At 38.1% G+C, this 132739-nt stretch overlaps 2 protein-coding genes and 1 long non-coding RNA gene across 10 annotated transcripts; 2 read left to right on the top strand and 1 right to left on the bottom strand.

Moving 5' to 3' along the window:
• Positions 1-24527: 24527 nt before the first annotated feature.
• Positions 24528-131960, bottom strand: cacna1ba (calcium voltage-gated channel subunit alpha1 Ba). Of its 8 annotated transcripts, none has more exons than XM_089130332.1 (48): positions 131847-131960; positions 130886-131025; positions 104686-104777; positions 104369-104521; positions 104050-104237; positions 91848-91951; positions 82941-83056; positions 81543-81626; positions 81038-81121; positions 80482-80700; positions 79048-79160; positions 78672-78784; positions 71274-71405; positions 69068-69140; positions 68872-68989; positions 67964-68031; positions 67432-67538; positions 64382-64444; positions 62566-62601; positions 59506-60288; positions 58690-58871; positions 58103-58223; positions 56737-56866; positions 56580-56639; positions 55403-55509; positions 50538-50634; positions 49605-49765; positions 47614-47751; positions 45777-45978; positions 44344-44508; positions 43643-43753; positions 43308-43391; positions 41771-41887; positions 41623-41688; positions 41351-41442; positions 40257-40407; positions 39185-39312; positions 38760-38856; positions 35363-35468; positions 34639-34746; positions 34281-34408; positions 33717-33871; positions 33475-33601; positions 33279-33389; positions 31436-31474; positions 30674-30884; positions 29238-29440; positions 24528-27836 (listed from the first exon to the last, which is right to left on the bottom strand). In XM_089130332.1, the coding sequence occupies exons 1-48, from the start codon at positions 131859-131861 to the stop codon at positions 27321-27323; spliced, it is 6714 nt and encodes a 2237-aa protein (XP_088986458.1). In that variant the 5' UTR covers positions 131862-131960; the 3' UTR covers positions 24528-27320. The 8 variants fall into 8 exon arrangements, with proteins under 8 accessions (XP_088986458.1, XP_088986457.1, XP_088986459.1 ...); XM_089130331.1 differs by lacking the exon at positions 38760-38856 and adding an exon at positions 37958-38054; XM_089130337.1 differs by lacking the exon at positions 38760-38856 and adding an exon at positions 37958-38054 and having other exon boundaries at positions 27689-27831.
• LOC120482205 (uncharacterized) lies at positions 72199-77352 on the top strand. Its single transcript, XM_089130330.1, has one exon. The coding sequence runs from the start codon at positions 72638-72640 to the stop codon at positions 76958-76960; it is 4323 nt and encodes a 1440-aa protein (XP_088986456.1). The 5' UTR covers positions 72199-72637; the 3' UTR covers positions 76961-77352.
• LOC148981736 (uncharacterized) lies at positions 122065-123760 on the top strand. Its single transcript, XR_016168353.1, has 2 exons — positions 122065-122526; positions 122604-123760. It is a non-coding gene; the product is annotated as an uncharacterized LOC148981736 (long non-coding RNA).
• Positions 131961-132739: the final 779 nt, after the last annotated feature.

The raw sequence follows: 132739 nt of genomic DNA, 5'->3' as shown, positions 1-132739 counted from the left end.
GTCAAGAGGCAGTCCTTTAGGAGCCAATGTGGTAGTTATACAGCTCTGAAATTTAATCAAAAATATCTTCATTTGTGTTCCGAAGACGAACGAAGGTCTTACGGGGTTGGTACAGCATGGGGGTGAGTAATTAATGACTTAATTTTCATTTTTGGGTGAACTAACCCTTTAAGAAATGTTTCTTGAGCATCAAATTTGCTTTACATAACAAAATATCAACCCAGGGGACATTTATTTTAATATTTATTCACACACACAATATAGTACAAACTCACTTTCCCAGCCAAACCTTTCACAAAAAATATGCTTGTAAGATTTCAAACTATAGATGCATTGTTTAAAATTAAGATAAAAGTTATTTTGGTTGTCAAACTATCCAATAAAAAATGAACCAGGACATCTGTGAAAACTTGAGGGGAAGTTTTTCTGTGGTAAAATGACCATTTGCACCACTCTGTCATTTGTACTTTACAATAATTTATTTATATGCTGTCTAACTTTGACACTTCTGGTTACACTGTAAGTGATTTCATTGACTCACTAACTCATTCTGGAGGTTTACAGAGACTGGAAAGCAATGAAATACAATGTCAGAGCTTGAAAGTGGAACCCAAGGCCCCGAGCAGGATATTATAAGTGTTCACCACGGTTGACCCAACAGTGAATGAGAAGAGATGCCATAAATCAATAGTTAAGACACAGGTATGAGGGAAATCCTTAAAGGACCCAACTGGTCTAACCTGACACTCCCATCAAGAAAATCAATCCGAACATTTTTGTGGATCACCACAAAGACAATCATGGTAGAATTTGTAAAGAAGAAAACAACTACAGTTTACTTGGCTACCAATGACTTCAGCACCTCAAGTCAATCAGATTATCTGAACAAAAACAATGAACACTCACTTAATAAGTTGTTGACCTCCAATTTTATTGGGGTCTTACAATCTCCTTAAATTTCCACTCAACCTGTTTTTTACAACCCAATTACCCTCTTAGTTTACCCCTGTTCAGCAAGTGAACATGTTCATGGGAAAGTCTCCATTGTTGATTCATGTAGCGACTGAGCAAAGAGATCTAAATCCAATCTTACAAAAGTTACGTGTGGACACGTCAGCTCATACAAGAGCCGGCCAAGCTCAAACTACACAGTCTGATTTATACATGTGCACTTTCTGTCTTTAGAATTAAAGAAGACAGATGCACAATTAAAAAATTGGTAACACTTTACTTAAAGTCTTTCTATATATAATGCATTATAACAGTATTTCTAATATATTAATTATGCCTTGTAATGCACCATATAATGCATTGTATGGTCACATGAATAATTGTAACCAGTTTTAATACATTACTTATCTTGCACCTTTATAATGCATTAAACACATTAAAAACAACCAATTTCAGATGTAACAAGGAATCTGCAAATATTATAATGCATTTTAACTTTGGTTACAGTTATTTATGAAAAATATCATTTGTATAATATACATTATGAATACCTTCATAATGCATCTATACATAAAAAAGTCAACTTCAAGTAAACTGCGATCAAAAAACATTTTCATGTTGGTTTAGGTACTTGCACTAAAATATCCAAATAAAATCTGACTATTTAATAATGAATAATGAAATGAAGCACAATTCAATTCAAAAGGAAAGACATGTATTTGTTTCATACCATGGCTTTCCATTTGCCCTCCACATGCAATTCCACATGCAATCCAAGCAGAAGGAGATCTAGTACAAGGTAACATCCCATACAGGCACAGCACACCATGATTGCTGTAGATACACACTGCAACCCAGTCTCTGTATCCCTGCTAAAGCTCCCAGACAGTGCAGGCTTTCTCCAAGTGCCCTCCCAGAGAGAGAACCTCCCAGACACAGGAGCTGTGCCCAGGCTTCACACACTCAAGCCAACTAAACCTTCAGGCAGCCATTAAGATGAACAGCACCCAAATAAAATGTGCAACAGCCACTTGTAGTGTCCTATTTGAATTATGTCTGCAGAAGAAAATGGCCAACTAGGTCATTTTGAAGATAGTTTGGGGTTAATACTATTTTTAAAATGCTTTTGAAAGTGATTTTTTTTTAGGATTCTTTGATAAATAGATTGTTAAATCAATTGAATGCATCCTTGCTAAAAAAAATATTTCTTTTTTAAAAATCCTGCTGACTTTTTAACGGTAGTGTACTTTGCAATATTGGCTTAAATTTATAGAAAATGGTATAAAACTTCTGGCTTTTAAGGAGGGAGTGCTCAAAGCTGACTTAAAGTGAAAGAAACTTTCTTTTCAAGAATGAAAACTCTATCATTCATGTATTTTCTTATGACTTGTTTCTTCCATGGAACACAAAAGGAGATATTTAGCATATTTAATGTTTGTGCTGCTACTCTCCATACAACTAAAGTCAACGGCGAGCAAAGGTTGTACAAAAAGGACAGAAACGCACCATAAAAGTCTCATAAAATTTCTCCAAATGACTCATGTGCAATATAAGTTTTCTGTTTTAATAGAAAGCTCCTCCACTGTAGCTGTCAAATCTAATTTAACCAATTTTAAATGCACAAATTGGTTATAAGACGCAAGAACCAATGACGTTTGGCATTATTGAGACCAAGCCTTTGACATGCCATATTATACAGTATGTGAATATGAATGACATTTGAGAGCTGTGTTTGGGAAGATTACCAATGGACACATTTCAGTGATTTTCCTCAAACAAAGATTTGGAATATGAGCATATGAGTAAAATATGGGCTACATTCATGGAACTTTATAGCTTGATAGATAAGAAAGGCAAAGAGGACATGCATGGAAACTTCAGATTAGACAAAGCCTGTTTAAGAACCAAATTAGAAGCTACTTTATATTTTCCATAAACACAATTGTTTTCTCCATCACTGCTGGACAGTGACACATAAAAAACACATTCAGACAACTAAAACTTGCTGAGACTGACACACACAAAAAAAAAGCAGCAGAGAAGAGACAGATGTATGAAAACACAGATGAACCATTAATCAGAAATGACAACTTGTTCCAGAAATAAACGTGATGGGGTTAGTTTGATTAAAAGCAAGTTTTTAAGCAGACCTCCAGCTCTCAGAATCAAAGCAGTGGGATGCTGTGTGACCACAAGGTCATTAAAACAGAGAGGATTAGTGGTAATGGCTGCCATGGTTACAGAGGTAACTCAGGGAGATCAATCACAGATGAAAACTTTGTTGTCTGACTTTCCTGTGGGACCCTGACTCTGAGGTTTTCACAATTTCACTGGTGGTGGGTGTTGGAAGCCATGATTCAACATAGCCTAATTAATCAAGCAGCAGAAACCACAAGAAATGATGGGAGATGGTCTTTTCACCAAACATATTCAGTGTCCATGCATTTAGGTTCACACTAGTGAAAAAGCTTTTTAGCATGTATTTCTTATCAATTACAAATCACATTATTTGAAATTTTATATTATTTGAGAGAAAATTAAGGATGCGAGGAAACATTCTTTTATAACTAAATCTAACGGGTACAAGAAAACTCAGGAGAAAGATTATACAACCAACAATAATACAAACAATACCAGACAATGAACTAAGGAAACTAAGGCCTTTGTAGTCAATAATTGTATTCCTTAAAACTCATTTTGATCACCAAAACAATATATATATATATTTATTAAGATTTCTTTTCGGCTTTTTGCCTTTTATTAGGATAGGACAGTAGCTAGACATGAAGTGAGGTGGGAGAGAGAGAAAGAGAGAGAGAGAGAGAGAGAGAGAGAGGTGGGGCGGAATCGAGAAAGGTCCACGAGCCGGACTCAAAGTCAGGTCGCCTGAAGAATAACGCCACTACATGTCGACCAAAATCACATAATTAAATTCTTCATGCCTTCAAGCTCGAATGCAACTCTACACCCTTACTTCATTTAGTATATGCCGATCAATGAATATGTTAATTAGCCCCACCTTCACTCACGCCAGCTCACAGATTCACTCGATCAACTTACCAACGCTTTCCTAGGGCATCATATTGTGACGATTTTGACAATGCGTATACATCCCCCTTTAGCATCAATATAACGCGCTTCGGTTATGGCTAGGTTTAGGACTGGGGTAGGGTTAGGGTTAGACCACTAGGAGGCGCCTTCTGGCCCATATATATCTGCGTCTCGTATTGACTAAAGGGTGCCATGTGCGTTGGATGTATACGCATTGTCAAAAGCGTCAGCATATGACACCTTGGGATGAGAACGGGCTGAACTTACTGAGATAACGCAATGGTATCGCTCTTTACAAAGTCTGACACATAAAAGTAATTAATATGATTAGCCGTTTGCTTGAATATGTTATGCAACAGCTAATAATGTGTTGCTAATGTTACACAAACCTCTTCCCATTCACCATCTCAGTCTGCCTTCTAACAATCATCAGAAACGCTTTGAACAAAGAACATCAGTGGATAAAGGCATATATCATCATAAGATCGTAATATACATCATACACCCACTATATTGCTAAATCTACCCAATCAAAAAAAAAATTAAAAAAATTCCAGCGATTTCAAACCGTGTTTTTGAGACTTTTTTTCACTGCAGTTTTAAGAAAATATTCAGCGGTGGTGTTGTATTGTGAATTTGCACATGGTTTGTCTTAAAGCATATTAAAAACAACACATAGACAAATAAACAACATTAAAAACTTTAAACGAAATAATAAGGTATTTTGTTAAGTAGGGAACAGAACTCAGGAAAAGCAGAACAGGGAACAGATTAAAAACAAAATTAAACTAAACAGACAAGAACTGCATGTTACAATATGAATCTGATATCTTATATTATGGATCTCAGAATTTACTGTGGACTTTTGGACCACAGTGGGGTATGTGTGTTTATGTAAGAATGAAACCATGAGAATATCTCAGGCTGTATATTAAAAAATAAAGTTAAGTTTTCTCTACTTTATGACTCATTTTAGCTTCAGAAGGGTGCACTAAATTACAGTGCAGAGATAGTAATAATACGCCTAACATGAGGCCAGAATAAATGGATGACAGACAAACATTTCCAGGAACATTTTCATGCTGTGCTGATGGACATGTGCAGAACAGAACTCCCACAGTTCCTCTGTCTCATCTATAATTACTCCATACAAGAAAAAAAAATTCTAGGATTATATCTACCACAATTCAGCACATTGCCTGCATGGTGTTCAGGGGAGGAGGGGATTTTGTCAAGTGTGGTAGTAGTGTATTCGACTTTATTCAGCTGATAACAGACAACATTGTGAAAAGTGGCCACACACCCATAGCCAGCTAATATGCAGGCAGTGTCTAGCAAAATATTGCAGGTTGAATATTAAACATACGTTTTTGAGGGGGAGTCTTTAACAATCAAATCATAATGTACAGTATGTGAAACAAACTTCTAAAAGAATCTCCTGCGGTGCACAGTGCAAAAGCAAATAAGGTGTCTAATGACTTTCCAGACGATTTGCAAGCTTTGGAGCTGTTCCTGAAGTACACTAGCGATCTCACAGGCTACCCAGTCTTACTCTCCCAGAAGGGGCGTTTATCAAAAATGGCCCACCATCTCAGCACAGCTCCTCTCTGTTACAGCACCGTGCTGAAACAAGAATGTTCCCATGATGATAATTCATCATCACCTTCACCGTGTAGGAAAATACAGCAACAGCTTTATGAGGACAAATGAGGAGTCAAAGTGATCCTTTCTTTCTCATTTATTCAATTTCCTGACCTTTAAAGTCATCCATCTCTCTTCTCCAGTTCAGGTTCATTCTTCCCATATTGTACTTAGGATTTGTCTATTCATAGGTGCATAATTATTCACTGTGGCTGTGTTTTTCTGAGGGTTTATGCTATAATTCATGCACACATTGCATATTTAGAATCTCTATTTAACATTGGGATGTTTCTTACCAAGCCATGTGATTCTCTGGGATCAGGCCTGAACCCTTGAACTGAAAGGATATTGTCAGTTTCTTCAGTACCAGTGGAGGGATCTGATGAGAAAGTTCGGTCTACTGTTGAGCCAGCTGAGGATGACAAAGGGCTCTGTGGGTAAACAGAGGAAACAAGATGTCATTGAAACACATTACTTCCAGTGGTCAAGAATTTTCCAGAATTAAAGGTGAAGTGAGTAATTTCTGTTCCCACAGCATCATCAAATAAAAAAAAAAAGACAGCAAACACAGATTCACAGAAAGCCTAACAGAGCACCAGTTCACACTTTTTTCAGGCAAAGTTGTGTATTTCCAGTTATATTCATATATCCAGTTTTTTCCCCCATTATAGTCATATATTTTTTTCTTTAGACAAAAATATCCTTTCAATTTATATATATTGCCATGTCAAGTTCAATATTTTTGTTATCTTAGAATGCATTTTAGTATAATCTGACAAAAAAAAATATTTTTTTTTTTTTTGCAATTTTGATAAGGGAAAAATTAAACCAAAGGTTCAAACATTTTACATCAATCTCTAACATACATTGCATGACTGACCATTTTAAATGATCACTTTTTTCTAGATGTTTCTCCTTAACACATTGTTAGTACATTGTTCATTTGGTGATGTTTTTTTCTTGTCATATTTTAGTTAACAGTATATTTTAATAACAATTGTTTAAAGGGGGGATGAAACACTCAGTTTCAGTCAATCTCATGTTAATCTTGAGTATCTATTGAGTAATATTGCATCCTTCATATCTCCAAAAAGTCTTTAGTTTTATTATATTTATAAAAGAAAGATGTGCTGTACAGAGTCTTTCCGGAAAAAATACGCGGGTGGAGGCGTGCCGTGTGGGCAGAGCTAAGAAAATCACGAGCGAGCAAAGCTTTTGTGTTGAGAGTGTCTGGAAGCTGTGCCATCCCAAAACAAACCATGGCTAACAATCAGATTAAGCCATACATTTTTGATCCCGAATCAGATCAGATCCCGAGGACAAACAGCAGCAGCGATGACTACAGCAGGATGTCTCTGAACTTATATTTGCTTAGAGGTTTGTTGTAAATGATTCATTTTCACTTTATGTTGTCCTATTTTTTCTTTTTTCTTTAAAGGGTGTACATGTGGGAAGTGGAGTTGGATGCCGACTGAGGCGGGAGTTTTTTAAAAGTAGAAATGATTTGAACTTGAGCGCACTGTTTTTAGAACACCATGTCAAGTGCGAGTTATAACTTACAACATTTGTGTGTGTTTACTCGTGGTTTATTGGTGGGTTATTGGTTTTACAATAAACAAACAGACACCTACAATGGCCAGCTAAACAAATGTATTTAAAGACATTCTTGAACAAATCCTATGCAGCGCTGCCAATGATCTCCAGTTGATGCGCGCGGTCTCGCTCTCCTCTGGTCGACGTGTGCGTGGGCGCGCTTTTCCAAGAGAAATGCTCATATAAGGAGTTCCACTCTCGTCTACTGTACGTCATTAGATCCACGATCCAAAAAGACCAACCGAAACTTGTGACAACTCGGAAGTAAGATTTTCGGCACAGAAATTCTCTGTTATTTGTCCAAAATATATATTTTTAAACTTGTTATACTACTTATTTTTAAACACCATTGTACCACCCCTTTAATTGTCTATGACGCATAGTAGTAATTTCATTAACAAGATTAGCATATTAGACATCAACTTAAAGAAAATCCAGTTCATATAACTGCTTTTAAGTACAGCAAGTCCACAACTCTACCTCAGTGCTACTTTCTGTCTTAAGAAAGCTGCGTCCTTTCAAAGGTTCACACATATACTGATGAAGAGCACAATGATCCTTGGCAGCATTAGCATCTCCCATTATGAAGGTCATTTGTCTCAGCTCTCCCTGTAAAGACAGACACGGATTAACAGGCAAATCTGAGCTATGACATCATCCACATAACAACCCATTAGCTGAGCATTGATTTCACAAGTATTGGTCAAACGTTCACTCACACGCTTCATTGACTTAGGATGAATTGTGAACTTGATTCCACAGTCACCATGCTAAAAAAAACTCATTGTAACTCCTGGCATGCTGTTTGACCATTCATTTATAAGTTAAAGCCATTGAGATGATGGTTTTCACAGCTGTGAAGCAAATTGGTGTGGCAGGCAGACATGTTTCCCATGACGCATTGCTAGGGCTACATTAGCAGTAGAGCTCTAGTTTCTTTAATAAACATTCTTCTAAAGCACTGTGTTGTATTACGACATATTTAGAGTCTTTAATCAATGACATTAGGAAAGGCTGGTTGCCCAAACATGATGGATTCTTGACACTGACATGAGTTATGTGTACCGGTCTATCCTCTTTCCATACTCTTCTTGCATATGACAAATTAAGAATACCTCAAAGGGTGTCTCAAACCCCTCCAGGATGCCGCCCACCATCAGCAGGCCATCTGTAGTGATGCCCATGTAAGGGTACATCCAGCTCACTTTCTCCACCAGCACACAGTCCACATACACAGCCAGCCATTCAAACGCAACCCCAATTGAGATCAAGTGCCACTGGGAGTCAGACAGTCCTGACACTGAAAACCTGATGCCAGAGGAAAACACAACATGTTCAAAAGACAGCCGACAACATAATGGGGTTCAAGTGCACTATTATAAGATCAATGTTATTTCAGTATTGGGGAAAGCTTAGTGATTAGCGCCATGTGTTAAATGGTGTTTGTACTCATAGTCACGCTGCTGTGTGGTGATGAAGGTGATGCTGTGTGGGCCTGTACGAATCTGGAGTAAAATGTGATTATAGAAGTTCAGCAAAGTCAACACACTTCGGTCCACATCCTGAGAACTCCGCATTTGAATCAGCACGCTGAATTCATCTGCAAAGCTAAAAAACACATGGACACATTAAGTATCAAGACTGAAATTATTTATTTATTTGTTCGGGACAGTGCACATCAATGAAAAATCTGTACAGACTGTAAATGAGCCAGTCTACAGCAAAAATGCTAATTTTCATTTGTAGTCCCGAGGCAGGAAGACAACAACATATATATAACACAAATAAAATATACACAACACAAAATAATGCAACACAATAGAATATGACTGTCATAGATTGCACCTCCGTGGCTCTCTCCGATCGCCGAAGGACACCGTCACCTCTGAATACTGAATTTCATTTCCCATCAGCCCCGTACCTAGGTTTAATCACCGCCACTTTCCTCCCCTATATATACTGTCTCTGAACTGTATTCTTCTAAATATCAGAAAATCGGCTGAATGGATTCAAAAACGGTAAAACTCAACTGTTTAACTCTGGGGGAGTTGTAAAATGAGCCTATTTTCAAAAAAAAAAAAAAAAAAAAGTGGAGTATCCCTTTAAGGTGCTTAACCTTAAACACCATACTTCTGTTCAGAAGATTGGGATCGTTAAGAATTTTTAAATGTTTTTGTCTTATGCTCACCAAAAATACAGTAAAAACAGTAATATTATGAAATATTACAATAATTTAAAAGAACCGTTTTCTATTTTAATATGTTTTAAAGTGAAATGTATTTCACCATTACTCCAGTCTAAAGTCACATTATCCTAATATGGTGATTTGGTGCTCAAGAAAGTTATTATTATCACAGTTTATAATGTATATCATGATACACTTTTTAGGATTCTTTGATGAACAAAAATGTCAAAAATTATTTTTTGTAACAACGTATACATTGAAAGTATTGATTTCTAACTAAATAAATAAAAATTACCTCACAATTGAACAGTAGTGTAATTGAAAATTGTAAATGCATGTTTAATAAAACTTATTACCGTAATGCAAAAGAAAAAAAAACATATTTAAAATAATTTCATTTTACCCTTTAATCTAATTTAAACAATTGTCAATTAATTTTTAAATAAATACATTTTAAATAAATAAACAAATAAATGTCAAACCTTGATCCAAATGCTCTCTGGGTGGGCATAGTGAGAGTGGAATATAGGCCAATGCGCAGCACTGGACATCCCAGTTCCTCTTCATAAAGGGTCACGTTCCTGCTGGCTGGTACTAAGCCTGAGAGCAGCTCAAGTAAATCCACCCTTTGTGTAAAGAGATTCAGATGTGTGTTGATCCCCCCTGCAAAAACACAAGAAACAAAGATTACAAGGATAGGTTAATCTGTTCTCGAAACAGAAAAGGTCTGAAAACAGAAAAAATTCACTTGCTGAATTTGAATAAATTCAGCAAGTGACCTGCACAGAAACAAATGACTTAAATCAAGCGCCACGCCATTCATGTTCATGATACTGCATTTATTAGTGAAATATAATGACATTTAAATGTTGCATCATCGCTTTATTCACATTCTGACTTGTTTTAGCCTATTATGGGAAAAAGGGCAAGTCTCAAACTGCCCAAATCTCCAGGGCTTACATAAAGTGACTTTCCGCTTAGAAACTCTATCCACTACACCATCGTGCACAAACGCAGTCAAGGCCATTGCTGATGGATGATTCTGGGGTGAAGCATTCCCGTGAAGGGCTGCATTTTCCCCACCTGATCCCCATAGGACATCAAGGGTGAAGAGAGCAACTCCTTGATTAACTTTCCATACCTCGCCTGCACAACATGTTCAAGGAAACCCTAAAGACTCCACTTCTTCGTTTTTCTCCTTAAGGACATCTAACAATGGAAGGTCATCCTTCCAAACTTCCAATAAAAGGTCTTGGATAGACAAAATCCACATCAACTATGAAAGCAAAATGTTAATTTTATGACGCAATGTTTCTGTTTTCATTGGAAATCAGACTCAAAGTTGTTCCCGCTATTCAGAGACGAAAAAAAAAACATCTTAAAGAATAAAAAAAAAAAAAAAAACGACATTTTCATGAATGTTGAAAAGAATTCAGAAATAACTCACTGTGTATTTAAACTCTACATAAAAACAAATCTCAGTAGCTATGGCAAAGCAAAGCACTGTGTGATTTGTTCTTCACAAGACAGATTTCAAGACATGATACATTGACCAAACAACCGGATTAGAGATTTCCGTTAAGAGTATTTCCTCTTTAGCTGTGGCCGACTTCTCTTATTTCATTCATGGTGAAAAGGGCTTTTTAACGCTCACTGCATTCAGGCTTCAGTCATCACTCATAGTCCTGCAAGCAGCGTGACCATAAGTAGCAGACTGCACTCACACATGAGCACTCGCTGATAACCTGATGAAAGGTGCACATGCCACCATTCTCTACATACCAAAAGCACACTAAATCAGAATACATGTCTAGCCACACACACTACGAGGGTTACGCAACTTATATTATTTTACACTGCAAAGCTGTTTCAGAAGATACATCTATTGTGGCCTATACACAGCGACCCTGAAAGTATTTAAACAGTTTGTAGAATCTAATGATTCTCAATAACAACACGTGTGTGTGTTACTCTACGAATACATCCGTGTTGTGTTTTATTTTTTTTAATACGATTTCATTTTAGTCATTTATGTAGTCATTTAATTTATAATTTAACCCTTTATTCATATTTTATTTGATTCACCATTTAAACATTTTATAATTTATTTTTTAATTTTATGTTTTTAAATTACTTATTTTATTTATTTCCTTGCTCTTGCAATACTATTGTTGTTTAATCTTATAATTGGGTGGTTTGAGGAGGTGTTTGTCTTCATGAGTACGAGATTAGAGAATGTCAATGTTTTTGAAAATGTAAAGATGTAGGGGATAGAATAAATTTGAAAATTCCCCATAAAAAATTAAAACTCAACATGTGTGTGTGTGTGTGTTGGTTTTAAGGTCCAAAATATCCTATTAATAAATGTACTCATAAGGTTAAAACAGTTGCAGTTGTGAGCCGGACGGCACTAATTAAAAATAAACCAATGTTTAGGTTAGATTTATGTTTAAGGGTAGGGGGTCCGAAAATATCATTAACCTTACATACTGAAAAAAACAATGAAAGTCTATGATTGAGATGTCGTCACTAATGTAGTCAAATGTTTGTGTTACTCGCATCCTAATTTTTGCATTTTTATTGAGAAATATGAATTGATTGTACTGATATAATGGAAAACGATTTATAAGTCACTTTAAAAAGTTTATATATTCAAACATTGATTAACCTTTTTTTTGCGGTGACAGTTTTGCAGGACTTCAAAGAGATATGTGAAACACCCCATAACATACAGACCACATGGCTGTAACACAAGACTTTAAACAGCTCAATATGATTTCTGTGGGGTTAGAGGGGAGCCAGACCAGAAGAGTGCATCACTTTCAAAGAAAATGGAGTGACTTGAGGAGGTTAAAGGAGAGAAATGATCGAACATCTTGAGACCATGTGCAAAACTGACATTCCCTTTCCCACCTTGGCTTGTGGTAATTGTGTTTCGCAGGTATTCATTATCCACATATGCTTATCTATGACTAACTCACCCCAAACCATGTCTCTAATGTTTAGAAAAGCCAAAAAATGGTCAAAGATGAAGTATTTGAAGGGTCAGTGCCTCCTCCCAGAGCACAGCTGAACAAGCATTCATCAGACAGTCATTAATATGTTCTGTTTTGCTTACACAAAGGATGAAATGTGACATCCATGGGACATTTCATCCCGGCATTTATGTAAAAAAATTAAAAATAAATAAATAAATTCAGAAGTATTTAAAATTCTTTGTACAATCAATTAATTACAGTATTTTAGTGAGAATTCTAATAACAATAGTGATAATTATTTTTAAAAAATCTGGACAATTAAAGTAATGAAAAGTGCGCAAGGGAAATTTCCTTTGACTGCCATAACATCAAAAATGGAAATATTTTAAAGATTAAAATCTCATTCTCAAATATTTTACCTCTTAGTTAAGGTCTCTTAAAAATCCCCCAAAACAATTAAATGCAACATAGATTGATTTTTATATCAAATATATTATTATATTCCACTAACATATTTTATTATATTATATATTTTATTATGATTTCACTTATGACATTGACATAGTCAACAAAAAGATGCAAAGATTTCTTCGAGACAAAACTGGAACATTTTTACTAATGTCTGAAGATTTAAAGTCGCTGGTAAATGTCACAAACACCCCTCACAATAAAAAGCCTTTAAAAGTTGCGCAAACATACAATAAGACATGTTTACATTGTATGACTGCGAAAACCCATTTACTGTATGAGACAGCAAAACATAATTTGGCTTACCGAAACTAACTGTAGTTGCATTAGTGTTCAAATAATATATTATAAGAAACACTATTTTAACATGTTTCCCCTTCCTTCTCCAATTACCTCTTTGTTGTTTCTACAGGAACTGGATGTTGAATGCCAAAGTGTAATTTCCAGAAGTCCATTCATAGCATGCACCCAGATTCAGGTCTGTTGTTTGGCAACATTTATTTCCCATTTAATGCCCAATTAGCCCCCCTTGTGCAGGTTTATGTTTCATTTACATGGACGGTTCGCTTAACAAAAGTCTTGCGGTAGCAATTATGGAATAAAGAGGGATGAGACTCCATTTCCTAAGCGGTTTCCTTTCTTCCAATTGTACTGTGAAGTGTAATCAGAGAAGGACTGAGAGTTTTTATCCCTTTCATTACGAGGTTGAAGATGGGACACCGCCTGACACCCAAACTGAGTGAAATGAATTCTTAAAAGTAAACGATTTGGTGATTTAAAAAAAATGGCCTCAGCATTATCCAATCCACATGACCAACTTAAACCCATTGCTAAATCTGTGAGGGGAAATCCTTTCACCCTTATGCGAAATTCCAGATCATGTGGATCCCTATTGAAATTACTGGATTTTGCCTATGAAAGTTCACCAAACAATGGTAAATGTAATAGCATCCCAACCCACATTGGCAGGTAATAATATCTTCAGGACATTCTGTCACCTTCACCCTAAAACTAACCTCTTAAAGCACTTTTCAATTCCCTCTTGAAGGTGGAAAAATATTTTATATTGCAGCATGACCCTGGCTAGTCAAAATCCTCAAGTGCATCTTAAATGAAAAAAAAAAACATAGAAGTACCAGTAATTATTTAATATTCAAATACGTCCAAGTACAACCATATTTATCAGAAAGAATACTGTTCACCCAACACCAAAGCAACAAAAACCAGTCTGGACCATCATAACAATGATTTCAGCAAGGATATTGAATAAATAATCGTGTTAATCAGAAATGCTGTTTGTCATGCACACTTCTGAATGAATGAACTTCTAAAAACATGAACTGGCCCGCACAATATTAAATGGGGTCTGACGTGTGGCAGACAGAAAGTGAGGAAGACTCATTAAAGCCAGTGAAGAATTGTTCCCTACACGCACTTAAGCTCTATCCTGTTAATGCAATTAGGAAACACAGGAATTAGGAATGGCTCCATGATCAAGATTCACAGAGTTTCAGGATGTTTTGAAAGGCATTCAATCTTTCTTTTTTTCCATGCTGGTCTGTAATGATAACATTATATTCCTCTGGGGCGCCTAAATCAGAGAAATGTCTTTGCCTCAGTTTTTCACCCAGTTCATCTGTGGCTGCTTCTTCAACAATGTGAACTTTGGCATTGTGGACATATGTTTAATAGCATTATGTGGTGGAAATTATTTGGAAATAACATAGGCTATGTTAGATTTGAGTCTAGAATTAGATTCATGTAGAAAATAATAGGAGCAATTTCTAATATGGTCATGTCTGAGCTCTGATGGTTCGAATGAGTATTTTCACAGGTGGCATTACACACAGAGAGATTCCCTCTGTGAATAATGACAGTAATTTTAGGAGTTATTTCTCATCTTTCAGTTTTTCCACACAATAATTCATTTCTGAATTTTTCATTAATCAAGTTGTCAAATACATCATGCAACCTATAGCAGCTCTCACACTGAGTTTATGTTAAGTTGTGAAATTGTTGGTCAAATATTGAAAACCTTTGGCATTAAAATAGTGAGACTCAAGTCACTGAAGCAATGGAATACACATTGTTTATTTTAGACCCAATCAAGTGGAATAATATATTTTATAGAACTGTGAACAAAAGCTCAACACTACCTGGTTATAGCGACAGTTGGAAAATCATGGTCAGAAAAAAAAAAATGTACTCTAGTTTCTTTCCCAAACTCCTCAGGGATTCATGTCAGAACACAGAATGTAAGAGAATTCAAGATGTTGCACAGCAGGAAGCCGAGGTGAAAATACTTACTCGCATCAGGCAGTAAATTCACAACTCATTATCACTCTTACACAGTATTTACCTTCTCAACCTGTAGAAAATGCATTTCTCCAGATTTCTATGCATTACATTGTCAAGGAAAGTTAAAACTAGAAAAAAATCATACTCGGTTAGTAATGTAACCTCGGTTCTCTCTAGATGTGGAATGAGTGTTACGCAAGACGTGAAAATCCCTTTTTTTGAGAATACTGAAGCAAAAATATTATCCTTAATTTTGCACGAATTTAAAACGAATTTTGCGCCTATTGGTTGCTCTGCGGTAATTGCTGCAACCGTCTATGAACCTACCAAGGGACTGTTCGTGACGTAAGCCCCCGTGTGTGTCACGTCCCGCCAGAATGGCCGTGGCTTATGTCTAGCAGAGTCCAGATAGAATGTTCTTTGTTTTTTCATACTGAAGCGAAACCAGAACGTATACAAGCAGCACAGGATTACGCAACACTTGTTGCCTCACCTAGAGAGAACTGAGGGGGCGCTAAAGACAGACCAAATGGCAGGACGGTTTGCTGATAGCTCTGGCCCTCGAAGGTGAATCGCAGGAAAAGCCTGTGATGGGGTGTTATCTAGGGAAGCTTCAGATCCACTAAGATAAACCAGTCCTTCGGGCGAATTTGCGTGAATATTTGTCTGGTCGTGAGAATTTTGAACGATCTCCGCATGGGGGCTTTGTTCAAGCACCTGAGATCTAACATGGGTCTGAAACGGCCATCTTTTTTGGGGACACGGAAATACCTGCTGTAGAAACCTGATTCGCTCTGTATCAGAGGGACTGTTTCTATGGCCCCTTTTCTGCTATCTCTGAACAAAGTAGATGTGCTACTTTCGTATTTCACCGTAGTTTCAACCCTGGCGCGAAAGTGCGGAGGTCTGTGAGCGAACTGCAGCGAATAGCCTCGCTTTGCAGTACCCATTCTGACACGCCGGGATCATTTTCCATGCTTTCCTATGTAAGCTATCTTACGCAACACGAGAGTACTCTTGTAAGAGAACTGTCCTCATCCAAACCTCATTTCCATATGATTTTTTTCTTACAGAAATATCAGAATACCCAGGCTCCTTTTTTTTCCATATAACTAACAGGAGTAGGAAATTGGACTGACAAGCTTTGCAAAGGACAAAACCATACACGTTTGCTATATTTCATTTTCTTGAAACAATACAATAGTTTGTGTGAGCAAAATACCAAAATTGTGACCCTAGGTCACAATACCATGCAGTCACATGTAGTCACATGATAGATTTTTATTTTATGGCAAAAATCATCAGGATATTAAGTAAAGATCATGTTCAATGAAGATATTTTGAAAATGTCCTACCGTAAATATATAAAGCATTTATTTTTGTGAGTGAATGCAGCACAATCGCGAACATAAATGGACAACTTTAAAGGCGATTTTCTTAATGTTACGATTGTTTTGCACTCACAGATTCCAGATTTTCAAATAGCTGTCTCTCGGCCAAATATTGTCCTATCCTACAAAACCATACATCAATGGAAAGCTTATTCATTTCCGCCTTCAGATGATACATTTCACCCATATGAGCTGGTTTCTGGTCAAGGGTCACAATTGTGTTAATAGAAGATTAACTCTTCACAAAAATGTTCCACCAAAACTCTTAAAATCGTCTTATTTCACAAAAAAAGAGGGCGGGATCACAAACATTTAACAAAAGAGAGAAGGGCTAGTGAATTTTGACAGAACTTTTATTATTTTGCTAAACTATCCCTTTAAATAGTCTGACATTTTTTGTCATTTGATTCATTTCTCCACACAGACAAAGCACTCATTATTAGAGAAAACACTGGCTATAAAAAAGAAGTACTACTGGATGATATTGTAATAAGGAAATAGTGTCCTTTCATACATGGTTCCCCTTGACCAGTAACCCCAGATCTCTGCTGCGCTGCAGTGGTGACAGCCCAGGCTGTAGGTTAGTCTGGGCACATTCTGTGATGAAGGACAAGGTTTCAACTCTCTATAGGATGTGGGACAGTTACAGTAGTAAGGTACACATTCCAGTTCCTAATGAACCCACAGGATGCATACAGGCTGATAAAAGTTTATCAAAGAGACTCCTGGCCACTTGCCCAACATCAATCCCAAACCCCTTTTGGGTTTATATCTTGTTGGATTCAATTCAACAATGCATCGACCCTAACAATGAATAAAAGCGCAAAGGATAGAAGTGAAGAACTGAAGGGCTTTTCATAAATGCCTCATAGTACAGGACATTGTACAGTACGTTACACAATACACATCATATTCTGGCCTAATTTACAACAACAGATCAATGAAAAAGCAGATTTTAAGAAAATGCAATGTTCATTAATTTAAAAAAAAAAATCACTAAAATTCACAGAATAGTCTTTAGAATATGCAATAAATCATAATTATTTAAAAAGCATAAAATGCAAACTAAATGTTTATGGAAGTCTATTGCCCAGTTTCACAGACCAGGCTTAAACCTATATAGTCCCAGACTAAAACGCATGTTTGAGCTGTTTTAACAGAAAGCAACTTTCACTGATATATGTATATATATATATATATATATATATATATATATATATATACACACACACACACGTAACCTGAGTAACCTGATTTCCTTAAAATTTTAAGTTGATTGAACTGAAAAAAGTGATTTAATACAATGAAGGAGATTGATTTAATCATCAGAAACTCAAAATAATAAGTTATCTCAACTAAACACATAATTTAAGTACATTTGACAAAAGAAAAAGTGTTGTGAAAACAAATCTTGAAAATATTTTTTTTTACAGTGTATCTCATATTATATATGATATATGATATATATATGATATCTTAAAATATGTCAGTGCTATTGTTTTTTTGTTTTTTTTTCCCGGATTGACACCGTTAATGTTTTTAAGGCACATTTATAAAAGCTACTTAAATGTATTAAAGGTCCTGGCAGGTCTGTCTATAAAACCAGGTCTTTATGTTCACCATGGCAATTGTTAACATGAAGAGACATGTTTTAAAAATCATGTGTTTTATTCATTTGTTAACTGAAGCTTTGTATTAAATCTGGACCCAATATCTTGATAATATTGATACTCCTCCAGGTATTTTTTTTAGATATGCTATAATGGGCTATATGCACGCATAAGTTCCGCATTTGACGTAAGGATGCTCGTCCATTTCCGGTTGTGTAGATTAAAGCAGAGGAAAACCGGAGAAAACGGGATTATGAGTCTTCAATATTTACTGTCCTCCCGTCTTTGAAATGAAACGTACATACGTTTAGACGTAATTTTATATATAGTTATGTTTATTTAATATAATTTTAAAAAGAAGCATAAATACAACGAGGGGTGTCTGTTTTATCTGTTTTTGTGACTAACGTTTCATTAGTGTATAAAATTCAATATAAATTCTCGGTATTGCATTGGACTCTATGATCGGCGGAAGTTATCGAGCATCCCTAATGCTTCACCGGAAATAACGCCGTGCATAGAGCCCATAGTAATGCTCTTTTCTTTTGTACATACAGTAATCAGTTTGTTACGTGTTTTTTCTACCCCTTCTTCTCCTCTCTATTTCCCATTCCACCTTGTTCGATTGGTTATGTTTGTGTTGTAAATGGTTAAAATGTTATTTTAAAAAAAGTTTTTAAAAATGCTGTTTAGAAAAGTGTGAAATAAAGAAAGAAACAAATAAATAATAATAATAATAATAAAAGTGTTGAGGTTGTATGAGTATTTTGTATGAGAAAAGATTTTACAATATTTACAGGTGCTGCAAGAGATTGCACACATTTTGCTGCCAGATGTAATAATGTCTCTGATTTGTCACATAGTGGGACATTTTAAGTAAATAAATAAATTGCTTAACACCACTGCTGTTGCCCTAAGCCCTAGACATTAATCTCTCATTCTCGCTGTTCTCAAAGCAAACCCAAATAACTCTCCAACTGCCAGACAAGCCATGACAAAACAACTAGAATTGATGGAAAAAGCTCAAAATGTCATTCTTTTAAGGTGAGGGCATTTGCTTTCCGTCAACTGTCGCGTCGCACCATCTCAAAATGTTCCAAGACAAGATCTCTAGTCGACATGAAGCAGGTAATATATCAGCTCAGCGAAATGGATTGTCCAGAATACAAATCTAAGTAAACTACCTATCTCAAACTGTGATATGCACAGACTACAAATGTGTTACATCAGATGAAACAGTCTTGACTTAACTTGACAGATCTGATAGGCATAGCTGTTTCAATGGATTAATGTAATAGAGCAATCTCCAAGCCGCATGGAAGACAGGACTTCAAGGCTTCCCTGAAGGAAAGACAGTGCCAAGAAACCCCAAAGAGCGTCATTATCCACTCTGACTTTCCTTACAGAGTTAACAGGCCTGTTCCTGTCCACCAGCCACAAATCAACCGCACACTGAAATTCTGCCAAATGTTGCTTTAAGAGTGAATTTCTCACTAATCAAATCAGTGTTTTGAGAGCCGAATGACTGGCGTCAGAAACGTCCAGGGGCGCCCACAGGACTCCGATCCATGGTAAGTGGAAGGAAAAAAAATAAGCGGGACCCACACAATTTTGACATTTATATTAATAGGGACGTTGGCAACATCTCGCAACACTTACCGTAACATTTCAAATGATCTTAGAGAAATGTGACATCATCGCTATACTGACCTGTAAGGCAGCAAAGCACCTCTGAGACTACAGAAGAAATTCCACCCTATTCAAATTTCTGTTATAGATCTTATTGTGAACAATTCATCCATCCATACGTTTCTATTTTTAAATTTTTTATTTAAATTCTTCATTTTTAATCAAAACGTCATATCTTCCAGTGAAATGACCAACGCATTCTCATCCCAAGGCATCATATACTGACACTTTTGCCAAAGCGTAGACATCCAACGCACATGGCACCCTTTAGTGTCAATATAACACGCTTCGGTTATAGGTTTAGGTCTAGGGTAGGGTTAGGGTTAGACCACTAGGAGGCGCCTTCTGCCCCGTGTCTCATATTGACGCTAAAGGGTGCCATGTGTGTATTTCTTCAATTTCATCGTGACTTTATTCAAAGATGATTGACGAAGCATAGAGTTTGGATTGGCGGTATGGTTCTGTTCTGGGCAAAAACTCTCTAACCATTGATGCTAGCATGGATAAGAGCAGGAAGAGCAGATAAACTCCCTTTATGGTAAACAGAGCACAACCAACATAAATGTATTGCAGATATATTTAGTGTTCAACCATTTTAAGTGCAATATAGTTCAAAAAAATGAGTCTGATTAGAAGAGGAATATCAGAAGGCCAAGTTCTGGCTGGAAGAGAGGGGGAGCTGGGGATGGAGGAGGGCATGTATCTCATAATGAGAATAGCTCAAGCTGAATGGATCTACTTCACAAATGGGAAGAAAAGTCTTCCACTTCACGCAAACTTTTAAGAATAAAACCTTACAATTAAACCTTACACTTTCCTAGACCAGCGGTCCTTAACAAGATGACCTAAAATAATTTTAAATAACACCAAATAAGCTAAAACAACTAAAAAATAAGATGTCTGTCTGTCGTTATTTTTTATTTTTTTTTGCTTAAAGAACCAAGGTTTAATATCCCACAGTCCTAGACCCTAGTACTGCAACACACTTAGTAATGTATAAACATTTTCACCATTGAGAGATTGATTTTTAGCAATAACGTATAGCTCTTCCATACCATAAACTCTGTGTGTCACTCCCACATACTCAATGTCTTTGCAATCCCGTGCTTTCACCATGAGAGAGAGTTCAAGGCTCTTTATTTAAGATTTGTTCATGCCTCTGAAGGAAATTAATAGAAACTAAATACTACCTGTACATTAATGATTTTAGAACTGAATATTTATAGCGAATTTAAGCAAAATACTGGTGTGAATAGCGTACTGTAACAGTTGTGGGTCAGAGCACATAATGTTAGTTGTCTTTAATGTAGATATATTTCAAATCAAGTGGGTTAAAATTCTTAAAATCACATTGTTCACTCTCAGAAAAAAAGGTACGAAAGCTGTCACTGGGGCGGTACCTTTTCAAAAAGGTACACTTTTGTACCTCAAGGGTGCATATTGGTACCATAATTGTACAAATATGTACCATGAAGGTACCAATATGCACTCTTTAGGTACAAAAGTGTACCTTTTGAAAAGGTACCGCCCCAGTGACAGCTTTCGTACCTTTTTTTCTGAGAGTGTTTTGTGTTTTAAGAAAGCAACTCAGAGTGCTGCAAAGCTATACAAATCTGAACCTCTAATTCCATATAACTGAGCCGATAAAATCTAGAAATCTCTCATCGTTTAAAAACATAGCTAAGTAAAATCATGTGCCCATTTTACTAAGGCACAGATTCAGCTCTCTACTTCTTCCTGATGTGATGTGATAAGAGTAACACTGTCCAGATTAGGTCTAGCCTGCATGGCTGCAGCCCAGACTACCAGCCTGCAATGTCCTTACTGTACAGAAATGCTACGGACTGGTTTAGGGGGCTTGATTCGGCCTGGCTGCTCACCAAAAGCCTTGGTTATCAATCAGGGACAACATTCATTATGTATGCCACAATGGCTCCCTGCCTGAAGCCACCTCAGAGAGACAGACGTACCAGAGCTTTGATTTACAGTCAAAATGAAAAGAAAGAAAGCATTGTGTTCAAAGCAAACAGACCATAACCTCGCATTTGACAGGCAATCCATCTATTAACACTGTCTGTGACATCATGCACACAGCTGATGTTCTCACTGTAATGATTGAGTAGGGACATGCTGGCTAATACTGGCTGAGAGATATTACAATACAGTAAAAGGTGTTACACAGTGTTTGAGGAAAAATGTTTAGAACAATATTATGACCTTTTTATTTACCCTGTGGTTCTTTGTCTAATCATTTTCAATGGGAGTATACTATTCAACATTTGGGGTCAGGTAGATTTTTTTTTTTTTTTATGTATACTTTTATTCAGCAAGAATTAGTTAAATTGATAAAAAATGGCAGATACATAACATAATGTGTCATTTTAAAAAATGCTGTTCTTGAACATTCTATTTAAAGAAAAAAATCACATTTTCCACAAAAATATTAAGCAGCACAACTGTTTTCAATATTGATAATAATAAGAAATAATTGAGCACCAAAATCAGGATTATAATTATTTCTAAGGATCATGTGACTGAAGACTGGCATAATTATGCTGAAAATTCAGCTTTGCCATTTTAAAATCCATTAAAATAGAACATAGTTATTTTAAATTGTAATAATATTTCACAATATTACTATTTCTAACTGTATATTTGAATGAACCAATTGGATTTTTATTTATTTATTTTTTCCATAGTTTGAGATCAAACAGCATTTGACCTCCAGTTGAAGATCCTTGCCAAAAAGTCATAAAATGACAAGATACATTATTCTGCCTATATAGACAAGGCAGTACTATGATCAGACCCGGGTCTTAAAAACACATCTGCTCATTCTGAAAGTCAGACCAGATCAAAGTGGAACACATGACCAAATAAAAGCTAAATGTGTTCCAAATTTCAAGTAAAACTAGAACATGTTCTAAAAAACAATAATACAGAGACCTGACCATTCTCAATCATCTCTGAACACTTCAATTATGTAACGCAGGGCTTAAAAAAAACAAAAGCATCTCCTGTATCTGTATGAATCTAATGTATCCCTCTGAATTTGAATATATGTTGCAGTGATAGAGCTTTGACACATTTTTATGAGGCCTAGTGATTGAAAAGCAACACATTCATTATATAATCACAGACATACACAGACTAATGAATGGCACAACTTATTGAAAACTTGTACAGGGCACTGTGATCACAGAATAGATTGTGCAGACCTGACTCGCTCCAATAATCCCCAGATCATCTGTAATGTTCTCCAGCCATTGAGAAGACAGGTGGCTGAAATAGGGCCCGTGAGAAACAGCAGGCTAACACAAGCTCATTTGGAAAAACCAAATCAGATTCCTTTCACATATGGACGTTTTTAAGCACAAATTGTATGGTGGTATAAGACTGTGGAGCAGATTTCTGGAAAAATTTAAAGAACTTGAATGTGGTTATGGCTTTCACAAAGAAATATGTTCAACAGCTGTTGACAGGACAATCCATGAGCTTTACCAACAACATAGTGTACAAATGTCAAAAATATTATTTTTGTTTGAAATAGTCTAGTGTGTAATAGAATATTTTAATGCCAAGTGATTTAGCTTCAACACGACCAAACATGTTAATGTAAGCAACAATTAGAGAATAGCAACATTTATAAGCGTTACTACATCGCCCCCTCGGGATAATGTGGATAGTACTACACTGGAGAATGCAAACAGTTAAAATGTAATATTGAAATTATCAACAATGTCAAAAAACTATAAAAGGACCGATTGTGCATAGGAGCATATTTTGCATTATGAGCGAAGAAATCACCACAAATTAACAGAAGTCTGGTTCTTCATCACCTAGCCTATATGTTAATTTTAGGCTGTCAAAATCAGTTAATAAAAAGTAAAGTGTGTCAGTTAGTAAGGTGAATGCCTCTTAATCTAATTTTAAATTACATTAAAACAGTGTCAACTAATTATATGTGATATGAGAAAGCTAAATGTTTTGTTTACACTACACGCAACGGCAGGTGAAGTGTTTCCGTTCTGTTCTTACCCGAGTCCGGAGCACCAGATCCCGTTTCAGAGAAATCTGCATGTAAAGCTTTAACCAGTGCAAAAAATGATAAAATGAACCACATCTTTGGAAACCAGTGTTCTTCCAATGCCGTTAACTCTCAAATAGCAGTAAGATGTTGAAAATGCTGAGGCGGGGGAAAAAAAATCAATGCAATAAATTACAGCCTAATATCTTATGTGTAGGTGTTTACAGAAGTCGGCTACTGAGCGACATCTGTTATCTGTCTACTTCTAGTCTTGCTCTCGCTGCAAAGTGCACTCTTCCCAATCATCCTATTTAACTCCGCCCACACTACACGAACCAGTCAATCAGATCCCAGAAATCCTCCGGACAGGTGGAACCCTGATTCACCTTGCCTCTCCTGTAGTTTCATGCTTTGATCAATCTGTAGGCTACGACTGTAACGTCATCAATCAAAAGAAAAACACATGCTGCTGTACAAATCTTCATCTTTAAGAATTTTTTTTTTTTTTTTTAATGTAATGACATAAACTCATACAAAATGTTATAGTAGAAACAACTGCAGATTTCAAAGTCTGGACATGGAACAGAAATCAGGCAACAAACAACAGCAAAATTCAAATAAAGGATTTGCACGTATGCAAGGATGGAGTGGTCAACATAGTTCAATACTGTTTCCTTTATTTATAAATGTTTCAACAATTATTTTTTTTTTCAACAAATCCCCTAATTTCATATCAAATGTCATTTAAAAAAATCAAAACAAAAATGAATACATTGTATCAAAAAGTACGAAGATAAACCATGGGGTTTTCAACATGCACATACATTTGAAGACCATGCAAACATTAACCTTTCTGGGAACAGCCATATTTAAGCTTGGTTGATGTACAGGGGGAAATAGCATTTCAGATTTTGGCAATAAATTATGAAAGGTTTGATAGGTATGATGTTTTCCAAATCATAGAGAAACTGAAGAAATGTTTGTTTGTTTTTTTGTTTTTTTTTTGATTGAAGCACAGTCTCGATCCACTCTGGCAACATGCCGAAAGACATCAATGGATGAGCTGGGAGTGCAAAGAATTGTTCAATAGTTACACATGAACAATGCAACAACAATATCAGCAAAAATGTCAGCACATCCTTTAACCCTTTATCTCTCAGTCTCACAGAGTAGAAAAATAGCAGTTCAGACTGTAGATTTGAAACAACATTTTTCCCCTGACAAACTTGACATCTCTGATGCATGCACATACCGATTTTATGTATATATATATATATATATATATATATATATATATATATATATATATATATAAAATCATTATTATTATTTTATTCTGATGTCTGCTCTTTAATCATTGTGCCTTTATGCATTCTAAAATATACTTGTTCATACATTTTAGCATTTTTTTTTTTAATAAAAAAAAGAAGGAAGATTTGGTCACTATCATGCTAAAGCCTGAATCTGGATTTCCCAGCAGGTAAAGCTACAAAATTAATGAAGTATATTTTTTCAAAGTGTCATCTCGTTGCATAGCCCTACGTAAAGAAAATACATGTTTTAAAAAAAGAATAAGGAAAGAACATTCACTGTCAGCAAAAGTCCTGACACATCGGTGGCCAAGAATCACCTGAATAGCCAAACAATTCTCCAAGCATCTAATTCACTCATGTATATTAACGTGGAACACATTCAATTATCCTAGACAGTATAGTGTCCCAATACAGAGGTTTTAATTTCCGTTTTTTTAGACTGCCACACCCTCTGCATTCAGGTGGCTAAATATTCCTCTCGTGTTACCAGCGTGATAAAAGGAGTCGGCCATATTTCTATAGAGCAAGCAGCTGGGGAACGGCGGCAGAATGAAAGCTGTGAGTGTGTATACTGGGGGTGTCTGGGGGTGCTTGGAGGAGTGCCATGAGGGGGAAAGTTTAAACTTAACACAGATCAGCCTACTGTACCGGTGCCAGGACCCCGACTCAACGCAACACAACACGCGCTCACATCGGGAAATCTGCTACATGAGCAAAGCTAACTCTTTTGTGACAGTTCGTTGGTTCTCAGTCCTCTCATTTAACCGCAAAAGACCGAACAGAGAAGGCAAACAGCAATGCAGTCTGAGCATCTTCATCAGGACAGGAAATATACACCGTAAATATTGGTTTCGTAAACACGGCCAATCAAGAATTGAAGACAATTTTTTTTTTTAACATGCAATTTTATAACTGTGGTTATAAAGTCCCTGTCAGGACAAATACACAACTACTGCAGTTTTTTTTAATAGTTACTCCATACTAATATATGCTTTTGGTAATGGAATTTTCAATATTCCATTAGTACTAAAATGATACAAAAAAGGAGACGAGAATAAAAACAAACAAACAATCATACTGTAATTTCCATTCAAAAACCTATTATGAATTCAAAGGTACTGTGTCTTTGCTTCAGAATTAAGGCCTGCGATCGTAACACCTTGTAGTTCCTTTTAACCCTTAGAGCTTGTTCAGTTCACTCTATCAAGTGTTGATGCATTAAAAAAAGCTGAGGTTGCATCACTACTACAATATATTCAAAAGGTTAGGCACTTTGTAAATAACATCTGGAGCAGTCAAGAAGAATCGGTAGACCTGACAGTATGGTGAAGCCGTAAGCAATTTGAGTAAAACCGTTCGTCTTTACAATACAAAAAGCACATAATGTATAGATAAAATATGTACAACAACAATTTGATATAAAACAAAGTACATTATGGTTGTCAAAGGTTTCACACATAGTGATATGTGCGAGGAATGGTCATCAGCAGCATAACGAACAATCTGCTTTTTTACAACAGTGTGAAATGACATGTAATTCTCTTAAATGGCGATAGGGGGCACTGCTATTGTACGTTTTGTAAAAAAAAAAAAAAAAAAACGTTGTTGCTTGCATTTCCAGCCACTTCTTGTAAAGGTTTCGCTTCATAAAAGTTACACCTATAATGGCAAGGTAACATTTTCAAGGGGATATTTGCATTTAGAGTGAGTCTCAGAGGCTTGATTTGAAGAAAACTGGCTAGAGGCCCGTTGTGGTCTACATTTGTAGAAGTGGGTCACTCTTTTCCTAAGTTACACAAGCACGTTTTGGCATCTGTTGCCTTTAGAAAGGTAAAGATTAAGAAAAAGACCATGTGTTTTCACATCTCATGTGTTTGTAAAGAGACCACGCCCACAAAATATTTAGCCTGACTGGAATACATCAAAGTCGGTTGGGTTGGCGCCTTTTTTATCTCTCACATCTGCTGCTTTGTAAGCGTACATGTATGTTTTATCCCCTGGATATTGAAAAACAAATACATGTATTACTGCATTTAACACCACCCGCAAAATAAGAGATGATAAAACTCATCATGAATCGAAAACAAAAGCATCATCCGTATGTGTCGTGTAGATAAAAGCCATGCTAGCACCAGTCGTCCACCTCTGCCATTGGGTAGTACTGCCGCGCCCGTCCTCTGCTAGTTCCGGGGCCCGTGGTGAAGTGGTATCCGTTGGGGACCCCGCGGAACTGCTGTTGGGGAGGTGGGGGAATCGCCACGATCTGGGCAGAACGGCCCGTCTGAGGGCTCGGATCCTCTTGGAAGACAGCGTAGGTATCGGGCTGGAGGCCGGCAGGGTGGTCCGGGGGGCCCAAGAAGGGTTCTGAGTTAATGCGACTAACGGGGGCCGGCGAGCTGGAGATGGAGCCGCTGTATAATAGGCCGTTGTGCTCGGACAGACCGCGGCTCAGCCTGCCGGGACTAGGGGGAAGCAAGCCGGCCTGTGTGCCCAGAAAGTGCACGGGGGAAGAGTTGGCAGTCCTGTAGGCCACGGAGGGACGAGGAGTAAGGGGGACCTGGGGCAGCTGTCTGCGCCCACGGCTTGGAGTGCTCGCCCCTGAGGTCAACAACACCGGGCTCCCCTTAGCCCACCCACTGCCCTAGATGAAAATTAAACAGGCAAAATCAAAACAATAAAATAATGAGGTGGGAAATGCCCAAAAGGTTAGACAGGGACCAGGAGCCAAAGAAGGAAGGAAGGAAAAGTAATATGTTGGACAAGACAGCAGAAAAAGATGGAAGATGAATAGGACAAAAATGAAAGACAAAAACAAGGGAGGAAGTGAAGATGACAGTCAAGACAAAGAAAGACAAAATGGACACAAGCACAGAGAAATGGTGTGAAGGAAAAGTGGAAAGAGAAGTGAAAGCCTATGAGTGGTTGCACTACGGCCGCAGAGAAGATAAACATTTCAGTTATGAGGTTTATATGACAACATGCAAAATTTTATAATAAAAAAATATCCTATAATATCTTGTTATCCTCATGGCTTGAGTAGGAATGGTTAGAAGCTCTTCTAACACTTCGCTCTTCTAAAAATAATGCAAAGTTGTTGTTTTTTTTCCAATTAAAAAGGTATAAAAGCTAATTCACCTAATTAACTGAAAATCTTACAGTATGTATCAATGCTCACTATCCACCTTATTTTTAATAAGAGTGGGTGTGGCTATGTGTGAGTTTTCTGGTGTCAGCCATTTACAGTTAGTTAAGCTACAGTATGTTAAAACACCTGCACTACAAAAACCGTATGTTATCCTGCTTAATTTGTATAGAAAAATGTTATTAAAATTATTTAAAATTATTAGCATAATCATAAACACACAGGTTTGTAATGCAAATAGTTTCACAGCCTACTGCACTTTGTTGCTCATCTAGCTATAACGAATACATTGTAAGGTCAAAACTTGTAGCCTTTGTAAGGTTCAATACAAATTGAGCTCTACTTCTACAGACAATAATTAAACTGGCCCCTCAGTCAGTAAAAAAGGAAACAATTTCACATTAATGCAATTGAAAGGCATGATGAAGGTTTACTAGGATTAATAATATATCAAATATACTATGTTATTATTATATAATATAATTAGTTGTGATCAACTGTAATTGACATGACAAAAAGAGTTTGCTACTACCACGTTTGAGAGAATGCTAAAATGGAAACTCATGTAACACTGATCATTTAGCGGAAATACAAAGACAGTAGGCAGTAATTAAAATACCATTGGCTCATTGGCTTCCATTGTAAGTGTACAGCTGTAAAATATTTTTTTTGTTTGTTTTTCTATATTGAGGGACACAGATGCTGTCCATAGAGCTTAACTTGTGTTTGAACTGGTACATTATCTTCATTACTTTCTAAAGCACTTACCACAGATTTCAGCCTTCATCATTATTTATGATACTTTCATTTATATCCTGATCATTCTCCAGTCTCTAACCCCTGACCCAACCTTTTCTTTTAACACATGTCCCTGTCCTGTTTCGACACCCCCCGTCCCACCTGCTTGTTGAGATTGCCCTCCTCGGCCTCACTGGGCGAGGTGGCACAGCTTGCCACGGCACACTTGCTGGGACAGTGTTCCCGACTGCCATAGCGATCACATGAGTAATACCGCTGCTTTTCTGCCGAAGACGAATGGTGCTTCCTCTCGTGGGAACGACCCCGGTCATGTGCCCTCTCCTCTACGGGGTCAGCTGTTGTGTCTGAGAACCAAACAAAAATATGAGGGAAAGAAAGGCAATCCATTAAAACTTGCACTGCAACAAAATAATTTTTTTAATCAGTACTTTTATCAAACCCAACAGAAATTTAGGCAAAAGTGTGTAGGATTTTTAAACATTTAATTATTTTTAATTATTTTTTTTATTATTAAGATTCACTATAAAATATTATTTGCCAAATTAAGATAAAAAAAACAAAATTTATTCAAATATATATTCTCAGGAAATAAGTGTAATATTACCATAATTTTGCTTTTCCTGTTAGATATTTTAATATATATTTTTTAAATGATGAACAAAAAAATAATGATGGACATAAAAGATCCATCAGTTTGACGGCAAGATCCATACTTATGCTTAATGTGGAATATATGTCATCAATATATTGTATATATAATATATATACACGCCTTTGTTATTGTAAGAGGTAAGCAACCCCTGACGGCAAAAATCCTGCATATTGTACCTTTAAATATTGTTTTTGCCAAGTGAGGTAAGAAAAACATTTCTTTCTCTGTTTTAATATCATAATTTTGCTTCTCAGGCTAGATTTTTAGATATATTTAACAAATCAAATCAACATAATGTTTTGTGTGGAAAGCAGAACTGCTAAAAAAATGTAAATAAAATAAATCCTTATTTTTTTAACAACTAAAGGGTGCTCTTATTTTCATTTCAAGTAGAATTATCGTCGCTGAAATTAAAAGGTTGGGATTTTTGACCCCCTGCTATTTTTTTTTTAAATTAAAGGAAAAAAGTAAACAAAACAACAGGTTTTCTTGAACTATTGAGCCCTGCTGTGGCAGATCCATATCTTACAGTCTCCCTTCTCCTCTGGATTTCACATTCTTGCAACAGACTCTAGTCAAAAACCTGACTGTCTAAGAATTTACTTCCCTGTTCTCGATTGGCCTGCTGAGAGGTAACCATAAATTAGCAGGTCATGGGCCTGCACGTCTGTCAGCCCCTTTTATCTGGCTAATAGAGGCCAGCTGCGGCCGGACGCTCACACCAGGCTCTGCCTTTGCACTTAACCGATCCTCAACACAACCAAATCCCGTCTGGGTTCAGGATCAACTGAACCAACGCAACAAAAAATCTCCAGAGAGATCTGTAGACGAAAATATTGTGCAGCTTTGCTTCATGCAGCTAGTTGTTATTTTTTAACTACTACTATACTACTTTTTTATCTAAAGGCAATGAACGTGTATTTACCTGTAGCTTTGTGCTGGCCAGTAGGCGACCTGTCGAGAGATCTCTGTTTCTTGTCTCTTTCCCTGCGATGATGGCACCGATGATGATGGTGATGGTGATGATGTCGTTCTTGAACAGGTTTCTCCAAAGTGTAGTCTTTCATATTCACCTCCTGAGGGCGCTGCGGTGCAAAAGTGGATGCAGAGCGTCTCATTGGGGAGTCGGGAATGGGCTGAGAAAGAAAACAAGGTGGTTGGATGAAGTGAGATGAATGCTTTTGGACATTGTTATCTTGGAATATTACAAGGAATGCTGTACTGAAATTGCCTATTATAACATTGTCTTGTACGCTAAACCTCCATTTGCATCAAAACAAGGATGAACTCCAAACCGCAGTATGGATCTAAGGTATCATTATGGTATCAAAGAATCAGAGGCAGTGTAACATCTGTAGCAGCTGAGCTAATCCCATTAGAGGAAACACTCATTTTGGGATTATACCCTCAATTTATGCTCCCATCCATCCACAGGTGCGTTTTAACACTGTGCCTCTTAATCTGTCTGAAATGATCAAAGGTCACTGAAAGGTCATCCTTTGATTTTATGTTTTGCAGTACAATAGGCTGCTGATCTTCATATTCTTACTGACACTGAGGACAAACAGACATGTGACTTTACAAAAACATTACAAAGTTCACCTTGGATTCTTATCTCATGACTTGCTCAAGTCAAGAATATATTCCTATAAAAAAAACCTATGAATATTTTAAAAGTTGATCATACTTCCAGTAAAGTCCCAGGAGAATGGCGGGAATGACTCCTCTGATGAAGCCCGTCAGAGGACAAAATGAAGCCCAATGAAAGAGAAGACATGAAAAAAACATAATAGAAAAGAGACTGTAAAGAAACACAATAAAGCTCATTTTTTTTCAGTTCTGTTCTAATTCGTCACTAATTTTAGTCACTTAAAAGTGAAGTGTGCCATTTTTGCACCAGTAGTGGAATTTCAAAATAATGATAATGTAAACATAATTATGTTTGAAAATAATCCATATTTATGCAATATTTAGTGTCACTAGCAAGAGAAGTTGGTACAAAAAAAAAAAAAAAAAAAAAAAGGGGTTTTATGAATTTGTAGTCTAAATACAGTACAATTGTCAGAAATCAAAAGTTAGGCTATAAACAAACTACAACATTCTGAATTCAGTGTCACCACCACTAAGCAACTGTCTTTTACAAGACACGTAAAAGCTTAAAAAAATCAAGAGTGAGGTATTACTGATGTATTTTATGTATCTGATTTCGAATAAAACATGAAAATACCTTTGACTTCGCAATGGTGGAAACTGATGTGCAAAAGCTACAGTAACACCATTTGAGAGTGTTAGATCTCTATTATACACTTCACCTTTGAATAAACCAAAACTGAAAACCCACATTTGTAAATGGACTGTCAAAATATTGTTCTGAATGCTTAAAAAAATGGTGTGTTATTTTTCATGCACTGATTTATTTTTATTTGAAGCAGCCCCTTTGGGAATCATTACTGTATATCATCCATCCTCTTCTATCCATCCATGACAAACACAAGACAAGTCACACTTGTCAATCATAAAGTCTTTGCAGATCTTGCACATGTCACAGTTTTGCAGAAATTCTGGGTTGTGGTCTAAATTAATCTGTGTTTGAGGCTGTTATTTTGGCTCCTTACATCCATCTAGCAGAAGGACTGGACATGGCCGGGTGCCAGGGGAGATGGGATTTCCCCCACAGAAATCAGAGGGATTTGGCCATATTAGCAGGTGCTGAAACATTACATTCAGCATCTAATGTCTTTTATCGGTTAGTCCAGCACTTTAAAGAGATTTGGTTCTGGATGGGAATCAAATTTGGAAGTGAAACAGAGGCACTCAGTGAGCCTGAGCAGCCCATTAGCACTGGAGAGGTGTGGGATAGGTGTGATTTGATAGCAGGAATATCTTAATGAGTCTTAATGGATGGATTGTCTTTTTCAGACTCCAAATGGAATGTGAATTTCATACTTGGATGATTTTAGATTTATTTTTCCAATGATGCTGTTGTTCTGACATACTTTAACATTAAGCAAACTGAATGCTGAGGTCTTAAAACAACACAATCCATTAGTAAAACCCATTAGCCTTTCATCCAGTTCTGTGCAAATTACATTTCAAATAAAAAACGAGAAATGTATTCAAATCAAGATGGATTTTTAAATCCATCTCAAAGTCACCAAAAAGTAATCTCTTTCTTGAGAGTATACGTATTCTGAAAGTTCACTTCCTCTTAGCCAGAACAAGCCAAAAATAAAATGATCCAGGGCACAGATCTGGCAACCTATCAATGACTAATTGTATTGTTTTACTTCCCCTGAGCCCTGAAATAGGACAAATTTCCAATTTTCATTAGACTCAGGATGAAACAATATATCAACGTGTTTGTTATAAAAAAAACAGGAGTACGATTATGTATTAAACTATAAGAGGAGTAAAGGATGTATACGTATGTAGAATTCTGGCGGTATGCGTATAAATACATTTCTCTAAAAAACATACAAGAACCAAGTCAGGGAGAGGTTTGACTACAAAACCTGCACCCAATAGAATACCTGCATCTCTGCGTTGAGTTTTGGCATGGATACCGCACGTCCTTGGCCCTCAAGGCCGCCAGAGGTTGCGGTGTTGGCACTGTTCTCCATCTTCTTCATTTCTACTGACTCCTATTACATGCACACACACAATAAATGATTGAATACGCACCAAAGAAAGACTCAAAGAAAGAGTCATTGATGTTATTTACGGCACCTGGGCAGTGTTTGCATTTGAGGCTTCCTCTGATTGACCTCTGGACATTGGTCGTCGTTTAGACCGTTGGACCTCCTTGGACTTCTCTGAGGCCCAGGATGAAGATCCTTTCATAGGGTTATCATGACTGGGCACGGAATTTGACAGAGGAAAGAACATGTTAGAGTAGAAACACTTGTCATGACAAACAGGCTAATTCAAGTGTGTACCGTATGTGTATGCAGGAGGGAAGGTATGCTCACTGTGTGCGTCCGTTATTGAGCGTGGTGGAGCGTGGTGGAGCTGGGTCTGGTATGGTCTGAGCTTTGAACTCTGAGGCCAAATCTACACTGTTCATGGCCTGATCTTGAATGTGAGTTAGAGGAAGAATGGGCTCTAAGAGAGCACTGACTTTATTCTTCAAACAGAGAGAATAAAAAGACATTGTTATAAATACAAAGAGCTTAGATAATAAACTCACTACCAGTTGGAAGATTAGACAGTCTTGAATTTATGTTTCAGGATCTTAAAAAAAAAGGCTTACTCTTGGAATTTTAGACACTATACACTCTCAGAAAAAAGGTCCAAAAGTTGTGACTGGGGCTGTACCTTTTCAAAAGGTAAACTTTTGTCCATTTTAGGTGCTAATATGTACCATTAAGGTACCAATATGCAGCCTTTAGGTACAAAAGTGTACCTTTTGAAAAGGTACAGCCCCAGTGACAGCTTTTGTAATGTTTTTTTCTGAGTGTATGATCTACATAGACACTTTCAATATAATGGTTCTAATTATAGTTTGATGACTTTAATATGTTAATATGCATCACCTGAGATCCATGTCCTGCCTGTTCCTTCTGCTGCTGTTGCTGCATCTGAAGTCTTTTGGCTCTGTTCTGCTTGTAATAGTCAAAGATCATAAGAGCCGCATACACCTTCCCCACTGTAAGCTCATTGGCTGCAAAAGAGACAAATGCATCTTTTAAAGTTCTACTGGTGACCACTAGAGGTCCCTATGTATTAGTGGTGTTTGGAGATGTGTGCAGAATTACTATGCCTGCGTTCTGTTTGGGTCATTCATACAGTAAGTCAGTGTTAGTCTTGTGATGTGTGGATACAAGTGTGGAGAGTATTTTCATGGCAAAAGTAAGAAAGAATCTCCTGGGTGATTATTCATAATGTGTTTACGTTTGTGTGGAGTGACCAGCAGGTCCATAGTCTTCTGAGACAGGTTTGGCCAGACTGTAGAGAGCTCCTTCTTCAGTTCAGCATCTGACAGACGTTGGGCCACCATGCCTGAGGAGAGATTAATAATTCATGAATACGACTACATATCCATTACACAACTACGTTCTGTCTAATTATTGTGTTGTTGACAATTATTTTCAATTATTTTTGTACCTGTAATATTATTATAATTATGATTAATCAATTATTATGTTCAGTTAATTTAGACTAGAGCAATGCTTTGTGTTGCTTTGGGAGAATTTAGTGTTGCTAGAAAAACTCTTTTTATCTCATAAAGTAAGAAGGAGGATGAATTATTTAAGTTCAGTGAATTTAGATCAATGTATTGTAAGACAAAACAGCTTTGCTGAGGAATTTCTTTGAAAGAATTTAGTGAAGCTAGAAGAACCCATCCAGTGCCAAACATTCAAAGAGACACAACAGATGCTACACACACCATCCCACACACATTGCTCTGATACGTGGAAATGGCACTAGCAGAAGCAACGGAACAGATCACACTGAAGAAGTGAGTACATTTCGCCATCAGGCGCTAATCACGTTTGGAGTTATATGGAAAAGAGAAAGACAGACTCTTTCAAAGGAGAGGGAAGGTGGAACAATTATCTGGATGCTAATTTATACAACAATTACACAATCATTTAGACAATTAAATGAGACTGACCTGATGCCAGTTTGATCTCCAGAGCAGTGCGGATGAGAGCCATCAGGGTAGAGGTGAAGTGCACACTGTTGTCATCTGCAATGGGCATGTTCATTTTCACCAGCCGCTAAGAGGAGCCATGAGGTTCATTAGTGGTTTAAAACACTTCTCAAAATCAGCATCCCAACACCCCAAAAACTCCAACAAAACAGTTTGTGTGTGTCTGAGATTAGACTCTTCATATTTCATATCTTTTTTTTTTTTGATTCAGGTCATTTATTCTATGAATCAAGCTACAAATATACTGGATCCTTTTGGTAATTCAGTAATGCAGAATGCTGTTCTAATCTTAGCGTTTCAAGCACACAAACAGTTTTGTTCACAAAGAGCATACGAACGTACAGAATCGAACATTCACATTCACTGCTATAGGCTACGATCTGCAACCAAAGTGCACTGGTGATAAACCGAAACCAACTCGAGAGTGAAGGAAAGCATGTACACATAACCATGAGGGGTTTCAGAGGACATGGGAGCTCGACTCTGGGGGTTACTAATCAATAAAAGTTCAGCAAATAGCTGCTTTTCAGCCGTGTGTTTTTTTGGAGTTTAAATAATGCTATCACACCAGCAACTTTGAACTGGATCATCCCGATAATACCATTGTAAAAATAGTTTAAAAAAAAAAAAACGGTCAATTGTGTCATTTTGGTTTGGTGCCTCGAGTTTAGAGTCTTAAAAAAAATACACTTTATCTTTAAAGGTGCACTCATTTGTTTGCTTATATTGCACAGGAAAATGTGGCAGTTTTCTTGGACTTACTGTATACTGACACCTAGAGGTGTGGATGAGACATCACTTAAATATTTCAGTTACAATGTATTTGTAGAAATGCTTTATTAGCATTAAGTCTTTAATAATTTATTCTCTGAGCAAAATTATCCAATAATAGGGGAGTTATAAAGATAAAATAAGTAGTATTTGGCTGATCATCTGACTCAAAATGGCCGACATCGAGGTAACCCACCCCATGTAAACTAAAACAGCTTTTTATAAGAGTCAGTGCACATGATTTTAAACATATTTTTCAAAAGTACTATTCATTTCTGTATGCTTAACTTTTGAAAGAGGAAAATATCTGAGTGCACCTTTAAACATGACATCTCTTTTGTATCATGGGATGTACAATGTGGTTTAGAGTGATTCATTGTGAAGAGTTGAGCTCCCCTGAGCAAATAGAACATACATCTACTAGCAGTAGCAGTGCAAAAAGAAACAGATCAGAATGAATCTCACACACAGACATACATTCTCACATTTTGCAGAGAAAGAAAAAAGAGAGAAGGCTACAAGAGAAAGAAAAGAAATAGAGGAAATGGTCAAGTGGATGAGACATAGACAGCACAAGCAAGACAGGGAGAATACAAGTGAAAGACCGTCAAGAGAGGAAGAGAGAGTTCAAGTGCAAAGTTCTCATGACTAAAAGCAACTTAGGTACCACACACACTGCTCCATGAAAACAAGGGTGAGAGGGGGGTCCTTTCCTATTCTAACACAACATACGGGCTCTAAAAGAGGTTTTTCAGCTAAATTTGGGGCCCTTAAGTGAATCCCAAAGACACAGAAACCCGCAAAAAGAGCACTAGGCCACATTGTTTTTATGTAAATTGAGTTTACATAAAATATTTTGTATTTATAATGCATATGATTATTTTTTTTAATGTCGTGCACAAACCCTTACACAATGCAACTTTTGGGGTAAATGTTATACATATGAAGTATGACCACAGATACAATTGAGATTTAAGTTTCTCTTATTTTCATTATTATAATTAAACAACCAAGGCTGATTGGAAATAGGTGCCTCTACCTCTACCAAAATTCAAAACATACAATTACACAGCAGTTTCCAGCTGAGATGACCACTAGAGGCAGTAAAACACCATCAAATCTGCTTCATTTTCACATACTAGATTATGATTATGGTGCACATTTCCGAGTAATAAAGAATTTTTTTTCATGAGGTTCCTTGCCCAATACCGTTATGACCTCAAAACACTTTTATCATAATGCATGATTTGTAAAATAGTAAATTTTTACGTATCAAATAACCAGCTCTTGTATGTCTTTTTTGACACAGTAAACTTGCTCGGAAGGTAACCTGGTGGTACAGCACTTTTAACGCCACTCATCCGACTTTTCATTCTGCTGCGATACGTACAGCAAGCAATGCAATAAAACGTTTCCATTTCTATGTTCATCTGTTAAATACTGAACATACTTTCCAGTGAAATGTTGCCACAGACACGTATTTCCAATGAGCCTAAATTGTAATTAAACTTTATGGACTAATGGACTAAAGTTCTGCAGTCATACTCATAATTAATCTGTGACCATCCCTAAATGACACAGGAAGTGGAGGGGAACTCTTGAATAAATAGAAAGAGGGGGAGGGAGGAACTACACCAAAAAGATTAGAGTGTGGGAAGAAAAAAATAAACAGTTAAACAAATAACGAAGGGAAACACTGCAAGAGCACAGAGATTGGCTGAAGAATAAGCCAATGGGAAGACAGTACGAGCAGGGGGGAGTGGGGGGCATGTGAAGTTGAGCTACCTTGTAGGCGATTCGTGGAGGGCATTTCTTTCCCAAACCTAAAGGTGGGGACATGTGGAGCAGCATCTCATACATATCGAGGTACTTGATACGGCCACTTCACAGTGCAGACAACGGGGGGAAAAATAAATAAAGAAAAGGATGGGGAGTTAGAGAGACGGGAAGAGAAACAAGAGGGGCAGAAAGTAAACCAAACCAGACAAAATGAGACAAAACCAACAACAGAGGACAAAAAACAGAAATCTTTTGTTAATTAGATTTCCAAGAATGTCATGGACAGGGATGCCATCCTGGCCTGGTAGGGTCAGTGATGGATCCCAAAGGTTAGAGGTCAGAGGTGAGAGAGTTGATCCCTGATAAGGAGGGATGGAAGAGGTGAGTGAGATGACACGAGGAGTGGATGGTGACAGAATGGCTGCATTGTTTGGAAGATGTCTGCATCTGCATGCTGAGACATCAGGGGGAGTTTCCACTTTCAAGTGCACAGAAACAAAGGTTTCAACGCCAGTTTCTTTTCTGTTGTATTTCATTTGAATGGTTAGAAATGAAAGTTTAGTGGCAAAACCTTGATTGGTCAATATGAAAACTACTCAATTATACCCAAGTAAAGGAGGTGTCCAATTTATATGTGGCCTTGAAATCTTTGTTTCCCATCCAGCATCATTAACCAAAGCCAGTCAAATCTGGTGGGGCAAGTGCTTGTGTGTAGGCAAGTCATCTGAGCACAGCCATTCAAGTTTGGGTCTCTGGGCGTTTGCACACAGAGGCCACACGAGTGGAAGAAGTTGCTTGGGTTGCAAACCTTGTATGCTACCCTATTAGGGCAGTTCTTCCCTAAGCCAAGGGGGGGCGAGATAATTCGCAACAAATTGTACATATCCTTATAGGAAATCCGTCCGCTGCGGAAAGAACAAGCAAAACATGACACATACATGAAGAAAGCTTGGAGAGCATATTTGTGTTGTGGACAAGATGCGGATAGGAGTACATGATCCCATTCACATCCAGAGCACAGTTCTTATGGGCATTGCGTGGGAGGTCTTCAATCACACATAAAGAATTAGGGGGGAAATTCAGCATTTCTCTCTTTTAATTATGTGGTCTAACCCGAGAAGGCCTTTGAGCCCTAACAGAGTGATTCTCCTTCTCTCAACCGCCAAACTCAGTTACTATATTTATCACAAGAGTAGGTCTCCATCTGGCGGGGGAGTGCGGGCTGAAACATACCATGCGGCTGGGTCATACTCCGCCCACACTCGAATAAACTCATCCAGGTGGTGAGGGCCCAGGATGGAGGAGTCACGCGTCAGATATTCAAAGTTGTCCATAATGACAGCCACAAACAGGTTCAGCATCTGGAGAAAGTGCCAGGAGAAAAGACACTGTAGGTCACGGAGCAGGAAAACTTATCTGAACATATCGGGGTGTATGAGGTTAATTGAAAAATTAGGGCTGGGTAAAAACATTGATTTTTCCAATTAATCACAGTCTGAAAAATAGTCCATGGCTGCTGTGTCTTCAGTGCTAAGACAAAATAACAAATTAAAATCAATAAAATATTTTACCTTTGCTGTGAATGTGAGTTTGTAGTATGCATTCAAATTCACATAGTTTTGGAGCAAATGGGCTCTATGCACGGCGGTATTTCCGGTGAAGCATTAGGGATGCTCGATAACTTCCGCCGATCGTAGAGTCCAATGCAATACCGAGAATTTATATTGAATTTTATACTCCATGGTTATACTAAAGAAACGTTAGTCACAAAAACAGACAAAACAGACACCCCTCGTTGTGTTTATTCTATTAAATAAATATAACTATATATAAAATTACATCTAAACGTATGTACGTTTCATTTCAAAGACTGGAGGACAGTAAATTTTGAAGACTCTGCCATAATCCCGTTTTCCTCGGTTTTCCTCCGCTTTAATCTCCACAACCGGAAATGGACGAGCATCCTTGCGTCAAATGCGGAATTTTTGCGTGCATATAGCCCATACTCTAGGCTAAGTGATACAATTTTCAAAAGTCTTGTGAAAAAATAATCAGTATGGGTTTTATGACCTTATTTCAGTGACTTTTTTTTTTTTCACAAACCACGCATAAAAAACTACAAACTTTTACTTACATACTGCTGACATATTATTGTAGCAGAGTTTGTCTGCAGCGATTCCCAGCCCTATTCCCAGCTTTTTTTTTTTTTTGGATAAACAATCAAGCAGCTTTGTGGCAGTAGGATGTGATGACATGCTACAATAATGATGAGCCTGTTTTGGCTGGTATGACTCTGAGCACTGACCAGGAAGGAGCAGAGGAAAATGAAGGAGACAAAGTAGAAGTAGGCAAAGTCACTCCCACACTCCTTTCCAAGTGTGCCCGATTTTTCGTCACAGGTGCGCTCACTCAGACAAGACAGCATGATCTCGTGCCAGGCTTCGCCAGTGGCGCTCCTGCAAGAGACACGATGAGGAGCTGATTGAATAAACGCTGCTTCTTCTTTTAAACCCATGAATGACTGTCAGAGAATGTGACAGAGACTGCAGATGATGGGAGAAGTGCTGATATTTAAATTACAGTTGAGCCAGATTTCATGTATAACACTGTTGTCACACTGATGTGCTGTCTGCTCATGGCTCTCAGCTCAGAGTAAGCTTCAAAGTAATGAACATAAGGGAAAGATGGAAATGTACTTATGAATTTCATTAGAATATGTTGTTTTTCAAGCATTATGGTGAATACTCCAGATGGTACTTTAAAATTCAATTTGACCAAAAGGGGAGACCAGAGAGAGAAAGAGCATGACACAGAGCAGAGAGATGTATACACAGTGATACAAAGTACAATATCTATCTATCCATCTATCTATCTATCTATCTGAGGATGGATGGATGGATGGATGGATGGGCAGACAGACAGACAGATGGATCCTTTGATTCTGTATGGTAACACTAAAATCAAAATATAGTATGCAAAAAGAAAATTGCCCTAAATAGATCTCAGAGTTCTCAGATGATACATGAAATTAAATCTCTTTTTTAGCAGCTCTATAACATGAGATCAGACTAGGTCGGCTGTAGTTAGGCCTTTATTTTAATACTTTATGCGTTTATATTTTCTAAATATGAAAGATCTTGATTGATTATAAATACAGCTCTCCGCAAAATTCCTAATGCGTGCTATTAATGTTGATCTCAATCAAAGTCCAAATATAGTGATCAGGCTAAATATAGTGTTCAGAATCAGAAGCATTCCAAATCTATAATCCTATCTGATCTTTGTTGGAATTTGTCAGACCTTGATTCTGTTATACAGCCCCAGAAGCCTCTCTAATATTTCCTGCATTCTCAGGTGGATTTGATTGCCGTAGGTAAAGATTAACAGGTGTGTGCAGACCTGAACAACAGCATAAGTGCTTGGAGGAAAGTCCGAAAGTTGTTGTGACGATTGATGGCAGTATCATCATTCAAATCAATGTTCCCAAACACCTGGAATCACAATGTTACCTTAAATAAATTTATGTTTTAAAACAGTTACATTGAACATCCTTCAGACACAATACAGATTCTACTGTATATTTTAATTGATAAAACCTATGATACACTCCAGCACTGCAATGACCTTTTAATTACAATCACTGAAGCACTGAAATTATTTTATACAGCTACCTGCATTCCAATGATGGCGTAGATGAAAAACAGCATGGCGATCAGAAGGCATACATAAGGCAGTGCCTGGAAACAAAAATGAAGAAATTGGTACTTTAAAAAACTAAATCTCCAAAAATTATTGTCAAATCAGTTTATTTCGAGTTACCTTAAAGGATTGGACGAATGTCCAGAGCAGGATGCGAATGGTGTATCCCTGCCGGAGGAGCTTGATTAGTCTGGCTGCTCTGAAGAGTCTCAGGAAACTGAAATTCAGCAGACGGTCCTGTGGGAATGCAGGGTTTCTCAATTAGAAAATCAATTTCTCCTTATTTGCACTCTTTACTTCAACCCTCATATCTCTTCATAACATCAGGTTTGCCTTCATACTTCTTATGGCGCTGCTCTGACACGAGGGTGAGTAAGTGATATCAGAATTTTCATTATTTGTTGGAATATCCCTTCAAATCTCTTCACATTGAACCTGATTTTAATCTGTAATCGAGTTGAAGTTTTTATTGTTTGAATTTAATTAAGTCAAACTGTGGTTTACAAACCCCTGGGGGTTCATAAGGGAACTGCAAGAGTTTGAGAGGTGATGGATACTAGCTAATAATTAAATCACAAAATTTAAATAACTAAAATAAATAATTTAAAATAAAAGTAATCAAAATAAATCACTTGTAAAACAAAACAAACAAAAAAAAATCCAAAATTTTATTTATTTAAATTCATGTTCTGTGAACACTAACCAACCATGAATATGTGAGCATGTTGTTAATTTGTTTATATATTAATTAAAAATCTCAGGAGGTTCTTCAAGTAAATATTTTAGATCAAAGGGATCTAGCAGACAACAAAAAAATCCCTGCATTAAAGCATCGAGACATTTTAAATTGACAATGAATTCAGTGTATTCTGGATTCTTTAGGGAATGTTTTAGTGATTTTGTCAAATAAGGTGTGTTCTTGGATCAATAACGTGTTGGTCACGGTCAATCCACAGTAAGCAGCAGTGACCCCTGATGACTTCAAATAAGACATATTTACTATATGTTCACCTGACAACCATGCGGTGATTTTGAAAAACGATGTTGCATTATCTTCAGTAAATTTTAAGCTTTAAAAAGGGAGAACCTTATCCTGTGCCATATATGTCTGCAATAGGAAGTTTTATTCATTCCATGCAGGGTGGAATAGACCTAAGATCAAAGACAAGAGAGCAACTCACCGTTGTCTATACATGAAGATGTTAAATCGTGGCAGGAGCAAGCCAAGATTTGAGTGAAGACATTTAAGGAACACAGGAGAACAAGAACAGCCATCACACACAAATATAGTTACAGAACAAACACACAATTACCATCAGTAGCAGCTTTTGACAATGACAAGGACGTCAAGACATACAGCATAATACAACGTAAGACTTCATAACATCATAAAACACAAATCAAAGCCACAAACTAGCGATTTGTTCAAAGTGAGCATTACCAAATGGATTTAGTTACTCTATTACTGTCATTTTATCTGGAAAACAACAACACAGAGCTCTATCTCCCTTCTGTTCCTGAGCTAGAGCCAAAGCTGTGATGTTATCCATCATCTCCTATGTTCTCAGCCTATCTCTGCTGTCTGGTACGTCACTTGGTCTAGCTCTGAGACCTTTCTCTAATAGAGCTCAAACACAGCTCAGTGCCGCCCACTTGCCTTAATCTCAGAGACTAAGATGTCAGTAATGCTGCCCAGCACAGTCACAAAGTCAAACACATTCCAGGCGTCTTTCAGGTAATTCTGTGAGGAAGAGAATTAGAGATAATTCAAGGACAGGTTGGAGAGGCTTACAATTTCACACTCTAGCACATGTTTTACAGTGAATCAAAGGATTAGTGCACCATGATTCGACCAGCTACAATGATTTTCAGTGAATCTGTTCCTCAAAAGCTGTTTGTTTTTAGGTGAAATATTCCTAGCTTTTAGGTTCAGCTCTTTTGGACCAAGGCGCATTACAGTATGTTATTGAGGGTATCAGTGATGATACTTACCAAGGGGCCGAAAGCAATAATCTTGAGAACACACTCCATTGAAAAGAGAGCAGTGAAGACAATGTTGAGATACTTGAGCATTGCTTCGTAAGCCTCATTCGCCCCATGGAACTGCAGGTATAAAAAGACAAAGGGAAATGTTTTATTTATTTGAGTATCATTTGTTTTCCTACTTGTTCATTTAAAAAAATATGCACATTTAACACACAAAACCATCATTTACCTAGATTGGTTTACTTTTGAGTTTTTTGTCATTCTTATTCACAGTGGTGTTTATCTATAGATCTGCCCTACTGTGATGCAGAAATGTTGCATATTACAGTAGAAAAGATTAGTACCACCGTTCAAAAGCTTAAGGTCAGTTAAAATATATATATTGTTTTAAAGAAGTCTCTTATGGTCACCAAGGCTGCATTTATTTTATCAAATGGAGAAATGGAGAAAAAATAAAAATAGTGACATATTACAAATGAACATCACTCCAGTCTTCAGTGTCAAATGCAATACGATGATTTGCTGATCAAGAAACCTTTCTTACTACTTTCAATGTGAAAACGTACTGATCTCAGACTTTTGAATGGTACTGTAAATACTCTTTATGAATCACAAAATGGTTAAAAAAAGGAAATGTGCAAAATGAATGAAAATTGCATAGCTGTCGAGTACTCTAGTGTTACTGAATGAAAAAAAGACAGAATGACCTTCATCATGAGCACCACAGTGTTGAGAGCAATCATGATCATGATGGAGTACTCAAATGGTGGAGAGACCACAAACTTCCACAAGCGGTACTGAAATGACTGCTGGTTCTGTGGCATATATCGGGTCAATGGTTTGGCATTGATAGCAAAGTCGATGCAGGCTCTCTGAGAAGAGAAACAGTAAAAAAGGAATTCATTCGCAATACAGACAGACAACTACTGTTTACATCTTTATCTTACAGAATCACGCTAAAGTCACATTTTCCTAACTAATCAGAAATGTCATAAAAAGAGCAGGGACAACAACTGTGGAAGATATAGTCTAACCTGTGGAAGAACAAGAAAATAGACTCGTAATTGAGCTGATATTTTCTGGCTGCTTTGCTGTGAATGTTGATGATAAATGACTTCTCCTGAGGTCTTGTGAGTCATTGTTTGGCTGGCATATGGAGAGGGAGAGAGTGAAACAGCACAGGCTCTGCCGACGACTGGGCCCGTCTAATGGGGCCTCAGAGGAAATGGGGCAGGAACATCTTGCTGACTGCTCTTCCATGGGACTGGCTGTCTCTGTGTGTGTCTTTAGACTCTGTGCGTCACTGTATGAATACCTGTTTCTGAACATGTGTTTAGATGTGCGTGGTCCGCCGCAGGCACATGCATTAATTCTGTCAAAATTCCCTACCTGGCCATCTACAACTGTTACCATGGCTGGCTTGACTGTAGGTACCGTATCACATCATTAAACGCTATAAAACTCCTCCAGTGTTTGTAAGAGGAAGATTAATGTTTGTCTCTGTATCTCTTACTGTCAGCCTAAAAGTAACTTTCTTTTTGTTGATAAATTGTTCAAATCTGAACTAAGAAAATACATATATTTTTTTTTTTACTTTCCATTAAACATTTTCTATTAGAAGTTAATTGTAATAATAATATGGAATTAATTAAAAATAAACATTTTATAAATAATATATTTTCAGTAAAATTATATTATATTAAAATGTATGACAATTTCTTTATTTTATTTTTATTAGGTATAACTGCACCCGAGATAAAAAAGTGAAGACAAAATTGGTATTTGACATTATTAAAAATATGATGGACAATATTACTATTTTGCCTTTAGCCTTTTTATCTCAGATGCAGTTATACCTAAAAAAAAAATAATAAAAAAAATAATAATAATTAGGACAAATAATATTTTACCACACCTGCCAATTGCAAGTGAAATTAGGAAATGATATATTATATTATATGACATTATATTGCATGATATTATAGAAAAATATTATTTTGTCCTAATTACAATTTTTTATTTTATTTTGGAATTTTGTACCAGTTTATAGCTATATTTTGTCTTCAGTGTAGGATTTCAAGAATGAGTTACATAGAGTGGATTTGTGGGGCGACCATGTCTGAATGTTATTCAGTCATACCTCATTTTTCTCCAGACTGCACTCTGACAAGGCCTTATCACCCTGTTCCTGGAATGTGATGATTATCAAGGCCACAAAAATGTTGACAAAGAAGAAGGGGAAGACTACAAAGTAGACCACGTAGAAAATGGACATCTCAATGCGGTAGCCTGGACTGGGACCCAGATCCTCAAAAGTGGCGTCTACAGAGTGCTTTAAAACCCTGTGCGAAGACAACATTAAATCATTACACTCTAATGTTTAAGATGATAAAGTGCCTTGTGGAAGACAGACATACATAGTTTTATTTTACCCTCAAATTGGAGACAATGAAATCACAGTATAATCACACAGATAACAGTTTTAACTGGTTAAGTTTGATTAAATTAACAGATTTTTTTTTTTCATCAGGAGTGCGGCCAAAGTAATAAACATATAACGGTAACGTTAAAGTTCAGATTTAACATCTCTGTTTGAAATCTGCAATTACGGTCATTCGCGGAATTATCAACTTTACGTGAGTTGTACCTCGGCACGGCACAGCGTAGATGAATCCAATGTTTTGAGGAGAATGTGCGGCTGTCAGTCACCGTGCGGTTTGGATACTGGCATTCGCAATCACAGATTCTACTTTTTGGAAGTATGATCAACATAAGAATTTTCACCCTAAAATTTTATCTGAACCAAGTAACTAACACTTTTGTTCTCCTGACCAACTGACTGAAAAAAAGCATTGCAGTAAATCACACTGATTAAATCTAACAATCGATTATCATATCACATCAAACCGTGCAAATTATACTTTGTTCTCAAATTGTTAATGTTAACAACATCACATCAGCATTGCGTGACTACATTTAAAGCCCTTCAGATATTTATCCTTGTTTTCGCATGGCCCGGTTACTCTCAGTCCAAAGTCTTTTGCATTTTACAACGGGTCTCTAGTTGTCACTGGTAATTGTCGTTTGAACCTTTTCTGGATATGCCATCAAATTGATAAGTTTAATTATATCAAGTGCTGTGAGAAAAGGCTATACAACTCCACCTCCAACATCCTCACACGCAACATAGCTTATACTAGCACAAGACTCCTCCTTTATGTGTACAGATGTGACGTAATGACGCAAAGACATGCTTGAATCTCCCGCGGAAATCCTCCATTACCGCTGGAATTAAAACATTATTACAAGCTTACTGTTTTGAATCGAGCTAAAGCAAGCAGATAGTTTTGAACACTGGCTGGTTATGTACTTGCTCGAAAAAATATTTTGGATAATTTTTAACCCAAAAAACTTATGGACTGCAGAGTTCCTCCAGATTGTGACAATGGGTCTTAACCTGAAGCATTCTTACAAATCATTCATCTTTCAATTACTAATACACTGAAATGATCTAATTAAACGATTAAGACCTAAGAGGGCAGGGAAGATAACAGACTTGCACACCAGGGGAGGAAGAACACTGACCCCAACAAGCTTGTGAACAACTCAATAAATCACAGTCAATTTCAATGGCGAGTCCAGCACATTCAAGAGTTTGGCAGTGAGTTTGAGCTGATGCTGATTCATGAACGTCAGCCTACTCGGCCTCCTGAGAGCTGTGCTCTACCAGTATCACAGAGCCTCAAAGAGCACCACTTCAAACTGATTCTGGCCTTTAAAGTGAGAGAATAAAAGGCCACTGAGGGGGTCAGAAGACACAAGGGAAGTGTTTGAAGAGGACAAAAGCTTTTATGGGTTTCTAATCCCAGCAAAACATACTGAAAAAGCAAATGGTGGTACCAAGTATACCAATATATCCTACCTTCAAATCTGTAATATAAATGTAATTAGGGACCATGACATATCTGCTGACTTACGTGGGCCACCCCTCTCCAGTAGAAACGGTGAAAAGAGTGAGAAACGCCCACAGCACATTGTCGTAGTGGAACTCATATTTCTTCCACTCCCTAGGCTGGGCCGTCACGTCATCCTTATCATAATCCAGAAACACCCCTCTAAGAAGCACCAAGAAAATGACAAAAGAGACACAATATAAAAAGAAATATCTATACATCAATTTTCAAAGCACTGCTTAATTGTGTTATCAGCGCACTTATTTTTTTAAACATTTTAAATCTTATTTTAAATCTTATTTAAAAGAGTATTTGTATATAAATTATTCACAAAATGGAAATGGGGAAGTATTTAAGAGCTGAACATAGTTAGAGAAATGTATAGAGAAATGCCAATGATTTTACTTTACAGGGTTTGTTTTAAAAATTCCTTGATAGTTGAAAACATCAAAACTATTTCCAGAGGTTCCATATGTGAGACCCAACACATTTACGGCGCTTTTCCACTGCATAGTACGGTACGGTTCGGTACGGCTCACTTTGGCGCTTTTCCACTGCATGGTACAGTATGGTTCGGTTCGGTACGACTCACTTGTGGTGCTTTTCCACTGCATGGTACGGCACGGTACGGCTCGCTTCGGGTCGCTTTTAATGGTACCTGGTCTGTTGAGGTTCCAAGCGTACCGTACCGGTACTAAAATGTGACGTGAAACACTACAGATCACTGATTGGTCAGACAGAATCGTCACTACCAGCGTCACTACTAGCGTCATTGGATTTGCGACAAGAGACACTTTAAACCTGCTAGATTTAATAACCAGTAGACAGCAGCCAACAGCCAACGTGGTAGCAAATGTTTTTTTACTTTCTTGAAAAAAAAGAGCTAAAATCTTAAAAAAAAAGAAATGGCTGAATCTTGTCCACTCACTTCTGCATGGGATTGTACAGTAATGTTGTATGCCTACACAGAGAGCAGCAGGTGTGAGATGTGCTCCTGTATTAGGGTGTGTTTACACGATAGCAATGTACTTAAAACGGAAAAAAGAATCCTTCGGATTTTTGCGTACAAACCGATCACACAGATCTGTGAAAAACAACTAAAAAAAGAGCTGTATTATGCATGCCAGGCCAGTAGTTGGCAAAGTCATTTTGTAAAGAAATACTACCAGCCTATTAAACACTTTAAACTTTTTCACAAATTCACATTTTTGTAGTTTACACTGAGAGATGGTAACGGTATTGTTTTAAAAACTTGCACTTTAAGGCCCTGTTTACACGAGAACGCTCGCGGGAGAAAGCGTAAAAATATTTTATCGGATGTGCCTTTCGTTTACACGGCGACGGCGTTTTTGAGGCTTAAAAACGCAAAAAAGTGAAACCACCCTCCAGAGTGGAAATATTAAAAACGCTCCACCGCCGCGTTCCCGTGTAAACGGTAAAAACGCAAAAGTCTGCTTGACAGTGAAGGTTGTACGCAGGCGCGTGGACTTGGTGGTGTTGTAGTATGCACTCCTAGCCGCCTGAAGTGCATACTACATTGAATTTCACACTCTTTTGCGTCACCATTTGCACGCGGATTTCCCACAAAAAATGCTAGTTTAAACGTAGAATAAAAAGTGATGACGGAACGCCACTTTTGCGTTTTCTCTTCAGAATCGTTTCCGTGTAAACAGCCTAAATCCCGTTTTCAAAAGTTTGCATTTTCAGGACCCCAAAACACTGTTGTGTAAATGAATAGCCAAGACGCATATAAAGTTTTCTGTTTTTACTTGAAAATGGTGTCATTGTCAGTGCCAAAATCCTTGTGGTTAGTGCTCCGACATTTAGCGCAACTGCGCCTCTAGCGCCTCGAGTTCGATTCCCAGCTCGAGGTCCTTTGCCGATCCTCTCTCTCTACCCAACGCAAAATCTCTAGTGTCCTGTCTGATAAAGGCACAAAAAGGCCCCCCCAAAAAAAGAGAAGAGAAAAGAAAAGAAAATGGTGTCGCGTAAACAGCCCCTTAATCCCACTCTACCTGCAGTCTTTCTCCAGGCACTTGGACTCATCTGTGCAGTAGAAAAACTTGCCCTTGAAGAGCTGCACAGCAATGACAGCGAAGATGAACATGAACAGGATGTAGACAATGAGGATATTCAACACGTTCTTCAGGGAGTTCACCACACAGTCGAACACGGCCTGAGAGAGAGTGCAGACACATAAAAATACATTCTTGTTCATTACCAGTCAACTAAAAGTCATAAAGCTGAATGCAGACTCATGAGAATCTGGCTGTGTCCGAAATCACCCTCTATACCCTTAAATAGGGCAATAGTGGTGTCCGAAACCATAGTGGACTCATCGAGTGCACTCATTCAATCCCACAATGCACCGCAATAACGAGTGTACAACTGATGTATGCTCAACGACTATAGAATAACCATAATGCATTGTGAGAGTCGCATGCCGAATGATTTCCTGCGTCTCACTAGAAGATGGCGCACGCACCTGAATCTTCCATCCATTTATTTTTCAAACAGCCTGTCCAATGTGGCTACAGTGTAATATCATACAGGTATAAAAAAAATCATTTTTTACTTGATTATTAAGTTGATTAATAAGGGTTTATACATGCTAGTTTTCATGACAGAGTTAAAAAAAAATTATTACAACTGGAGCTGCCAGTTTCCTAAGTTTCTGAATGTTGTGTTCATATTGAGAACCAAATCAGCATTAGAATAATTTCGGAAGGATCATGTGACACTGAAGCCTGAAGTAATGGCTGCTGAAAATTCGGGCTTTGCCATCACAGGAATAAATTACATTTTTAACTATATTCAAATAGAATGCAATATTACAGTTTTAATGTATTTGAATTCAAATCAAATACAGCCTATAAACATAAGATACTTCTTTAAAAAAATATATGTTAGGATTGATATTTCCTTAACAGTGACAACAAAATATGTACCTTGAGTTTTGGTAGACGTTTAATGGTCTTCAGAGGTCGCAAGACTCGCAACACCCTCAGGGACTTGATCGTGTTGATGTCTTTGCCCTTGGTTCCTCTACACGAGTCAAAACAAAGAAAGGCTCAGTACACTCAGGATCAAACACAACACATGCTATAGTCAACCTTCTTCAAATCATTCATACATGTCCAGACAATACACACGAGAATGCGAGTAAACATGATGTAAAAGTTTCCTTCGGTTAAAATATCAATAATGCAGCACTAAGTGACACTAGACAAAACATACTCACCGTTTTATACTGTCAAACACAACAGCTAAATATCTAACAAATGCGCATCTTTTAGTGTCATAGCTTTAGATCACTCCACTAATGGATTGGTGTTATTTCACAAAAGCACATGCTTTGGTGACAGAGTATGAAATACAGTACATTGCATGCACGTTAAATAGTTAATATCCGTATGAAACACCCTCTATCAGAAATGTTAGCCTGTTATTGAATGATACCTTACTATTAGCACAATTCATGCATACACTAAGAAAGGTAACATGGATTCAATCCAAATGCTGCTGTACATTAGCTTCTAACACAACAACACACCACCAATGATAAACAAAGAAACCACACCCCCCCAAAAAAGGGCATTGTTTCCTTTCAGGAACCAATGTTGTTTTGAGGTTATATCAAGCTGACAAGCTTCAAATGTGTCAACTTGATAAACTGACTGCATAGATTTGAATACAGTGCATGTATTCATGAAAATAGAGCTTACAGCAAGAAAAAAAAAAAGCGGAAGGCTAAATTTCACCCTTAATGAAAAGAGCAGTCATGCTTTAGCTCTTAAATACTCAAATCATAACCGCCAAGCTTACAATGTCATTTAATGAAGTAACTGCAAGGACAAGCATAGTCAATAACTGAATCATGAGGAAATACTCAATTGGTCATATGAAATAACTGAAGCCCTTCGCATTATATCGAATACAGGCAAAGAGCAAACTGAATCATATATTATTTGTAAGACATCACATTCATTCAAATAACCTTTAAGCCCCTATTTTGATGCAGGGCATGTGTTGTGTTGGATGTCTGACAATATAAACTGCAGATAAATTACTATTTCTGTACTGATTAGTTTTTCCCAATTGTCTTAATTTACAATACAACTAATTATTACACGGCTCTCTGTATTGCTTGATTCTGATCGGTTAATTGTGACATTCTGTGGCCAAACATGTTCAACCGTCGCTCATGGCAATGCTGTATATCAATCCACTCAAACTGCCGCAACTTTCATGTCTCCGGCTGTATCCCGCCACATACTCACTATCTATACAAATGCAACTGGCAGACTCTTGTGTCTAAGTTATTGACAGTAGTGAAAATGGCTAATTGTTTTGGGCTATTATTTTTAGTCAACATTTTAAATTGATCAAATATAGGCAAAATAAAATCATTTTAACTCAAATAAATACTTCATATTCACACATTTATTTATTTGATGAGTAGCCGTGTAATAAGCAATATAATGTGCAGTAAGTCGCCATTATAATTTGTATTAGTTTGCAGGTACCATTTAGTTCTTCCAGTGCAGCAATGGAAGAGAGAACAACAGAATATCTGAGAGGTCATATCGCATCTCATTTATTCTCTATTCTCATATAGTCTCTTACTTCGATAAAGCGTTGAAATAAGCAAGGCTTTGGCAGGTGTATGATTGGTGCTGACAGATGAATCAGCAGAAAATAACTGCAAGAAGTTATTGTGAAAATGCTTACAATAGAAAAATCCCCAAGCAGTGATTCCCCGTCATAGCACAAATACATATTTCAGATCAAATGACCTTCAATCAACTACAACAGGTGTTACATTTGCAGATTTCTAGCATTTACAATAATGAACAGTTACATCTTCACCCTTAGAAAGTCCCAAGGTCTACTCACACATGCACAGTTCATACATTCTTCTAAAAGTCCAGTGAACTCCAATCTAACAGCCAATCAGCAGAGACCTTACAGCATGGTCACCAATCAGCATGGTGAAGTTACTCCTTTGGCCCAATCAGAGAGCTCAGCAAGGTCATGCAACTCCACCCATGCTCCCTGATGCACATTAGTCTAGCATGCAATTACTGTACAGGGCCTGATGTTTATCCCCAAAACCCACAACAAACTAAGAAAGCCTCAATAGTGTCCCACTGGACACCCTGGTAACTTTCACAGGACCCCAGATTACAATTATGGAGAGGAAATGCTAATTTACACCAATACAACATTCGCTACGAGGTCCAGATGAAAGCTATCAGTTTTATTGTAGAGGCTCCAACCCTGTACAGACACTCTCGCTCTACTAATATGGTGACAGTAAAGAACATTATCCCAGTCCCGTGAAGAATAGAGGAGATTTGTCATGGAGAAAAGAGAATATTGGGGGTTCCCCACCTGTTAACGCTTTGATGTGATCTAATGAATGAGAAGAACACAAAGCAAAAGGCAAAACATTATGACATGCTGAGAACAGAAAGCACCTCTGCACTAACAGTAAACCACATCATCCTTTCAGAACATTGCACATGATTTTTCATTGAGAATAAAAGAGACTGTCACGAGCGCCATCATGTTCCTCCGTGAGACTAAAATATGAGCCATAATGGCTGTATGCTGTTTTTAGGCAAATGTTTTAGAAACTGGCAAAAAGGAGGAAGAGGCTTTGTATGGTGGGAGAAACAGACACTTCTAACTGCCATTCATTTCTTTTAAGGATGTAACAGGATGACAGCTTCTTTTGCTGGAGAGATGAAGGGTACACTTGACACAGAGGGAACATCTGAGTGTGGATCTGAAAACAACACATACAAGATCTGGAATACCAAGACATGCTCCAAATATAAGAGGTGGTGGAGATCTGATTCATATCACGCTTATGAATCCTGAGCAAGGTTGAAAGATGCCAGCAAATGGTTATGAACCTAAAATGTATAGCATTGTTGTAATTGTACAACTGTTAGTTTTGGTTAGTTGGCACATGGGCAAAATGTTATATCTAGGGATGCATGATATCTTGGTATCAAATTGTTTATAGGCGTGAGATGTTTTAATTTATCAGTTGATATTGGAAATGTAATTGTTAATGCTTATGGGTCACGTTTCTTGTCCGTCATTTAACATTGACAAAGGTCATTATTTAATAACACTGTTTTATTCCATTTTAAGCTAAATTGAGCTTTTCAAAATTTCAAGAAGAACAAGTACAATAAAAAATGTATGTACTACATAATAGTGTTATATTTTAGTGTTTTACATTTATTTTTAATGTAATCAGTGCATCCCTATTTATAACTATTTTATGCTTTAACTGTTAAGGATCTGGCCAATCACAGCAGCCACGTTTGCAGTACCACATCTGAAAACATGCAGAAAGATGGGCATGAAAATATGTTCATATTCTCATGCCCGCCAATTCAATGGAGTTCCGATGTGATGTTTGAAGTGAACAATGTTTCAATCGTTGGCCTAGACCTGCCCTGATATACCACTCCAACACAAGTGAACAGGTCTTCTTTGATATGATATGACACATGCACTGCTCATCCTGACTGAGGTCACTGTGGGTATCGTCCAGGATGCTCCATATTCAATAAGTACTGTAGACCTACTGAAAATGGTATGAATCTTTAACAGTAACATATCTACCCTCCATGACAATTAAATGACACAAAGAAGAAGAATCAAGCTCGTTTGCAGAGAATGTGTGAGTGATGCTAAATGATGGATTATGAAGAGGATGAAACACTTCTCATGCTTCAACACTTGCCCATGGGGTAAGTATTATTTGACTCATACAGTGACAGGCAAGAAGACGAACAGTGAAAGTGAGAGACAGAAACAAAGACACAGAGAGAGTTACCCCATGAAGCTCCTTCAAGCGATTCCAGGCAGAGAGAAACAGGAAGAGAGGAAAGTCAGTGACAGCACATCAATTCACTCACATTTAACACGCCTTTGACATGACAACACAGCAACAAACATAAAAAACGAACAGGAAGAAGGACAGATTAGTCAGTACAGCGCTGAGACCCCTTTACTCTGAAGCAATATTCTAGGTATTGCACACAGTCTCTTCTCCGCTTGTCTTATTCACTGAAAATAAATGGACGTGGCAGGAAACAATTTCTGTGCTCTGATCTCACTCGGTGTCCAAGAAAGTCTTGCTGGTTAAATTAGTTAAGCTTGGTGGGGACACCACCAAACCAGTATGCCATTCCAATCACAAAATGAAATGCACCCAGATACGCGATTATGATACTGTACAAATAATGTAAGAAGTACATTCATTGAGACCTTACATTCAAAAACCCAGCAAATCATAACATTATAGCTCTTTTATATTTCTGTTGAACTGGTAAGTGTTTCTTATAAAACTAATAGCATTTCCTTAAAACTAAAGCATTTCAATGGACCTTCCATAACTGTACAGGACATGAGCGAGCAGCTGATTTTATTAGACAACTCCTTTATTACACACACTCGTTGTTTTTGAGACTGCATTCTCAAAAGTACAATAAAGTGATATCAACTGACCCACACATCTGAGAGAAAAACAGGAAGGTCAATGGATTAGCTTTGAATGTGAAATGCAAAGATAGACAGACACTCTTGTCTTGTCACACTATGGGAATGAGTGTAGAGTAAAACCTTTAAAACAAAGAGAAATGAGTATTCTAATAGGTGACTCAAAGTACAAAGTATTTTAGTCAAGATCAATGATAAAAATTCAAACATGCTTAAGTAAAGTTTTTAGTTAAAAGTGCTCTAACTTATATGGATTTGTGTAGGTTTTTGTAAATGAAAGGCAACTTACGAGAATGTGAATGCCACCAGTGCACCACTGACCACAATAAAGTCCAGAATATTCCACAGATCTCTGAAGTAGGAACCAGGATGCAGCAATAAACCCAAATCCACCATCTTTTCAAAGGAGAAGAATAATTATGAAAGATTATGTAACAAAAGAAAAAAATACACTGTTTATGTAACAAAAGACAATTACTGACAGACTTCATATTGCTCGCTGTGAGCAACATTCCCATTATTATACAGAGTCCTATTAAGTCTTTTATTGTCAAGAATATGACTGTTTAGTACAATAAAATGTTATAGATATTTGACCGAGATGTCTTCAGTTACTGTACTGAAGAGCGAAAAAACTAAACTTTGCCAGAAATACAAGTTATTTGATACTAACACTTGTTTATGTCTTGGACATTAGTGTTGCTTTGTGTCTCAAGAGCCCTGTGTCTCAATGTGTCTCAAGAGCCCTGTTGCACTCCATCTAACTTTTAATGAACACAAGGATATGTCCTATGTAAACCATCTTAATTAGACCAACTAGTTGACCAGTCTTTCAAGCAAACCACTGACTAGTAATTTATGAAAATACAGAGTTTGCCGCATGCCTGATATAAAAATGGGTCAATATGCTTCACAATGTACTTGCTTATTTGGGCCACTTAACATTCAACAATAATATTGATCTGCCTGTATTGGCACCATTCTATAAGAACTGAACTGAGCTGGATTATGACATCACTGTTTTCTCCAGAGTGTTAATATATAAATGAACTAAATTAATAACTTTTTTAAAAACAAAAATTAACCATCACTGACTGAACTTACTTAAGCTGGACTCTGACACTATTGTCTTCTAGATTTGTTGTACTGCAGAAACAAACGTTGTTGCATTATTTTCCTGTTATCACTATAAAGCTGCTTTGAAACAATCTGTATTGTAAAAAGCGCTATATAAATGAAGGTGTCTTGACAGAGAGACTGGCACCAAATATTCACATCTCAGGTCATAAAAGGACTTTTGTATCATGTCTCATGCGAGATACCCTGATATGATTGTAAAGCACTTTGGGTGTACAGTAGTACATACTGTATAAAAGTGCTATATAAATGCCTCATTCATTCATTCATTCATTCATTTTCAATTAAATTCATTTTCAATTAAACACTGTAATGTACCATACAATTACCTTAATGACCATCTCAAATGTGAAAACACCAGTGAAGACATAGTCCAAATACTTTAGGACCTATGAAGCGAAGAGTAAAATGATCAGCGAAGAGTGAAAAATGAGGTCAAACACTGATCAAATCTGACTTTAAACATCAACAACAACAACAACTTACATTGTTCCGAGGAGCATTGGCTTGGACTGGGTCTTCCGCAGCCAAGGCTATACTACTCATGGCAATGACCACCAGGATACACATCTCAAAGTAGCGCAGACTCACAATGTAATGGCACAGACGCCTCACCCTGCACAAAAAAAACACACACTAAGGGAGTGAGTCTGAAGGCAGTTACATAATGAAGTATGACACCTAAACATTACTTTAAATCTACAGACAGATACAATTAATTTATCACCAAAAGGCAAGGTCTGAGAGTTCAACGATTAATTCAGTAATAATAATAGTAGACATGGTCAGGTCAACACTCTTGTGGTATTAATATAGTAAAATAAATCTAATCCTATATTGTTACACCAACATGGGCATGGCAGACAGTTGCATTTGGCAATTGCCCATTAAAAACACAGCTTTACGAGGAGGTTTATGAGGTCGGATGCCTTTTAGATTCAAAAGATCTTAATGAGTTCACCTTAAACACACACAATCAAACTTTACAATCATTCTTAGGGATGTTTAAGACAAGTAATAAGCAAAAACACTTGCAGATATAAATCTATTTTTGGTTTGCCAGATGCCATCTACAAACGCTGTGTGTGAAAGTTTAAGAAGCCACTCACAGTGTTAAGGAAGCTACTTTGCTACTCATAATTTACAGTAGGAGCAACAATGTCAGCATGAATAAAAAATTCACTGCATTTTTCAATATATTTTCTAAATGCATGTTATTTATCTTATTGTGAATGATTCATCCATGCATGTTTCATTTTTTAATAATAACTCATAACCAAAATACCATAATTTAATCTTCTGGTGAAATGACAGACTTCTCTCTGACGTATGCTGGACTTCTCCATTTATTTAGCCTGCTGAAACTCCGCCCCTTTCTTACAATTGACTACAAGACCTGCCTCTATCCAAACAACAACAGATGGATAGAAGCCTCCTATATTTTTCTTTTTTGAAATATTCTGTTTCATTTGGATGTACCTCACAATATAGAACATGTCTGTTGCTACTTCCATTTCATCGTTGAAAATGAGCTACAAGTCTGAGGCTACTGTTTGATGTCTGAACACTACTTGAAGGCAACCATAATATGAGTGTGTACTTGATATCCTCACTTGACTGTATCATGCTATACTGCTACTTGTTGACAAGAAAAAAATAGCTTGTTACTGGAAAGCCTTTTTTGAATGTAAGCTACTGTCATGTAACCAAAAAAAAATTGTTGAAGGGATATTTCTGGTTCAATGCTCTAACAACAGTTTTTGTGACATTGCACTAGAATAAATGTTCAAATACACACTGTTTTGAAAGTTTATTTAGACATGTTCTCTAGAACTGCCACACACAGACTCACGGATTGTTTGGGCTGAAGATGAACATGGAGCTGAAAGGGAGGATGGGACGAGTGCTGCTCTGGTTTAGATTCTCCAGATTCTTCTCAGTCATGGGCATCGTCTCGCTGTCTATACTGTTCACTGAGAAGACAAACAAATGTCACTTTTGTTAGACGAACCTTGGCTTCCAATGTTAAAGTGTTAGTTCACCCAAAAATTCTGACATTAATTACTCACCCTCATGTCGTTCCTCACCTGCACGTACACAAGAGCACCACAAAACATGGGTCTTCCTCTGCTTGTAAACACAGCCCTACTGTACGTTTACGGGTCATATGTCAGAACATCACTACAAGCATGCGTCATGATGCTCTCGTAAACACATGTCGGAGACTGATACGGAAGAGAAGAAATTGTTGAACAGTCATAGCTGTCAATGGAGTTGTCACGGGTTTAGAACGACTTGAGGGTGAGTAATTAATGACAGAATGTTTATTTTTGAGTGAACTATCCCTTTAAGACCCTTGAAAAAGTGACAGACAAATGTGTGTAAAATTATTTAAAATTAGCCATCATGACCTGATATGGCTATATGAGAAATACTAACTGGGAATAAGGGTCGTTTCTCCTGGGGGAGATGTGATGGTCACAGGTATGTGTGTGCCCATTCCTCCAGTCTGACCAATATTTCGTTTGTTCGAGTCTTCTGGTTTCTCAAGACACCATCGGTTCCCAACTGAAGGCTGATGGGGATTTATAGCCAATGAATCTCCTCCCATGTCCATGTGCCTGGAGCAGGGAATCAATACCAAATTTACACCTTGATTTTTGGTCATGAAAGACTCTGAACTGATTCATCATACTCATTCAATATTTCATAGCATATTATTGGTTGGACAAACTCAATAAATCTTCAATGAATTAGTTGGTGTTTTCAGTGCGAATTGGCTCAGTGAGGTACCAAACTACAATTGGGATGTATAAATAAATTAAACAAACAAAGCATTTAATGTGAATGAGATTGTGCTGACTGACAAATCACTTAGCATGATTATGAAACACTCTACCTTGAATCTTAGATATATAGAAAAGCACATTTTTAGAAACAAAAAGGTTTGTTTATGGCTCAAAATATTTCTGAACTAATCTGTTGATTACATGAATTCATTTGCTTATAGTACATAAAATGTCACTCACTGGTAAACAAAAAGAAAGTCACTGAAAGAATCAATGAACAAATATGAATGAATCAAAACCCCCACCACTAGAGGCATCATTGCTCATATACGAATAAGATCACTGGTTCAGTACATGGTTCAGTTTTCTTTGTAAACTTTATAGAACAAATGTGCTAATCAAACATGCAAAATCAAAAAAAAAAAAAAGTACACCGTTTAAAAACTATTTGAGAAGAAAGTTTTACCTGTGACTGGCAGACTTGCCCTCCTCCTTCTCTCCATTCTCTTGTTGCTCCTCTGCTTCCAGTGTGGACTGAGCTTTACTGGTTCGCGGCCTGTGCCGCCTCCGCCCTCCATTACCACCGTTTTCCCCCCTGGAGCACCTCTCTCCCTCTCTTGTTCCTGATCGTGAACCTTCCTTCTGCCTGGACCGTCGTTCACTCTTTCCCCCAGCACTGACAACCCCATTGCCCTCCCTGTTATGCCTGTGGGAGTGATGGTGACGGTGTTCTCTCTCCCCACTTCCCACTCCCTCATCCACTGAACTCTGGTGGTGATGTCTGCGGCCCCCCTCGCCCTTCCCCTCTTTACACCGTGTCCCATCATGCTCCTTACTGCGGCTGTGATGGACGTGATGCCGCCCTTCTTTGCCATGCCCGGTGTCACCATTTTCATTGGTCTCATTGGAGGGACGCTCCCTGTGACGGTGGTGTTTGCGCGGTGCATGCGACTGTGGGGGCTCCATCCCAGGGGGGATTCGTTCCTCCGGCATGCCACCCTCCCCTTGCAAATTCTGGGGTTTGCCCCAGCCTCGGTTAGGGCTAATGCGGCCGTCGCATTGAGGTTCCACCACCAGAGGCCGGTCCAGGTGGGTTTTGATGTCAGGGCGGAGGTGGAGGTTGGAATTCAGCCTGGCGTTGAGATCCTCTTGGTACAATGCCTCGCTGCTGGCCAGCATGTGCTTCCGAATCTGAGTGGTGCGCTGCTCCCACACCGACATCATCTTTAGAGACCGTTGCTGTTCTTTACTAGTGAAGAGAAGATTTAAGGAAACAAATCTATTAGCCTCAGGCAGACAAATTTTAATAAAACAATTAGGCATGGTGTTGACGTTAGTTTCCATCCATGTCGAGACCCTCTATCATGATGATGAGTTTGTGTTTGCTTTCACTTAAAAATCCTTATTGATGTGAAAATTGGGCTTAATTTGGGATGGCTGCAACTTACACAAGCTAACAGTGTTGTAGTCAAGACAAGTTCATGCTCCCGAATCCATGACCAGACTTAGACCATTAGACTAAGACTTGAGGACCAAGACTATTAAGATATAGCCCCCGAGTCCATGATAAGACCATGAAAATATAGTCTTGGATTTAGACATGAGGACGATCGAGGACCAAGACCATGAAAATACGGGAGCATGTGCTGTAGATTCTGTCTTGACTCTGACTGGTACCTTTTACCGAGTTTTGACTCAAACTTAAATGAGCTGGTTTCAACGACAGAAAAGCAGAATGATACAAATAGTGAAAAGTTCCAGAGCTGCTGGACTAAATATTAGTGTTCTTTGAACGGTGTTTGTCCAAGCAGTTTCAAGGACTGGATAAATACTGTTGAATAAATAAAAAGAAGATCTTTATGGATGCCAAATTACAAAGATTAGTAATGGTCATGCTTTACTCATCCTGCAAATGTTTGTGAACAATGGTTTGGGTAATGAAGTTTAATCATGCATTCTACACCTGCGTTACTGTAACGGTCACCAGCTGGAGTGCCCTTGAGAGCCACCAGAGGGTACTCCACACTAGACTTTTATCAGTCCATCACAAACTACATTTCCCATAATTCACTGCCCAGACTCATCATCACTGATTGCATTCACCTGTGTCTCATTACCCTGTTAGTCTCAGCCTATTTATAGCATGTTCACTCATTCACTCACTACAAAGTTTTGTATGTTACACTGCATTCCCAAGTGGTTCTCCCTGGTTTCTTTTATTTATTTATTTTATTTCTTGCCTGTTCCTTGGATTATTCTTCTGCCTCTAACCCCTGCCTGTTTTTTCTGTTTTGTTTGGGCTGCCAATCTATGTATTTGACCTTTGCCTGTTTATTGGATTATGTGTCTGGAATGTCCCTATTAAAGCTGCATTTGGAGCTGCTGATGTCCAGCTCAGCAGATCCTCCACTAAGGATCCCAGTCCTGCCAGATTCTCATCCCGCCAAGCCTATGATTCACGTCACGCCTGCTGAGCCTGAACTTCATGTCGGGGCCACCGAACACATTGTGCCTGCTGCACAAGAGACCGTTCACGTCCCGTCTGCTCTGCCCTGGTCGCCTGCACTGACTGCTGCTCCCTGGCCTCCTGTTTTTTTCTTAAAGAATATGAATCAAGACAAGTAAAGGAAAAGATTGAGCTGGGGGAAAATAACATCTACAATTCTCTCTTCTCCACATCACTTTATTTTGAGCACACCTCTAGCAGGCAGGCTGTGTACAAGGGAGCGTGATGAGTGAACTACAGCAATGTGTAGACAGGTGACGGGAAAGAGAATACTCTCTGAGGCTGGGAGAGAGTGGAGAGACTGATAATCAGACATTATTTACTGCTTAAGTGCTAACAGGGCTTTGCAGTGTGAATCAGTCCTGAGGTCAGACTGTATCTCTTGTGGACTAGCAGGATGAGGTGGTGCAAACTCTGATTTTACAGTGATAATATTTCCCTTTTCTGTTTATTTGACTTTTAGCCATGTTATTAATAATAGGTAGCAGAGAGACCAAAAAAAAGTCTCTACAGCTTATATTTCAGAGCATATGAACTACTCACTAGGCCACAATTTCCATTTTTCTATCAAATATTAACATACTTAGCAAAAATAAGAACTGAGATGTTCTCAACGTGCTACAACATAGTACTTTAAAGCTGCTGTAAACAATGTTAGCTCTCTTGCTAAATTCTGGCTAATCGCTCTAGCTTTGCTACCTTTCCAAGTCCCTGGCAAATAAAAACCATTCACAGCTTCATCAAACTCTGAATTTTCAGTGTGGTATTGACTAAAAATCCTCACAACAGCTTTTAAGTGTTTTATAGTGAAATGTTATCAATTAATGATTTTTTACAGGTGGCCAACGGTTAAAAATGAAATCATAGGTTAACATTGACATACTTTGTATGAATGTGGGGCAAGATTCTGGAATGACTATGAGGTGAGTGGTGAATGAGTATTAGTCTTTTGTCATACAGATGATCAAAATATGTCCATTCATGTACTGTAGAAGAAATCATGCCCTGCTGTACCATTACCTCAAGTAGTGATGAGCAGGGGAGCAGACATAACTCCTAAAACACATACAGCACACAGTGAAATACACAGATACACACGGACACGCTAAGAGTCCCCACAGTGCTACAGAAAACACAAAGTCAGAAGACAAACATTTGACAAGAAAACCAGAAAGGAATAAAAATGCATCAAAGACAGACAGAAAACGAATGGTGGAAAAATTAAAGAATGTACAAAACAGTGGAGAGAAGTGAGATGATGGCAGACTTATCCAGACTCTCTACAACACTAAAATCTTCATTAATGCTCAAACTGAACCAACAAAAAAAATCTGTCATCATTCACTCACCCTCATTTAGTTACAAAGCCATGGGACTTTTTATTCTGTGGAACACAAATGTTTAATATTCTAGTCACTCTTTTAAATATAATGGAAATCAACGAGGACTGGGCCTGACAAGTCCCAAAATGAACCATAAAAGCATAATAATGGTACTTCAAATGACTTTTGTGCTATATTTCAAATCGCAATATGGCAATATGGCAGCTTTTGTGCATGAAACAGACAGACTTTTAATTGTTACTGACATAAATCTTGACATTATATGTACTGTATGAGTACATCAGATCTGTTTTGTGAACTAGAACAATCGATTCATTGAAAAGAGTGATTAATTTATGGACATGATGGCTGAAGCTGAAATCGCCTTCTAAACCCTCATTCACTATTACGTTAGTCCACTAATACTGTTCACTTGAAGGAGTGAATGAAAAGGAGAGAGCAAATTCAGACAGCCGTTGAGCCTACATCGGTTTTACACTATGTGGGATTGAATAAGTAGTACACCCAATAACGTCCACTATGGTTTTAGACACCACTATAAATGGCTGTCCCCTCAAATAACGTCCAATTTGACCGTATGGGGGTGACTTCGGACTCAGCCGATGACTGATCAGTTCTCAGAATCCACTCACAGGAAACAGTCCACTGGAGGGGAAATGTATCTCCTCCAGTGAATAATCATGAAACACACCTTAATTTGTCTGTTTCTCACATAAAGTTAGTGTTTTTAACTAATATAAATAAATTATAATTAATTATATTTGTAACAGCAACAGTCCTCCTTTCACCTTTTTTGCTTCATGGAATGATATGAGGGTCAGTAAATGATGAACGACTTTTCATTTTGGGGTAAACTGTTCCTTTAAACATCAAGACTAATTAAATAAACAAATGTCTTTAAAAATTTAGCTTCTCAAAAGATTGACGAGCCAACTTCTGTGGTTCTAATTCCATATATTCTATATAATTGTAAGTGTAACGTGCGTGTGTATGTGTGTGTCTACGCTCTCACAGTGGGTTTGTCTGACAGGAGTGCTGACTCATTAGGCAGTAGCAGAAGCTCTAGTAGTGATGTTCACTGGGAAACAGACAACTACCTTTCAGAACAGGGCTCAATGCCAACAGCAGCCAATGAGTCCAGCAAACAGTTAATCTAGTATCCAGAAACTTGTCTAACCCGCTAGCTAAAGAAATATGGCAAACATTACATTACAAAAAAAAAAAGTAATTAATCCACTGACGAAGTTGCAGTAAACTGAAGCAGATTAACACTGATAGTTTACTTAAAGTCCACAATAGCTTTCATTAACAAGACATTTTAACATTTAAAATGGCTTTTATTAAAGAAAGAAAAGAAAACAATGTTAAACTTTGTGCTAAAATGTGAACGACTCTGGTCAGCGAGACTAGTTCGGCTGTCTGGCATTATATAAGAGCAGTGTGCTGGGACAGAGGAGGAGAGGAGATTTGGAGAGGAGAGTAAATTAACTCACGGTGAATGAGAGCTGGAGTTGGAGGAGCTGCATGAAAGAGCACCGGGAATTGGCCTTATAAAACTGCATATGCCAAAAACAAAAACCATCAGAGGGGAAAGAAATAGTTTGGTGGGGGTGGAGTCAGTGTACAGGGACTACAGCTGTTAATCACCCTGACTCTAACTCCACCCAACCAGAGCCATGTATTGAGAGAGTTCCGACACTCCCATAGACCGCCATTGTAACTTAGGAATGCGGAAGTAACGCGTGTCGTGGAGCCGCCAATAGTTCCAACCACTGATAGTTCCAGCATTGAACCCCATTCATTTTCAGTGCTTCCGAAGTACGCGCACTGGTAAATTAATGAAATTACCGTAATTTTTTTTTACTTTTACACACTTTAGCCGACCTCTCGTGAATCTCTGTAGTTATATGATATAGCCAGGTCTAGTAAATGTTTATGGAAGATTATAGGTTAATTGCAGCGATAGCTTACGTGACCAACACTTCACTAACGTTGTTAGCCAACTTATGGTAAAATATTATAATATTATATTATTAAAAATGGTTTAGGGTTATGCATATGTGTTTGTGTAATGCATATAGGCATACATTAAATTCACATGCATTCATATATATATGATATATATTTATACATACTGAATTGAATCCCAACAATTATGGATCAAATATTAATGGATTTAGGAACATAGTTAATTCACTCATTAACTCATCATCATCATATCTTTATTCAGGACATACATATAAAATGGTCCATAAAATGATAAAAAATAGTAAGATTGACTACACAGTCAAACTGCAACCTTTACAACAAGAAAAATAACTATCTCTCCGGTTTCAGTTTATGAAGTTAAAATTTACCGAACATTGCTGTAAATATAGTCGTTTCTACGTTATGGGAGCAGTCTATTTCCCTCCTAAATCATTCATTTGTTCATGCACAGCGTAATTATTTATATTTTATGTTGGTTGTCATGGTTGTAATCCTGAACGGGCCACCAAGTCCGCGGGTCTTTGCGTGATCACGGTAATATCACGGTAAGATCACGAATCAATAACCTTATACAGCCCAGTTGTGCTAAAATAAATATCATGAGACGTCAATCATCAGATGAATGACATGGAAAAGTTAAGTTAGAGCCGCTAAAGCCAGTGCAACTACCAATGCGAACATGAACACTAGGCTTTTCCCTCCAAAAATATAGTCTAAAACGTATCTAAGTTGTCATCCTGCCTCTCCAAATGCAACACTGACATTAGCCAAATGCAATAACAGCTTAAAAAGTATTTGGATGTGTGTTTTATTTAAAATTTACCGTTTAATAATGCGATCGCTGTTGTTGTTGTCTGTCCATTGAAGAACATGACAGCCCGCGTCTGTTTTGGAACTATTGGGGCTTCCATGAACCACATGACAGCCTTGCGGCGACATCAAAGCGTGTCGCAACTCTCTCAATATATGGCTCTGCACCCAACTCAATGGGAAGTACATATTAACAATATAGTGTGACTTCAAAACAGAATGAAAAACAAAACAGGCGAGAAGGCATTACAGTATTAAGAAAGACATTCAAATTCCAGGTGCATTAAAATTGATTAATTAACTGTATTACATTCAATTAATTCATTACTATTTTACTCTATTCAATATTATAATAAATGGATTTTTTAACACTGGAAAAAATATGTCTTTCATAATTAAGATAATATATAAATGTTAACTCAATCAAAATATTACAAAAATCAGTAAGAATTTCTGCAAGATCCTGAAAAAAGAAATCATATTCAGGGCCATAACTACAATTGATATTGGAAATGATATATGTCAGCCCAATATTCAGAATTGTGGTCAATCATATTGCCACAATCACTGTCTTTAGCAACAGTTAAACAACCAATTTAGGTTAAATTGCAAAGAACTAAATAAGATTTGGTGTCTAACAACAATCACACTAATCAAACACAGTTGTCAAGAGAGCATCAAAAAAATCTTTAGATGTCCACACGGGCTGGTTGAATCACGTGCCATTTCTGTCTAAAGACCAGTGTTGGGGAAGCTACTCTGAAATTGTAGTTTGACAAGCTACAAGCTATTCATAAGTTAAAGTACTTATACTACAGTCAAGCTAACCTTTTGGAAAAGTAGTTAGCTACTGTACACTACAAGTTACTATCAAAAAGTAGCTAGCTACATTGAAACTACTTTTGCTTTTTGAACAACGTATATTATAAATAATTGAATAAGTGTCTAATGAATGTTTTAAGTAAAATATTTAGTGTTTAAAACAATTATGATTTCATAGAGTATTGTTTTATTACACAACACTCAAATATTTCAGACTGTTTGTCAAAAGTGCAAATTTGCAACAAAAAGCCTACAATATTGCAAGAACAAAATATATGTCCGTAAATCGCATGTAGAACATTTTCTCGAAAATACCAATTGAACTTGGACAAATAAGGCCATGGATGATTAACGTTAGTTGTTTCTCCATCCTCCAAATCTGCCGTCACGTCTTGCTCCATCATGGATAATCATAATATGAGTGTGTCAACACACTTCTGTACGTCAGTGAAGCGTTAGCCGCAAGATGTTTGATTAAACAACAGGTGGCGGTAATGGCAAAAAATGAGTTTGTAATCTAAGAAGAAGATTACAGCTCGCGCTACACCGCTACTTGCTGCAAAAAGCAGTAAGGTACTGGAAAAGCTAAAAAGCAACTGAGCTTCTGCCAAGCTACTGAAAAATGTAGTTAAGTTAGTAGCGTCGCTACTTGTAGTTAACTACTCCCCAACACTGCTAAAGACTACCAACTTTGGGTGCAGGACCAACTGCACAGAGAACATGGAGGCCTACAGAGACATTACATAAAAGTGACAACAGAATAACTAACACTCAGAAATCTGCTTACAGAGACAAACAGGATTCTTGGGACACATATAATAAAGCAATGAGAGGACATGGTGGGTGATGAACAGGTTTTACAAAGGGTTAGTGAAAGGGGAGGGCAGTACCCTGACTTAAGGTTTAATGCCCTCTGACTTACGCTGTGATGGAAATGTTAGCGGCCGAAATGGGGCTGACCTCCTTTACCTCCTTGGCTTTCTGCAGAGCCAGTTTCTTATTGATGGCTTCCTCTTGCTCCTCCTCATCCTGAGTAAGACAGAGAAACACAAAATGACAGATGAGTATACATTTGCATCCCATGTCAAAGCACCGTGGATGGCATCAACAAATCAAAATAGTGATGTCCCAGGAGCCTTGCAACCCTATACTGTAGATGTCATCTTTACGTGAGGCTGTAAATCCCATAATGGGCTGAAAGCTTCATTACCTTGAGTTATTAACCAGGGCAAACATCAGTCAAATCAAAAGAACCCTTACAGACAGTCCTATGAAACTAATACAACTATCAGTGCATAATGATAGGATCACACACTCTGCGTACACAACATGTGAGAATGATGTGGTGCGTGTGCAGGTACGGGTGGCTGGTACAGTGTGACAGTGTCAGAAGTTAAGTATTGCCATTGTATGTACATATGCCCAAATGTAGGACGTAAATATGCAAAACCAACCTTGGTGAGTTCTTGTGCATTGGCAAGGTTATCAACAGCAATGGCCAAAAATACATTTAGGAGCGTGTCTGATCAAATGTGCTTTAAGGAATTGGGGTGAAAGTGGGCATCTAATAAAAATGTAAAACTTTCAGATTGTCCTTATATACTATCGTTCAAAAGTTTGGGGTCATTTTATTTTTGAGAAATTAAAGCTTTTATTCAGCAAGGATAACTTAAAATTAAAGCTGTCAAATGATTAATCGCGATTAATCGCATCCAAAATAAAAGTTTGTCTTTACATAATATATGTGGGTGTACTGTGTATAATTATTTTGTATATAGCTATATTTAAGAAAAAAATATAATTTATATATAAAATAGTTATATTTATAAATAATATAAATTATATCTAAATCTATATACAGTATATATATGAAAATATTTCTTAAATATATACAAGCATGTGTGTGAATTTATATAAATAAAATAATTATTTAATTATTAATAATTAAATTACACAGTGCACCCACATATATTATGTAAACACAAACTTTTATTTTGGACGCGATTAATCACGATTAATCGTTTGACAGCCCCACTTAAAATGTATTAAAATTATTATATTTAAACAGTTATTTTAAAATTATGACTAAATTATAACTAAAATTAAAATTCAATCGGACATAACAAGTGCTTCATTCTGTTGTGTGATTTCTAAAATACTAAATAAACACATAAAATGCATGTAGCTGTATCTAGTACCCATTTAACAGTAAATGGAAAAACACTTTCATATGAATATATTATTTACAAATCAGTAGCAAAAACAAATTAAACACATATAATTTCAATTTCCTTTACTCAAAAAAATTAGGCCATTAAAAAGTATTCAAACCAATGACAGTCCTATGCAATATAAAGGATACAGTTTCCAAACAGTGTGAGCACAATGAAGTACACAGAGCAGAACATTCCCCGGTGCACTCCTCCCTGGGATTCGATACCATGATACATCACTGCATTCCAATCCTCTCCTGTCAGAATCTGACAAGATAAAACACATTATGGAAATACAAATATCACATGAGAGCCTTCAGACACATATCACTAGACGGCCAATACCTGAAACACTGTAAGGATTGCAGCTGGGAATGTGTCAAAGTTGGTAGTCGGGGTCTCATCTTCAAAATTAAACCTAGAAGAGAGATGATGAGCTGTGAATAATTTTCTTGGATGAGTCTCAAGTGTATGCTCAGTAGGAGCCAGCTTTGCTCTTATTTCAAAATCATCTCGTTTTTTCAATTTGTTTGCTCACAAAGACAGCAAAAACAGGGTTGATATGTTCCAATAATAATGTTTCATCTGCATATAAAAGCTGAGCTGAGTTCTCCTCTCTGCATCTCTGAAGTTAATAACAAAAACATAATAAATATGCTTTCTTCTTCACCATTCTCCTCCATGTACAACTCTCAAGGGGCTCTGCCGGGCCCACATTACTACAGAATGAAAAGAAATGCTTATAAAGAGAGAAGAAACATTTCACAACCAAAGGCTTGTTTATGTTATTCTGGAAAATAAAAGTGATTTTTGATTTTTTTTTTTTCCCCCTCATTTTATTCCAAGAAAATAGTGCAATAGCAATACAATGAACAAAACTAAAGTTAATTATAACAAGAGAGAAAAAAAGTGATTTCTGTATTCAAAAAGTGATTTCTATATTCAGTGACATATCAATGGCATACTGTCATGTCAAAAATGATCATGATTTCATAACTTTCATACCTCAACTTTTCATAACTTTCATAATGGTAATAAAAGTGATCTTTTGGCTTTTATTTATGCTGTGATGTGCTACTGTAGAAAGCCTCACACACATTGGAATCTCATTGGTTCAAAATTCTCATAGCTGCATATTAATTATCAAATGGGATTTGATTAGGTGTGATTGAGTCATTGCTCAGCATTATCCCCTTAAATGAGGACGAAAACATTACTTTTTACGTAGGATTCAACCTGGTTAGCAAACAGCGTTTTTTTCATCAAACTTTAGTATTCATATTTTATTTTATACTGTATATATATATTAAACATTCTAAAAGTGAGAATGTTTTATCTGGTCTCATTGTTTTCAGCAGCTCTGCTCTCTCGATGTGCTTCACAGCTGAACATATGACAACGTCTCTTTCATCCAGCCCAGATAATGACTTCATGGATCAGACAGTCAGTTTATCATGTCCATCTACAGTCTTAAATATTAATGCGCTATGGAGCTGAAATCGAGTATCAGAGAAGCACAAAAGCAATTTCTCAATTCTCTAAGCACAGATCTGGAACGACTTCACATCTTTGCCATCAGGGGGAAATAGTCTCTCCTGCAGCTATCCTCACATTGTTATGTTTCAATAACATTTTCTCATTTTGCATCGCCTATTTGCTTATCTAGCCCTCTTCTCATTAAAGTAGATCACATGACAGCATGTTTGCGCATCTAAGCTGATATTTACCTCATGGGAAGCGTGCGTAGAGGCAATTCCTCTGCTGTAGCATACGATTAATAATTCACGGAACAAAGAAATGAAAACTTGCGCCGTCTGGACCAGCTCAGTCATGTTTGTTAACATGTGGCTGAGGGGTAAATGAAACGGCAGGGCTTGGATGAGTCACAGATGCTTATGCAGAGAGTAACCAATGAAACGTAAACAATGGGCAGGTTTTTTCCACGTCAATGGATGATTTATCAATTTTGCTGAAAAGTGCATCACACAAGTGCTCTGAAAAGTAAAGGGCTTAAATCAGCTGTTCTAAACTGGTGGGTCGCAACCCAAAAGTGGGGCACATCACAGCAGGTCTGTTCTGATTACAATGAGGGGGAAGAAAAAAAAACATATTAAGATGCAACTAACCATATAATTGTGTATAATAAGGATAACCAATTAAATAGGTATATTTAAGGAGGAGAAACACCTCCCATATCTTTTGTTAACAGTACTTTGGCACAATTTCCTGTTTCTCGGTAGAATCTAGTCTGCCAATAGCCATTAAACACATATTCACGTACAACCATGGTTTGTGCCATCCACAATTTGTCTGTGCAGTAAATTATTGGCTGCTGAGAGCATGAGATCAATTATAATTAGACACTAACCAATAAAACTTTTAAAATACAAGCCCCTGTTATCTGAACACTAAGCATAAAATATTGTTTCTGGTTATATTAATAACCTCCGTTGTTTAATTCTTGGGAACTTTTTGTTTGCTTTTACATGATAAGCAGGTAGAGCGAAGCCTAAAGCAAAAACAAAAGCAAGAACATGGACTAGTTACTTACTGTCCTCCAAAGAGCTGCATCCCCAACAAAGCAAACACCACGATGAAGAGGAACAGCAGGAACAGGAGACTGATGATGGACTTCATTGAGTTGAGTAGAGACACCACCAGATTACGCAAAGAGTTCCAATACCTACAGAAACATGCCATAATAACTATAAGGATTTACTTCTAAGGTATATTAATTATGCTTTTTCCACCCTAATTCAGAGACAGTTATTCCACTTTAATCAAAAAATCAAAACAATTCTGTCATTTTTATCCAGTTTCCTTGACTAATGACTTTCGAAACTTCTTAAAGGAGTAGTTCACTTTCAAATGAAAATTAGCCCATGATTTACTCACCTTCAAGCCATCCTAGGTGTATATGCCTTTCTTCTTTCAGACGAGTGCAATCATGATTTCCACTACATGAGAGTAGATGTTAAAACTTTATGCTGATTTGTACTCGGCTTTCGCCAATAAGCACAAGCTAAGAAGTATCTTTACAGTAACCTATGATTCTCCTACCATTTCCGCTTCTTTCCATATGGTGAGTGTGCCACAAATCCTCAACAACCCGCTTCCACTGGATAAACCTGAACTTTATATCCTCGCTGTTCTGCTTCAGTGGCCAGATGGGCATACTGCAGTTTCTTCCTCTCATATGCCTCATCTACTACAGCATCCTCCCATGGCAATGTTAACTCTGTCAGTTGAACAATGCGTGCAGATCCAGACCACAAAACAATATCTGGTCGGAGGTTAGGGGTGCCAATCTCAGGTGGAAAAATATGCCTTTGATCAAGATCAGCAAGCATTTTCCAGTTCCTAGCAGCCAGTCCCTGGTTTTAACACCTTTTCTTGGAGCTTGTCGCCTGGGCGGAGGAATATTGTCTTTTGTGTGTAAGGTTTAGCTAGAACAGCAATTTATTGGTCATTGTGGTGAGGGGGGCGTGGTTGGCACGCTGTCTGCACGGAGAGATGAGTCAAGGGGCTGTGCGGTGAGTAAGTGGATCAAGGACAAGTGATAACACCTGTGTCTGATTCCAGTGATTGGTGTGGAGAGACGGTTAAAGCCAGCACAGTGGAGAGGAACGGGGAGAGAGAAAGGACTGGGACTTGTGCAGTGATCGAGTGGAAAGAGTGCTGGAGGAAGCAAGGAGAGCTGAATCAGCGTGGAAAGAGTTTGATTGAAGTTGTGCTGTGCTGTAGCGAGACTACGGTGAACGCGCTTTGTGCGCACCTTTTGTTTTGTTTGATTCTGAGTAAATAAAGTCTGTACAAGTCCCAGTATCGCCGACCCTGTCTCCTTCTTCCTATACCTCTACTAAGAACTGTATTACACTGGTGCCGAAACCCGGGAAGAAGGAGTCTGCCGCCGCCATGCAGAGCCCGTCAGGATCGCCATTTGCGGACATCATTCAGTCACTCGCGGCTCTTCAGCGCGACCAACATCAAGCCCTGCTGAGCATGAAGGAAGAACAGGATCAGCGCTTCCAGGCGCTGCTCCAAGGCCAGCAGGAGGACCGCGAGTTGTTCCGGAGCTGCCTCGGCCGGGAGATTCCGGCCACTCCCCCACCAGCATCAGCCTCGGCCACACCATTGACCCTCGGGAAGATGGGTCCACAGGACGACCCGGAGGCGTTCCTGGACCTTTTCGAGAGGTCGGCCGAGGCCCGGGAGTGGCCCAAAGAAGACTGGCCGTTGCGTCTCATCCCGCTGTTGTCCGGTGAGTCCCAGATCGCCGCCCACCAACTGCCAGTCTCGAATCTCCTGGTCTACGACGACCTAAAGCGCGCCATCATTCAGCGGGTCGGCCGGACCGCCGAACAGCACCGACAACGCTTTAGGTCCCTGACCTTGGAAGAGGCCGGCCGGCCCTTCGTGTTGGCGCAACAGCTCCGGGACTCCTGCCGCAAATGGCTGATGGCCGAGGGTAGCGACGTCGAGAAGATAATCAATCAAGTGGTGCTGGAGCAGTTCGTGGGGAAGCTTCCAAAGAGAACTGCCCAATGGGTCCAGTGCCACCGCCCGACGTCGCTGGACCAGGCCATCCAACTGGCGGAGGATCACATGGTGGCGTGCTCGGGGGTCGGCGAATCCCTCCCATCGGTCTCTCTCTCTCCCTCTCTCTCTCTCTCTCTCTCTTCTAAGCCTCTCCCCGCTCCCAGGTCTCGAGGGGGCCTGGTGCCCCGCCCAGCGCCGCGGTGGAAGGCTGGCTGGCCGACGGATAGCGGTGCCGCGGGGAGAACGGGTCCGCGGGGGCCGACCGCGGGGGACACATCCACCCTGGTTCCGGGGACAGCCCTCTCCCCACGTCAATCCCTTGGCCCCCTTCCCTCCGCTGGGGCAGCGGTAAAGCCTGGGCCGGCTTGTTGGCGCTGTGGGGACCCGGACCACTTTATTGACCGGTGTCCAGTGATGGAGGTGGGGACCCTGGTCCGGATCCCCGACGCGCCAACGGCCGCCCCCGATCAAGCTGGCCTGTACCAGATACCCGTGAGTATAAAGGGGGGTACTTATCAGGCTTTGGTGGATTCGGGTTGTAACCAGACCTCTATTCATCAAAGCCTGATTCGATCCGGGGCATTGGATAAAAGCCGCGTGGTTAGGGTGCGGTGTGTGCACGGGGTGGTGGAGAGTTATCCCTTAATGTCCGTCGCGGTTCTATTTCGGGGACAAAAACATAGTGTGGAGGTGGCAGTTAACCCGCGCCTCCAGCATCCGCTGATTCTGGGAACTGATTGGCCAGGTTTTGCGAAACTATTGGGGATTTTATGTGCGGATGCCTCTTGGGAAACGAAGCAGCGGGGGAAGACAGCGGTGGTGCAGGTGGGGGATGCTGTACCGGGACCTCTGGGTGCTGCTGCAGGGGAAGAGAGAGCTTTAGAGAGAAATCTCCTCTCTGAGCGCGATGATTTTCCCCTGGAGCAGTCCCAGGATGAAACGCTCAAACATGCGTTTGGTTCGGTCCGTTCCATCGACGGACAGCTACTCCACCCGGACCAACCGCTCTCGTACCCCTATTTTTGCGTGATTAAAGATCGGTTGTATCGGGTGACCCAAGACGCCCAGACAAAGGAAGATACAACCCAGTTGTTAGTGCCAAGGAGCCGCCGGGAAATGCTTTTCCAGGCGGCTCATTGTAATCCGATGGCCGGACATTTAGGGCAACGGGCGACACTAAACCGTCTCATGGCCCGATTCTTCTGGCCGGGCATTCACGAGAATGTGCGCAGGTGGTGCGCGTCTTGTCGTGAATGCCAGTTGGTGAATCCACCGGCCAATCCAAAAGCACCCTTGTGCCCCCTTCCACTGATGCAGGTCCCCTTCGAACGAATTGGTATGGACCTCGTCGGGCCATTAGAACGGTCAGCACGAGGGCATCGTTTTGCGTTAGTCTTGGTGGATTACGCAACACGATATCCGGAGGCAGTTCCGCTCCGCAACATCTCGGCTAAGAGTGTGGCAAGCGCGCTGTTCTCATTAATCTCCCGGGTGGGGATCCCTAAGGAGATCCTCACCGATCAAGGCACGGCGTTTATGTCACGGACGGTTCGCGAACTTTATGAATTACTGGGCATTAAATCGATTCGTACCAGCGTCTATCACCCACAAACGGATGGTCTGGTCGAACGTTTTAATCGCACGTTAAAAACCATGATTCGTAAGTTCGTTCACGAAGACGCCAAAAATTGGGACAAGTGGCTGGAACCCCTATTGTTTGCTGTACGCGAGGTCCCCCAAGCCTCCACGGGGTTTTCCCCCTTCGAGCTTCTCTTCGGTCGTCAGCCTCGTGGGGTGTTAGACGTGCTGAGGGAGACTTGGGAGGACGGACCGTCTGCTAGTAAGAACGAAATTCAGTATGTCCTGGACCTGAGAACAAAACTCCACACCCTGGGGCGGCTATCATTGGAGAATTTGTTACAGGCTCAGAACAGACAGAAACAGCAGTACAATAGGGGGGCTAGACTCCGACAATTTTCACCGGGAGATAAAGTTCTTGTATTACTCCCCACGTCCAGCTCGAAATTACTTGCAAAGTGGCAAGGGCCCTTTGAGGTCACACGGCGAGTCGGGGATCTCAACTATGAGGTAATTCGAACAGACAGGGGCGGGGGACGTCAGACGTACCACCTCAACCTGCTAAAAAAGTGGGTTGAGGCGGAGGCAGTGATGCTGGCGACGGTGGTGAGTGGGGAGGAGGACCTCGGGCCAGAGGCGCGGGTTAAATCTCAGTCCTTCTCTCTGGCTCCATCTGGTGACCATCTCTCGCCCTCACAGCTCACTGATATTAAAAGGGTACAAGCGGAGTTTTCTGACGTGTTCTCGCCCCTGCCTGGTCGAACGAATCTCATTCAGCACCACGTTGAGACAGATCCGGGGGTCGTTGTGCGTTGCCGTCCGTATCGATTACCTGAACACAAGAAGAAAACGGTTCAGGCCGAATTAGAAACCATGCTGGACATGGGGGTAATAGAAGAGTCCAACAGTGACTGGGCCAGCCCGATAGTTTTAGTTCCGAAACCTGACGGCTCGGTTCGATTCTGTGTGGACTATAGAAAGGTGAACGCGGTGTCCAAATTCGATGCTTATCCAATGCCGAGGATTGACGAATTGCTTGATCGGCTTGGCTCTGCTCGCTTTTATTCGACGCTGGACTTAACAAAGGGGTATTGGCAGATCCCCTTATCTCCAATGTCCAAAGAAAAGACAGCTTTTACCACGCCGTTCGGGTTACACCAATTCGTCACGCTTCCGTTCGGGTTGTTCGGGGCACCGGCGACTTTTCAGCGTTTGATGGACAGAATCCTCCGGCCGCATGCTGCGTATGCCGCGGCGTATCTGGATGACATTATCATCTATAGCAATGATTGGCAGCGGCATATGCAGTATTTGCGTGCTGTCTTAAAAACGCTGAGAAGGGCCGGGCTCACGGCGAACCCGAAGAAGTGTGCAATTGGGCGGGTAGAAGTAAGGTATCTGGGCTTCCACTTGGGTCACGGGCAGGTGCGTCCCCAAATTGATAAGACAGCAGCGGTTGCAACCTGTCCGAGTCCTAAGACCAAAAAGGAGGTTAGACAGTTCCTGGGGCTAGCGGGATACTATAGACGATTTGTGCCTAATTATTCGGACCTCGCTAGCCCGCTGACTGATCTGACTAAAAAGGGCGCTCCAGATACGGTCCAGTGGACGGAGCAGTGCCAGCAGGCTTTTACCCAGATAAAGGCTGCTCTGTGCGGGGGACCGCTTTTACATGCTCCTGACTTTTCTCTCCCTTTTATCCTGCAGACAGATGCGTCGGACAGGGGCTTGGGCGCGGTCCTGGCCCAGGAGGTGGAGGGGGAGGAACGGCCGGTGCTGTACATCAGTCGGAAGCTCTCTAAGAGAGAGACGATGTACAGCACCATTGAGAAGGAGTGTTTGGCCATCCGCTGGGCTGTCCTCACCCTCCGCTACTACCTCCTGGGACGGGAGTTCACCCTGTGTTCGGACCACGCTCCCTTGCAGTGGCTCCACCGCATGAAAGATACCAACGCGCGGATCACCCGTTGGTATCTGGCGTTACAACCTTTTAAGTTTCAGGTGGTCCACAGGCCGGGGGCGCAGATGGCTGTGGCCGACTTCCTCTCCAGGAGGGGGAGGGGGGGGGCTGCAGGCCGGACGGTTCCCCGGCCTGAGTCGGGCGGTGGGGGTATGTGGTGAGGGGGGCGTGGTTGGCACGCTGTCTGCACGGAGAGATGAGTCAAGGGGCTGTGCGGTGAGTAAGTGGATCAAGGACAAGTGATAACACCTGTGTCTGATTCCAGTGATTGGTGTGGAGAGACGGTTAAAGCCAGCACAGTGGAGAGGAACGGGGAGAGAGAAAGGACTGGGACTTGTGCAGTGATCGAGTGGAAAGAGTGCTGGAGGAAGCAAGGAGAGCTGAATCAGCGTGGAAAGAGTTTGATTGAAGTTGTGCTGTGCTGTAGCGAGACTACGGTGAACGCGCTTTGTGCGCACCTTTTGTTTTGTTTGATTCTGAGTAAATAAAGTCTGTACAAGTCCCAGTATCGCCGACCCTGTCTCCTTCTTCCTATACCTCTACTAAGAACTGTATTACAGTCATGTTACGCTTGCCTTCCAATGCTAAAGCCAAACATCGAAGTGCTTGGTCATGGTGCCAAGTAAACCGACCTTGGCTAAGAGCCACCTTACATCCAGTCAAAATGTGCCTTAATGTGGCAAGTGATGAACACAAAGGACAAGAGGGATCCTCTCCTACCCAGAGGTTTAGGTTCTATGGTGATGGGAGAACATCATATGTTGACCTGATAAGGAAACTGATACTACTCTCTTCCCATTGACCAAAGGTCTTGCAAGCCCATCTTGCTTTGTTCCACACTCTCCCATTTCATCCAGTCTCCCTGCTTGGCATGGGAAATGGCCTTTATACATCTCACCCTCTCCTCCTGCTTTCACATCTCATTGACTACCAGCTTACTCCTTTGAGCTGGGCCTGCCTTGTGGCATTTAGGAGGAGCTACACTAAGCCCAAACCCCCTCTTCCATGCTGTACCTGTCCCACGATATCACCAATTTAGGTATAAAGACTCCACCTGCTCTGCACCATGCTCCATCAGAGTAATATTAAAAAATATCCTGGGGCTTCCAAGTTTTAGAATGGCAGCGGATTGCAACCAACAGATTGAAGCTCAAAAACGTGCATTCATCCATCATAAACAAACTCCAAACAGCTCCTGTGGGTTAATAAAGGCATTTTGAAGCAAAACGTTAAGTTTGTGTTGAGTTTAAAACTTTTAAAAAGTAAAATAATTAGCTTCCGGCCAAATGAACATCATAAATCTAAAGCGCAACTTATGCAACGTACTGCTGATATTTACGCTAAGTCATGACGCACTACGCTACTTCTGACATCATACATTTCATTCAATGCGCATTATGGGCAAGTAAACTGTGTATGGCCGCTTGGCCGGAAGCTAGAATTTTACTTTGTAACTTGTTAAATATTCATATTTTTCTTACACAAACTCATCGTTTTGCTTCAGGGGGCCTTTATTAAACCACAGGAGCTGTTTGGAGTTTGTTTACGATGGATACATGCATGTTTTGAAGCTTCAATCTGTTGGCTGAAATCCACTGCCATTAAAAACTTGGAAGAGTAAATAATAAGAGTAAATTTTATTATAACTCCGATTGTTTTCGTCTGAGAGAAGAAAGTCATATACACCAAGGATGGCTTGAGGGTGAGTATATCATGGGCTAAATTTTATTTTGAAGTGAAATAATCCTTTAATTTGAAACTGTGAACCAATCAGAATCAAGCATTCAACCATGGCTTGGTATAAATATGATCAATTTAGGCCATTGATCTGCAGAGCACCACAGATAAACACAGGGAATTACGATCTCTTACTTGGTAACCTTGAATATCCTCAGCAAACGCAGTGCTCGCAACACACTAATGCCAAAAGAGGCTCCTGGTTTAACAGCAGCCCAGATCACCTCGAAAATGCTACCCACAATGACCTAAAAAAATAACAAAAACAGAAAATAAAGCATTTAAGCAATACTATTAATTTATCCATTCATTCTCTAAACCGCTTGTCCTATTTAGGGTCATGTGGATGCCGGAGCCTATGCCAGCATAACGTACTGCAGGGAGGAAGAGACCCAGGACGAAAAAAAAAAAACACAAGAATTGTCTTGGTGCCAGAAACCCTGGCACTGACTGAAAAAGGAACACGTAGTGGGTCCCACATATTTTTTGTATTTGATGGCAGATTACTCACCCCAAAGTCAAAGCAGTTAAATGAGGAGTGAAAGTAGGTCCTGGGCCCGAGGCCATACATCTTCAGACTCATCTCTATTAGAAACAGACCAAGGAACACAAACTCCGCCAAATCTATATAAAAAAGAATACATTTAACAAAGGACTTTGTCAGTCACATCGCTTATCATTAATATAAGATCATTATGGGGCCGTTCACACAGAACGTGTCTTTGCGTCTAAAATGAAAAATATCATGATACCAAAATGCTTATACCTAGTTTTTATTGTAACAGTGTAGAATACTGTACAGTATTGTACATACAGTATTGTAAGCAATCCAACAGACGATGCATGATGCAGAATGACTAATCTGGAAAAACTTCAATAAACGCAGAATATAACTGTGGCGAGCAGGACAGTGCAAGGCAGAGGGCCGCAAGAGGGCCGGTGTTGCTCATCATTAATCACGCTAACGGCCTCGTCCCATGATTTACGTTTATGTTTAGTTTATGATGATTTACTCACCCTGAAGCTATTCTAGGTGTATATGACATTCTTCTTTTCAGACGAATACAATCAGAGCTCTATTAAAAAATGTCCTGGCCAAATGTTCCAAGCAAAATAATGGAAGTGAATGGGCACTATTTTTTGAAGTCCATAAAAGTGCTCAAACAGCTTCTGAAGTGAAGCGATGCATTGGTGTAAGAAAAATATCCATATTTAAAACTTTATAGACTAAAATCTATCGCATCACTTTGCTACAGACGTCCTTTATTAACCCCTCGAGCCGTTTGGAACACTTTTATGATGGGTAAGATGCACTTGTGTGGACTTCAAAAAATAGTGCCCATTCAATCCCATTACAAAGCTTGGAAGAGCCAGGACATTTTTTTAATGAACTCCGATTGTATTAGTCTGAAAAGAAGAATGCCAAATACACCTAGGATGGGTCCAGGTTAAGTAAATCATGGGCTAATTTTTGTTTTTGGGTGAACCTTTAAAGTCCCCATGAATTAAAAATTGAAGTTGCAGCAAATGCGGCTCTAGCAAGCTCAATGGCTGATTGGATATTTTAAAAGGGGGAGGAGCTGCATGATATGTCCTGCCATGTTTTCCTGTTTCAGTGTAAAATGCATCAGAATATTGATAACGCTGCATGTTTCAAGGCTTCACCTTAACTTCAGTTGTGCTTTAAGAAACATAGCCCAGTCACAACAACAGGTTCAGTTTTGTCAAATTCAAAGGCTAAAAACTAAAGCTAATTTGAGTCAAATCGTAAGATAAGTTGAACAATTAATAATGCAAATAGAAGGAGCATATAGCCCTCATTTTGCATTGATTTCTATTAAGGTTTTATAAATTGCTCCTAATGCACCTAAGCCAAATATAGTTCACATAAACCCGTGATTCTCCAGAGAGCTGCAGTAATGTTTAAAAGATGCAATTCACTTACACAGCGCATATGTGAGCCAGTCGGGCTGGTCGTAATGGACTATAGCCACACACAGTGTGTTCAGTCCCACTATACACAGAACGGTCCAGTAGAAGCTCTGGGCCTTCACCATACGTCGGATGAAGAAGCGAAACCTCTTCTCTTTTCTGCGAAAGTACGAAGAGCTATCGTTCTTGCTGCTCTTCACACTTGTACGGGTAAATGGAGAGCCTTGGGGAGCTGTGGAGAGAGAGGGATAGAGGGGGAAAGAGAAAGAGAGACTGTTTCAGATGTTCACAACAGCTCACAGATGATGGAGACGAGAGGGTTTCTATCTATCTATCTATCTATCTATCTATCTATCTATCTATCTATCTATCTATCTATCTATCTATCTATCTATCTATCTATCTATCTATCTATCCATTATTCATTCATTATCCCTCTCTTTTTAATGAAAACATCACTGATGTGAGTTTTATGGTATGATTTGGTTTGAATCAGCTTTTTTCACATTGATTTTGGGAGAATGTCAAACAAGAGTTCAGAGGTCACAGGCATCGGGCCTGGAACTTACCAACCGATGAGATGTCAGTGAAGTGGTCCTCTCCTTCTTCTGCATTAATGAGGTCATTTTTGCTCTTCTTGGCTATTTTCAACACTAAAAAATGGTGGAAAGCAAGTGAATAAACAGTAGTAGTATCAATTGTAATAATATATTATTATAACATTCAACTAACTATATGTAATTTTGCAACTGCATGTCAAAGACCAGTCAGAGTATTAGTAGACTGCCTGCTCACTACTGTATCAGCTAAGACTTTATTTTAATGGTTCCCCAACAGATATTCCACTGAATATAAGTAACTTTTCAAGTATACGTCAACTGTCAACAATTCTAACCCTGATCCTAATCCGAACAGTCAACTAACTCTATTGAATTAGGTATAATTCTAGATAATATCTAGAGTGGACTATAGAAATAAGGTTGTTTATTATTATTTATTAGTAGTATTTAAAACGTAAGCTATTCTGCTCTAAGCTATTCACATATATGTAATAATTAATTTTTCAATGATTACCTGGGTTGTTGCATTTCCTCTTGTACCAGGCACTATCCTCCTTCTCTTCTGCATTTTTATCTTCTTCAGCAAGCATGACTTCCTCTGAGACAAAGAATATATTTTACTGCTCTCACACACTATACTGTGATCTTTGCTGTTCTGTGTTGTGGTTGGATTATAGGTGGATAAACAGAGTGAAAAGTAGACAAAATCGACCACTAGAAGACTTTTTGTGACCTGGTGCCACACACAGTAATCACTGCCGTCATTGCAGATCTGACTAACATCCAGCAGGAGGCACGGACACCAGTGAGCACCGCATCGCCCAACACATTAACGTTGCAGTGAAGATCTAACCGACTATAATGGCTGGCTAGATAAATACATGACAAAGCACATGCAAGTGGTTAATTCCATCATGATTTTATGGTGTTAAAACATTACAGCCAGGGCCACCATGGAGGAGTTTGAGAAATCCCCTCTCCAAGCAGTTAAATCCCCATGGAAAAGCTCTAGTGGGCTTCTGGGAAACAAGGAGAGGATACCACATGCTGTGACAGAGCTTATTAACTCCTGAGCTGGTGGAAGATCAGAAGTTTTACAAGAAACTATGCCATCCTAAACTAGGAACTACAGTATTAGATAATGGATGATAACTACAGAACTATAAAACAACAACAACATTTACAGAGCTAAAACTTTCTAAACTTTAGAAAAATCCTGTCATCCATGTTTTTTCAAATTCATTTTTTTATGATAATTTGTCATAATGCCACAGGCTGAGGACTCTATCACACATCCTACATGTGCATCTACATGGATAAAGAGTGTTCACTCTCACATAATTCCCATAACTCACTCACTCACGCTCAATCTCAATCTCACGTTAATTTCACGCACACGTCTTTACTGCAGTTTCAGGGATGCAGCAAGACGGAGTAAAAATGGTGAAATTGTGTGCTCAGAATGTGTGAAACATGTTAAAGAAGACCATTACTAAACTGGCCCCAGATCAGTGCAAATCTTCAAACAAAGAAAGCTCCAAGACTGCTGAAGTGAAGCAGCTGATGAAAGAGCTGTTACATGCCATGCAGTCATGGGAAGACTGAGGGTATGAACCAGCTGGTGAAGTGAGAGGAAGGCTATTTGGTTGCCATGGAGAGAGGAAGTGCTGAGCAACAGACAGGCACAGATACATCAGTTCCCATTGCGGCTGAACAGAGATCCGGGAAGAGAGTGAGATGAACCGTCAAGGGAGGAAAAACACAAGGGGACAAAATGCTCTCTAGAGAACTGACTGATGCCTTCTGGTTGTTGAATGATATAGAACATTCTTGAAAAACACATGAATGACTTTGGTACTGTGGCGATTATTATAAGTGTTAATGGAGATATTGTTCATTTTTAGAGACTGACCTGCCTTGCAGATCCACTCCAAGTAACCGGTCAGTTCCCTCTCTATCTGCTGTTGTCTGCGGAGCTTCAGGAACTCCTGCCTTTTCTCCACACGCTCTCGCTCCTTTGCAAACTCCCTGTGGGGAAAAAAATACACATACATACAAATCCATGAACACACTGTACTGCACAGAGGTATCAGGGGAGCCCTGTTCTACGCACAGGTTACGTATGAGTATGAGTGTGTGTGTGCTTATTAAAGTGTGAAATCTCATAATATAGTGATTTATCCACATAAACAAAAGACCCTATTGATCATCACAAGGTTCATGGTTGAGAAATAAAAATTAATGATAGAAATGCAACAAAATGAAACATTAGAAAACAGAGCAAATACAAGGTGTGGCAATCACATTTGCAAGAACAAATATGAAAAAAAAAAATCAATGTTTTAGAATCAATAAACAACAGCTAAAAGTCTACGGGTTATGCCTCACTTTAAGCTGAAGTGTGCAATTTGTTTTTAAAAGCCAAAATTCTTTCTCTTATGTCAACTTAATACACAGTCAGATAAGTAAGCCATTTTTATAATATACTGAAGACAGCAGCTAGGAACATTTTTCCTTTGTGGAACGGTGGAAGTTTTACATTTGTTGAGCTAATAAAATATTAAAACTCAGTCAAATCAATATTTTGTGTACAGTTATTTAATTACGCCATCAAGTATCATAAACTAGCTCCCTCTTGTTTCATACAAATGCAACTGCTGCCATTGAGATACAAACAGGTAAGATTTTAAAACAGTTTAATCTGAATTCAATATCTCTTATAGCCATAATTATTTATGGGGTGAAATGCTGCATAATGAGTGGTATGACTGTATCTCTTAAATGTAAAGTTAGTTTGAACTTGCCGTGCAAGCAACTGCTCTCTCCGCTGAAGTTTTGCATTTAAAGACCAAATAAAATATTTCAATTCAGATTAATATTCTGTTTCTAATTATTTACTTATGTGGCAGTTAGCTGTGTATTAAGTGGGATAATGTACATCCAGCCGGTTGTTCTTTCAAAATAAAACCCCTTCTGGAAGTCCTCATCACCCTGAATAAAACTCTGAATAAAAGTATCCATTTTTTTCACCTGAAAAAATCCTATTGACCTCAAACTTTTAGCAGAACTGAAATTATATAAATAACTATTTATATAGATACATATAAAATCATCATTTCCAGTTAAAAGCAGGTGATCAAACCAATCGAATTAATTCATTCTAATTAATGATGGCAATGCTGCAGGGGTCAATCAATGTTTCTCTTTAATGCACTTACAGGCCTAAATAGTTTTTCTCATCTGTCTATATTCTCTAACTGTCATTCCACAGTATGGAAAAACTGTGATAACATTAAACATTAGAACATTAGATATAGCTCACAAAAAGTGGTATTTACTGTACAGAGAAATGCCCATGCATTGCCAGTGAGAGTCATACTTTAGCCTGACTCGGTAATTAAACGAGTCCCATTCATTTTCATAAACATTATAGCTTTCTCTGCAACATGATTATGGAGAAGCACTAAGGGATAAAAAAAAAAAACGGTTTGTGCCCCCTCACAACCTACCTCAGGTTGTGGTTGTGGCGAGCTGAGGTCGAGTGACGCGAGAGAGCGTCGCGAGGCCGGTGGCGTGATTAATGATGAACGACACCTGTGAGACGCACCGGTCTCTTATCTCTCACGGAGGAACGGAAGCATAAAGGAGGAGCGACGACAGTGGAGATACGAGAGCGGTGCGTCTCACAGGTATCGTCCTTCATTAATCACGCCACCGGCCTCGCGCCGCTCTCTCAGGTCCCTCGACCTTCTCCTGCTCGCCACACAGGTATTCACAGTGTGTACAGAGAGGAAGTTAAAACGCTATACATGCAAAGAAAGTAGGGTGGACAGAATGTGAGGGACGTGATGCTTCTGGAATCAAGATTTTACTTCATGCTCGATAATGTGATCGGAGCACAGAATGTGAATATTAAAAAAGAAAAAAAAACATACAACAATCATGATTTAATGTGATAGGGACCAGAGCACCACATGGAGAATCACACCAAGTAAAAACAGGCCGATGTTAGCATCCAAAAATATGTTTAATACAAGCAGATGTGCAAAAATGTGTAAATAAATATGGTTAAGGGAAATAAAACAGATTATAAATAAAACAGTTTAAAAACTCCATCTAAGGCCAAAGTTTCAGTGCGCTAAATAACCTTGTTCAAATTCCCTCAAAAACCATGATCCATCCTCCAATCCACCCTTCCTCAATTGATTTAAAACACACTGGTGTCATTAATGACAGCACAAGACTTTCTCCAGTAGAAAAGAAAGCACATTGGCCACCTTAAATCCACACATATGCCTCACTATATGATTAATAAATGGATACACAAGATGATTAGGAACAAGAGTTAAAATAAGTCAATAAATAGGATGGATAAAACCTACACCTACATTTGCACAACATTTCCATAAATAGTTAAAATAAGTGCTCCCATCGAGTACTCTCTCTCTTTAAGGCAATCCCCATTTAGCCAAAGCAGAAAATGTAAAACAGCGAACCCGCACGTAAATATTATAGAATGCATAGGAACAGTAAGAACACTGTACTGTAAAACCAGTAATTGAAGACAACTTCAAGGTCTCTCTATCAGTGTTTCAAAACTATGAAACACAAAAGAGGATATTTTGAAAAATGTTTCAATGTTCAATTCAATTTTAGTTCATTAAAGTCAATGGGGTCCAAAAATAATATCCCATTTTATTAAAAAAAAAAGATTTTTTTTTTTCAAAATAATCTTCTTTTGTGTTTCATACACAAGGGGAGTCGACCTAACCCGATGCTGGTCACTAGCACACCAGCACAAGCACTTTTATTAATAGTATGTTTTCAATAGGATTCCCGTACTACAATGTGGAGAAAGCCTTTTCTTCTCCCCTCCCTGCATTGCAGTGGCAGTGTGACATGACAGTGAGTGTGTGTGTGTATGTGTGTATTTGTTTGTGAGTGTGTGACAGACATGGGGGAATACTAACCCTGCGGCACCTACAGCATTTCTCTCTTTTTCTCTGACACACACACACACACACTCAAACAAATGCTAATACTCACACGAATCCATAATGTATAAACAGACTCTAATCAATTGTAGTTCTGTCTCGGCAGAAAAGCAACATCTTCCTCGTGGAAGAAACTCGACTAGTTTGTATACACACACAAATACTGAAAACACACAGAGGCAGATGCACAGAAATGGCTAGCTATGTATCTGTACGTCTCAGCATGTGTTTATTTGGTTAGAAATACTCATTTAAAAGTGTTACACAACAAATTTCCACAAAACATTCTCTAAACAAGCTTTTAAACATATCCATACAATGATAACAATGAATAAGGGGTAAAAAACACTAGCAAATGTAATGTCAACATTGAATAAGTTAGTTCAGGCAAGAATGAAAATAAAAGTAATATCTATATTAGTACTCTATTCAAGCTTGTAAATATTGCCAACTATTTGTGAATCGAGAGAAAATTGCGATTTTAACCAAGGAAATAGGGCGTGTGAGCAGGGGTGAGGATTGTTTTCTGAAACTGCAAAATAGCACCAGGGATTGTTTGTGCTGAAACACGCCTCCTTTTTTGTGCTGACCCGCCAATGGAGCACAAGTTCATTCCCTAGTTTGCCAGCATGCGTCTGTGAAGGGAAAAGTCTGCTTTGCACGGGTGCAAAATACGAATGATGCATGCATCGGTGTACAGAGTCAATTGCGCTGGCTGCAAGATAGGGCCCTAAGTGTGTTTGAAATATTGGTGTATTTTGGGGGCAGTGTAAGTCCTCGTTTGATGCTCTGGTTGCCATGGTGCATACTGTGTCTCTCAAGGTTGTGTGTGTGTGTGTGTCCGAGGCCTGGGAGGTCAGTTCACCTGTCTGACCACGCTGCTTTCAAAACAAAAAGGTCGTTCTGAGGCCTCATGGAGAGATGAGAGGACTGCCCTGGGGTGGTAGTTTAAGGAGAGGTGGGCAGCTAGGTCATCTTCTCAGTGGGTTGTTGGGCAGCAGGGATCCTACAAGAAGCCAATTCATAGCCATTTCATCTAGATCTCTTTCACCTCAAAATGGCTTTTTGATCTTAACTGTTTGAGCAGCCCTATTAAAGATTGTAAGCACCAGTGAAAGTACAACTTCACCCTGTAGATAACCAATGAATTGTTGATATTAAAATTATATTTGCCTGATTTTAGTGAAATTAGGCATCACCGAGTTATAATTTGACAGCAAAGGTAATATTGCTAAAAAAATATTATGGTACACAGATATCATTCATCTATACCCCAATATAATAAATTAGATCTGAGTGCAAGTTTTGCTATTGTTAACTGCCATCTGTTTATCCACTCATTTGAAAAGCAACACCATGCAGATGGGAATTCGCTTTTAGATAAATCTGGTACAGTACATATATTGTACATTGTCCCTGTTAAATAAATAAATAAAATAAAATATAAATCCAGCATTCCATCCTGCCTTGAAGTTTATTCTCAAAGATTTTTAAAGTAAATTTCACATGTTTGGAAGTAAGTAAAATGTACTTAAAGGACAACTCCGGCGCAAAATTAACCTTTGGTCTAATAACAGATTGGTACCTTGTCGACCATTCAAGACCGATGAAATTTGTTTTCATGACAATCAAATGTAAAGAGTTTTATCTCTAAAAACTGTTTAGCGTATAATGTTAGTATATGGGGCATAGAGTAATGAAAAATAAAAATCGCTAGTTAATACCGCTAACAAGGCTAAAAATAACCCCACATTAACATGGTAACATAATGAGGGTCCCTACATGTAAACTGAACTTTGTAAGTGTACAGACAGTTTAAAGGGATACTCCTCTTTTTTGGAAATAGGCTCATTTTACCACTCCACCAGAGTTAAACATTTGAGTTTTACCATTTTCAGATCCATTCAGCCAATTTTCTGATATTTAGAAGAATATCAGTAACCAGACAGTTTCTGGTCTCATTGACTTCTATAGTAGGAAGAAAATATACTATGGAAGTCAATGAGACCAGAAACTGTCTGGTTACTGATATTCTTCTAAATATCAAAAAATCGGCTGAATACATTCGAAAATGGTAAAACTCAACTGTTTAACTCTGGGGGAGTGGTAAAATGAGCCTATTTCCAAAAAAAGTGTAGTATCCCTTTCATAAGAAGATGTTTTATACAGACAGTCCACTTCGCATATACAGGCAGGAGACATCTTTAGCCGTCTAGACCAGTCGAACCACTTCATACAGTTCATCTCACTTGGCACAGCGTTCATGGTTCGACTTGTCGAGACTGTTTTCCAAAGGTGGCTAAAAAAACAATACAAAATCTGGTAACACTTTATTTTGATAGTCCACTTTAGACATTCAACTAACTATAAGTAACTTTGCTGCTACATGTCAACTAACTATCATTAGATTATTAGTTGACTGTCAGCTTAATATCTGCTAACACTTTATTTTGTTGGTCCCTCAACCGACATTCAACTGACTGTAAGTAACTTAGCAACTACAAGTCAACTTGTTCTCCTAACCTGAACCCTAACACCTAACCCTAACAGTCTACTGACAGTCTACTACAGTCTACTACAGCCTACTAATACTCTAATGATACTTAGTTGACATGTAGTTGAAAAGTTACTTATAGTTAGTAGAATGTCTAAAGTGACTATCAAAATAAAGTGTAACCCAAAATCGTACCTACCCCAAACTTTTTGATGTAACATAAGTGTTTACATACAGTAAGATTTTAGTATGAAATTATGACAAATTTAATTGCAGACTTTTGTATCTGAACATAGTTTGAGACACTTTTGAAATCTCTTCTGAAATTCTTGTGGAGACACATGAGATTGAAAAAATCTGTTTTTATATTTGTTTGTGCAATGCAGTTGTCGCTCCAGTAAATAACCAAACTCTTAATAGTTATAATGCTGATGAACTTGCCACTGTTTCCCTCAATGCTCATTCCTACCCACATCCTCTCTCTCTCTCTCTCCCTTTCTTAATTTTCATGCTCTCGTGTCCTTCAAGTAATCTTATCAGTCACCACTCTCACAGTGTGAAATTTATTCATTTAAAGCTGTTTTTAGCTTTAAAGGTGAAACAGACCCCCAAAGACACATTCTTGAGAGGATTGGCTTAAGTTTATTTTTTTTATAGTTACTACTGCCAGAAAATATTGATGTGCACAGTACATTCAAGGACAAATTTTTTTAAAATAAATGTGAACATTTTAATTTAATTTGAAAACTAACTGGATAAGACCTGTGAATTAAGATTGGTGTTTACTTTAATTTAAAAATTTTAGCTTTTTTTTTTCCATTAAAAATTATAATAATTGTATTTATCCAATGAAGCTATTGTAAGTTTAGGAGTGAATCCTATTTTCTGTACACACATGGAACAAAAACAGGAGATTCACACAAAGAGAGAGAGAGAGAGAGAGAGAGAGAGAGAGAGAGAGAGAGCAGCACCACATGAGAATGAATCTGTCAACTAAGGGTATGTTTACACGACAACGATATGCTTAAAGCGGAGCCGTTTTCCGATCCTCATTCACACAGATCTATGTAACGACGAAAATCGCTGTATTCTGCTGCCAGGCCACTAGATGCAATGAAACACTGTAGACTGAACAAGTAATATCCATGTGCATGACATCATCGTTTTCAGATTTGCATTTTTGTTGTTGACACTGAGATTGTTTTCAAAAACGTGTACTTCGAAACCCGTTTTCAAAAGTTTACGTTTTTAGCCACCCAAAACACTGTATAAACGCATAAAGAAATGTACGTTTTTAGGCCACGTTTACACAAAGCCGGGTATTTAGCGAAACAAATATTTTCCCCCTCTCCGTTTTCAAAAATAACATCGTTCACACACCCGCATAAATACGCCGTTGAGCCCCATCATATCTATGCCAAACCTATTGGCGGCAATGTAGGGAGAAAAATAAAGCCATGCAAGCCAATCAGAATCCTCAGAATCGACAAGAGAGAACCTAAAACATAACCGGCGTTTTCAGAAATCTCCACTTTTGCCAGAGTTTTTAGAAATAATCGTTTTCTGTGATAAAAACGGGGTTTTCGTGTAAACGAGAGGCCAATCCGCAGGGAAATATCTGCGTTTTCCCTTCATGTAAACGGGGCCTAAGTTGAAAACGGTGTCGTGTAAACAGCCCCTAAAGCCTAACAAAATTGTCAAATAATGTTAGAGTCGCTTTGAAGGAGTAACAATAAATATCTAATGCCACACAACAGCAACACAGACATGAAGAGCCAACAAATAAACATTAGATTGAGTATTTGCAGGAAATCATCAATTCTAATCCCACCAGCAGCAACAGTTCACCACAAAGCATTCATCAGGAGACCTTCCATTAAAACAATGGGGTTTAAGTGTGTGAGTGAGAGAGAAAGAGGCAAATAGAGAGTGAGAGAAAGCGAGCAAGAGAGGTAAAGCATGTGGGAAAAATAAAGATGCTTTAGTGTGAGCGCGTGTTATTTGTTTTATAGAGAGTGTATGTGGCTTTTGGCTCGATCACAATTGATGGGGGGAAAACCTAATTGTGACCAACAATACATTGGCAAAATAGAGCTTCCTAATCAAATTGAGAAGCAGGGCTCTACTGCACTTAACATTACATCTACTCTGTACATGCAAAAGCTATAGGTGAATAGATTCCAAACAGTAGGACAGATATTATTTTATGGGGCTTTCAATGGTTTAGGAAAGCCCATTAATTTCAAAAGAACAATAAGCCCACCAAATAGCTATAAGAGGCATCCCTTTAAAAAGAACACCGTTTGTTTGCTTCCAATATAAAGGTTTAAATGGTTACTGCATACTTTGTATTTGTACATTTTTAGATGCATGTTTGCAGCCAATCAAGTTGAATGCATTCTGATTGCAGATGATTCATTAAGCAGGTTATGTGCATCCACCTCCATGGAGACAAGTGTCCAATGGATATCATATAATAAAACCGCAAGCCAGGGTCCTTTCAACTCATGAACTGAAATTTGAATTGAATTGACCAAGTGCAAATTACAGGAAATAGACTTTAATAATTGCCATTCAAAGAAATTCAACACAACAGAAGAATTTCAATAGTTGAATACAGGTCTTATGATTTTAAAAATAATAATTCATTCTGATTCTGATTATTTTTAAATAGTTATACTGTACCACCTATGGCCCTATCATACACCCTTTGCAATGCAGTGCCAGAATATGCAATGCAAGGCAGCCTAGTGCAAGTGTTTTTTGCTAATTTCAGCCTGACGCAGATATAATTTCCATGTCCTGCGCCACGTTGTTTAAATAGCTAATTAATTTGCGCCCATTTGTGCGCCATGAAACCGAGGTGTGTGTGGGCTCATTGTTAGTCCGTTGCTATTTTGGGGCAACTGAAATAGACGCGCAATTTATTTTTGCTATTTAAAGAGTGCGTTGGTAATGTGAGCCTATAGGGCTAACTCCGTAAGTGTACACTTTGTACCATAGAAAGCTGTAGACCATGCGCTTAAATCGTTAAAATAGGGCCCATTATGTTTCAGGAAATAACCCATATGTTGTATAATATGTGGGCAGTTCATACTGGAAATTGAAATAAATATTATTAAAAACTTAAAAACACTGACAGCAGTTGAATTCCTTTGAAATTCAATTAATTCAATTTGAACTATTTGAATTTTGTGAATAATTCTACAAATTAAGTTACTGAATTCAAGATGATAGACAGATAGACAGACAGACAAATGTCATCTTTATAGCAACCTCGGACAAGGCATTCCCACACACTTGGGACTAATGTCTCTGATTTCAGACTCACCCTGACAGCACCCCCAGAACCAAGTTGAGCATGAAGAAAGAGCCAATGATGATGAGTGGGATGAAGTAGAGCCAGTTCCAGAAGTTTCCTGAAGCATCGTTGGCCTGCAATGAGACAAAAGTTATGGAAGTAGGAACTGAGAAGAAGCACAGGTACAGAGAGAATAAAACATCAGTGCAAGAACCTGCGGGAGTTCTCGCGGTTCACTAACAGCCCCTCTAATAATCTCTTCAGCAAATTTCATGATAGCACATCCATATCTATACAGCTGTAATCTTTTGTATTGTCCGGGTAATTGGTTTTTGGGTGAGATACCATAGTCTTTTTCAGTGTAAAAAAAGGAAATGAAAAGCAATCTGCTCTACTGGTCATCTCTCTGTGAAGAAAATCCTTCTAGACTAGTGAGAGGAGTTTCACTATGCAGCAATAGGCCATTCACAAAGCGTTTATGAGGAATGCAAAAACAAGATTTCTCCTAGTGGTCATTTAATTGCAAATTGCTCTCACATATCGTCTTGTAATTGTTAAGGGATCAAGGAGAGTGCTGATTCAGCACACACATACAGATCTCAAACCCCCTCCACTCTCTTACACAGATGTTTCTACAGCAACCAGCTCATAGTGCCTACCTCGGTCCCTTTATCCCTCTTGCTTTAGCTTTTAAATTGATTTTTGGCAAGAGCGTAAAGCTGTCAGAGCCAAATTTGCAGAGACAAGATTTTTTTCCCGCGCATGCGTTGTGGCGCTCTCGTGAACTCACTCACAGGCCCACACAGAAGAAAATAAATAGTTTAATTGTTATTTTTGAGGTCATGTCTCCCCGTCTTATTGAATTCTTTCTACACATGTATAGTGTCTCAGGCAAATGACTGACTTTGCACAAATCAAAGCAAACCTTTTTAATCAACTTGTTGGAAACATATTACGAGCTCAAAATGATTATTCTCACACTGTTTTAGAGCAGGGGTCTCCAATACGTCACTCGCGAGCTACCAGTAGCTCATGGCCTGATACGCTGATTTCACGCAGCCGTCATTTTGAAATCGAAAGCGAGGCTCCGGTGGGAAGAACCCAGGAAGTACAGATATACAAAAATGCCTTGGGTGAAAATAAAGAGGGTGAAACTTCCGGTGAGGCGGCGGAAGTAGCATTCCAATGGTATTTTGTATGTTAGTTAGCGAAGAGGCTATCTGTTTTTCTGAGAATTATTTTACTATTTAAAGACGCAAATCTTTATGAGAGATGTCGTTACGGAGGTCAGGGACAACATGTGCTGTTCGCGGTTGTACGTATAACCGGACTAAACTAATTCAGTGGCTTAAACGTGATTGTTTTGAATATAAGCTGAAAACGAAATCAGAGTGATCCTGCCAACGACTGTAGTTTCCATCACCTCCCAAAAGACGACGAATCATCCTGTGTACATTTGTTTAAATTCTTAATATTCTATAAACTCTATCAGCATGTGATTGGCTGTTCGCTACTGATGTTACACCTAAACTCAGGATCAAAACCTGTGTTGACAGAATACCAAATGTGCCAGTTAATGTATTCAAGTAGCACATTCATTTATAATTTTGAATAAACTCCAAAGCACATCAATGACTAAGTGTGTATTTTTTTATTTTAATTGTTTGTCAGCTCGCACAACTGTCTGTCACCATGCCTTGATGAGTACTGATTATTAATGTTATTATAATACTCCCAATCAACTACCGCGGAGGGTAAAGGTACTGTTATTTCACCCTTTTGAATTTCGTTGAGGTTGTGTTCCCACATCGTTAGCTAGTTTGGATCGCTATAACTTGAATGACTGTCAACTGTTGAATGAACGAGTGTCAAGCATGTCAAATCGCGCTTTGTTTACTTCAAACCGGAAGTCGCACCCACTTTTGACGCAAGGCCTCATGGGGCGTAGGAAACTTGTGGATACCTGTTTGACCTGTGCTACAAAACTGCTCTGTAGCACCAGTGTTATGTGCAAAAAAAGTTACCATACAGTCCTGCTTTAGGGGCTCTGTAGTAAGGCAACCAGGATACTTACTTTTTAAGTAAATAAACCAACTATTTTTTACAGCAAGAAGTTGAGAGAATGCCAAGAGTATTTACAGTTGTAATTCATAAATAGATATACTGTATGAGCCAAAAATGTAACAATATATTTATTTTTAAATATTAAAAAAATAGTTTTAAATGTAAAAAGCAATAAAACATAAGCACAATGTGCAGGGGTATATGAATAACGCCCATGATTATTTTCTTTTTTTCTTTCTTTTTTACTAATCAGCCCTGTTATGAGACAGTTTTTTCTTCATTTGTTAGTTGTTGTTTTTAAAAAAAAAATATATATCTATTTTAAAATATTTCATTCAAATATTTTGAGTCGTTTCTCAATTAACATTTTAGATGGAATATAAATTTCATGTTAGCAATCAAATACTATGTGCATTAATATGTATTTATTGCAACTGAGGCAGAACAACTGTATTGTGTGCAGTCTGAAGAACTCAGGCACTGTAATGTTTGGAAAAAATGTGTAACTAAAAATACATTTGAATAGGCATTGCCAACTAAAATCATACACACAAAAAATGTTTTTTGTATTTTGTGTGTGTGTGTGTGTGAGCATTTCTAAACAATAATGAATAATAATAGTGTGATAAATAGGGTAATCGAGTAAGCACTGTTGGGGCATGAATAAATAAAGCTGTGTTACTGTTTTTGTTTCGCTGCTTGCATTTATGCTGTTGTTCTTGTGTTTGTTGACACCTTCAACTATTTGTCATGTTGTAATAAGATTCCCACAAAAGAGAATTAGAGATTTGATTCATCTCCTTTTTCATTAATGAGACACAGCAGAGTCTAAAGAGACATATATTCTCTTAGCTGAGAATAACTTTCTGTGCTTAGTTATTAATATTCAAGTGGGATTATTATTATTGTTTCTATTAATGTCTTTTCCTCACCATTAACATATACTGGGATGACAAGTTGACTGACTAAAATTGAAAAAAGGTGCAGGTACTTTTAGAGTCATTCTGCATCACAGGGGAATCCAGTAATTCCAAAAGGAATCCCTACAATCAGGAATTACCTTCAAAATTCTTTAAACGATACTGCAGTGTTTAACACATGTTCATGATGTGTTGAATCAAGTCAACCCACTGTAATTTCTCAATTCCAATAACATGACCCCCTTTGTCATCCAATATTATCCTGTTGTAGTGTATCTGGACTGTGCCAGTTTGACTCTTGCATGCTTTTAACCCTTTGACTCTTATCCGTAACTCTCTCTTCTGGCACCACAGAGTCTGCGTTAAAACTGCCATTGAAAGTTATAATTTGCCTAATTCTGGAAAGAATACAACATATTCCTGTATGTTTGCATGTTTGGACTGTGACTGGAAAAATCTGTGTGGAATCGATCCATCCTATAATTCGTTGTGATTGATTATTGATATATACAATTGATCTAATTTTGAAACTATAATTTGTTGCAGTCAGTTATCCAAACAGGCCGTTGGTAACTTTTCCCTTTACGGGAAATTTTAATCGATGTATGCGATTACTGGACATATTCTTGACCAGTCATTAAAATTATATTCCTTTATTTGAGGTAAGAATCGCTACACTGTTGTTATCCACTGTGTTATTCAGTAAAAAGCCAAATAAAGAAATGAGAAAATAAATACTTTACAATGTTAAGAAAATCTTTAGGAAATCTTTTGTAAATGTTCCCAAGAAAAAGTGTCTGAAACACTAGGAAAAAAATGGGGTGAAAAATGTTTTTACAAATTGGGTGAAACATTACTGCTCTGTTCCAGACCTAATGAGCTCAAGACATCATAAGCTAACATGAAAGTAAGTACATAAAAAATAAAATCAAGCAAATGAAACAACAAAAATGTCATAAACATAAATTTACACAACCATTCAAAAGTTTGGGGTTGGTAAGATTTTTTTTTTTTTTTTGAAAGTCTCTTGTGCACATTTATTTGATGTAAAATATAGGAAAAGCAATAATTTTGTGAAATATGATTAGAATTTATTTTTTCCTATGGTAATATAGTATAAATAAAATAAAAAGCAATTTAGTTCTGTGATGTTAAAGCAGAATTCTCAGCATCATTACTCCAGTCTTCAGTGTCACATGATCCTTAAAAACATTTTCTAATAGGCTGATCTGCTGCTCAAGAAATATTTATTATTATTATCAATGTTGAAAACAGTTGTGCTGCTTAATATTTTTGTAGAAACCATGCTACATTTTTTTCAGAATTCTTTGATGAATACAGTATATATATATATATATATATATATATATATATGAAATAGAAATTTTGCTGAAGAAAAGTATACATTTCTTTAAAAGAAAAACGATATAGTGTACATGTCATTCAACACTGAAAAGAATCAATAAGTACAATAGTTCAGAGTATGTCAATATGGATAATTTTACCCAATAATTGAGCATACTGTGCTTAGAGTAATCACATCATGAAAACTTCATTGAAATCAATTGAAAATCAATTCTCCAGCATGGAGTGAAACCGGTGGGGTGCAGTTACTTCAGCCTGTAGTATGTAGATTGTTTTAAATAAGTAATTTATGACCAGGTCACCAGTTTTTGGAACAAAGCTGCTTATGTGTCTCCAGATAACACAGAGGATGAGGAAAAACGGATACCAGCTTCTAATTTTCCACTGATGTAAAGTTCTAGTGTCCGGGATAATCAGATTATCTCTATGAGAGCCAAGGTCTGGATGCTAAGATCTAGAAACATTCATCTGTCATTAGACCTCTCATCAAGCACCCCAGAGGACCGAAAGGCCAGTTTGCAGAAGAACACTTAAGGAGGAGAGAAACAGAGAAACAGTGTGCTATTGCTCAAGAGTGCAGTCATCCAGCGGTCACTACACTCATAATTGCAGCGGACTGCAAAAACAATCTGCACTATGTCAAGTACAAACTACCAAAGAAAATGTTTATTTTCCAAACTTGTGGCTTATTAAATCATATCATCCACAAAGGACACCCGCAAAGATAAAAAAAAAAAACAACAACAACAGTATGAATCTCACTTCCAACCTCACACATACTAGGAGATTGAGTGCAGTACGAATGAAAGAGTTTATTTTAAAGGTGCCTGGTATTCCAGTAAAACACATGAACAGACAGGACTTGGCACACAAACTGTGGTTGATCCAAACACAATCCATCTTTAACAGCAGATTGATCAATAGGGCTATGATACTAACAATGCTGAATGCCAGGGAACATGGTCCTCATATAGCACACAGATCACCCTGTCAGCTGAGTGACTGCACAGCATCACATGGCCACCTGGTAGACGCTTCTGTTTAGAGTGCTACAGAGATACGCATTCAACACAATCTGACATAAATAATACAATTACACACAAACAAAGTCAAAGTCTAGGGTTAAACCAGAAAAAATATTACTGTGCTTGCTTGGATTCAAACCTGGGGCCGGATTCATAAACACATGGGATTTTTTCTCAATTTAATTAATAATGAGTCTATAAGAAAGAAAGTACACAACTTAATTAAAACTCTCTATATTATACTCAGCCGGACTGAGTGGCAAAACATCCTACAGCATGACTGCTACTTTCAGTAGCCACTTTCAAGAAACTGCTGAAGATGTATCTTTTTCGACAGCACTTGATCCTGCAATACTAATACTTTCTCTTTTCTCTTCTTTTCTTAAAAAAAAAAAAAAACTGTTAAATTTACTGGCTTCCAGTCCAAACCCCAACGTAAACTCCACGTAAGACAAAGAAAATCAAACTTTTGTCTAGTGCAAGGCGTCGGAATAAGTCGAGACTCAACATCGGGAAGGCTTTCAACAAATGGAGAGAGCTCCGGTCTGCTCTAGGGCTCAAACGGGATCTAAAGTAATAACTTATATTGTTCATGAACGTGTTTCCATAATAATACAATCATAAGTGGATACAGTAAACACATAAAACAGTTCAACATGGAGATAGATGGAAACAAAAACCGAAGTTCTCTACCACCCCCGTTTTTCCCCTCACACACACAAAAGTGTGTAATTTACTCAAATGCCTTTCCTTTCATATATTCAAAATGACTTGGATGGAGGGGCAACATGGCGACCAACATTAGAACCCCTTACCCGTATGTGTTTTCAATGGCATATTATACACTCAGGAGAATATTTTATTACAAGAAGAATGAAAAAAGAATGTCATATACACCTCGGATGACTTGAGGGTAAATCATGGGCTAATTTTCATTTTTGGAACTATCTATCCCTAACTATCCCTTTAAGAATATTTCATGAATCTTGTCCCTGGTCTAAAACTGTAGTGATTAAAATTAACATAAGTTGTTATGAAATAACCAGAGAGTTCTGAAAAATTCATTGCACATGCCCCAAAAATAACTGGATGACAGAGCTGAATATTTCAGAGATATTACGCCATTTCTCTGGCTACTCTTGCAAATGAGCTGCGCACTGATTGAAGCCTATCAGAGCTCTATTAGAAATGAGAAAATGAGAAAAACCGAGGGGAAGCATATTGATCTCCGGAGAGAAGCCACTGATTTGTTACATATACCCTGCTTTTCAGCCTGGAATCTGTAGTGAGGAGGAGACCTAATTAGAGAGGAGACAGCTGACGTTAACACACAAAAAAATGCACAGTAGTAGTATTTTTAATGAAATGTCTGCTTAGCAAAATGAGGGTATGTGATTGGGTGGATTGTCTGTTTAGGGTTTTGATGTTGCGGATATATGATTTGATGTGATTGTTGCATTAAGAGGAAAGCACATGTATGAACTCAAGTGCTGTGCTCTTTATATTCTTTTTCATATTCTTTCTGAGCTCTCTCTCTCTTTCTGTCAGGGAATTGTCCCTGATAAAGATGTCAACAGGGAGATGAGATATATGGTGAGCATACCACCAGAACACTCCGACTCGCCACGACCTCATCTAGCTCAAGTCATCAATTCATCCAAATGGGAGCTCTTATGCACAGTCAGACAGGAATACCATGCTTCGTCAGTGTTTTACAACAGCACATACAGTATTTGTGTTCACTCTTCACTATTTTTAGACTTGCATCAATACACAGTTTACATAATATTTCATATTTTATTGCAAGAGCACACAGTTCAACTGTTTTGGATTGTCTAAAGGTGCGGTGTGTAATTTTTAGCGGCATGTAGTGGTGAGGTTGCGAATTGCAACCAACAGAAGTTACTGTGGCTGACAGGAAGAGATGTTGTCGTCTGAGACAGCAGAAAGTAGCTAGTTAAGCAATGAGGTTTCTTTACAAAGATAAATTAAGAAATTAGGTTTACTTGATTATTCAATAAAACAATATTTTATTGTGAATATTATTGTTACTTGTTCATCATTGCGTCTGTGTTTTCTTTGCTGACTTTGGCTAGCTTCTTTGCATGAAGAACAACATAGTGATGAAATATTTGTCCATTCAGGGCTACTGTAGAAACATGTCGGCACAAAATTGCGACTTAGCATGTAAGGGCACCCGTGGTATATGTAGATATAAATGGCTCATTCTAAGGTAATAAAAACATAACAGTTCATTGAGTAAGGTCTTTATAAACCACTGAAAACATAATTATGTATATGGTGTTGCATTTCTGTCAACAGATTCTCCTTAAGAAAAAAAACGTGGCTGACGTGTATCTAGTGCGTCCATGTATTCGGGTTCCAAAAAACATGGCTGGGCTTCCTCTGTGTCAAAATCCTTAGACATGTTTGCGTAGATTGCTTTGTTAACAGCAAGCTAGTATCAATGATGTATTGTAAAACTATACTAGACTAAAACATCACCCTCAGACTGTAAACGAAGCTCGGGCGCACCAGATACATGTCAGCAGCGTCACTGCAGACTCGTGAACGCAGATTGACAACTGAACCGTAAGAGAATACAATGATGAAAAAAGTCGTAGTTTTTGTTATTTTTGGACCAAAATGTATTTTTGATGCTTCAAAAAACTAACCCACTGATTTTACGGAAGTCCTACTTTGATTATGTCTTTATTTTCTTTCTGGACAAGGACAGAATAACGTAAATACATTTTCAATGGAGGGACAGAAAGCTCTCAGACTAAATCTAAAATATCTTAAACCGTGTTCCGAAGATGAACAGAGGTCTTATACGGGCTTGGAACGGCATGAGGTGAGTCATTAATGACATAATTTTCATTGTTGGCTGAACTAACCCTTTAATAAATACATATTCAATTGAAGGACAGAAATCTGTCAGATTTCATGAAAAATATTTTCATTTGCATTTTGAAGATGTAGGATAGAGAATGAGTGGGGAGTTTGGAAAGACATGAAGGTGAGTAAATGAAGACAGATTTTCATTTTGAGGTGAACTATCCCTTAAACAAAACCTACATTTGTTATTTGTATAAAAGCATTTTTATAAACTCCATTAACTAATGAAGCCATCAGCTCAGCGCAGTTCTACATACTCATAGTATCACAAGAAAACACACTGAATTGAGGAAATATATAAAAGGTCAGTGAAAAGAAAAGCATTATCTAAATTAAGAACAGAAAAGGTAGCAGCTTAGTCATATTTGCCTCTCCCTCAATAAACTGTATTAAAATGCCCCCTTACTCCACTAAACTATCAAAAGGCAACACACAACCCCAGCAGACCAGCCTGCTCCATTAGCTAGTGCAGTATCATGTTGCAATGGCCCTTAGCTAACCACAGGACCATTAGCCTCTATCCGTCTATCTTATCCCTGTCATTCCTGATGCTGCTTACCACTTCAAGGACCAGATGTCTGCTTTATCATTCAATTAAACCCATATATACACTGTCCATACCATCTGAGGACAAAACTAACAGCAAAATGAACGCACAAAGCGGACATACTTACCTACATACTTACAAGTAAAAATAGTGAGCCAATCATCGTGAGGAAAAATAAATAAATAAATAAATAATAATATAAGACTTGCATTTTGTTTATCAAACTAATCCATTTCAGTTCCAATCCAGATTTTTTTATCCTATACACACATTCAGTCCCACTCACAAACTAAAAATGTTTTTACAGTGTGAGCTATCTTGCCTATAGGGTACTAGAATCACCACCAGATTTTAGGATTCCTACACTAATCATGAGAATGAGTCTTGTGCTGCCAAACGGATGTCTTTAATCACCACACACGCAGATTCCTGTCAGAGGGGTTTTCCTTAATATTGCTCTTCCAGAACCATCAGAGGTCTTTAACAACAGGATTTCGAAGTAATGGCAGGAAATGAGACAAACCAACATAAGGACCAGTTTCCTCTCCTTCTCAACATCTCAATAAAATATAATCCACATTAGCATTTCGGACACATTCTAAAGATATTTTATTCATATATCCTTGCTTTCGGAAACACTCACATTCTCTCTCTTTCCGTGATGGATAGCAGACCACCCGCAGATTTTATATATCCTCCAGAACCGCTAGGCTAAATTCAACACTAATAGCTTCATAGGACACCGTGATTAATCATGATATTTTTGGTCTTGGTGAGAGGAAGGAAAGACACTAGGTAATTAAAAAACCAGACATAAAGATTATTCATGCTGGTGTATGGAAAGTGAACCAGAGCCCCCTAGATCAGAAATGAAGTGAGCATAATTCACTACTAAACTGGCTGCACCAACTCTAAACACCCTACAAAAAGAAACATGATAATGCTCAAAGACACATCCACAGATGGAGCCAGTAATAAAATAAATGCTAAATTGTAGCAAAGATGTTGATGCATCATTGACTCACAGGGAACATTTACAGTAAAAGGAGACTGAAGCTCTGAAGAACTATCATGAAAGCTTAGTAAGAAAGACAAGCTTAACTTAAAATATTCAGGTTGAATATTAAATAACCCATAGGTTGAGGAACTGAACCAAGTACATGAGATGTTTTGAGTATTTTCTGCTTTGTTTTCAGAGATCAGTTCAAGAAACAAATATTATAGAACTATACAACCGTTCTCAGATCTGCAGAGCCATTATTTTCAAGAGCTACCACTTTGTTTCCCATCAGTCTTTAGATGTGGTATCATCGATTTCAGATTTGCCACTAAAAATCGTATTTAAAAAAAAAGCAAACTAGTCATACTGATGTCATTCAGATGGACTCTTCCTGTCTAAGCAAACATTTCTTGGTCGAAATAAGAAGCAGACCAGACCTTAACTGCGAATTAATTATATCTTCGTGCCACAGTGTTCAGACCAACATTCTAATCTGAAAAAATGAGGCCAGCTAGAGGCCAGTCGCAAAAGGGAGCAAATTTCCATATACCCCACGTTAAAATGTCAATTTTCACAGGATAAATTTATGTTTTTACAGTTTGGTCCCATGGACTTTTATTGTAATCTTCAATATTTTATGAGTGCCTGACAACTGTGAGGGGGGTGAATTTTTTTCTAACTCGTTAGTTTAGATCGTATTTAGGTATAAAATGTATGACAAATAAGGTCGGTTAACTTTAATTGACAGCTGATAACGGGCTGCGCCGAGTGGAATTTGACGTCTCAGCCACGATCTGACACAACACATCATACCACCTCTGTATCCTTTCTGAACATTTGTATTTTGTATTTCCCAAGATTTTCCCATAAACAGCCTCAAAACTGTTCTTCAAAAAGTCTATAGGTGACGTCACAGACGCTTTGTCCATATATTTTACAGTCTATGGTTCAGACCAAAGTTCCTTTCGAGGAATGTCTGTTCACTCGACGGCCATTCTAATGGAAGCTGCAGTGATACAATAACTTTGATACAATGATTTTATTTAGTATTCCACCCTGTTGCGCATTGCAGTTTCTCCCATTCATAAGTAATAGGAGTGAACCATCCTTGTCTTTGTTTAGACTCAGTGGTGTAGCCTAGGTGGCAGGAGTCTATTGATCGTGAATAACTGCAGCAGTGTAGTGCTACTTCTGAGAGCACAGGGTTCAAAGAAGGTCAGCATCACTAGACATCAGAGACAATTGTACAGCATGGTGCTTCATTTGACATTCAACTGATGATTCGAGAAAAGCAGTACAGATTCTGTACTGAAACTTAAAGAGATGACAGTGGCTAGAAGGCGAGCAGCTTATTTATGACTGTTCATTGTCATTGACTGTTCATTTATGACTGTTCAAAATACTAAATGGTTAAAGGGACACAACAAATAAAGATGGTTAATTCTAGATTTTTCTGTTGGTCACATATATAACTCAGGCTATTGACTCTCCCTAATTTTAAGCATTTGGACATATTACCCATCACATTAAGTGTTGTTAAGTGAGAGCACTGTCTATTATTTTGCTATTTTGACTTTTTTGGCTCATCTCTGCAACCGTTCTCAGATCTGCTTTGTTTGAATGAGCTACCACTTTGTTACCCATCAGTCTGTTAATGTGGCATCATCAATGTCAGATTTATCTGACACTAATCATCTCATAAAAAAAATTAGACTGGACTTTCAGATGTCACTCACATAGTCTCTACCTGTCTGGAGACATTAAGTTAGAGACATCAACTGGCTTTAACAAACTGTTTTCTGTCCTTTGGTGACATATTTCCTTTTGAAAAAGTTTTCCTCAAAGATAAATCTGTACTTTTTTAATATTTTGCAAATGTGTGAGGCTGGTAAGATTGTTTTTTATTATGTTTAATATATCTCATGCACACACAGGCTGCATTTATTTGAACAAAAATGCAGCAAAAACATTAATATTGTGAAATGCAATTAAATTTCATGCTTACTTTTTTAATTTTAATATATTTTAAAATGTAATTCATTGGTAAATCTGAATTCAGCATCATTACTCCAGTCTTCAGTGTCACATGATCCTTCAGAAATCATTATATTGCGCTTATTCGGTGCTCAAGAAACATTTCCAATTATTTCTTAATATTTTTTGTGGAAACCATGATTCTTTGATGACGTAAAATAACGTAATTATGTAAAATGTAAATCTTTTGTGTCATTATTCATGTCTTTATTGACTGTTTTGATCAATTTCTTAAATAAAAGTATTACTTTATTTAATCTTACTGACCCCAAACATTTGAATGGTAGTGATCTAAAATGATCATCCATCTCTCTCTTTCACGAGGGAAGTCAACAATGAATGTCAGTAATTAGAATCACGCAAAAAGTATTAGACTCACATTGTAAAGGATATCCACCCATCCTTCCATAGTGATGCACTGAAAGACGGTGAGCACAGCAAACAGGATGTTGTCAAAGTTCGTTATGCCAAAGTTTGGACCGGTCCAGTATTCCCTGCATTCAGTGCCGTTTTCACACGTCCGGGCTGGTTCTTCTAACCCACATGGAAAGTCAGCCGCCTGTTCCCCTGATTGAACAACATTACTGTCAGCAGTAAACTATCTCAGCATTCTTTAAAGCAACTTAATAGTGTATGAGTGATTATAAACACAATAAACCGATACCACAAGCTCCATTAGCATGCTAAAGCTCACATACCGTTATCGATTCTGAAGCAGGTGCGGTGGAACTTGCCCATGTAGAAGTCTAGACCAATGATGGCAAACATGAGAATAGCAAAGAAGAGTAGAAGGCCAATCTGAAGCAGAGGAACCATCGCTTTCATGATGGACTTCAGAACCACTTGGAGACCTTATCACACACAGAGGAAATACTGTAAGTACTGCAAGTTACAGTATATAGAGAAAATAAACTGTCTAAAACAGCTAAATGCAAAGACTAGCAAGATGTGCAACAAGAAATAAAGAAGAGGAAATCAAAAGTTTGTGGTGCATTTTATTTGGAATATGACTTACTTGGAATTCCAGACACCAGTTTGAGCGGCCGCAAGACTCTCACTGCCCTGAGTGTTCGTAAGTCAAAGTCTGGCCCCACTATGGTCAGAATCCTGTTGAAAAAACACACAAATAATACAGTTTATGGCAATATACAGCCTATGCAATGGTTTTTCAAGCCTTTTAATACCAAGCATCCCCAAATATAATTATCCACTTGTGATGAAAATGCTCTTTACAATACAAGAGCAGCAATAATTTTTCATTTTTAAAGATCTACTTATATAATAATGTTTAATGTGATAATATACAACATTTTGTTTCTAAAATGAAATATTTGGGTTTTAAAATATCAATTTACTAAAGGCAGAGGAAGAAAAATTTATATTAGTTACAAAAAAATAATATTTATTTATTCATATTCACATATTTATTTACATAAATTATATAATATTTATATAATATATAATATAAATTACATAACATTATGTAAATATTCACAAAGTTTTTAATTAATGTAAAATATTTTTAAATATAACAAATAAAGTAAATATTTAACTAAGGCTGTCAAACAATTAATCGCGATTAATCGCATCCAAAATAAAAGTTTAGGTATTTTATATATATATATATATATATATATATATATATATATATATATATATATATATATATATACACATGCTTGTATATATTTAAGAAATATTTTCACGTATATACTGTATATCGATTAATAAATAATTTACATTATATAAATATTTTATATATACATAATTTTTTTTCCCTAAATATACATGCATGTGTGTGTATTTATATATATACAAAATAATTATACACAGTGCACCCACATATATTATGTAAACACAAATGTAGGATGCGATTAATCGCGATTAATCGTTTGACAGCCCTATATTTAACATTTAATTTATTTAAAATAAATAGCCATAATCAACAGAACCAGATAACTGAAGACCTTATCAGACGTGCTACACAGTCCTGAGTGACCATCTTTGGAATCATGATAGATCACTCCTAAATAAAGTGTCCTGTACATGTATATTTCACAGAGACATTTTAAAATGTATTTTCCCCATGTTAACCTGCCTTCCCTGATGGCAGCTCACAGCTGAATTGTGGGAAAAATCCTCCCTATTCTCTAGGGTACAGACACACAATCAGAGCACCTGTCTGATTCTCTCACACACAGCGTCTGTGAGCACTCTGACCATTCTCGTTTCTCAGGCTTTCACATGGTGAAAGGGAGAGGCAAAGACAGTCTGCATTAATATATTAATAGCATTCACTCTATCCTCAGTTCCCTTTCATTCTCTCATATCTTAGAATATCTGCTGTGAGTTTTTAGTCTAAAAACACCACACGGAAAAGCCTGACCTCACTGAGAGGGACAGCCCAACAAATTATGGCCCAAAGCACAGCTTGAATTCACAGCTGGTATGGGGACACAGTGACAGTTAACTAAATGGGTCTGGATGATGCTGAGGGCAGATGTTTGCTTGAAGACAGGAAGAAAGATGGTGTGTGGTAACTAATACTTGCAGTCAATGGCTTCAGATATAAAGAGAGAAAACTCTGCTCAGTGTATAACCTCATTTGCACTGTTCAAGATTTTTTTTTGTCTCCTCAGGGGAAGAAAATATGAAAAGAACAGACAGGCTTATTGGAATAGTTCACACAAAAATGAAAAATCTTTCCTCGTCCTTATGTTGTTTTTCAAAATATGTTCAGGCTTCTCTTTTCCATACAATGAAATCAAACAGTGATCAGGTACTGTCAAGTTTCATAATGACACTACAAATCCAATCAGAATGTTCTGTGAGCTACACTTCCAGCCCATTCTCACCCCCAAGGCGTCACTGCACTTAACTGACGCCTTGGGAAGCATTTGGACATGCTTCAATATCTGACGCTTTAGGCGCCCTTTAGCGTCAGTTAGATGACGCCCTAGGATCGCGTGTACCCTACCCCCACCCCACACCTAAACCTAACCGCGTCCTCTAACTGACGCTTTCCTTTAGTTAGATTTCCTAGATGTCAGTTAGATGACGCCGTAGGATCGCGTCATGTAAGTGACGCTAAAGGGCGCCTAAAACGTCAAATATTGAAGCATGGTCAAAGGTGACGCCTTGGGGTGAGAATGCGTTGACAGTTGACACTTCAAAAGGTTGGGGTTGTTACTATATTTTTTTAAAGATTATTTATGCTTACCAAAGTGGCATTTATTTTGATCATAAATACAGTGAACAGTAACATTGGGAAATATTATTACAATTAAGATTTATGATTAAGTTTTTTTTTCTATTTTAATACATATTTTAATTTGTAATTAATTTCTGTGATAGAAAAGCTCCATTTTCAATAGCCATTACTCAAGTATTTAGTGTCATTCATTTTTTCAGTAATCTTTCTAGATGCGTTTCTTATTATTATCAATAATTGCCCATTTTTGTGGAATCAGTCTATTTTTTTCAGGATCCTTTTTAATCAGGACAGCATTTACTGGAAAAAGTTTTTTTTGTAACAATATACAAGTATTTGCAGTCCATTTTGCTACATTTTATTCAAATAAGAGTAGTGTATTTTGATAAATTATGTGAGGAACAGATGATGAAAGTCTGTTTCTCTATATTCAAAGTTTCTTGGCGCTTTGAGTGCCAAGAAAAGCGCTAAATAAATGTAATGAATTTTTATTTTCATTATTAGTTACGAAACATGCAAAAATCAATAGCATTTGGCACTACATAAATGATTGAATGAAATATGAATGTGAATTCGTATTAGTGAACTAAAAATTCTGTCATTAAACCTACCAATTCTAAACATACATGAAACTCTTTCTTCTGTTGAACATAAAGGAACAAATTATGAAGAATGTTGGCATAAATAGTTCCTGGCCCCCATTGACTTCCATACTACAGAAAAAACAATGAAACAATGTTCTTTATGTTGAACAGAAGAAAGAACTTCTTGTAGGTTTATAGAGAAACTTGATCCCATATCCCAATTTTGTTTTTTTAAAGATTTTGAATATGCCACCAAACCGTATTGAATACTTATATGGTGCTTTTTGTCATTGACAGTACTTCACAGTCCTTGGTTAGTGTTCACTACATGCTTTTGTTGTATAAACAGAGCAGTTGGGAAATTGTCCAATACATCTACTTTTGTGTTCCACCAAAGAAAGTAAGTAATATGAGATTGAGAACTAGATTGGAGTACTCTTGACAGTTCAACAGACTACAGTTAACTCCCACGTATAGTATCAGATCAAACCACAAAGCAAAAAGATGCACATCTGCTCTCACATCTTCGAGTGTCTTTTTCCTTCTTCTCAGCCAAGAAGTCTGACTCAACACACAGTAGTGAAAAATGCTGGCTTTTTACAACAGCATAGTATCAATTCGCCTCTGCAATTCGGATGATTTACTGTCTGTCTCACTGAGGCCATGAACGAACCTGAGGATGGCTCAACCTGTATCAACACTGAGACATGAGAACGCTCTAGACATCCACCAGGGAAATCCAACACTCAGGTAAACACAGTCCTTTGAAAAAATAATACTCTGCTAAAGTAAAGCACTGCACGCTGTCCTTTAAGAGCTCTGGGAGTGTAGAACATGCTAGAACTTGCTTAGCTGCTTGAACAAAAAGACTCAGTATTTATTTACTAATGAGGTCACAAGCAAACATTGCCTAATTTCAGATTGTTTGCCAGGTTTGTAATGGCATAAAATCTAAATTAATAATAATAATAATAATAATTTTATTATTTTTTATTTAATATTATTATTAAAATCTAAATTATGGTTCATCATATAATTGTAAACTATAAATAACAGTTGAGTCTTCAGTTATTCCCTAAAATATGAGCATACAAAATGTTGACTGTATTATCTGTTCATGTGTCTTGAGAGAAGAATTGCTTGCACCGTTTGTCTTTGGCCTCATTTGCATTTTAAAAATTGTATTATTTTCTTAATTTTTCTGCTAGAAATCTCTAAGAACTAGACGTGTCAGTCGGACCTTGTTGCTTGAATCTTGAGCAAGGTCAAATCATTATAAGAGATGCACCCAAAACACATTAAAGATTCATAGACTGCTTTTAGTGCACTGCTCAATCTTCAGAAGATCTGAGAGGCTAATGCACTAATTATAGGCCGAAGGATGTCACCTAGATGGTACTACGTACTATTTAAAGTTAGTGCCGTATCTCCTTCAGTGGATTTTACATGGTCAGACACTCTGCCCCACATTAGGCAGTGTGAAGTCAGAGAGCCACAAACAGAGAAACACAAATAAAAGAGTCTGCCTGAGAATTAAACAAACACCCTCTCAATGTACTAAAGGTAAACAACATATAACATTAGACAAGACATACATCTGAACATTTACAGCTGTTTCTTCAACTATGGCCACCTTTGGACAGTGAGGCCTCCAATTGCTTAATTTGTCTAACAATCTTCAATTAGTGTAATATACATGCATGCAATGTATAATTCAGCCACATTTCTGAATGTTATGAATATTTCAACCACAGCGTAATCTCGATCACATCACAAATTGTGTGGCTTATGTGAGCTTAATTGAATACAAGCTAATAAAAGTTAGCTTGTATTCTTAAAGCACACCAATTATTTTACATTGATTTTTCTTGTTTTCCTTACATATTGTTAAAGTTTGAAATAACATTAGCACTATTAATTCTCCTCACACTACTATCACATACATACATCTCAAGTTAGCAACATAAAAACACACACGCCCTTGCTGGGAGATTAGCTACTTAATAGAGCTGAAGAGATCTGCAGTTATACTCCAGCGCTAATGGCACAGCAGGAGACTCAAGAGTAAAAAATAAAACAAGCGATTGAGACGGGATTTTTTCAACAGTCTTCACGCCAACAGGACAACTGGAAGACAACCAAATATTGTCTTCTATGTTTCTTTTGTCTTAAAGGATTAGTTCACTTTTGAAAAAACTTTTGCTGATAATTTACTCACCCCCATGTCATCCAAGATGTCCATGTCTTTCTTTCCTCAGTCGAAAAGAAATTTAGGTTTTTGATGAAAACATTCCAGGATTTTTCTCCATATAATGGACTTCAATGGGAACCGGATGGTTCAAGGTCCAAAAGACAGTTAATAACTGTTTCAGATGCAGCTTCAAATGTCTTTAAACGATATCAGACGATGAATAAGGGTCTTATCATGCGAAACGATCGGTTATTTCAAAACTTATTCCAAAAATGTAACTTTTCTAAGGACAAATGCTAGCCTTGCTCTATTCTGTGAGGCGCGTTTGCAACGTCACGTATTACGTAATTACGTTAAAAAGGTCACGGGCGACGTAGCCGAAAGTACAGAGTCAGTGTTTACAAGTTGAACGCATAGGTTGAACGTGCAAACTAGCTCAAACACCGTTTACAAAAAAAGGAATTAAAAGGAAAAACAACGATGTCGGACGATTTTGATTCTGTACATCCGGCTACGTCGCCCGTGACCTTTTGAACGTAATTACGTATTACGTGACGTTACAAACGCGCCTCAGAGAATATAGCAAGGCTAGCATTTGTCCTTAGAAAAGTTACATTTTTGGAACAAGTTTTGAAATAACCGATCGTTTCGCATGATAAGACCCTTATTCATCGTCTGGTGTCGTTTAAAGACATTTGAAGCTGCATCTGAAACTGTTATTAACACTATCGTTTGGACCTTGAACCATCCGGTTCCCATTGAAGTCCATTATATGGAGAAAAATCCTGGAATGTTTTCATCAAAAACCTAAATTTCTTTTCGACTGAGGAAAGAAAGACATGGACATCTTGGATGACATGGGGGTGAGTAAATTATCAGCAAAAGTTTTTTCAAAAGTGAACTAATCCTTTAAGCCTAGTTCACACTACATGATTTTAAAACGTCGGGCTGAACTGTGCGGTTCACACTACTACATGACTTGCTCTCTTTTGTTGAACTGTTCACACCACACGAGTCACGACACAACGTGATTGATCCGCAACAGGAGGAAACACACTACACGAGTTGACAACAACTCTGTCACGAAAAATCATGCGATAAAACGAACCAGAAACGCGCGCGCCAATACCTAGCAAGACGAACACAACACGCGAATATGGCCGTCAGACAGAAACTAGTGTGCAAACTGTTTGCGCAATGATTTTGCTTTGAGAAAAAAATGCAAAAGAAGAAAAAAATACGATTTACCCGGTGACCTCAACCCATGCCTTGCTCTGATTGGCTGTAGCTCATGACATCACTGGGGTTTAATCGTGCGACAGCTCTGGATATCTAGCATGCTAGATATTTTTCTGGGCTCGGCGACGAGTCTGCGAGGCGTCTGCGAGCGTCTTTGATGCGTTGTTGGCTCTTTCATACAAACAGATTGGCAAGCGTTTCCCCCCCCCCGATTTGCACGCGATAACACCCTGACCTGGCGACGAGATCAACGATTTGCAAATCGGGCTTAAAATTATGTAGTGTGAACTAGACTTTCGCTGACCGTGCCAACATCATCCCAGGCAGCATCTCCAGCTTATACAATAGACAACTTTTATACACAAATTAGCTGATGAGGGGTCAAAGTCAATCTGTCTGTAGCACAGCTAACATGGTTTTTACTGCCGCCAATAGAAGCCTGTGATGCGGCTTCCCTAAGTTTGTAAAATTAGGGAAAGCGCAGTCAATATATAGAGAGAAGACCTGACAAAACATGGTCTAAAATACTTAACGACCATAAGAACTTCATGAATGCTGTCATGCTTCCAGACAGTTACCGGAAATTATCAAATAATATCAAAAGCAGAAAAAAATTCAAGATTTGCATATTTTGCAATTGATCTAATGCATTTGAGTGCACGGTTTTAGAAAATTGGTGTGACTGCTTTATAGTTCTTCAGGCTTCATAAAGGAATAAATAATGCATTTTGCTCAGTGCTACTTCACCGCAATCAGCATAAACAGATGAAATCGAGGTATCGGCTATAGAGCTGAGAGATAATTGTACAATTTTGTGACAAATGTTGAAAGCTGTTTTTCATTGAGCTGTTGTACAAAGTCTGCAGCTGGGATGTATTATTGCTTTCTCACACAAATTATGAGTTCATTTGAGGGAGAGAGGGCACGGAAAAACAATGCTTATGAAGAAATTATTATAAAGATGGAAATGTAGTTTTCATTTGTTGAATGCTGATCTGAGAGGTATTTTTTCACGCCACTGAATATCTCTCTGTAATGCAACATGAAATCGGTCTAATTCTCCGTGGTCGGACGGAGATGCAAGCAGGCCTCTCAGCATCACAACAATAATAAAAACATATGGCACATCTGTAAATGGATTCCATAACCCCTCGGTAATGACCCTTCAGAACCCGCTGCGCAGATGAGCTATCAATTCCCCTGCGAGGCAGATTAGATAAGGAAGAGATCGCTGGAATCATTATGTACAGGTGGCTGAAACTATAGAGGAATTCTGTTGCATTCTTAAAGGGACAGTTCACCCCAAAATAAAAATTCTGTCATCATTTACAAAGTTAACAATGACAAACGCTGTACTTTATGCAAGAAAACCCTAAACTGTCTGACTAGAGCCAGCAGTACAGGAAAAAACACTGAAAAAAAGTCGTCCAACGCTCAAAAACATGGTCCCTGTCTTATTAGTGGAACAGCGCTAAATGATTATTCTTAGTTCAGGCATACATACAGAAGTCCTAACTGTGTATTTTTCATTTTACCAGTTGGCCAAACAGTTCATTAAACACTTTGGCTGTATTATTCTGGGCTGGCAAAGGGCACTCTTACTCTGTAATTGTAGAGCACGGCTCACAGCGGATATTCGAATATAGCTGCATCTTCCCGGCCCTTTTCTTCATCTCATCCAAATCCAGAGACATGAATGAAACATGCATGACAGACAGAGGCAAACCATGAAGCATCACAAATGGAGCTAACATGCACTTTCTAGACAGGAGGAAGTGACTGCATTGCATTTGTATACCAAAAGGCATCTGTGTGTCTTATTTGCCTGTAATTACTACTTTATCACAATGTTAGCAGCTGCTTTAAGCCTCAGTAGAAGCCATTCGATTCATTCTTTTAAAACTGGCCACACTCTAGATTAAATAAGTGTTGTTTTAGAAGCTGTATTGACCTATCAGGGGAGAGAGTGAAGGGCTTTTCCAGCCACTGAGCAAGAAGGAAACACACACTGGAGACCAGTCTCATCACCATAGAGACAAAGGTCTCCGCTGCTCTCATTAGAACACTATGACAGACAGAGCGAGAGAAATAAAGGAAAGAAAGAGAAACAGAGATGAGTTTTGGGAGCTGGGGACAAAAGAAACAAAAGACAATTTGAAACAAGAGGGAGTTTACACGGGCGTTCTTCCATCTTATGTACAAACCGCATGCTCAAAAGATGAGCAACCAGTCTCATTTAACACGTCACTATATCGAGACACCACTGACAGCCTTACAAATCATATAAAGCAGAAGGACTTTCAAACTTTCAAAGAAATTCATCTCACAATACATGGACTCCTGAACACTAAATTACAGTACGCAACTGCAACAGTTATTGTCAGTCATCTAATATGCCAAAAATATGCAAGTTCAAAACAACTTGCAATGCGTTCAAGCCTATAAGGCTTTTTCAGGGAATCAAAACATGAACACATCATTGCCAGCACTAGGCTGCACAAAATTGTTCACCATTCTGAATTACATTCTAATTCAATAGCTTGTTTTCATATGACGAAATGCAAATGGAGGGCAGGAAGTGATTTGCTGTATTTAGAAGGAACTATGACAAATTCAAAATGCCCATGTTTGGTGTCGTTTATCGTTTCTTAAATCGATCAAACCACGAGGAGTTTTTATCGTGTACCAAAAGTTGTTGTTCATAAGGGGGGGAAATGCTAGAAATTGACCGAAAAACTCTGGAAAAACGGCTTGCAAACCTACATCTGCGGTCGGGAGGAGCCGAATAGGAAAATGCCCGTGTGTGCAGTGATCAATTCGTCAAATGTGAGTCAATACAGCTTAAGTGGCTACCCAGACAGCAAACTGACATTGAATCAACGTGGAAACGACGTCTCTCATGACATTGAAACAACGTTGATTTGCTCATCGAATTAACGTTGAACCAACGTCAGATGCGGCATTCTTCAAAGCTAAATGAAATCGAAAATTGGTTTGCTTTCATAACGTTGAAACAACGCGTTGATTTCAAGTTGATTTTCCGTTAGTTTTGAAAGAATGACGCGTCTGACGTTGGTTCAACGTTAATTCGATGAGCAAAACGATGTCAGATCAACGTTGTTTCGATGTCATATTTCCACGTTGATTCAATGTCAGTTTGCTATCTGGGTATGTTTGTGTAATGTGTAATGTTTCCAAACTTTGTAAAGTCAAAGTATGTCTGCAAGACGAGGTAGTTGCTTATATCTACCGCCTCAATGGCTGGAAAATCTTTCAATTCAGTTGAAAAATCGTTTATCTTCATAATGTAAGGATCACATCCAACATGTTTATTATTGTTTATATCTTTCTCTTGTAATAGCGTATAAAGTAGTACAGTACAGACTTTCCTCCATCTCGTCCATTGCGCTCTTCACTCTTCACTCAGAATTGCCATTTGAATTAGAATATAAAGAAAGTAGAATCATTTTTAACAAGAAAATGGATGGATGGATGGATGGATGGATGGACCTGGTGTACCACCAAAATTAAATATCGAAAATTAAATATTAAGAAGAACTTTTTAATTAAGAGAAGAGAATTTTATTAAGAGAGCAAATAGGTCACAGGACCCCAGTTGATATATCAAAAAGATGAATCAATTAAAGAGCTCAGTGCTCTTGTAACTTAGTAGGCCATATAAATATTAGATATGGTGAGTGCAAAAATAATTCAGAAAAACTCTATGAACTGTGTCAACGAAGGCTTCCTTATCTTCACAAACTAATTGAAACATGGAGGGAAAACTCATTTAACCTAGAGGCCACGGTCAGATTATTCTAAAAAAGTACAAAATGGAAGCCCTTAAAATAAAAATCACTGATATCTAACAAGCGGCTAAAAGGCAATAATTTGTGAGCTCTGCGTAATGTGAGTGCATACAAGCTCTTTAGACAATAACCACAGATCAATGCTTTATGTGGAGATAATGCGAGGAGTGCCAGACACAATGCATCATGTGTCTCTTGTTACGGATAACAGCTTTTCTCTGTGAGCAGTGAGCACCACTCAGCTCAACACATCTCTAATCATGGCTTCAGGTCATCTTATCATTAAGGAGTGATTGAGCATTTAACACTTGTTCAGTGGATGATTTGTTGAGAAGCCACATCACGAGGTCTTTGATCTGTCATTTTACAATGCAGGTCCCTTCAGCGGTGTACCAAAGCTTACAAGATTATTCTGTGGTGATAACAATAGCAAAAAAGACTTAATAAATATAAAACAAGAAATAAAAAATACAGTATTCAAACATTAAAATACAAATTCAGAGTTTCAGACCAAGATGGATAGAAAGATGCAGTGACCCCATTTTCTTTAATATAGCAATTCTATATTATACTATGCATGTTAAAATATAAATATTAATTAGTAATAATTAAATGAAAGAATTTTACTATTATTTGATTTATATAAAATAATGGATTATAATAAATATACTATGTGCATGACAATATAAATTCTATAAAAATACATTTCAGTTTGAAAACTCAAATAATAGGTTTTAGGTTTATAGCTTTGGCCCAACACTGAATATGTGCAATTGCCAAACACATATCGCACAAAGCCCCGAAATCTCCCAACTCTTTCTGTCAACCAGAGAAATGGATGCCCAGAGAAAACATGCTACTAACAAAATAAGGTAATCGATGCAGACTGCACTCGCTGTCAGTTCTTATATTCAGTGACTAATGAGTATCTCTCTCTCTCGACACGGCCAGCTAATAACATTAAAACATCAACGCTCCCTCTCGTCAACTCGACTTCCTGCTAACTGTCTGAACATGGGAACGTGTGGAGTGAGACGAGCGAAAGAAACAGACACTTTTGCGAAATGGGTGATAAGAGGGAAAGTAAATTAATCGGGGAAGATGAAAGAACTGTGGGGAAAAGGAGAAGTGTTCCAGGAGGAAAAAGAGAGGAGAGTGATGTAAGATTGGGAGAGAAGTAAGCAAGAGGTCCCCAGAGAAAAGGAGAGATCCCGAGGGCATTATGGGACGCTATCAGGGGACAAACATCCGCCCTTGTCATCCACCCAATTAAGTACTAAAGGATTCACAACTTCAAACTATTTTTATTTGTTTGTTTGCTTGGCGATCTGCTTAAAATACCCACAGCAATAACACTGACATCTGGCTAGTGGACGTGCATGGCATGCTGAATAATGCATCCGCAGGGACCACGTCATCAGCATCCACAGTCTTCAACATTTACACAGCTTGATTGTATAGATGTGTTTAGCGAACAGAGGCACTGAGGTTTGTGATGAAAGGTGACACGCTGTCGCTGCAGAGGTACTCCACCCAGCAGGGTTTCCTCACACACCTGTCCGAATGTCACAGCATTTCATAACAAAACTCTGCCTGACCCCAGTAGCTGTCGCATCATCCCCACGGGTCTCCAGGGAAGAGCGAATAAGCCTCATCTATAGTTCATGATGTGTACAGGAAGTGTACAGTGACTTTCATACACATTTGAAGTTATCAAAGACTATCTGATAACCATCCACATACTTTTATTCAGCAAGGACGCATTCAATTGATCGAACGCAACAACAATAAAGGCATGCTACAAAAGTTTTCTATTTCACATAAATGCTGTTCTTTTGAACTTTTTATATTAATGAATACTGGAAAAAATGGTATCGTGGTTTACATGCAAACATATTAAAATTATTGGGGTCCCACTTTATATTAAGTGGCTTTAAGTACTATGTACTTACATTGAACAATAAGTACAATGTATTATTGTGTTCCTGTTGTATTGTAAAACACTTTTGCTGCTATTGAGGTGTGATACGGGTAAGGTTAGGGACAGGTGTGGTGGTATGGGTCGGTTTAAGGGTAGGTTAAGGTGTGAGCGGAGGGTCAACTGTGTAATTTTACAAATGTAATTACATAAATTAATTATAGCTGTAATTACATGCTGGAATTTTAAAATATAAGTACAATGTAAAAACATGTATGTACACAATAAGTCCATTGTTTCAAATTATTATTTTCAATGTAAGTACATAGTACTTAAAGCCACTTAATATAAAGTGGGACCAAAACGTTTAATTTAAATGTAATAATATAACTGTTTTTACTGTATTTTAGATCAAATAAATGCAGTCTTGGTTAGAATAAGAGACTTATTTTAAAAAATAAAAAATAAAAACTTTTGAATTGATATATAAATTGTGCATGAAACATGCAAAAGATATAATCTTATAGAAAATAATGTGCATTAAATAGAATAACATACCCTAAATAGTTTATTCAACAGAAGATGTACACTACAGTGGAAACACATTTCCTGAATAAATGTGCATCCAAAAATAGTCAAGTGACTTAATTTGCTGTAAGACAAGAAACCATGAGACTTTGGTTTCAACATGTTGCCTCAATTTCCCCAGATTTTGTTCTCCTGAACACATGGGGATGCAACTGCAGATTTATTCTGAATAGATTTAGCCAAATATTCAGATCTTCCACTGAAATTAAATATGCAGCTCAGAGCAGAAACAATTTCAGCTCTAACTTAAATCACTTGGTGCTGGAAACCTGTCACATTGTGTCTGGTTAGGACATGGTGTTACACTGAAATATGATGCCCTGCGTACTGAGCAGGTAATAAATCGTAACTCTGAATAAAAGCCATTTTCATGATGGCTATCTGTGCTTGTAGGAGGGATTCTAATGACCAATAAAAAAGGGAAAAGGCAGTCAATTGCCGATCCTGCTTTCTCAAAAATGAACTTTTCACAGCCAGGCCATCCATCCTTAAACTAAAGAGAATATGATTCATAGCTCTTTACTGATTTTTATATCAGTGTATTTGCTTGTTTTATAAAGAAGAGCTTAGTCACAAAGGTCATCCGACTCTAATGGCTCTATCTTAAGCAAACAGCAGTCATGTTACTACATCCCTGTGTGTAAACAGACAATGCCCTATTAGAGACCCATGTGACTCGGGAGAGAATGTGATGAAATAGACCTCATGAAATAGACAAATTATAGCCTGTTCAAAGAGACCGAAGAGGCCCGACCCGAAATATTGTTTGCGTTTCTTTATGAGACAGAGCCGCTTTCAAATATTTGACTGGGTCATTCGCTGCTCACTGTTTAGAATTAAAATGACAGCTGATATCTCCAACTGCTCCCCCGAATCAACAGATTCTACAGCGAAATCAGAATAAATGCAGCAGTAGAATACAGTCTGGAAGTTCATTTTACATGCACACACACATACTGTTACACAAGAGCACAGTGAGGTGAGCTGAGGACAACTGAATAGAGAAGAGACTACAGAAATAATTCTTCTCTGGCTTTATTTCTCAGGTTACAGAGATTTGTAAAGAGGTCAACCTACCCTGATAAAACATCACTGCTGAAGTATTGCAGCAAAATAAAAAAAGAATAATAATAATAAGAAAGGCTTGTCATAGCTCTCTGTGTGATTTTACAGGCCAAGGATGTGCCTCAAAGAATAATTAATGGTTTTTCTCTTCATAATTGACACAAAATATTATCTTCCTGCAACAACAGCTCAATACACAGCACGATCACAATCTTAAAGATCCATTAAATCACTTCTTTCCTGGGTTAATGCATTTCCTTTTATAAAAGTTTGTTAAAAGTCTATTTTGTCAACTTTTAGAAGGATGCTAATTGAAAATTCAAAGCTAAGGATAAGGAAGCATGAAACAAGTTTTGATCTCATGGAGTCTTGTTGAAATATTTAAAATAATTAACAAAAATCAGATCTGCATTAAAAATCTGCTCCAGACACATTAAGCCTTGTCTCCCAAATCAATTCCATGTCTCTCAACCTATAATTTCCTGTCGCTTTTCACTGTTCGTCAATAAAAATACACTGTAAAAACCAACCAATTAGTTCAGTTTACTTAATTTTATTATGCAAACTCGTTGCCTTAATTTCATTAAGTAACCATAACTTAATTGCATCAAGTTACTTTCTTACTTAATCCATTTAAGTTATGTAAACTTAATTCTATCTGTCATCTGAGGAAGTGTACTCCCAGAGTGCATTGCGGCATGAATAAAGTAATTGCTTTGTTTTACTATTTTTTGCTTTATTTTACCATTACAATTTTATTTGATATCATTATTGGGGTTATACTGACAAGAGACAGCAAATTAAATTGTAATAGTCTAATTATTTAAATTATATAAAAAATGTTACCACTGTTGTGGTTTGCATGCTGAATGTTGAAGTGTGTCTGTAACTCAAGCAAAATTGCAAGATATTGTCACAAATATAGAGGGATTATATCAACCCAATTAAAGATGTATGCCATAAGTTCTAGCAATAAAATGTTAAAAGATCATTATTATACTTGAAATAGTTATGTTATATATAATTAATAAATTAATTCAAAACATGGAAATAATTTAAGTATATATATAGTATATTACAGTATATTACTTCACATTTCCTTTGAAATCAAATAATTGTGATTTCATGTTGCATCACGCAATCAAGAGAATTACAATAATATAAATAAGTTCCAAGTGCCCAACCAAAGGAAACATTAATCACAATAATGGTGAGAAAAGGGAAATCAACAAGTCAACTACAGAATTTTGATGTTCTCCCAAAATGTGTAGGTGTATTGACAATAATATTCAAGATGACTGGAAAATGAGTGAATGCAAATAAGAATGATGAAGTCTATTAAGAATTGCCCCGCCTCATAAACCATTTGCCCCGCCTGTTTTTTGTTTGTTTTTTTTGGTGCAAAATGTTACTCAAACCAGTCAAGTAATGTTTACAAGGTTTTTCTGAGTAATGAAGACATAGCATGCAAACAGTACAGATTACAAAGAAATTTTAAGTTCAACAAATTATTGGACATTAAGTAAAGTTAACAAAAAAATTCTTAGTAAGAACAATGTTAGATTTTACAGTGACAAAAGCTCCAAAAAATAAATATTTCATTTCTCTAAACCATCAGATATCTTAATAAATGCAAATTCCTGATAGTATTTCTTAAATCTTACAGGTTCAATCTTTACATTAATAGGAGCATTTTCACTGTAGGCTTAAGTAATTATCTGAAACAGTGTGATTTTTTCCCCAAACAAGATCTAATTTTAAAGATTCCATTGGTCATGTCAAGTCATGTCAACAGTGCTGATTGCCTAATGATGCAGCAAACACTAAAATCCTAACCCTACGCCCTAACTATAAACATTAGTTTGGGATAAAAAAATAAAAATAAATTAAAAAAATTATATATTTTTGTCATTACTGACTTTCGAAAAACCAAAACAGGCTAAAAGTCATCTATACTTGTTCAGATGTTCTGAAATACCATATAGACCACCATAAATCTTGATAAACAGAAAAACAATAATTTCTATGGAAAGTGCATTAGTGGCAGGTTTTCTAAAAGTAAACAAAAACCCATGTTTGGCCATTCCTACAAAAGAAAAAACTGCATGTGCTTCTGCGAATGAGGAATTAACTGTGAAAATAACAAAGGAAAACCTGCCTGAGATGCTAGTAGCAGTGCAGATGCTATGGAGAGAGTGAGAGAGAAAGAGCTCTGCTAATTGGTCGGTATTCAATCTAAACCCCTCCCTGCAAACGTAACACCCTGCTCTCACTCAAAACACACCGACACTTGTCAGACTGAAGCCCCCCACAGTGTCTCAGTGATGTGCCTCTACAGGAGGTAGCGACAGAACGACTATAAGCCTCTTCGATTGCTCTCAGCTGAAACCTCTAAGGTTTTTCACAGGCAAACCCCTCCGAACAAAACATTGTGTTGTGCACAGCTGCTGAATCACAATATTACAGATGTATTTAGTTTTTCACAAAGAACTGAATGGGCATAAACTGAAGCTTCCGTATCTACTGCGGATATTTGATATTTAAAAAAAAAATAAATTCTCTCATCGTTTATTCTTCTGCAGAGAATTCAAGATGTTATATCACTTTTTTATTGATTATATGCAAGTCAATGGGCTCCAATGCCGTGTTTATGTTCCTTAGAAGAAAGTCAGTCATTTCAAATGTTAATTTATTAACGTTGATATTGAATATTTACTGTATAAAAGTTTCTTAGCATAATAGTATTTTGCGGTATTAAAAATGATGGAGACCCACACATGACACGCAGGAAAAAATAATGTATATCATGGCCACAAATTAACAATTCATTTCAATGACTTTCTAATATGTCAGCACATTTTACTAATGTAATTTGTATGCTCTGTTATGCTCCGTTTTGGTATTGTTGCTATGTGTTCTGTTCCTGTTTTGGCTGTGTTCCCTACTTCCCTTTACTAGTTTGTCCCCTTGGTATTTGATTGCGTTCTCATTCCTTACATTACGTTAAGTTAATTATCCCTGAATGTATTTAAGCCCTGACCCTGAGTTTGCTTCATTCTAATGTCCGGTATCGTCAGTATTAACTATTCTGGTATCATCTCCTGTGTTTTTCAGTTGTGGATTTAATAAAGACTGTTTTGTTCCTTACCCCTTTATCATACACTTATCTACAACCCACCATGACAGAGAACAGATTGTTAGCTGTGTTTTTTTTTCTCTTTTCACAGTTACAGTGGATTTACCTGTGGTTCAGTTGTTCTGCTTCAAGCAGAAGAACCATACCGTTCACTAGAGTCAAGTCAAGTCACATTTATTGATATAGAGCTTTTTACAATACAGATTGTATCAAAGCAGCTTCACAGTGATAACATGAAAATAATACAACACAGATCAATAATATTGTTGAATATTAAATGTCCCCAACTAATCAAGCCAGAAGCAAGGCAACAGTGGCAAGGAACCAAAACTCCATCAGGTGATTGAATGGAGAAAAGAACCTTGGGAGAACCCAGGCTCAGTCGGGGGCCAGTTCTCCTCTGGCCAACGAAAGAACAGTGATTACTAAACAAATTGAATTGAAACATTAAGAGAATTGTCCATTTCCATCTGTTTGGAAGTCAAAGTAATCACGCCGGTTTGGAGACTAGATGTTGAGGATCAATACCAATGGCTGTCGTGTCGATGAGGGCGGCACTTAAAAATTGGTCCAGGCGCAGGTCCACCATAGAGGGTCCCTCGGGATATACAGAGAAACTAGCTATTAAGTAATATCTAGAGTAACTAGATATTAGCGTAGACGCCATCCTTCTTTTGATGTACCGAGTACATCAGGATTTAGAGGACCACACAAGGGACTTTAGATGTGGTGTGCCTAACCCACCATCCGGTCCAGGGCATGGCTCTAAGTGAAAAGTCTTTGGGAAAATTTCACCACACATGTGGAGTGGGTGCTGGTGAAAAAGGCCGATCCCATTTACCATCTGCTCCGCTGAGGATAACATCACCAGCCCCAGAGGCCAGCCAGCCACCGCCCACACACTGCACGGACATGATGCCAGAGCCCTCCATAGACGGAGAGCCTGAGTCAGGCACGATGCACAAATCAGCGCCAGAGAAGAGGACTGAGCCAACGCTCGCCCAGGAGCCCGATCCCCACAGAGAGTCTGGCAAGGTGTGTAAGCCGGAAACACTGTGCGTCGTCGTGGGACAGCTCGTGGAGTACGAGGGCATGGAAGGAACTCTTCGCTGAGGGTGAGCTGCAGCTGGCCTCTACTATTTTTTGTTATGATTTGGAAGAGCATGTTTCCCTGATTATCCCGTCCCCGCAGGTCCCGCTCAGCGAAAGTCTCCTGTTTCTCCGCTGGTTCGACTCTACTCCAAGTCTTCTGGGTCTTCACAGTTTCAACCCATCTCCAAGTCTCTTCTGCCTCATCTTCCAAACCAGCCAGCCCCTTGGCCCTGCCTCCGCTGGTTCATGTGAACTCCTCCCTGGTATAATACGTCTGGCTCCGCCATACCTCCGGCTCCACCTTGGTCCTCAGTCACACCAGCTCCACCACAGTCCTCTGGCACCCTGGCGCTCATCACTGCGGCTCAGCCTCCAGGACCATCGATGTTGCCCAGCCTCATCAGCTCTCCATCTTCATTCGGCTCCATTGTCCATCATTCCATCGTCAGCCAAGTCTCCACCATGGCTCCACCCTCCCTTAACTCTGACGTGAGCCATTATTCAGCAGCCATATCACCCTGTAGCCCAAGACTGGTTGCCCACTAAAGCTAAGCAGGGCTGAGCCTGGTTAGTACCTGGATGGGAGACCTTCCGAGAAAACCAGGTTGCTGCTGAAAGAGGTGTTAGTGAGGCCAGCAGGGGGTGCTCACCCAGTAGTCTGTGTGGGTCCTAACGCCCCAGTAAAGTGATGGGGACACAATGCTGTCAATAGAGCACCGTCATAAAAAATCCCAGGATGTCTTTCGAAAGATTAGGGGTGTAACCCCGGCATCCTGGCCAAATTTGCCCAATGGCCTCTGTCCATCATGGCCTCCTAATCATCCCCATATATACCAATTGGCTTCATCACTGTCTCCTCTCCACCAGTAAGCTGTTGTGTGGTGAGCGTTCTGGCGCAATATGGCTGCCGTCGCATCATCCAGGTGGATGCTGCACATTGGTGGTGGTTCAGGAGACCCCCCCCCCCTCTATGTGAAGCGCTTTGAGTGTCTAGAAAAGCGCTATATAAATGTAATGAATTATTATAATGAATTATTTATCCTGGCTACTCGCTGGGTCCCGTCCAGGCCATTGAGTTCTCACAAGTTCCTAGTTATGTTAATTATGCCTGTATGTATGTAAGCACTGAGTTTCCTTCGTTTTAATGTATGGTATCGTCAGTATTAACGTCAGGGCTTATGTGGTTGCGTTTATATTGCTCCATCGATCCCCTGCGTTTTTATGTTGTGGATTTAATAGAGACTGTTGTGTTCCTTACTCCTTTGTTGTGCTCTTCATAACAACCAGACTGTGACAACTTATTTTTTTAGTCAAATCAAAACGAGGATAACTAATAAGTTTAATGTGGCCACGATTTACTAAAACAAGGGAATAAATTAAGTTGTGTGAATGAATTGCTAATAAAAAAAACAAGTGAATGAATTAGTAAATAGTGGACACAATATACTAAAGGGAGAGAACCAATTCTTAATGCATGGCCACAATATGTATATTGTTGTCAGGATGTCATGTTCAGGGCTCCGTAAAAAAAAATCTAAATTCTTCTTGAGAATAAAGAAATTTCACTGGCTTTGAAATCTGAAATATGGTATCATGACAACCCTAATCTCTAGTTTAAACATTGCCAGAGATAAAGGAAATATAGCAACGGTGGGAGACTTGATTCAATATTCAATGAAAAGTTCACAATCGTTTGATCCCACACCTCTTGACCTGGTCGAAGTGCTAAAATATGCACAGAACTCACTTTCCTCTATGCCATCAAATAGATCCGAACATGATACATACGTAGAGCAGAGAGAATCCACACAGAGATCACTCACAAAACAGCTCATCATCACTTTGTTTTTCGATACTGTGTTCATCAATTAATAATGACATCCGCGTGTTTATGCCAACACCAAGGGATGATTGCAACACCCTGAATGTCTAAAATACTGCATCTCCCTCCAAGCAAATTACTTCAGTCACTCACAGGAACACACCAATATTGACAGGTAAAGGTCCTCTGTGGCAACCACAGACAACCAATCTACTTTCAGGGAATCAGGATTTTGCTTTAAGAGGAGCAACTACTGCTAAATCTAAATTTCTTTAACAGGAAGGTGGAATAGACACAGTGAAACGGTTACTCGATGCAGTAAAAGGGATCGATACAACATCTTTACAACATACAGTTGGGTACACATAGGGAGTTAGAACTAGATAATAGAATGAAAAAAAAAAAAGAAAGAGCTCCAGTAATATGAATATTAACATTTTTCGAGGACACATGACTCAGTTACCCCCCAGACTGCAGTGATCAAATAGGATAAAGCAAAAGCTCTGGAAAGATGGTGTTTAAAACTTTAGTTTGTTTCTTGACGTTGTGTTAGAAGTTGGCAGGATATTCCATTCCACCTACACAACCCTTAACAGATGGAAGAGTAAAATCTAAAGTAAGCACATATATTACATGAAAAAAGGTATTAAATTATCAGCTAGTTTTGAACTTTCATACACAGTCCATCCTTAAATGCAGCGGTTTCATTTTCTGCATTTCTGTTTGACCTTATCTTACCCTGTTACGGCAGCCCATTATACATATTCAATATGGCTTATTAAAGACCTGGTTGACAACAACAAACTGTGCTCACATTGATTCAAATTAATTTGGGTAACCGTGCAGTAATTGTATAACCAAGCCAATAACAGTAATAATGTTGTGTTAACATTTGCATTTGTCACTATCTGACGAGTGGCTCCAAGGTAATTTGAGTTTGTGCATTAAATTTATCCAAATGCAATACATTTCCTCTATATAATATTCAAAGCCCTCCCCATGATCCTTTTTCTATGGGAGCCCAGAGAAACACAAGGCTGCGAACATAATGGTCCTCCAGGGAACCCATGCAGCTCATTAAGAGCGACTGATCTGAGCAGGGAACCCCAGCGGCCATTTGGTTCATCGCAGCATCAACAGCAGCATGGTCCCTGGCCATAACCACACCCCTCAACCACTAAAGCTGGTTGGAACAAGGAGAGAAGGAGAGAAGGAGTGCGCCGCTCGAACACAGCCATAAAGAAGAGTGGTGTAGCAAAGCCATTCCCTTACTGTTTGGTTCAATACAGTATTGATCGAGATGTGAACCCAGAGAGTCAGATATATTCTCTTATTAGCAAGTCCAAAGATCTTACTGGAGGCACATTAGAGCTGTGAGACTGGATAAAGGAGGGAAATACTACTCATTTTATTATTAAATGTTTTGTTTATTATTATTATTACATGATTTTACACAATATATATTATAAACTGTACTGAAAGAACGCTATTATTTCCTGTGAAACCATCCTGCTGAATGTAATAAAAAAATGATGTAAGAATAACCTATGAAATTACAATGACTAATTTACATGAAACTGACACCAAGTCATATCTAGAAGATACTGTATATGTTCCAAGATAATTTGCAATGTGCAATATCTTTAGTTTACATGAAACTGTCAAGTTTCTGTATTGTAGTGTGTAATATTTATGGTGTATTAATTATTGTTGTTGTGGGTGCACCGTAAGGTTTGCTAATTCATTTCATTGTATAATATACTGTAAGCAAGGACAAACAATAAAAGGAATTGAATTGAATCCACAACAAACATAACATTTTGTCAGTCGTTTCTCTTCCTCTAGTGTTGCACAGGACAGGACTCATTGAGCCCAAAAAGCAAAAATTGACAAAAAGTGATTTTGGATTGATTGTGGAAGCTTGAAAAACTTTGAATATTGTACAACAAATCCCTCAAGTTCAATCTGCAAAACCATTTAAAGGATGCCGTCTGAAAAAGCATCCATAACTCATTAACACATAAGATATGTGTTTTGTGCTGTGAAGTTCTTTAAAGACAAACCATTCACCGCTGCAGCTAGTATGAGCCTACTGATAACCAGTACACACTTTTTACAGTAACAGGCCTTCATTACATCATTCAGAACTATTCAAAACTCTGTACATATGTAATTTATAGTATACACTGAGTATATAGTATTATAAACAGCAGTCTGGGGCTTAAACGTGGATCAATAAGTCTTGACTGAGACTAATCATACTACTGAATCGCTCAACTAGAGACCCTTTTAGGGTATGCTCTGATTGTGAGTATTACTATATTATACCATCTTGCCCCCCTTTAATGAAGCAAATCCATTTCTTGCCAGACATATTATGATCTGGGTGATGGACCCTCCTGTCCTAAAGGTGACAGAGACTGCTTAATCAACTGATTTCAACCAATAAAATATTAACGAAATAGGTCAACAGTGTGAATATTAAATCTATTAATTTATATATATATATGAGTAGAAACAACACTAAGTATAATTTTAATATATATTTGTGAATACTAGTATAAGTTTTAGATAATACATATTATCTAAAACAATTATATACATTGTTTTATTTTGATTAGATATAGATACACTCACCTAAAGCATTATTAGGAACACCATACTAATACTGTCTTTGACCCCCTTTCGCCCTCAGAACTGCCTTAATTTTACGTGGCATTGATTCAACAAGGTGCTGAAAGCATTCTTTAGAAATTTTGGCCCATATTGATAGGATAGCATCTTGCAGTTGATGGAGATTTGTCACAAAGCTCCCGTTCCACCACATCCCAAAGATGCTCAATTGGGTTGAGATCTGTTGACTGTGGGGGCCATTTTAGTACAGTGAACTCATTGTCATGTTCAAGAAACTAATTTGAAATGATTCGAGCTTTGTGACATGGTGAATTATCCTGCTGGAAGTAGCCATCAGAGGATGGGTGCATGGTGGCCATAAAGGGATGGACATGTTCAGAAAGAATGCTCAGGTGGGCGTGGCATTTAAACGATGCCCAATTGGAACTAAGGGGCCTAAAGTGTGCCAAGAAAACATCCCCCAGACCATTACACCACCACCACCAGCCTGCACAGTGGTAACAAGGCATGATGGATCCATGTTCTCATTCTGTTTACGCCAAATTCTGACTCTAGCATCAGAAAGTCTCAACAGAAATTGAGACTCATCAGACCAGACAACATTTTTCCAGTCTTCAACTGTCCAATTTTGGTGAGTTTTGTAGTGGATATGAGTGGTACCCGGTGGGGTCTTCTGCTGTTGTAGCCCATCCACTTCAAGGTTGTGCATGTTGTGGCTTCACAAATGCTTTGTTGAATACCTCGGTTTCGAACAAGTGGTTATTTCAGTCAAAGTTGCTCTTCTATCAGCTTGAATCAGTCGGCCCATTCTCCTCTGACCTCTAGCATCAACAATTCATTTTCACCCACAGGACTGCCACATACCGGATGTTTTTCCCTTTTCACGCCATTCTTTGTAAACCATAGAAATGGTTGCACGTGAAAATCCCAGTAACTGAGCAGATTGTGAAATAATCAGACCAGCCCGTCTGGCACCAACAACCATGCCATGCTCAAAAATGCTTAAATCATCTTTCCTTCATTCAGTTTGGAGTTCAGGAGATTGTCTTGACCAGGACCACACCCCAAAATGCATTGAAGTAACTGTCATGTGATTGGTTGATTAGATAATTGCATTAATGAGAAATTGAACAAGTGTTTCTAATAATTCTTTAGGTGAGTGTATATAAAAAGCAAGTTATTTATTTATTTATATAATTAAAAAATTGTACATATAAAACAAAAATTTATATATATTCTACACACAGAAATATATACTCTCCTTTTGCAAATATCAAATATATATTCACAGCACACATGTAAATATTAAGTGACGTTAATGTCTAGTTTAGGAGACACGCTGTTATAATGTGACTTCTTTATGTCTGTTATAAATAAACTCGACTGGCTGCCTCAGATGTCCGGAGGCAAATAAACAGCTCTATATCCTAGGGCTTTTTGCACAGCCTCTTCCGCTGCAGGAACAGAACTGCTTCCTCTAAATCTGTTTATTGCAGAGAGGTGATGGGCTGACGTAAGCCGCTGTGGATGGACAAAACAAATCACCCTGCCATTAGGCAGAGAAAGACAGGACACTCCCTAGTGGTGCCAGTAACCATACAGGGACCAGCATCAGTGTAACACCATGCCCGTCACGGCACAGTGCCCCAGGATGAGCGCACATCCCTGTGGACCATCAACCAGTGGAACCAGTCATGTTGTCCATTTTAAATGACATCATCTCTTCCTTCAATATAAAATTTGTCTGCTGGTGGTCCTCCATTGGGATACTATTACAGTTATATATACATATATATATATATATATATATATATTTAGGGATGGTGATGGTGCAGTGGATAAGACACATGCCTTAGATCTGAAAGACCCGGGTTCGAATTCACTGTGTGAGACACCAATGTGTCCCTGAGCAAGACACTTAACCCCTAGTTGCTCCAGAGGCGTGCGACCTCTGACATATATAGCAATTGTAAGTCGCTTTGGGTAAAAAGTGTCAGCTGAATGAATGTAAATATATATATATATATATATATATATATATATATATATGTTCCCCTATTTTCCATTTTCATGCAGTTATTCTCTATATCAGTAAGCTCTGTTTCTGAACTCCTTGAAACGCCTCGATTGTAGTCTTGAGTTTTCTGCCGGGAACGTACCTTCCGTACCTGATTGAACGTACCTGATTGTAAAGTTTTAGTCATTTTGCTGTGTTTTTGTCATTTTATTAGTTTTTTTTAAATATATTTATATATTATTCATATATACGTATATTATTCATTTTCATTCATTTTTATTTCAATTTTAGTTACTTTAGCAGATCAAGGCCATATTATGTTATTTTACATAGTCTTGAGTATGGTGTCTGCTAGAATGAGTTTTCATGATTGAATGTTCAAAAAATTATTTCTCATATATTCTATATTTTTGCAGAGCACAATGTGCTCTGATTGGACGGCAAACACTCTGCACAAGCAACTCAACAGGACTTCTTTATTTATTTTATTATTTTTTTTTTTTGCATACCTTGGGTGCCATTATTTAAATGAGTAACACTGTGAAGGTACGTTCCCAGAAGAAAACTCAAGACTACAATCGAGGCGTTTCAAGGAGTTCAGAAACAGAGCTTATTATTGATATAGAGAATAACTGCATTTAAAGTAGACTTTGTGCTTTATAACATTGCAGACATTTTTCATGTTTAAAATGTAATCACACACTTGAAAATGTAAATGAAAATGAGAATTGTTGCCTTGGCAATTAGCTGAAATAAAATGTTTTTTTTATATTTTTATTTTATTTCATTTCAGGTAATGGAACTGTTTTTATGGTTTTAGTTCTAGTTTACTTTAATAGGCTTTGTGCTAAATGTGGACAAACAAGAAAACTGCATCCGATTGTCGGTGTAAAGTGTTAATACAGTAGGAGTACGAACGGACGGCGACTACACTTTTAAGGTAATCAGCTAACCAAGCTAGTTATTTTTATTGTTGCCGTAATGTTTAATATAAATATCTAAATGTTAGCGAGAAGAAGATAAAAAACTGTTTGATATCAATTTGCTTATAGAATGGACTTCGTTTATGCTCATCTTTGCTCACTCCTTTGAAGACAGTAAAACGGCTCTAAACAAGCACATACAAAAGACCTGAACCGAAAGCTATTCGACCTGTTTTACAAAATACAGAAGTTTGTGTGTATAACCCCCATAAACATGCTTCTAAACAATAATTTAACTAACACCTTGTGAAAATAGCACTGCACTATCCCTGTATAAGAAAACACCTTGTGGTGATACGACTTTTCTTCAAACTAAATAACTGTAATTCAATAATCACCATGTAAGTTCAATAATACCAGAAATGAATAAAGCTAATATTGAAATTCCTACATTGCCTCTCAAAAAAACATTTAACAATGCAAAAACATTTCAGAAACAACCAAAACGAATAGAGCAATATCTCTAGGCAAATACGATGCAGACAGTAGAAATCATCAATAAATCAGAGTAGACTGCTATAAATAAGGATCAGAATGATCCTTGCTGGAAGTGAAGTAGCTCCCTCTACACCCCATTACACCTCTAAAGTATCAGCCCGGTTGTAATATTGGAGCACAGGCCAGACCCTGTGCATACAGACCAGGTCTGACTGCAGGCTAGATTCCCAAACATCATTTATCTATGTACAGGACCTTCGCTACAATGACTGTGCTAGGGTCAAGCAGGCCAATTTACTTCTCCACTCAGTTCCGCTGAGGTTTTTGTCAACGACAGCATTAACACAACAAAACAATTGGCTATTTTCTTTTTCATGTCACAGCCCATGGCCATATGCTTTATATATACTGCTTTCCTTTGGTTTAATGTTTGTCATTTAGGTAAATACCATTCAGTGAGTCGCAATTTGAAGAATATTTGAACTTACCCCGTCAACACGACAACAAAATCCATTACATTCCACCCATTGCGGAGGTAGGAGCCTTTATGAAAAGCAAAGCCTAGAGCGATAATCTTGATCCCGGCCTCGAAGCAAAATATTCCGATGAAGTAGGGTTCAGTGTCATCCTGTCATGAGTGGGGAGAGACACAAGTTATTCATACAAATTAAGATTCAAGATGTAAGTTTACAAAGAAACAAAGTATAAAGAGGAACATAAATCTCTCAGTGGCAAGTGCACTGAATATTTTACAACTTTCATTAAACTGTTGTTCTTCCACCGAACACTGAAGCAGCACAATACAGTAAAATAAAGCAAATTAAAGTTGGAGAATGGGGAGCCTTTCACTATTCTATATTCTCAGTATAACTATTCAAAGCAAATAGCTCAGAGCATCTAAAAAGTGCACATATTCAATACCCTGACTGTATGGAAGTAAATGACAAATGTTGAGACAGAAATAAACTTATTATTTAGAATAAATAAATTATTATAGCATGTACACGTTTATAAAATCTCAGAAGAAATATACATGAAAAGAATAACACAGAATGTTCAAAAATAGTTTTAGCTGACAAGTTTACTGTCCTCTTTTATTATATAGACATGCAAATGTCAATCAAATGTCAAGCACCAACAAAGATCTGTGGATCAATTTAGGAGGGCGGTTAAAGGATTCACCGTTGAATGACTGACAGCAGCTCACAAAGGATTGATGTGTCTGCTAAATCAATCACATAAATGAGGGCTTTGCAAAATGTTGACCTACAGTAACAACTGCTACTTACAAAACCTTTGGTGAAACAATAAAAAGTTTCTAAAGTAAAAGCTGTCCACATCTGAACAGAAAAATTCTAATTTTATATATTAATGCTGCAAAAGAGACAATGGTGCTCAGAGGACTATTATAAAAATGCGGTGAGATTAATGAGTAAAAGTCCAACTCACCAGCCGCTTTGACATGGGTGTCTTGTCTAAAGCTGGTAAATGCTGCTCTAAGCCCAGTACAATGCAGTTTGCTATGATGGTGGCGAGAATCAAGTACTCAAATGGAGTGATGGTGTTAAGGAAAGAGTCCATGGGATACAAATAGTTAGAATTAATTCACAGCAATAACATGATCATCGAAATCAATAAAGAGCCGTATAAAGAACAAATAACTTAAATTTAGAGCTAATATTCATTTCATAGTGTAAAATAACAAGAATTATTGATAAAAATGACCTCACTTCATCGCAGGCACCGTATGGCTCAGTCAAGAGCTGTGTGAACTGTATCATTCCACACAAAGCTGCTGGTTAGTCGGGAGGAGGATAATTATTTACTGTGGCACTCTTCTAAACACATTTGCGACACACTAGTAGACTCGTAGTCTGAGCATAAAGACATTATCAATAAATGGGGGAATTTCATGAATTATACTCCCTTGAGTGCTTGAAATTGAAAACTGACACATGAGAACTGGGACAAAACAGATTTTTGTATCAAAAGGTTATTTTGGATTCATTTTGTTTATAAGTATTTATATGTTTGGGTAGCCTACAGTTTCCATTTCCCACAGAATGTGATTTTCAGCTCAATCTAATTGACTCAATCACTTTAATTGGAATAATTTCACAGGAGAGGTTGGCAGGTGAAGTTGCGAGACATGTTTTGTTCAAGTATCTCAATAGTCGATGATTAACAATGGTTTGTTTGATGAAAAAACTCATTAACTGTCTATGACTACAAAGAGAAACTGGTCAACTGGTTGATTTTTTTTTTGTTCTATCTATGTTGGCCTTCTAATATAAACAATACAGCAAATTTGGAAAGCAAATGTGAAGCCTGCTGCAAACAGA

The sequence above is a fragment of the Pimephales promelas genome, chromosome 4, assembly GCF_988280905.1.
Source record: "Pimephales promelas chromosome 4, fPimPro1.hap1.1, whole genome shotgun sequence".
NCBI lineage: Eukaryota > Metazoa > Chordata > Actinopteri > Cypriniformes > Leuciscidae > Pimephales > Pimephales promelas.
The sequence above is the reverse complement of the archived record's forward strand: the minus strand, read 5'-3'. Positions and strand labels throughout refer to the sequence as shown.

Excerpts from the sequence above, each read along its gene's own strand:
- LOC120482205 (XM_089130330.1), top strand. The coding sequence starts at position 72,638 with ATGCAGAGCCCGTCAGGATCGCCATTTGCGGACATCATTCAGTCACTC.
- cacna1ba (XM_089130332.1), bottom strand. Across the intron at positions 104,522-104,685 it reads ACTGGTGTCTGGAATTCCAA|GTCTCCAAGTGGTTCTGAAG; the intron begins GTAAGTCATATT and ends GTGTGTGATAAG. Across the intron at positions 80,701-81,037 it reads CACTGACATCTCATCGGTTG|CTCCCCAAGGCTCTCCATTT; the intron begins GTAAGTTCCAGG and ends CTCTCTCCACAG.